This window comes from Patiria miniata, unplaced genomic scaffold (genome assembly GCF_015706575.1).
Source record: "Patiria miniata isolate m_02_andy unplaced genomic scaffold, ASM1570657v1 HiC_scaffold_12, whole genome shotgun sequence".
In the NCBI taxonomy this organism is placed as follows: domain Eukaryota; kingdom Metazoa; phylum Echinodermata; class Asteroidea; order Valvatida; family Asterinidae; genus Patiria; species Patiria miniata.
Genome location: NW_024037050.1, coordinates 6919948 through 7064126, shown reverse-complemented (window position 1 = coordinate 7064126; position 144179 = coordinate 6919948). Strand labels below are relative to the sequence as shown.

Genomic DNA, 144179 nt, shown 5'->3' with positions numbered 1-144179 from the left:
CCTTTGAATTGGCAATCAACTTCAGCAAGTAATCTTTGCCTTTGAATTGGCAATCAACTTCAGCAAGTAATCTTTGTCTTTGAATTGGCAATCAACTTCAGCAAGTAATCTTTGTCTTTGAATTCGCAATCAACTTCAGCAAGTAATCTTTGCCTTTGATCTGGCAATCAACTTCAGCAAGTAATCTTTGCCTTAGAATTGGCAATCAACTTCAGCATGTCATCTTTGCCTTTGAATTGGCAATCAACTTCAGCTTTGTAACTTTAGAACAAAATAGCTTTAACACAGAACACGTTTAGCTCACAAAAAACAACTTCAGCTCCCATATAACAACTTCAGCTCACATATAACAACTTCAGCTCACATGTAACAACTTTTATTCATATGATATTTAGGAGATGAAATGTTGGAGTGGATGTGGAATGAACTAAACACACTAAGGAATGAAATGAGAGGACAGGGCAGGGTTAATGGGACAGACACACTGGACGAGCTGCACACAAACAGACCAGAAGGAACTTGATGTCTTGGATGGTGTCACGACACTCTTCATTTCTGAAAACAAAATAAGAAGAAAAAATACATTTGTAAATGAAGTAGGCATACAGTTAGGGTAACAACTAGTGTGTAACAACCGCAATACAATTCTTCACAAAATTGCCTTTTGTCTTGCGCAACATGCAGATGTAGCTTAGTACATGGGAAATAAATTGTCGAAACTCTATTTTTGAACTCGCTCCAGTCCTTTTTATTTGTCTGCACTTGTGTACACTTTACTTGATCCTTCATTCACTGGCTATAATTGCTTAACTGATGTGCGCCGCGATCTGAGTGGATATGGCCTGGCAGTAAACGGTTCACTGCAATAAATGACAAAACTCTAACGAATAACTAGCCAAAACGAAGGGATTTACCTGACCCTTGAACAATACACATAACAATGCAGTGATTTCACGTACAAGTTCTTCCCAAATTATGACCCAAATATCCCACAGATTTAAACGATTAAACACTTCAAAATGCCCCCCAAATTAACCCAAATATCTTCTTCAAAGTTTACAGTTAACGATTAATAACAATTGAAACAGAAATCATACCGATTGTGTAGAGTCCGGGGAAACCTAAGCCTTAATTTCTGGAATTACGTTCACAACGAATCAGTACATGTCGCGCTTGACCCTTGACCTACGCGCAAGCCTGCACATGTAAACAAAGGGCGCCCCCAATACAAATCATGAATGAAATTTGATGTAACTGGTAAGACAACGTTACATTTCCAGCCCCAAATGAACTATCTTACTAGATTTTCATTTTCCCCAAACTTTAATTAACGTCCCCTTAAAGTCTGAATAACAATAACAACTTTGTTCTCGGCACTCTCCACGAGACACAGCTTGGTGATTGGTCGTCTGAAGTAGCCGGTCCCGGTCTTGACCTCCACCTGTCGGACGTTGCCTTCATGGTCTGGGTAGGTTTGGCTGACTCTTCCCAAAGGCCAATGACCGCGAGACACCCTGTCATCCGCCACCAGGACCAGATCTCCAACTTGAAGATTCTGTACTCGCTGCGTCCACTTCTGTCGAAGTTGCAATACAGGTAAGTACTCTCGAAGCCAACGATTCCAAAATTGGTCGGCCAGAAACTGAGCTTGACGCCAACGTCGACGACTGTATACATCTTCCTTCTGAAACAGACCTGGGGGTAAGCTGGGATTAGCCCGCAACAGCAACAAATGATTCGGTGTCAGAGGCTCGTCGTCACCTGGATCAAAACTCAGTGGGGTCAATGGTCTGGCATTGAGAATTGCCTCGACCTCTGCCATCAAGGTAAGCAAAACTTCATCAGACACAACTTGCTCCTTCAACAAACACCTCAAGATCTTGCGCACAGACCGTATCATTCTCTCCCATACACCGCCCATATGGCTTGCTGTTGGAGGATTGAATTGCCACCTGATACCCTGCTGCAGCAGAAAGTCACCAACCCTCCGCTGATTCAGGTCATCAAGACTTTCCCGCAGCTCTCGCTCTCCCCCGACGAAATTTGTGCCGTTATCACTCATGATGATCTGTGGTTTGCCCCTTCTTGCGATAAATCGTCGAAGTGCGTTGATAAAAGCATTGGTATCCAAAGAGTGAGCAACTTCAAGGTGGACTGCCCGCATCGATAAACATGTGAAGATGCACCCATACCGATTGATGTGAATCCGGCCTTGCTTCACGTAGACGGGACCGAAGTAGTCAACACCGACCGATGTGAACGGAGGATTATCTGGCGTTACTCTAGCCGCCGGTAAGTCACCCATGAACTGTTGTCTCAATGGAGCATTCCTCTTCTTGCACTCAAAGCAGTTGCCAATGACACGTCTAACAGTTGCGCCACCTCTGACGACCCAGAACTTCTCCCTCAGCGACGACCATGTCATTCCAACCCCGGAGTGCCCTACTAGCAAGTGATGGTGAATGATAATGAGCTCTGTCACCTTATGGTTGCTGGGAAGAATAATCGGGTGTTTCATATCCTGATCAATTGGTGCGTTTCTAAGGCGACCGCCTACTCGCAAGATGCCATCCATCAAAACAGGATTCAGTTTGTGAAGAGAGAGTCGTTGCCCCCTGGACTTCTTTCCGCAGGTGGCCGTCTCCTGCTTCGTCGAGTGAAGTGCATCTATCTCTTTGGGAAATGCTTGACTCTGTATGTACCTTATTATGCCCCTTTCTGCACTCTGGCATTCTTCTACGGAAAGACCTCCTTGTTTAAGGCTTGAGTCATCTGCTATTCCCTTGCAGCGGATGTGAAGATACTGAACGAAACGCAAGAGCCAAGCAACGCCTCTCTTCAATCGGTTCCATGATGAGTACTTGGTCAGGAAGTCATCAACCTTCAGCTTCTCTTGCACTAAGGCTGTCTGCGTCACCACCCTCTTGAGTTCAGGATCCCTCTCAAGAGCATCATTGAGCGGCAATATGTCAGGGTTTGGTACAGTACCCTGCACGACAACTGGAGGTATTGGCCAATGATCCTCATTCATCATCAGGAACTGCGGCCCCTTTAACCAGCGGCCATCTTTGATCATCCTTTCAGCGCTCAGGCCCCTGGATCCTTCATCTGCTGGGTTGGATTCGGAGTTGACATATCGCCACTGTGACTCATCGGTGGCATCTTGGATCCTTGCAACCCGATTTGCGACAAAGGTGCGGAAGCGCCTACTCTCGTTTCTTATGTATTGCAGAACCGAAGTTGAATCGATCCAGAATACAATGTCGGTGATGGGCAATCTCAGCTCTTCCTGAACCATTTTGCTGAGCTGAACTGATAGGACAGCTGCCGTAAGCTCCAACCTCGGTATGGATATCGACCTCTTAGGACACAGCCTTGCCTTCCCAATGATGAAGGAACAGTCTATCCTTCCTGATCCATCCACTGTCCGTAGGTAAGCCACGGCCGCATATCCACGTTCAGAGGCGTCTGAAAAGAAGTGCAGCTGACTGATTGCAGTATCTTCTAGCTCCCTTGGCCTCAAACACCTGGGGATGGTGAGAGCCTCCAATCTTGGCAGGTCATCCAACCAGCGCTTCCATCTAAACAATTCTCGCTCCTCAACCTTTTCGTCCCAACCTAGCTTCTTGCTTCAGATATCCTGAAGCAAAATCTTGGCAGGTAGGATGAAAGGCGCTAGGAACCCCAGTGGGTCATATAGTGAGCTGACAATTGATAGGATGCCTCTCCGGGTGGTGGGCCTTTCCTTCAGAACCGTCTTGAAAGCAAAGGTGTCCGACTGTACGTTCCAATGTATACCAAGGGTACGCTCGATTGGTAAGTCTCCCAAATCCAGATCCAACACAGATGGGGCTCTCTCACTTGCTGGAATAGCAGACAGAACCTCCCGGTTATTGCTGATCCATTTCCTCAGTCTAAATCCACCTTTGCTGAGCAGATCAATGAGCTGTCTAGCCAGGTTGATACCCGCTTCTGCACAACTCACCGACACCAAAAGGTCATCGACGTAGAAATTGTCACGTACTGCTGAGGCAGCCTCCCCAAATTCAGCACCATAGTCATCTGCCGTTTTCCTCAGAGCGAATCCTGCACAACTGGGCGAGGATGTTGCCCCAAACAAATGAACCAGCATCTGGAAGTCAGTCGGATCCTTGGACAAGTCATGACTCTGCCACCACAGAAATCGTAGGGCATCGCAGTCTCTCTCGGGAACTCGTACCTGGTGGAACATAGCCTCCACGTCTGCTACTAATGCAACAGTCTCATGGCGGAAACGAGTCAGCACACCGACCAGGTTGTTTGTTAAGTCTGGGCCCTGTAGGAGATTATCATTGAGTGATGTACCTCGGAATCTTGCTGCGCAGTCAAATACCACTCTCATCTTTCCTGGCTTTTGGGGATGAAATACAGGATGATGTGGCAAATACCATTTCCTTCCCACCTCGACATTTGGTACTTCTTCCGGCACTGGTCTTGCATATCCCCTTTGGACATAACCATCAATGGTTTCCTTGTACTGCTGACGCAACTCATCATCTTTCTGCAGGCGTTTCTTAAGGGAACCCAGCCTCGTTTCAGCAAGTGCCCGGTTGTCTGGCAAGTCAGGATTTCGTCTTCGCCATGGTAGACCTATTTCGTAGTGCCCATCAATCAGCCTTGCAGACTCCTCCATGGTGGATCTCGCTCTCCGATCCTCCACAGAGTCACCACGCTTATTGTCCATGATAGATCCGCCAAAATCTACCTCCCAAAATCTCTGCACTTGCTGTTGCAGTTGGTCGTCTTGCAGCTTGGCATGGTTGATATTGAAACTTCCTGCTCCCTGCTTGAAGGAGGGTGATGTAGGACTAACGAGCGTCCATCCCAGGAGTGATCGCACCGCATAAGGTTCCTTGCGTCCAACCCGCCTCTCTTCCATCACCCAAAAGGCTTCAGGGACATCTCCGCCGATTAGGACTTGAACTGGCCTTCCGTCAGTTTGGGGGAACTCAATTCCATCCAGATGTCTCCATTTCTTCACATCCTTCTGATTTGGGAAGACGCTACTTGATATAGGCAAGGTTTGGACAGTCCTCACTCTCGGTAGGTCCAGCTCTTCATCATTTTGGATGGACTTCACTGTTAGGTTTATCTCCATGCCGTGATACTTGCTTGTTCCTCCAACTGTATTCAGGGAGAAGTTGAACCTTTCACCCCTGATCCCAAGCTGCTCAGCCAGCTCCTCGTCGCACAGCGAAACGTCACTGCCTTCATCCAGTAGAGCACAAGTCTCAAGCTCATGGCCGTTGTGTTTGACCCTTACTGGCAGCACTCGCAAGGCCACTTGCCTTGATGTCACAGCATGGCACTCTCCAGGCTGATCCTTTTCTCCTTCCATCACCCGTCTCCCAGCCCCAGTTGAGGTACATGTACCAGCAGGTTCAGGTTTAACACTTGCTGGATTTTCGCAGCCCTTCTGCTCCTCACGATTGGCAACAGGCGCACGGGATGGATGAAGGAGAGTATGATGCTTCCACGTGCATCCATCAATCCCACAACGACTGCTGAGTCTGCAACGTCTGGCTACATGCCATGGAATGAAGCAGTTGTCGCACAGTTTATTATCTCTCATAAACTGACGACGCTCGTCATATGACTTCTGTGTGAAGGTCTTGCATTCTGCCAATTTGTGTTGCTGGGAACAGCAGAGACATTTGACTTGCTTGTCCTTCTTTGCTTCATGAAGATAGTCACCACCCACACTAGTTGACAGCGCAGTCACCTTGGCCGGGTAAGCCTTCGGTTTGGTGCGTGAGGAATGACTTGCGCTGGTCGGACTGAAAGTCTTGGTGATATTCTGTCCGTACATATTGCTGGCAGTTTTCGCCTTCGTCTCAATAAACTCCGTCATCTGTGCGAAGCTTGGTTCTCGTTTGGACTCGATGGTCACCTGTGCCTTCTTGGCCCAGTCTGCTTGTAGATGAACGGGCAAGAGACGCTGAACCTTAAGTAGGTTCTCTGAGCTGTTCATGTCCGCATTGTATCCAAGCTGGGACAAGGTTATTTGGCACTTCTTCATGTCCCTCGCTAAATCCCAAAGGGCGTTGCCATCGTTCTGTCGTATCTGTCCTCGGTTGGTAACCTTGCGCAGCAGAGCATGCATTATTAAGTGTGGCTGTCCGAACTGCTCGCGCAAGATTTTAAGTGCTGTTTTGTAGCCTTCTGTGGGTTCCATCAGGATACAGTTTTCGATGCTTTCCTTTGCCTTTTTTTATACCTCGACAGAACTGCACCAGGTAAGTCAGCCTTGTTCGGGCATCAGTCACTTTGGAACCGATGTTTGTCTCGAAACTGGTCACGAATGCCCAATATTCCGCTGGGTCTCCGCTAAAGGACTTAATGTCAGGCTTCGGTATGTTCATGGTGAGTGTCAAGGCTTGGCACAATTGTGTAATGCTTACTTGATCTTTTGATGCTGGAGTGGACTGTGAGGCTACTTCAGGTGGTGTGACACTCTCCTCTGTTGTGTTTGAAGGAAATGTTATATTGCCACTTTCATCTATCATGTCGGCCTGTGCTCGAGCATGGTTGTTGACAACCAGAGTACTGATTGTGACTTCTACACTAGTGTCAATTGCTTGCGTAACATCTGGTCTGTCTTCTGTGGCATCTTCCTCGTGCATTTCCTCTCCCCAAATATGTGTTTCCAATTCTGCCTGCTCCTCTTCATCCTCCGCATTTTGAAGTTGTAATTTCATCTCCAACATCATTTTCTGTTGCTCCAGTTGCTGCTTTCGCTTGAGCTGCTCTTTCCTCAGCTTAGTAATCTCGAGCCTCTAATGTCATATATCTCATTTCTTGCAGGGTCTGTGGAGTGCAGTATGTAGGTGAGACTAAGAATACGCTCAAGAAGCGTTTCTATGCCCACCGGTCAACGGTCAACACCAAGAAACTAGACACCCCTGTTGGTCATCACTTCAACCTGCCTAACCACTCCATTTCTGATATGATTTTGCAGGGCATTGAATCTCTTGGCCATCGCAAGGACTCAGTTCGCCTCAGCAGAGAGAAAGTGTGGATGAATCGTCTTCGAACTATTCAATCACATGGTCTCAACATCCAACTTGGAAATGATTAATCCTTTTCTTCCTCCATTGTCTTCTGTTACAGATAATCCATCTGGTCTTCCTTGTTTGTGTTTACCCATCTTTCCCCATCTTTCATCCCTTTCCACCTCAATACTGTCCCCCCCCACATCATCCCTTCACTCTCACACTCTTTTGTCCGTTCCCACTCCCTGTGACCTTTGATCCTTCCCCTTTCTGGTCCCTCCCCTGTTTACACAAGACCCCTTGTGGTTTGCCATCTCCCTTTGTTTCTTTGTTCTCTCATCCACCCTCCCCTGCATCTTTCCACACCTTTCACACCTAATCCTCCTTTTGTGTTTCTTCTTTCAACCCTGCATGTTTGTGTGCACCCCCATGTTAATGTATGTACCTCTGTCATTTCTGTTTTAGCCTCTGAAGAAGAACTTGCTAAGTTCGCAACGTCAGGCTATATAAATCTTGAGTTTACCTTGAAAACATTAACCGACAAATAGCAAGTAATCTTTGCCTTAGAATTGGCAATCAACAATAGCAAGTAATCTTTGCCTTTGAATTGGCAATCAACTTCAGCAAGTTATCTTTGCCTTTGAATTGGCAATCAACTTCAGCAAGTAATCTTTGCCTTTGAATTGGCAATCAACTTCAGCAAGTAATCTTTGTCTTTGAATTGGCAATCAACTTTAGCAAGTAATCTTTGCCTTTGAATTCGCGATCAACTTCAGCAAGTAATCTTTGCCTTTGATCGGGCAATCAACTTCAGCAAGTAATCTTTGCCTTAGAATTGGCAATCAACTTCAGCATGTAATCTTTGCCTTTGAATTGGCAATCAACTTCAGCTTTGTAACTTTAGAACAAAATAGCTTTAACACAGAACACGTTTAGCTCACAAAAAAAACAACTTCAGCTCCCATATAACAACTTCAGCTCACATATAACAACTTCAGCTCACATGTAACAACTTTTATTCATATGATATTTAGGAGATGAAATGTTGGAGTGAATGTGGAATGAATTAAACACACTAAGGAATGAAATGAGAGGACAGGGCAGGGTTAATGGGACAGACACACTGGACGAGCTGCACACAAACAGACCAGAAGGAACTTGATGTCTTGGATGGTGTCACGACACTCCTCATTTCTGAAAACAAAATAAGAAGAAAAAATACATTTGTAAATGAAGTATGCATACAGTTAGGGTAACAACTAGTGTGTAACAACTGCAATACAATTCTTCACAAAATTGCCTTTTGTCTTGCACAAGATGCAGATGTAGCTTAGTACATGGGAAATAAATTGTCGAAACTCTATTTTTGAACTCGCTCCAGTCCTTTTTATTTGTCTCCACTTGTGTTAACATAGACTGCTTTAACAATACTGCCTACTTTGTAGTCACCTTATACTCTTTGGGGCATTTCAATACAGTTGTATGCCGCTGTAACCATATTGAGTCAACTGAAATGCCACAAAAGGCAAGGGCCTACCAAGTAACCACATTCCTCAAAGATAACACAATACGATCAAACCATCTGGAGAAAAGATGTTCAACAAAATCACTTCCATGAAATTTCAATTAATACATTTTCACTGACTACATCATCTAATTCAAAATAGATCATGTCAGTTCATAGCAAACATGCCTGCAACATGGAGGTAGGAAACATAGATCATTATGCAGGAAATGTAAGTCAGTCAGTTCATCCAAAAGATTGCACTAACAACAGCCATGACAGCCTCAGGTCATATACTCCGAACAATTTCACTTTTATAGCTCCATGCCTACACTAGTACTCCGATTTCTTTTCATTCACTATTTTTTGACCTACAAAACACCACTCTGTGAGTCTGTGAGTTTGTGTATATCTTCCAATAAAAAGATGTTAACACAAAGATCCCATCAATCATATTCATGTCGTCAACTATTCGTGAAACACATGCCCCAAATATCATCCCAGTATAGTTAACAACACGTAAAAAGTGGAGTATTTGAGCCACATTAATATGGGGTACACCCGTCCTGGGCCACGATACACCATGGATACACCTAGACCCGGCCGATACGTGGCTTGTCTACATATCCACGTGATACACCATGCAGCTCTGCATACATTATCCACGTGACCATGGTGACGTGACCATATCGTCATCAGTCGTCAAAAAATCACCAATTATACAATTAGGCCTAACACTTCATCTGAAACGTTTACATAACAGAACAGTATTCATTATCCAACAGACATTTACAAATACAAGCTAAACAAAACAATCTGCTAACATCACTAAATTTTCCGCTAACAAAACTGCTCGTATATCGCAGGTCGTACCTCGAAAGCTGATATATGGTTCTGGGTACTATACTTTATACAGTACATGCACTAGGTTTGTTCGTAGCAAAGATCATAGAGCGCGTTCGTAGACATGTTTAGTCCGTATGAAATTCTGAGGCACCATACTAACACAAATAAGTGGGCGCTCTACAAGTTGTCCTTAAAACCACTGTGAATTAATTACACCATGCCATAGACCCGTGAACGTGGCGGTATAACGTATACACCGCCACGCGTACATCCCTCATTGAACAGCTTTCGATCGGCCAGCATCGCCGGGAATAGAATTTTCGTTTGGTTCCCGAAATTTCTTTGGAATGACCGATCCTACACAGCTCAAAGTTTGCGGATAAGGTTTTGTGTAAGTTCTGGTCATAAATGTTCTCGTTAAATTGCGGGACTCAAACGGAAATTCTATTCCCGCCGATGTTTGCCGATCGAAAGCTGTTCAATGAGATGAACGCGTGGCGGTGTATACGCCACGTTCACGGGTCTATAACCATGTCATAGAGCAAGAGATGATCATACTCAGCATTAAGGAAAACAAAATTGTATTTGTATTCTCTTTCATTTGATTGAAAATATTCCCAAGAGTCAGAATATCAAGTAATATTTTATAAAAATGTTTCAGTTTAAAGGCAAATCACATATTTAAAGGTGCAGTTTTTCTGCAGTGGGATTTTTAGCCCATTGACTTTGTACACGTTTTCAAGCCACCATTTTTACAACTTGGCGATCTGGAATCGTCATCAAAGTTACAGCCAAGGAAGACCCTCATACAAAAATTATGCAAAGACTATGACGTCATTGACGGTCATGATGACGTCATCACCTAATTTTTTATTGATTTTTGAAAATTTACGTGCATATTTGGAAAACCTATATCTACAGAACTGTAACCCCGATTGGGTTGAAACTTGGTATGTGGCTAGACTGGGATGTGTTGTAGGTAAAAAAAATGAGGTGACGTTATGATGACATCATCCTGAGACTTTATATGAATATTTGAATTTTTTGACCTTTTAGCCATATCTCACGAACGCAACATGCAAATTTCAAAATTCTTTTTGTATTAGGTCTGTTAGGTAATAGGTATTAGTACAACATTTTGAAAAATGTGTAACGTCATCATGACGTCATCAAAATGCGATTTTTCAAAAAATATATAAGGAAAGGTTCGATTGTCATGAAACTTGGTGGTAGGTAGTTAATCGTACCAGTATGCAAAGTTGGAAGTGACGTCACAATGACGTCATCGTTTTTAAATTTTTTTTTTTAAATATTTATAATTTTATTCTGCTTCCAAAAATTGCACACTTTTTTCATCGGATTGACATTAAACTTGGTTCAAACCAAGACCACAATGACAAGACACGTGACCCTTGCTTCCGGTTGAAAAAGGCTAAAAACGGAAGTGGCTTATTATTTAAAAGTGGTAATAGATGTGAACTTGCTTTTAACGGTGTTAGTCTCTTGGCCGATAGTATTCTTCTGATCATCTACCGATGACGTCATGCAACCTTCGAGCGCCCTCTAGCAATAGGTTGAAAATTTTCAAAAATGTATTTTGAATAGATGTCTGTAGCGAAGTTTGTCGGAATCGCCTAAATATTGGTGTATATGATGACCTTGACCCACTCAAGACGTGTGCGAAGTTTTAGGCCTATGACGTCATCAGACCGGAAGTTATAATGAAAAGACCCTTTTTCCTTAGAAAATTCCTGAAAAATCAATCTGTACAGATATAATCTTGAATTGCCCAGTAAATGATAGCGTAACATTTGCCTCAACAGTGCCAAGTTCCCAGCTTGTCAAATTGTTCACACAGTTGACGCGACGTCGGCAAAAAATACTCTTGCTCAAGTTGCGGTAGAGAGCTTTAAAACATGCATAGGACTTCCACAATGTGTATAGCACGTACACGTGGCTTTGAAACATCGTTCAATGTACATTACGTCCCTTCATTCTCACCAAAAGAGGGCAGTACATAACTTTAACGGTTGTACGGGCGCGCAGGCTAGAGCTGTGCCACGCAGCGTAACGAGCGGCACAGAGCCTCATCTAATTAACACTTTTACGGGATCAACATAAGGACAGCTGCGCGTCACCAAAAAAATATAGCGGCACACCGTATAAAATGGAATGGCGCCCCCATTCGCCTATCAGTAGACTTGTATCAATTATTTTTGTTCTGCTTTAGGGGAAGTTGGACACTTATGCAATTTCAAATCTATATCACAGGTTTTTATTCTACGAGCCACTTTGGGAAATATTTTAAATCCGATCAACTTTAAACTCAGCATAGTCATTAACTATCATCTGAAGATGTATGCCGAAACTTTTCGTCATCGTGACGTCATCAGGGGGTCACGTGACATCTATTTATAGATTCAATTTTCACAGCCTTATAGCTAATAATAATAATAATAATAATAACAGTGGATATTTATAAAGCGCACGTATCCACCAGGACTGGTGCTCAAGGCGCTACATCATTATTACCCCTGCTCATTGGGCACATGAAACATTCCAAATACCATCTCAGCTCCCTGGGGAGTATACAGCTCGATGCAGCCTGTTAGGCGCAAGGAAGCTAATTCAATCACAATAACCATCTCTGCCCTCACAGGTACCCATTTACTCCTGGGTGGAGAGAAGCAATGAGTGACAAAGTGCCTTGCCCAAGGGCACACGCACCATGACCCCGCCAGGACTCGAACCCACAACCTGCAGCTTTACCCACAGACCAATAATCAGTGCCCTTAACCACGAGGCCACAGTACTCAACTGCTATAGAACTATTTGACCAATTGATCTCAAATTTGGTAGGTATACAGACAGGGAAGTGTTATAGATGAAAATTTATATGTCAAGGTCACGTGACCTTCACAGTGGTAATTTTGGATCCCTATATCATATCTCATGAATTATTAATCTGATTGAGTTGAAACTTCACATTGATACAAAGCTATATTGACAGATCATTATTTTGCATTATTATTTATACTTTGCACTTAATTATTGTCATGTTATGACGTCATGAATATTTAATGAGGCAATCTTTTCAGTCCTATTACTATAGAACCATTGGACCGATTGATCTCAAACCTGGCAGGTATACAGACTGGGAAGTGTTACAGATAAATATTGGTATGTCTAGGTCATGTGACTTCTACTTCCGGTTTTACCGGAAGGGTTAATTTAAGACCCTAATTATCATATCTAATGAATTAGAAATTTAATTGGGTTGACACCTTATATTAGTATTAAGCAACATTAAAGGATAAATATGTAGCATTATTATTAATGGGCAGTTAAATGTTTTCATGTTATGACGTCATGAATATTTAATGAGGCAATCTTTTCAGTCCTATTACTATAGAACCATTGGACCGATTGATCTCAAACCTGGCAGGTATACAGACTGGGAAGTGTTACAGATAAATATTGGTATGTCTGGGTCATGTGACTTCTACTTCCGGTGTTACCGGAACTGTTAATTTAAGACCCTAATTATCATATCTAATGAATTAGAAATTTAATTGGGTTGACACCTTATATTAGTATTAAGCAACATTAAAGGATAAATATGTAGCATTATTATTAATGGGCAGTTATGAATGTTTATTGAGGCAATCTTTATAGTCCTTTAACTTTAAAACTATTCGACCGATTGATCTCAAAATTGGTAAATATATAAACAGGGAAGTGTTATAAATGAAAATGTATATGTCAAGGTCTCGTGACCCTTACTTCCGGTTTTTACCGGAAGAGCGATTATGTAAGATAATAATTTCAATTTTAAAAGTTAGAGATTTTTGAAAAAATCATTACATTATTTTCTACTATCCAATAGACTATCAAAAACAGTTGGGAACAGCTCTGTGGTTGTTCAGTTACAACCACATCTAGTTTTTTGGCTTTTCCGCAAAGTTGCGGAAAAGCCTTTCTTTTTGTTCTGATTTTTCTTTCTTTAGCTGTTTCGGTGTACCATCGAAACAGCTCTTGTTTCTGTTATTTTTTAGCTGTTTCGGTGTGCACACCGAAACAGCTCTTGTTTTCGTTAAGATTTTTTTTCTTTTTCTTTTTTTCTTATTTTTCCACTTTTCTTCATAGGTTTTGTACACGTTTTTCTTCTACCAGTCCACCCGATCGACATGAGACTTGGTACATACTTAGACCACCACCCTCAGATGTGTCTAGAAGAAATTTGTGATCGTGACGTCATCAGGTGTCGGGTTACGTCACATTAAAGATGCATTTTTCCCCATATGTTTTGTACACGTTTTAAAACACTCCACTTTGGGCACTTTCGTAAATCTGATCAACTTCAGACTTGGTACATACTAAAATCACCGCCAACAGATGCTCCTAGAAGAAATTCGTGATCGTACAGTCATTAGGTGTCAAGTTACAACACTTTAAAGAAGCATTTTCCCCATTTGTTTTGGCACGTTTTAAAACCCTCCAGTTTGGCATATTCGTAAATCCGATCGACTTTAAACTTAATTCATACTTAGACCACCACCCACAGATGGTCCTAGAAGAAATTCGTGATCGTTACGTCATCAGGTGTCGGGTTACGTCACATTAAAGATGCATTTTTCCCCATATGTTTTGTACACGTTTTAAAACACTCCACTTTAGGCACCGTCATAAATCTGATGGTCTTCAGACTTAATTCATACTTAGACCACCACCCACAGATGGTTCTTAACGAAATTCATGATTGTGACGTCATCAGGTGTCAGGTTACGTCACATTAAAGATGCATTTTTCCCATTGGGTTTGTACACGTTTTAAAACGCTCCATTTCGGCACTTTCGTAAATCTGATCGACGGTACACTTGATACACACTTACACCACCACCCACAGATGGTCCTAGAAGAAATTCGTGGTCGTGACGTCGCCAGGTGTCACGTTACTTCACATTAAAGATGCACATTTTCCCCATATGTTTTGTACACGTTTTAAAACACTCCAGTTTGGCATCTTCGTAAATCTGATCGACTTTAAACTTAATTCATACTTAGACCACCACCCATAGATGGTCCTAGACGAAATTCGTGACCGTGACGTCAACAGATGTCAGATTACGTCACATTAAAGATACACTTTCCCCATAGGGTTAATGTACACATTTTAAAACGCTCCATTCCGGCACTTTCGTAGATCCGATCAACGTTACACTTAGTACACACTTAGACCATCTCCCACAGATGGTCCTAGAAGAAATTCATGATCGTGACGTCATCAGGTTTCACGCTACTTCACATTAAAGATGCACATTTTCCCCTCTGGTTTTGTACATGTTTTAAAACGCTCCACTTTGGCACTTTCGTAAATTCGATTGACCTTATACTTGGTACACACTTAGACCACTACTCATAGATGGTCATTGAAGAAAGTCGTCATCGTGACGTCATCAGTTTTCAGGTTACGTTACATAAAAGATTGTTTGGAAAAGGGATGGCACTATCCCATTCAGTGACACTTCTTCTCTGGTGATTTGTATGGCTTAGTATGGGTTGTAAGCATGACTGAGTCTTTGCCGGTTATGTCCGAGTGAAATGTAGAGTGGGCGGACATAAGAGATTAAGTGACTATGATAGGTTGGGTAATCAAATGTGATTAAGGGTGCGAGCAGAGGATTTTGTTCGCAAATCCTCTTGTTAGCAATAGCATGCTTTCGTGCCTTGCTGTTGGGCACTCTTCAGTTGCAAATGGGTGATTCAAAAAAGAATCGAGGCTGACTCGCGGAAAAGTTGTGATTGGTTATGTTCCAATCATGTATCGTAAGTTTGAAGTGTTGTGGTTACAACCATGTGACTTTAGTTGGTTTCAACTTGTTCCTCTAGTGAGGAGAGCAATTGGGTTTGGTTAGTTTTTGGGAGAGCCGGAGTAAGTCGGGAGTAGGTTTAACTCTTGATTTTGTTTAGGTAGTTACTTCTGGATATGATTTACGGCTTTTCTGAAAGCAACGAATTATGATTCGGGAAATGTTTCCGCATAGTAGTTTGTTGCCTTGGATTATGTTCCAGTGGTTGTTTATTGCTCGATTTAAGTGACGGTACGTTATGGTTGGGTTGTATGTCGTGGTGAAGACGGGTGGAGTTTGTTTTGATTTTTCTTCATCCTGAGATTGTATATGTTAAACCTGTGGGCAAGTTTAAAATTCGTGGCTTCCGGGTATTTTCTAGCGTTTCACTAGAATATGATTTCGGATGCCAATTGGTGGTTGAAAGGATGGTTTTTAGAGCGTATGTTACGCATTATTGATGTAAATTGTAGTCTTCACTCGAAATAATTATTGATGCTGCTTACGAATGATTGCGGTTTGGTTTAGCAGAAGTAGGTAAGATGTCGAGGCCTTGTCCAAAGAGCAAATATTTCGGTTTGCGATGGTTTTGCTTTGGATAGGTTGGTTATGAAGGATTGATATTTTGTTCTGCTAATGAGCGCAAAAGATTGGAGTTGGCTCGTTTGGTTTTCGATCGCATTTGTGAGAGAAATGGTTAGATTTCAGTTGATTTATTGGTCTCTTGGTTTCTTGGTTGAGTTTCCTTCTTGCCATGGTAGTTGAAGGGTTTGTGGTTGAATATAACGAATAAGGTAAGATGGGGTGGGTTATATTCCAGTTTATTTATTATAACAATAATAATAAAAGCAAGCTGATGGATATTTCTCTTTTGAGAGGTTGTGTTGGTCCTGAAAAGGACCGTTTGGTTTAGTAGTAGGAGACCGACTAATATTGTCGTTTTCTTTTGATGCCTTTTGATGGTTGATGGGGTCTTGTGAAGAAACTCAGTAACTGCTGAGCGGTGGTGTGATCTTGACCCTCGAAAGTAGCAAGCTGTTCTTGTGCAGAACGTCGGGCGTTGGTCAACTCGGCCTCAGTGTAGTGAAGTTGGTGTTGATACTCCTCCAATGTTATTCTTGTGAAAAGCAGCGATGTTCTTTTCTGGAGATTGCTCCAGCGGTCCTGGAATGCACCCTGAAACTTCAGAGATCTGTGAGGACGTGGTGGCCGTAGATTTACCTCGATGTAAGGTGGTGGTGTGCTAGTCTCAATAGCCCGGGAAAGGAGCCGTATTTGGCGGGTGATGTGACTCTTGGCAGATGTCAATTTGTTGACTTTTTCTGCTAAGAGTTTCACCTGTTTGAATCTTTCCTCGGGGAGTCTGTGTGAGACTGTAGTTGGTGTGAATTGTGATGTGGAGGGGCCGGAGTCTAACTCACAGGACAGGAGTAGTGAATCGTCGTCGCTTGGGATGCTAGTAGGGGACCGTTGTCCGCAGGGAATATTCGATGACATGGAGCTGGATGGCGATGGAGGCGGCTGGCTGGACTTGTTCTTCTTGCTGCTCTTAGATTTGCTGAGTTTTGACATTTTGCGAAGTGATGGTTCGTTGGTTTTCTCTCAGGGTTTATATGCACGGTTTGCGTGCGTGAGATGGCGCATTGAGCCGTGGCGGTAGTGAATGGTACCATATGTGTGTTGTGATTGGTCACTGTATTGTCCAATGAGCGTGCGGGTGCAGTGGCGCGGAAAACCTTGCGTGGGTTTTGGATTCGTAGTGGAATTTCTAGCCAGTAGTGTGTTTGTTTTTAGTTTTAAAAGCCGTATTTTGATTATTTTCTGTGTCAGAAAATAATTGAAACTTGTGTAGGCTTTTAGATATTGTTAATCTCTTTCAATTGGTAGTTGTTTGAGTAAGAAACTATCTTCCTACCGTGTGCGGTATCGGAAAAACACGTTGTGTTTCGTTGTTTTTTTCTTGATTTTGTTAATATGAATGCATATTTATGTGGAGATGGTACTTTTTCTTTCCCAAATGTGGGTTGTTTATTTTGTTTGTACCATTCAATGTTGAGATTGATTTACGATTTTTTGGGGAGGCCAGTACTGTTTTGAACCCTTTGTTTTGGGGTTAAATTTTGTGGGTTTTTGTCTTGTTTTGTGTTGTTTGGTGTAGAATGGGTATAGTTTATCCGACTGCGGATAATTTGTATGTCCATTTATCAAGTGCTTGTGCTTCTGCTAGCATAGCGTTTTTATGTTGTTATAGCAAATCAAGATGATGTTTTCCGTATGCGGAAATATGGTTGTTGGTTTTCCGAATTGAAGTGTACATGTGGTGGAACGTGAGATCTTTTGTCTCGTGTGTGGCAGACTGATTGTTACAAATCTGTGGGTGTACTTGAAGTACTGAGAAACAGAGATAGAAGCAACCTGAAGATACCTCGCTTGTTAATCAAGACGGTATTCTCGGGCAGTTTTTGATGGCCATCGACCCACAGTACCCCGGGGTGGGGCAAGGAGTATAACATAGAAGTTTGGAAAAGGGATGGCACTATCCCATTCAGTGACACTTCTTCTCTGGTGATTTGTATGGCTTAGTATGGGTTGTAAGCATGACTGAGTCTTTGCCGGTTATGTCCGAGTGAAATGTAGAGTGGGCGGACATAAGAGATTAAGTGACTATGATAGGTTGGGTAATCAAATGTGATTAAGGGTGCGAGCAGAGGATTTTGTTCGCAAATCCTCTTGTTAGCAATAGCATGCTTTCGTGCCTTGCTGTTGGGCACTCATCAGTTGCAAATGGGTGATTCAAAAAAGAATCGAGGCTGACTCGCGGAAAAGTTGTGATTGGTTATGTTCCAATCATGTATCGTAAGTTGTGATTGGTTATGTTCCAATCATGTATCGTTACATAAAAGATGCATTTTCCCCATAGGGTTTGTGCACGTTTTAAAACACTCTACTTTGGCACTTTCGTAAATGCGATCCATGTTAGACTTGGAACACACTTAGACTACCACCCACAGATGGTCTTAGAAGAAAGTTGTCATCATGGCGTCATGAGGTGTCAGGTTACATCACATTAAAGATGCATTGTTTCCTTATTGGTTTTGTACACATTTTTCTTCAAACTGATACACTTTTTCACTTCCATACATGTATGTCAGATTGACTTTACACTTGTCAGACACTAGTAAGACCAGCAGCCTAAGGTGGTCCCCAGTAAGTTCATAACGATGACGTCATCATGTGTCACGTGACCTGACATTAAATGAGCATTTCTTCAAATCGCTATAACTTCGAAAGTACAAGTCCAATTGGATTGAAACTTGGTATGCACATTCACAGGGATGGTTTATATATGAAAATTGAAGTGACGTCATCATCAAATGTCATATGACGTCCCTTAAAGGGGCATATTATTCTTTTATAGGTCTATATCTACAGAACTATAATGTTCGATTTGGTTCTATCTTGACATGTACATGTATGTATTATAAGGTGCTGTTATATAGATGACATTTACAGTGACATCACTGATTGTTCGTCATGTGCACAGAGTATTTCAAATATCCGAAACAGCTTGGGTTTGTCCACAAACACATTTCTAGTTTTTTTCTCTTTTGTTTTTCAGACTTTTTTCTCATAGGATAACACGTGTTTTCGTTCTACAAGTCACTTTTGGCTTTTTTTCAAATCCGATCGACTTTAAACCTGGCACACACTTAGACCACCATCTGAAGATGTGCACTGAAACTTTTCGTCATGCTGACGTCATCACGTGATTTATATAGAATTTTGAATATTTCATTTTTCCCATAGACTTTGTACACAGAAATTTAAAAAAAAATGTCAATTTTCAGAGGGCATTTTCGACACTTTGCCAGTAATTCATTTAAAACAATCTTTGTCCAAGCAATGACCCTTATTCAAACAACATTGTGTAATGATGACGTCATGATGACGTCATCCGATGTTTATATATAGGCAATTAAATTGTGACATTTTTAATATTTAAAAATGCATAAGAAATCAACCGTACGCGTCCGCAGCATTCTGTTGCCGGCAAGTGGTAAAGTAGGTTGAGGTCTTTATTTCATTCAGTGTGCGTAAAATCACGTGACCCTTGCTTCCGGTCGAAAAAGGCCCAAACCGGAAGTGGCTTATTATTTAAAAGTGGTAATAGATATGAACTTGCTTTTAACGGTGTTAGTCTCTTGGCTGATTCTTCAAGTCATCTACCGATGACGTCATGCAATCTTCGAGCGCCCTCTAGCGACAGGTTAAAAATTTTCAAAAATGTATTTTGAATAGATGTCTGTGGCGAAGTTTGTTGGAATTGCCTAAATAGTGGTGTATATGATGACCTTGACCCCTTAAGACGTGTGCGAAGTTTGAGGTGTATGACGTCATCAGACCGGAAGTTATAATGAAAAGACCCTTTTTCCTTAAAAAATTCCTGAAAAATCAACCATGGCAGTTTTTATATTAGTTTTTACTTTAATTGTCTATTTATGGGTAGGTCTAAAATATTTCAAAGCTTCGAGGCAATAAGCAAACTCGGACATGCCTTGCGCACGCTTAAAACTTCAGGTTGACAATAACTCAGCTTTAAAACATGCACAGTCCACAATGTACATGTACATTTACATGCACGTACGTTGTACATATCGTATGTCAGTCGGCCCGCGCGCAGCGCACGTGTTGCTGAGGTCAAATCCTGTCCACAGTGACCGTTTTAGCCGATTTCCGGCTAACTTTGACAGATTTTATGTTCATGCATAGTCAGGGACGTATTATTGATAAAAACAAATCATAATGCGGAAAAGCCCTATCTTCTGTTGCAAACAGAATTTTTGCAAAATTTCGTAAAATGTGTGACGTCATCATGACGTCATCAAAAACGTGATTTTTTTTAAATTTTCATATCAGGGTATGTCCGATCGTTATGAAAGTTGGTGGGTAGGTAGGTATAGATAAAAGCATTCAAAATCTGAAGTGACGTCATCATGACGTCATCATCTGATTTTTTATGAATTTTTCAAATTTTAATATTTTCTTCAAATTTTCGACCGATCGACCTCAGAGAACCTGATGTCCGATTGGGTTCAATGTCGGTATGCAGATATTCCAGGAAGTGTTATAGACAAAAATTGCAGTGACGTGACGATGACGTCATCATGTGTTTTATATGAATTATTCAATTGTTAGACCTTTTACTCATATCTCATCAATGGAACGAGGTTAATTCAAATTCTTTTTTGCGAAAGGTTTGTTAGGTCGTAGATAGATACAGAACATTTCAAAAAATGTGTGCCGTCATCATGACGTCATGAAAAAAATGGTTTGTTTTTTTACATAGCATAGACACTTTTTGTATAGAATACGCATGTACATGTTCATTCGTCCTGGATGAAACTCCTTTACGGCAGTCATTAATAAAACGGTCGAAACAGCTCAGTGTTTGTCCACAAACACATTTCTAGTCTTTGGCTTTTTCGCAATTCTTGCGAAAAAGCCTTTCTTTTTGTTCTGATTTTTAGCTGTTCCCAATTTCAATTGGGAACAGCTATTGTTTTCGTTAAAGTTTTTTTTTTTCCTTTTTAGCTGTTCCCAATTTCAATTGGGAACAGCTATTGTTTTCGTTAAAGTTTTTTAAGCTGTTCCCAATTTCAATTGGGAACAGCTATTGTTTTCGTTAAAGTTTTTTTTTTTCCTTTTTTTTTTAGCTGTTTCGGTGTACACACCGAAACAGCTCTTGTTTTTGTTATTTTTTATTTTCTCTTTTTTTTTTTTCTTCCACTTTTTTTCCCATAGGATAACACGTGTTTTCGTTCTACAACGCACTTTTGGACTTTTTTCAAATCCGATCGACTTCAAACCTGGCACACACTTAGACCACCATCTGAAGATGTGCGCCGAAACTTTTCGTCATGCTGACGTCATCACGTGATTTATTATAGATTTTTGAATATTTAATTTTTCCCATAGACTTTGTACACAGAAATTTAAAAAAAAATGTCAATTTTCAGAGGGCATTTTCGACACTTTGCCAGTAATTCATTTACACCAATCTTTGTGCAAGCAATGACCCTAATTCAAACAACATTGTGTAACGATGACGTCATGATGACGTCATCCGGTGTTTATTTATGGGCAATTTAATTGTGACACTTTTAATATTTAAAAATGCATAAGAAATCAACCGTACGCGTCCGCAGCATTCTGTTGCCGGCAAGTGGTAGAGTAGGTTAAGGTCTTTATTTCATTCAGTGTGCGTAAAATCACGTGACCCTTGCTTCCGGTCGAAAAAGGCCCAAACCGGAAGTGGCTTATTATTTAAAAGTGGTAATAGATATGATCTTGCTTTTAACGGTGTTAGTCTCTTGGCTGATAGTATTCTTCAAATCATTTACCGATGACGTCATGCAATCTTCGAGCGCCCTCTAGCGACAGGTTGAATATTTTCAAAAATGTATTTTGAATAGATGTCTGTGGCGAAGTTTGTCGGAATCGCCTAAATATTGGTGTATATAATGACCTTGACCCACTTAAGACGTGTGCAAAGTTTAAGGTGTATGACGTCATCAGACCGGAAGTTATAATGAAAAGACCCTTTTTCCTTAAAAAATTCCTGAAAAATCAACCATGGCAGTTTTTATATTAGTTTTTACTTTAATTGTCTATTTAAGGGTAGGTCTAAAATATTTCAAAGCTTCGAGGCAATAAGCAAACTCGGACATGCCATGCGCACGCTTAAAACTTCAGGTTGACAATAACTCTGCTTTAAAACATGCACAGTCCATAATGTACATGTACATGCACGTACGTTGTACATATCGTATGTCAGTCAGCCCGCGCGCAGCGCACGTGTTGCTGAGGTCAATCCTGTCCACAGTGACCGTTTTAGCCGATTTCCGGCTAACTTTGACAGATTTCATGTTCATGCATAGTCAGGGATGTAGGATAGACACTTTTTGTATAGAATACGCATGTACATGTTCATTCGACCTGGATGAAACTCCTTTACGGCAGTCATTAATAAAACGGTCGAAACAGCTCAGTGTTTGTCCACAAACACATTTCTAGTTTTTTTTTTTTTTTTTTCTTTTTCCACTTTTCCCCATAGGTTTTGTACACGTTTTATTCTACAAGCCACTTTGGCAATTATTTTCAATCCGATCAACTTTAAACTCAGCATAGTTATTAACCATCATCTGAGGATGTGTGCCGAAACTTTTCGTCATGCTGATGTCATCACGTGATTTATTATAGAATTTTGAATATTTAATTTTTCCCATAGACTTTGTACACAGAAATTTAAAAAAAAATGTCAATTTTCAGAGGGCATTTTCGACTCTTTGCCAGTAATTCATTTACACCAATCTTTGTCCAAGCAAAGACCCTAGTTCAAACAACATTGTGTAATGATGACGTCATGATGACGTCATCCGGTTTTTATTTATAGGCAATTTAATTGTGACACTTTTAATATTAAAAAATGCATAAGAAATCAACCGTACGCGTCCGCAGCATTCTGTTGCCGGCAAGTGGTAGAGTAGGTTGAGGTCTTTATTTCATTCAGTGTGCGTGAAATCACGTGACCCTTGCTTCCGGTCGAAAAAGGCCAAAACCGGAAGTGGCTTATTATTTGAAAGTGGTAATAGATATGAACTTGCTTTCAACGGTGTTAGTCTCTTGGTTGATAGTATTCTTCAAATCATCTACCGATGACGTCATGCAATCTTCGAGCGCCCTCTAGCGACAGGTTGAAAATTTTCAAAAATGTATTTTGAATAGATGTCTGTGGCGAAGTTTGTCGGAATCGCCTAAATATTGGTGTATATGATGACCTTGACCCACTTAAGACGTGTGCGAAGTTTAAGGTGTATGACGTCATCAGACCGGAAGTTATAATGAAAAGACCCTTTTTCCTTAGAAAATTCCTGAAAAATCAACCATGGCAGTTTTTATATTAGTTTTTACTTTAGTTGTCGATTGAAGGGTAGGTCTAAAACATTTGAAAGCTCTGAGGCAATAAGCAAACTCGGAAATGCCCTGCGCACGCTTAAAACTTCAGGTTGATAATACCTCTGCTTTGAAACATGCACAGGACGTCCACAATGTACAGTACATGTACATGTACATGCACGTACGTTGTACATATCGTATATCAGTCAGCCCGCGCACAGCGCACGTGTTGCTTAGGTCAAATCCTGTCCACAGTGACCGTTTTAGCCGATTTGCGGCTAACTTTGACAGATTTTATGTTCATGCATAGTCAGGGACGTATTATTGATAAAAACAAATCATAATTCAGAAAAGCCCTATCTTTTGTTGCAAACAGACATAGATCTCTACTTATATGTATATGGGTCCAACAGATAATCAATATTGGGAACAGCTCTGTGGTTGTTCACAACCACAATTTCTAGTTTTTTCCTTTTTTTTTTTAGCTGTTCCCAATTTCAATTGGGAACAGCTCTTGTTTTCGTTAAAGTTTTTTTTTTTCCTTTTTTTTTTTTTTTTTATTTTATTTTTTCTTTTTCCACTTTTCCCATAGGTTTTGTACACGTTTTTATTCTACAAGCCACTTTGGCAATTATTTTAAATCCGATCAACTTTAAACTCAGCATAGTTATTAACCATCATCTGAGGATGTATGCCGAAACTTTTCGTCATCGTGACGTCATCACGTGATTTGTTATAGAATTTTGAATATTTAATTTTTCCCATAGACTTTGTACACAGAAATTAAAAAAAAAATGCCAATTTTCAGAGGGCATTTTCGACTCTTTGCCAGTTATTCATTTACACCAATCTTTGTCCAAGCAAAGACCCTAATTCAAACAACATTGTGTAATGATGACGTCATGATGATGTCATCCGGTGTTTATTTATAGGCAATTAAATTGTGACAATTTTAATATTTAAAAATGCATAAGAAATCAACCGTACGCGTCCGCAGCATTCTGTTGCCAGCAAGTGGTAGAACAGGTTAAGGTCTTTATTTCATTCAGTGTGCGTGAAATCACGTGACCTTTGCTTCCGGTCGAAAAAGGCCAAAACCGGAAGTGGCTTATTATTTAAAAGTGGTAATAGATATGAACTTGCTTTTAACGGTGTTAGTCTCTTGGCTGATAGTATTCTTCAAATCATCTACCGATGACGTCATGCAATCTTCGAGCGCCCTCTAGCGACAGGTTGAAAATTTTCAAAAATGTATTTTGAATAGATGTCTGTGGCGAAGTTTGTTGGAATCGCCTAAATATTGGTGTATATGATGACCTTGACCCACTTAAGACGTGTGCAAAGTTTTAGGCGTATGACGTCATCAGACCGGAAGTTATAATGAAAAGACTCTTTTTCCTTAGAAAATTCCTGAAAAATCAATCCGTACAGATATAATCTTGAATCGCCCATTAAATGATAGCATCAACATTTGCCTCAACAGTGCCAAGTTCCCAGTTTGTCAAATTGTTCACACAGTTGACGCGACGTCGGCAAAAAATACCCTCGCCCAAGTTGCGGTAGAGAGCTTTAAAACATGCGCAGGACTTCCACAATGTGTATAGCACGTACACGTGGCTTTGAAACGTCGTTCAATGTACATTACGTCCCTTCATTCTCGCCAAAAGAGGGCAGCACATAACTTTTACGGTTGTACTTAAGGCACAGAGCTTAAGTTTCATGGGATCAAAATAAGGAAAGCTGCGCGTCACCAAAAAAATATAACGGCACACCGTATAAACTGAATGGCGCCCCCATTCGCCTATCAGTAGACTTGTCTCAGTGATTTTTTGTTCTGCTTTAGGGGAAGTTTGACACATGCATTTTCAAATATATATCACACGTTTTTATTCTACAAGCCACTTTGGGAACTATTTTAAATCTGATCAACTTTAAACTCAGCATAGTCATTAACCATCATCTGAAGATGTATGCCGAAACTTATCGTCATCGTGACGTCATCAGGGGCCACGTGACATCTATTTATAGATTCAATTTTTACAGCCTTATAACTATAGAACTATTTGACCAATTGATCTCAAATTTGGTAGGTATACAGACAGGGAAGTGTTATAAATGAGAATTCATATGTCAAGGTCACGTTACCTTCACTTCCGGTTTTACCGGAAGTGGTTATTTTAGACCCCTATATCATATCTCATGAATTATTAATCTGATTGGGTTGAAACTTCACATTGATACAAAGCTATATTGACAGATAATTATATTGCATTATTATTTATACTGTGCACATAATTATTGTCATGTTATGACGTCATGAATATTTAATGAGGCAATCTTTACAGTCCTATAACTATAGAACCATTCGACCGATTGATCTCAAACCTGGCAGGTATACAGACTGGGAAGTGTTACAGATAAATATTGGTATATCCGGGTCATGTGACCACTACTTCCGGTGTTACCGGGAGTGTTAATTTAAGACCCTAATTATCATATCTAATGAATTAGAAATTTAATTGGGTTGACACCTTATACATGTATTAGTATTAAAGCAACATTAAAGGATAAATATGTAGCATTATTATTAATGGGCAGTTTAATGTTTTCATGTTATGACGTCATGACTATTTAATGAGGCAATCTTTATAGTCCTTTAACTATAAAACTATTCGACCGATTGATCTCAAACTTGGTAAATATATAGACAGGGAAGGGTTATAAATGAAAATGTATATGTCAAGGTCTCGTGACCTTTACTTCCGGTTTTTACCGGAAGTGCAATTATGTAAGATAATAATTTCAATTTTAAAAGTTAGAGATTTTTGCAAAAATCATTACATTATTTTCTACTATCCAATAGACAATCAAAAACAAGTTGGGAACAGCTCTGTGGTTGTTCAGTTACAACCACATCTAGTTTTTTTTTTTTTTTTCTTTTTCCACTTTTCCCCATAGGTTTTGTACACGTTTTTATTCTACAAGCCACTTTGGCAATTATTTTAAATCCGATCAACTTTAAACTCAGCATAGTTATTAACCATCATCTGAGGATGTGTGCCGAAACTTTTCGTCATGCTGATGTCATCACGTGATTTATTATAGAATTTTGAATATTTAATTTTTCCCATAGACTTTGTACACAGAAATTTAAAAAAGAATGTCAATTTTCAGAGGGCATTTTCGACTCTTTGCCAGTAATTCATTTACACCAATCTTTGTCCAAGCAAAGACCCTAGTTCAAACAACATTGTGTAATGATGACGTCATGATGACGTCATCCGGTTTTTATTTATAGGCAATTTAATTGTGACACTTTTAATATTAAAAAATGCATAAGAAATCAACCGTACGCGTCCGCAGCATTCTGTTGCCGGCAAGTGGTAGAGTAGGTTGAGGTCTTTATTTCATTCAGTGTGCGTGAAATCACGTGACCCTTGCTTCCGGTCGAAAAAGGCAAAAACCGGAAGTGGCTTATTATTTGAAAGTGGTAATAGATATGAACTTGCTTTCAACGGTGTTAGTCTCTTGGTTGATAGTATTCTTCAAATCATCTACCGATGACGTCATGCAATCTTCGAGCGCCCTCTAGCGACAGGTTGAAAATTTTCAAAAATGTATTTTGAATAGATGTCTGTGGCGAAGTTTGTCGGAATCGCCTAAATATTGGTGTATATGATGACCTTGACCCACTTAAGACGTGTGCGAAGTTTAAGGTGTATGACGTCATCAGACCGGAAGTTATAATGAAAATGCCCTTTTTCCTTAGAAAATTCCTGAAAAATCAATCCGTACAGATATAATCTTGAATCGCCCATTAAATGAAAGCATAAACATTTGCCTCAACAGTGCCAGGTTTCCAGCTTGTCAAATTGTTCACACAGTTGACGCGACGTCGGCAAAAAATTCCCTTGCCCAAGTTGCGGTAGAGAGCTTTAAAACGTGCGCAGGACTTCCACAATGTGTATAGCACGTACACGTGGCTTTGAAACGTCGTTCAATGTACATTACGACCCTTCATTCTCGCCAAAAGAGGGCAGTACATAACTTTAATGGTTGTACTTAAGGCACAGAGCCTTAAGTTTTATGGGATCAAAATAAGGACAGCTGCGCGTCACCAAAAAAATATAACGGCACACCGTAAAAAGTGAATGGCGCCCCCATTCGCCTATCAGTAGACTTGTCTCAGTCATTTTTGATCTGCTTTAGGGGGAGTTGGACACATGCATTTTCAAATATATATCACACGTTTTTATTCTACAAGCCACTTTGGGAACTTTTTTAAAGATGTATGCCGAAACTTTTCGTCATCGTGATGTCATCAGGGGTCACGTGACATCTATTTATAGATTCAATTTTTACAGCCTTATAACTATAGAACTATTTGACCAATTGATCTCAAATTTGGTAGGTATACAGACAGCGAAGTGTTATAAATGAAAATTGATATGTCAAGGTCACATGACCTTCACTTCCGGTTTTACCGGAAGTGGTTAATTTAGACCCCTATATCATATCTCATGAATTATTAATCTGATTAGGTTGAAACTTCACATTGATACGAAGCTATATTGACAGATAATTATATTGCATTATTTTTTATACTGTGCACTTCATTATTGTTATGTTATGACGTCATGAATATTTAATGAGGCAATCTGTACAGTCCTATAACTATACAACCATTTGACCGATTGATCTCAAACCTGGCAGGTATACAGACTGGGAAGTGTTACACATGAATATTGGTATATCCGGGTCATGTGACCTCTACTTCCGGTGTTACCGGAAGTGTTAATTTAAGACCCTAATTATCATATCTAATGAATTAGAAATTTAATTGGGTTGACACCTTATATTAGTATTAAGCAACATCAAAGGATAAATATGTAGCATTATTATTAATGGGCAGTTCAATGTTTTCATGTTATGACGTCATGAATATTTAATGAGGCAATCTTTATAGTCCTTTAACTATAAAACTATTCGACCAATTGATCTCAAACTTGGTAAATATATAGACCGGGAAGGGTTATAAATGAAAATGTATATGTCAAGGTCTCGTGACCTTTACTTCCGGTTTTTACCGGAAGTGCAATTATGTAAGATAATAATTTCAATTTTAAAAGTTAGAGATTTTTACAAAAATCATTACATTATTTTCTACTATCCAATAGACAATCAAAAACAAGTTGGGAACAGCTCTGTGGTTGTTCAGTTACAACCACATGTAGTTGGCTTTTCCGCAAAAATGCGGAAAAGCCTTTCTTTTTGTTCTGATTTTTTTTCTTTCTTCTTCTTCTTCTTCTTCTGGTGGGTGGGTAGATAATAACACTAGTACACAAAATCTTGAATGACGTCACGATGACGTCATCGGTCGATTTTTAAAGATTTTTTTAATATTGCCAATTTTATTCTGCTTACAAAATTCAACACTTTTATTAATCTGATTTTTTCCAAACTTGGTACAGACTAAAACCACAATAAAATAATGAGCACTGCCAAGTATTGTTACGATGACGTCATCATTAGACACGTGACGTCATTGTTAACTTGTATATTTTAAGCCCCTATATCTCATGAACAGTACATCCGATTGGGTTGAAACTTGGTATGCGGGTAGGCCGGGATGTGTTACAAATAAATATTGAGGTGACGTCATCATGACGTCATCGTGTGATTTTATATAGATTTCTGAAGTTTTGAACCTTTAAGCCATATATCACGAACCCAATATGTTACATTTAAAATTCTTTTTGTATTAGGTTTGTTAGGCAATAGGTATATGTGCAAAATTTTGAAAAATGTGTGACGTCATGATGACGTCATCAAACATGCGCTTTTTTGAAACACATATAAGATAATGTCCGATCGTCACGAAACTTGGTGGGTGGGTAGATAATAACACTAGTAGATAATAACACTAGTACACAAAATTTTGAATGACGTCACGATGACGTCATCGGTCGATTTTTACAGATTTTTTTAATATTGCCAATTTTATTCTGCTTACAAAATTCAACACTTTTATTAATCTGATTTTTTCCAAACTTGGTACAGACTAAAACCACAATAAAATAATGAGCACTGCCAAGTATTGTTACGATGACGTCATCATTAGACATGTGACGTCATTGTTAACTTGTATATTTTAAGCCCCTATATCTCATGAACAGTACATCCGATTGGGTTGAAACTTGGTATGGGGGTAGGCCGGGATGTGTTACAAATAAATATTGAGGTGACGTCATCATGACGTCATGCCGTGATTTTATATAGATTTTTGAAGTTTTGAACCTTTAAGCCATATATCACGAACCCAATATGTTACATTTAAAATTCTTTTTGTATTAGGTTTGTTAGGCAATAGGTATATGTGCAAAATTTTGAAAAATGTGTGACGTCATGATGACGTCATCAAACATGCGCTTTTTTGAAACACATATAAGATAATGTCCGATCGTCACGAAACTTGGTGGGTGGGTAGATAATAACACTAGTAGATAATAACACTAGTACACAAAATTTTGAATGACGTCACGATGACGTCATCGGTCGATTTTTACAGATTTTTTTAATATTGCCAATTTTATTCTGCTTACAAAATTCAACACTTTTATTAATCTGATTTTTTCCAAACTTGGTACAGACTAAAACCACAATAAAATAATGAGCACTGCCAAGTATTGTTACGATGACGTCATCATTAGACATGTGACGTCATTGTTAACTTGTATATTTTAAGCCCCTATATCTCATGAACAGTACATCCGATTGGGTTGAAACTTGGTATGGGGGTAGGCCGGGATGTGTTACAAATAAATATTGAGGTGACGTCATCATGACGTCATGCCGTGATTTTATATAGATTTTTGAAGTTTTGAACCTTTAAGCCATATATCACGAACCCAATATGTTACATTTAAAATTCTTTTTGTATTAGGTTTGTTAGGCAATAGGTATATGTGCAAAATTTTGAAAAATGTGTGACGTCATGATGACGTCATCAAACATGCGCTTTTTTGAAACACATATAAGATAATGTCCGATCGTCACGAAACTTGGTGGGTGGGTAGATAATAACACTAGTACACAATATCTTAAATGACGTCAAGATGACGTCATCAGTAGATTTGTTTACGATTTTTTAATATTGCCAATTTATTCTGCTTACAAAATTTAACACTTCATTAATCCGATTGTTTTCAAACTTTGTACAGACTAAAACCGCAATAAAATAATGAGCACTGCCGAATATTGTTACAATGACGTATTCATTAGACATGTGACGTCATCGTTTGTATATTTTAAGCCCCTATATCTCATCAACAGTGATTTAGATTGGGTTGAAACTTGGTATGGGGGCAGGCCGGGATGTGTTACAAATAAATATTGAGCTGATGTCATAATGACGTCATCTTGTGATTATATATATATTTTATATATGACAAATGCAATATGCCCAAATCAAATTTCCATTTGAATGAGGTTTGTTAGACAAAACGTAAATGCACACAGTTTTGCACAAAACAGAAAAAACATGACCTCAAAAAAAAACGTAATGCGGAAAAGCCCTATGTTCTGTTGCAAACAGACATAGACCTCTAGTTTTTTTTTTTTTCTTTTTCAGCTTTACAATTAAATTGTGACAATTTTAATATTTAAAAATGTATAAGAAATCAACCGTAAGCGTCCGCAGCATTCTGTTGCCGGCAAGTGGTAGAGTAGGTTGAGGTCTTTATTTCATTCAGTGTGCGTGAAATCACGTGACCCTTGCTTCCGGTCGAAAAAGGCCAAAACCGGAAGTGGCTTATTATTTGAAAGTGGTAATAGATATGAACTTGCTTTTAACGGTGTTAGTCTCTTGGCCGATAGTATTCTTCAAATCATCTACCGATGACGTCATGCAATCTTCGAGCGCCCTCTAGCGACAGGTTGAACATTTTCAAAAATGTATTTTGAATAGATGTCTGTGGCGAAGTTTGTTGGAATCGCCTAAATATCGGTGTATATGATGACCATGACCCACTTAAGACGTGTGCAAGGTTTAAGGTGTATGACGTCATCAGACCGGAAGTTATAATGAAAAGACCCTTTTTCCTTAGAAAATTCCTGAAAAATATGCCATGGCAGTTTTTATATTAGTTTTAATTTAATTGTCTATTTAAGGGTAGGTCTTAATCATTTCAAAGCTTCGAGGCAATAAGCAAACTCGGACATGCCCTGCGCACGCTTCAAACTTCAGGTTGACAATACCTCTGCTTTAAAACATGCACAGGACGTCCACAATGTACCTGTACATGTACATGCACGTACGTTGTACATATCGTATGTCAGTCAGCCCGCGCACAGCGCACGTGTTGCTGAGGTCAAATCCTGTTCACAGTGACCGTTTTAGCCGATTTCCAGCTAACTTTGACAGATTTTATGTTCATGCATAGTCAGGGACGTATTATTGATAAAAACAAATCATAATGCGGAAAAGCCCTTTGTTCTGTTGCAAACAGACATAGATCTCTACTTATATGTCTATATCTCGTACAAACAGACCTGTTCCCAAAAATATATTTTCAATTTTATGTTTTAAGAACCCAACCAGCTTCTCTTCGGAAAATGTGTCCCGAACAAAACCATCACCGATTCATATTATAATTTCAATTTAATAGTAAAATTTGTTTAGAACAAATCATTGAATCATTTTGTACTGTGCAATAGACAATCAAAAACATGTTGGGAACAGCTCTGTGGTTGTTCACTCACAACCACATAGTTCTAGTTAGCTGTTTCGGTGTACACACCGAAACAGCTCTTGTTTTCGTTAAGATTTTTTTTTTCTTTTTTTTTTTCTCCTTTTTCAGACTTTTTCTCCATAGGTTTAACACACGTTTCTTCTACCAATCCACTTTACCACTTTTTAAAATCCGATTGATTTCAGACTTGGTACATACTTAGACCACCACCCACAGATGGCCCTAGAAGAAATTTGTGATCGTGACGTCATCAGGTGTTGGGTTACGTTACATTAAAGATGCATTTTTCCCCATATGTTTTGTACACGTTTTAAAACACTCCAGTTTGGCATCTTCGTAAATCCGATCGACTTTAAACTTAATTCATACTTGGACCACCACCCACAGATGGTCCTAGACGAAATTCGTGATCGTGACGTCATCAAGTGTCAGGTTACGTCACATTAAAGATGTATTTTTCCCCATAGGGTTTGTACACGTTTTAAAACGCTCCATTTCGGCACTTTCGTGAATCCGATCGACGTTACACTTGGTACACACCTATACCATCACCCACAGATGGTCGTTAAAGAAATTCGTGATCGTGACGTCATCAGGTGTCACGTTACTTCACATTAAAGATGCACATTTTCCCCATAGGTTTTGTACACGTGTTAAAACGCTCCACTTTGACACTTTCGTAAATTTGATCGACTATAAGACCACCATCCACACATGGTCCTAGAAGAAATTCGCCATCATGACGTCATCAAGTGTCAGGTTACGTAACATTAAAGGTGCATTTTTACTCCATAGGTTTTGTACACGTTTTCCTTCAATTAGTACATTTTGGCACTTTCATAGATCTGATTGACTTCAGACTTGGCAGACACGCATATCACCAACCGCAGATGGTCCTATAAGGTTTTCGTCATGTTGACGTCATCAGGTGTCATGTGAGGGCGCCCTAACTTTGCATTTGTTGCAGCCCTGTAACTTTGCAAGTATGGGTTTGATTGCGTTGAAACTTTGCATGCCCTCACATTGGGGTGTGTTTCGTGTGGCAATATAGGTGACGTCATCGCAACGTCATTAGCTGTCATGTGAGGGCGCCCTAACTTTGCATAATTTCTATATCCCCACGAGTATGCATCCGATTTGGTTGAAGCTTTGCATTCACACAAACTTGAATCCGTTATACACCAGAATATAGGTTAAGTCAAGGTGACGTCATCGGTCGTCATGTGAGGGCGCCCTAACATAGCATCATTTGCAGCCCTATATCTTGTAAGCATGGGTCCCATTGCGTTGAAACTTTGAATGCCCTCATATTGGGAAGTGTTAATGTGAAAATATCGGTGGCGACAGTATCACTTCTGTGGTCGTCATGTGAGGGCGCCCTAACCTTGCATCTTTTAAAGCCCTTTATCTCCGCAACTATTCGTCCGATTCGGTTGAAACTTTGCATGCACTAATAGTCATAATCTCATGTCCTTGTCAAATAATGTAACAGTCGAAACAGCTTGTGTTTGTCCACAAACACATCTCTAGTTTTTCTTTCTTCCTCTTCCTCTTCTTCTTCCACTTCTTGTTTGCACAAAATCCCATAGACTTTGTACACGTTTTTTCTACACGCCACTTTTGGCCTTAAAACAATTCCGATTTCCTTCAAACCTGGCACATACTTAGAACATCACCTGCAGATGTGTGCCGAATCATTACGTCATGCTGAAGTCATCACGCGATTTATTATAGAATTTTGAATATTTAATTTTTCCCATAGACTTTGTACACAGAAATTTAAAAAAAAATGTCGATTTTCAAAGGGCATTTTCGACTCTTTACCAGTAACTCATTTACACCGCTCTTTGTCCAAGCAAAGACCCTAATTCAAACAACATTGTGTAATGATGACGTCATGATGACGTCATCCGGTGTTTATTTATAGGCAACTAAATTTTGACACTTTTAATATTTAAAAATGCATAAGAAACCAACCGTACGCGTCCGCAGCATTCTGTTGCCGGCAAGTGATAGAGTAGGTTGAGGTCTTTATTTCATTCAGTGTGCGTGCAATCACGTGACCCTTGCTTCCGGTCGAAAAAGGCCCAAACCGGAAGTGGCTTATTATTTTAAAGTGTTAATAGATATGAACTTGCTTTCAAATGTGTTAGTCTCTTGGCTGAGAGTATTCTTCAAATCATTTACCGATGACGTCATGCACTCTTCGAGCGCCCTCTAGCGACAGGTTGAAAATTTTCAAAAATGTATTTCGAATAGATGTCTGAGGCGAAGTCTGTCGGAATCGCCCAAATATTAGTGTGCATGATGACCTTGACCCACTTAAGACGTGTGCGAAGTTTTAGGCGTATGACGTCATCAGACCGGAAGTTACGTTAAAAAGACCTTTCCTTTTTCAAAAATTGCTAACAAATCAATCCGTACAGATATAATCTTGAATTGCCCATTAAATGATAGCTTAAACATTTGCCTCAACAGTGCCAAGTTCCCAGCTTGTCAAATTGTTCACACAGTTGACGCGGCGTCGGCAAAAAATACCCTTGCGCAAGTTGCGTCAGAGAGAGTAAAAAAATGCCGAGTCGACTCCTCCAAGCATAAACCGCAAGTGTGTGCGTGTATACATACATGGACCAGATTCGGCATCGCCTGCTTCCCATACACCACACACGCACGTGGTCGTGAGGGCGCGGACAGTCCAAGCGCCACTCTAGCGAAGTTTACGGCAATCACTTCAAAATTGTGCGGCGAAGAAATTCTCCTACATAAAAGAAAGCGAAAAAGCCCTGTGTTCTGTTTCGACAGACATACAAATCTAGTTTTCTTCTTCTTCTTCTTTTTTTTCCCTGGCAAATCCCATAGACTTTGTACACGTTTTTTTCTCAACGCCACTTTCGGCATTAATCTTTGTCGTATATCATTTAAAGTCAGCATAGGCATAGCCCCTATAGCAAAGTTGTGTCCCGAAGACTGACGTCATGGTGACGTCATCGACTAATTTATTATAGATTTTTGAATATGTAATTTTTCCCATAGACTTTGTACACAGAAATTTTAAAAAAATGTCGATTTTCAGAGGGCAATTGCAACTCTTTGCCAGTAATTCATTTACACCAATCTTTGTCCAAGGAAAGACCCTAGTTTAAACAACATTGTGTAATGATGACGTCATGATGACGTCATCCGGTGTTTATTTAATATTTATAGGCAATTAAATTGTGACACTTTTAATATTCGAAAATGCATAAGAAATCAACCGTAAGCGTCCGCAGCATTCTGTTGCCGGCAAGTGGTAGAATAGGTTGAGGTCTTTATTTCATTCAGTGTGCGTGAAATCACGTGACCCTTGCTTCCGGTCGAAAAAGGCCCAAACCGGAAGTGGCTTATCATTTGAAAGTGGTAATAGATATGAACTTGCTTTTAACGGTGTTAGTCTCTTGGCTGATAGTATTCTTCAAATCATATACCGATGACGTCATGCAATCTTCGAGCGCCCTCTAGCGACAGGTTGAAAATATTCAAAAATGTGTTTTGAATAGATGTCTGTGGCGAAGTTTGTCGGAATCGCCTAAATATTGGTGTATATGATGACCTTGACCCCCTTAAGACGTGTGAAAGAGTTTTGGCGTATGACGTCTACAGACCGGAAGTTATAATGAAAAGACCCTTTTTCCTTTGAAAATTCCTGAAAAATCAAGCATGGCAGTTCTTATATTTGTTTTTACTTTAATTGTCGATTGAGGGGTAGGTCTAAAAAATTTGAAAGCTTCGAGGCAATAACTCGAACATGGCCTGCGCACGCTTAAAACTTCAGGTTGACAATCACATGACGTCCACAATGTACATGTACATGCACGTACGTTGTACATACGCACATACATCGTATGTCAGTCAGCCGGCAGAGCTAGTGCACGTGTTGCTGAGGTCAAATCCTGACCACAGTGACCGTTTTAGCCGATTTTCGGCTAACTTTGACAAAACATGCACAGGACGTCCACAATGTACATGTACATGCACGTACGTTGTACATACGCACATACATCGTATGGGCCCTGTCACACTTCTGCGTATCCTAATTCCTTATGAGTTGCGCATTGACTTTTTTTTCATACGCAGTCGTACGCACAATACGCACCTCATATGCATCTCTATCGTTTTATGTAAGTTTTATGTACGCAGGCATACGAATGGTATGGCCCAGTACGCTGGATAGTTTTGGGCATGCAGGTCATAAGTTATAAATACGCAGCGCATCGGTCCCGCATCGGTCGAGCGCGGTACGAGTACGCTATGTGTTCGTGAGGGATAAGCCGTTCATACGCGGCAATACGCTGACCTCCTATATTGGACGTATACATAGCGACGTATTGCACGAATTAGTACCGCTCGTCCTGCGAGTGGGCAGCGCATTGTACTTATTCGTAACTTATGAGAAACGCACAGATGGCGAACTTGCGCACTGCATACGCAACTCATACGCATCTCATACGCAGTGGATGCGCTGAATTCGTTACTTGTTCGCTAAATGTGCGTCGCACATATGTCAAAGTAATCAAAAAATTTCGACGTTTTTGATCGTACGGCTGCGTATTGAAAATTGTTGATAAGGAACTCATAAGGATTTGGGATACGCAAAAGTGTGACAGGGGCTTATGTCAGTAAGCCCGCAGGGCACGTGTTGCTGAGGTCAAATCCTGACCACAGTGACCGTTTTAGCCGATTTTCGGCTAACTTTGACATACTTTATGTTCATGCATAGTCAGAGACGTATTATTGATTAAAAAAAATCATAATGCGGAAAAGCCCTATGTTCTGTTGCAAACAGACATAGATCTCTATTTGGCTTTTCCGCAAAAAGCGGAAAAACCTTTCTTTTTGTTCTCATTTTTGGCTTTTCCGCAAAAAAGCGGAAAAGCCTTTCCTTTTGTTCTCATTTTTGGCTTTTCCGCAAAAAAGCGGAAAAGCCTTTCTTTTTGTTCTCATTTTTTTTCTTTCTTCTTCTTCTTCTTCTTTTTGTCGCCTAAATCCCATAGACTTTGTACACGTTTTTTCTCAGTGCCACTTTTGACATTTATCTTTGTCATACGTCATTCAAAGTTAGCATAGTCATAGTCCATATAGCAGAGATGTGCCCCGAAGAGTGACGTCATGGTGACGTCATCGACTAATTTATTATGGATTTTTGAATATTTAATTTTTCCCATAGACTTTGTACACAGAAATTTTAAAAAAAATTGTCGCTTTTCAAAGGGCATTTTCGACTCTTTGCCAGTTATTCATTTACACCACTCTTTGTCCAAGCAAAGACCCTAATTCAAACAACATTGTGTAATGATGACGTCATGATGACGTCATCCTGTGTTTATTTATAGGCAATTAAATTGTGACACTTTTAATATTTAAAAATGCATAAGAAATCAACCGTACGCGTCCGCAGCATTCTGTTGCCGGCAAGTGGTAGAGTAGGTTGAGGTCTTCATTTCATTCAGTGTGCGTGAAATCACGTGACCCTTGCTTCCGGTCGAAAAAGGCCCAAACCGGAAGTGGCTTATTATTTAAAAGTGGTAATAGATATGAACTTGCTTTTAACAGTGTTAGTCTCTTGGCTGATAGTATTCCTTAAATCATCTACCGATGACGTCATGCAATCTTCGAGCGCCCTCTAGCGACAGGTTGAAAATTTACAAAAATGTATTTTGCATAGATGTTTGTAGTGAAGTTTGTCGGAATCGCCTAAATATTGGTGTATATGATGATCTTGACCCACTTAAGACGTGTGCGAAGTTTTAGGCGTATGACGTCATCAGACCGGAAGTTCCGTTGAAATGACCTTTTCTTTTTCAAAAATTGCTAACAAATCAATCCGTACAGATATAATCTTGAATTGCCAGTAAATGATAGCGTAAACATTTGCCTCAACAGTGCCAAGTTCCCAGCTTGTCAAATTGTTCACACAGTTGACGCGACGTCGGCAAAAAATACCCTTACGCAAGTTGCGGTAGAGAGCTGTAAAACATGCACCGACTTCCACAATGTGTATAGCACATGCACGTACGTACATACATCGTATGTCAGTCAGCCCGCAGCGCACATGTTGCTGAGGTCAAATCCTGTCCACAGTGACCGTTTTAGCCGATTTTCGGCTAACTTTAACAGATTTTATGTTCATGCATAGTCAGGGACGTATTATTGATAAAAAAAAACATAATGCGGAAAAGCCCTATGTTCTGTTGCAAACAGACATAGATCTCTAGTTTTTCTTTCTTCTTCTTCTTCTTTTTGTCGCCTAAATCCCATAGACTTTGTACACGTTTTTTCTCAGTGCCACTTTTGACATTTATCTTTGTCATACGTCATTCAAAGTTAGCATAGTCATAGTCCTTATAGCAGAGTTGTGCCCCGAAGAGTGACGTCATGGTGACGTCATCGACTAATTTATTACGGATTTTTGAATATTTAATTTTTCCCATTGACTTTGTACACAGAAATTAAAAAAAAATTGTCGCTTTTCAAAGGGCATTTTCGACTCTTTGCCAGTTATTCATTTACACCACTCTTTGTCCAAGCAAAGACCCTAATTCAAACAACATTGTGGAATGATGACGTCATGATGACGTCATCCTGTGTTTATTTATAGGCAATTAAATTGTGACACTTTTAATATTTAAAAATGCATAAGAAATCAACCATACGCGTCCGCAGCATTCTGTTGCCGGCAAATGGTAGAGTAGGTTGAGGTCTTCATTTCATTCAGTGTGCGTGCAATCACGTGACCCTTGCTTCCGGTCGAAAAAGGCCCAAACCGGAAGTGGCTTATTATTTGAAAGTGGTAATAGAAATGAACTTGCTTTTAACGGTGTTAGTCTCTTGGCCGATAGTATTCTTCAAATCATCTACCGATGTCGTCATGCAATCTTCGAGCGCCCTCTAGCGACAGGTTGAAAATTAGCAAAAATGTATTTTGAATAGATGTCTGTAACGAAGTTTGTCGGAATCGCCTAAATATTGGTGTATATGATGACCTTGACCCACTTAAGACGTGTGCGAAGTTTTAGGCGAATGACGTCATCAGACCGGAAGTTATAATAAAAAGACCCTTTTTCATTTGAAAATTCCTGAAAACTCAACCATGGCAGTTTTTATATTTGTTTTTACTTTAATTGTCGATTGAAGGGTAGGTCTAAAACATTTCAAAGTTTCAAGGCGACAAGCGAACTCGAACATACCCTGCGCACGCTTAAAACTTCACGTCGACAATACCTCTGCTTCAAAACATGCACAGGTCAGGACGTCCACAATGTACATGTACATGCACGTACGTTGTACATAGGCACATACATCGTATGTCAGTCAGCCTGCAGCGCAGGTGTTGCTGAGGTCAAATCCTGTCCACAGTGACCGTTTTAGCCGATTTTCGGCTAACTTTGACAGATTTTATGTTCATGCATGCGCAAAGACAGGGACGTATTATAGCACTTTTGGCATTAATCTTTGTCAGATATCATTGAAAGTTGGCATAAGCATAGTCCCTATAGCCAAGATGTGTGCCGAAGAGTGACGTCATGGTGACGTCATCAAGTGATTTATTATGGATTTATGAATAATTAATTTTTCTCATAGACTTTGTACACAGCTTTCTCCACAAGTCTTTCCCTATACAACACTGATATATCTTACTGAGTAGTTCTGAACTTCGGCTGAGAATTACTATGAGAAGAAAAAAGAAATCGTATTTTTTTTACGCCTGTCATTTGATTGAAAATATTCCCAAGAGTAAGAATAGCAAGTAATATTTTATAAAAATGTTCCAGTTTAAAGGAAAATCACGCATTTAAAGGTGCAGTTTTTCTGCTGTGGGATTTTTAACCTATTGACTTTGTACACGTTTTCAAGCCACCATTTTCATAACTTGGCGATCTGGAATCGTCATCAAAGTTACAGCCAAGGAAGACCCTCATACAAAAATTATGCCATAACTATGACATCATGATGACGTCATCATCAAGTGATTTATTATGGAATCATGAATAATTAATTTTTCTCATAGACTTTGTACACAACTTTCTCCACAAGTCTTTCCCTATACAACACTGATATATCTTACTGAGTAGTTCTGAACTTCGGCTGAGAATTACTATGAGAAGGAAAAAGAAATCGTATTTTTTTACGCCTGTCATTTGATTGAAAATATTCCCAAGAGTAAGAACAGCAAGTAATATTTTATAAAAATGTTCCAGTTTAAAGGAAAATCACGCATTTAAAGGTGCAGTTTTTCTGCTGTGGGATTTTTAACCCATTGACTTTGTACACGTTTTCAAGCCACCATTTTTATAACTTGGCGATCTGGAATCGTCATCAAAGTTACAGCCAAGGAAGACCCTGATACAAAAATTATGCCAAGACTATGACGTCACGATGACGTCATCACCTAATTTTTTTTATTGATTTTTGAAAATGTACGTACATATTGTGAAATCTTATATCTACAGAAATGTAAGTCTGATTGGGTTGAAACTTGGTATGTGGCTATACCAGGATGTGTTATAGATTAAAAATGAGGTGACGTCATGATGACGTCATCCTGAGATTTTATATGAATATTACTTTTTTGGACCTTTTAGCCATATCTCCCGAACGCAACATGCAAAATGCAAAATTCTTTTTTGCATTTGGTCTGTTATGTAATAGCTATTCGCACAAAACTTGAAAAATGTGTGACGTCATCATGACGTCATCAAAATGCGATTTTTCAAAACTCATATAAGGAAAGGTCCAATTGTCATGAAACTTGGTGGGTAGGAAGTTAATCATACTAGTATGCAAAGTTCGAAGTGACGTCACGATGACGTCATAAACAAATTTAAAAATATTTGTCGATTTTCAAAGTGCGTTTTCGACTCTTTGCCAGTAATTTATTTAGATCACTCTTTGTCCAAGCAAAGACCTTGTACACACGCACATACATCGTATTGCCGAGGTCAAATCCTGTCCACAGTGACCGTTTTAGCCAATTTTCGGCTTACTTTGACAGATTTTATGTTCATGCATATTCAGGGCATATTATTGATTAAAAAAAAAATCATAATGCGGAAAAGCCCTATGTTCTGTTGCAAACAGACATAGACCTCTAGTTTTTCTTTCTTCTTCTTCTTCTTCTTTTTGTCGCCAAAATCCCATAGACTTTGTACACGTTTTTTCTCAGTGCCACTTTTGGCATTAATCTTTGTCATACATCATTCAAAGTTAGCATAGTCATAGTCCTTATAGCAGAGATGTGCCCCGAAGAGTGACGTCATGATGACGTCATCGACTTATTTATTATAGATTTTTGAATATTTAATTTTTCCCATAGACTTTGTACACAAAATTAAAAAAAAAATGTCGGTTTTCAAAGGACATTTTTGACTCTTTGCCAGTAATTCATTTACACCAAACTTTGTTAAAGCAAAGTCCCTAATTCAAACAACATTGTGTAATGATGACGTCATGATGACGTCATCAGGTGTTTATTTATAGGCAATTAAATTGTGACACTTTTAATATTTAAAAATGCATAAGAAATCAACAGTACGCGTCCGCAGCATTCTGTTGCCGGCAAGTGGTAGAGTAGGTCAAGGTCTTTATTTCATTCAGTGTGCGTGAAATCACGTGACCCTTGCTTCCGGTCGAAAAAGGCCAAAACCGGAAGTGTCTTATTATTTAAAAATGGTAATAGATATGAACTTGCTTTAAACGGTGTTAGTCTCTTGGCCAATAGTATTTTTCAAATCATCTACCAATGACGTCATGCAATCTTCGAGCGCCCTCTAGCGACAGGTTGAAAATTAGCAAAAATGTATTTTGAATAGATGTCTGTGGCGAAGTTTGTCGGAATCGCCTAAATATTGGTGTATATAATAACCTTGACCACCTTAAGACGTGTGCGAAGTTTTAGGCGAATGACGTCATCAGACCGGAAGTTATAATGAATAGACCGTTTTTCATTTGAAAATCCCTGAAAAATCAATCATGGCAGTTTTTATATTTGTTTTTACTTTAATTGTTGATTGAAGGGTAGGTCTAAAACATTTCAAAGTTTCGAGGCGATAAGCGAACTCGAACATACCCTGCACACGCTTAAAACTTCACGTTGACAATACCTCTGCTTCAAAACATGCACAGGACAGGACGTCCACAATGTACATGTACATGTACATGCACGTACGTTGTACGTTGTACATAGGCACATACATCGTATGTCAGTCAGCCTGCAACGCACGTGTTGTTGAGGTCAAATCCTGTCCACAGTGACCGTTTTAGCCGATTTTCGGCTAACTTTGACAGATGTTATGTCCATGCATGCGCATAGACAGTGACGTATTATCTTTTTGCATTAATCTTTGTCAGATATCATTGAAAATTGGCATAAGCATAGTCCCTATAGCCAAGATGAGTCCCGAAGAGTGACGTCATGGTGACGTCATCAAGTGATTTATTATGGATTTATGAATAATACATTTTTCTCATAGACTTTGTACACAGTTTTCTCCACAAGTCTTTCCCTATATACAACTCTGATATATCTTACTGAGTAGTTCTGAACTTCGGGTGAGAATTAATATGAGAAGGAAAAAGAAATCGTATTTTTTTACGCCTGTCATTTGATTGAAAATATTCCCAAGAGTTAGAATAGCAAGTAATATTTTGTAAAAATGTTTCAGTTTAAAGGAAAATCACGCATTTAAAGGTACAGTTTTTCTGCTGTGGGATTTTTAACCTATTGACTTTTCCCCTTTTTTAAGCCACCATTTTCATAATTTGGCGATCTGGAATCGTCATCAAAGTTACAGCCAAGGAAGACCCTCATACAAAAATTATGCCAAGACTATGACGTCACGATGACGTCATCATCAAGTGATTTATTATTGGTTCATGAATAATTAATTTTTCTCATAGACTTTGTACACAGCTTTTTCCACAAGTCTTTCCCTATACAACACTGATATATCTTACTGAGTAGTTCTGAACTTCGGCCGAGAATTACTGTGAGAAGGAAAAAGAAATCGTATTTTTTACCTTTGCAATTTGATTGAAAATATTCCCAAGAGTCAGAATATCAAGTAATATTTTATAAAAATGTTTCAGTGTAAAGGCAAATCACGTATTAAAAGGTGCAGTTTTTCTGCTGTGGGATTTTTAACCCATTGACTTTGTACACGTTTTCAAGCCACCATTTTTATAACTTGGCGATCTGGAATCGTCATCAAAGTTACAGCCAAGGAAGACCCTCATACAAAAATTATGCGAAGACTATGACGTCACGATGACGTCATCACCTAATTTTTTTATTGATTTCTGAAAATTTACGTACATATTGTGAAGTCTTATATCTACAGAAATGTAAGTCTGATTGGGTTCAAACTTGGTATGTGGCTATACCAGGAAGTGTTATAGATTAAAAATGAGGTGACGTCATGATGACGTCATCCTGAGATTTTATATGAATATTTATTTTTTGGACCTGTTAGCCATATCTCCCGAATGCAACATGCAAAATTCTTTATTGCATTTGGTCTGTTATGTAATAGCTATTCGCACAAAACTTGAAAGATGTGTGACGTCATCATGACGTCATCAAAATGCGATTTTTCAAAACTCATATAGGGAAAGGTCCAATTGTCATGAAACTTGGTGGGTCGGTAGTTAATCATACTAGTATGCAAAGTTCGAAATGACGTCACAGTGACGTCATCAAAAATTTAAAAATAATTGTCGATTTTCAAAGTGCGTTTTCGACTCTTTGCCAGTAATTTATTTAGATCACTCTTTGTTCAAGCAAAGACCTTGTACACACGCACATACATCGTATTGCCGAGGTCAAATCCTGTCCACAGTGACCGTTTTAGCCAATTTTTTCGGCTAACTTTGACAGATTTTATGTTCATGCATATTCAGGGCATATTATTGATTAAAAAAAATCATAATGCGGAAAAGTCCTATGTTCTGTTGCAAACAGACGTAGACCTCTAGTTGTTTTTTCTTTTTCCACTTTTCCCCATAGTTTTTGTACACGTTTTTATTCTACAAGCCACTTTGGCAATTATTTTAAATCCGATCAACTTTAAACTCAGCATAGTTATTAACGATCATCTGAGGATGTATGCCGAAACTTTTCGTCATGCTGACGTCATCACGTGATTTATTATAGAATTTTGAATATTTCATTTTTCCCATAGACTTTGTATACAGAAATTTAAAAAAAATGTCGATTTTCAGAGGGCATTTGCAACTCTTTGCCAGTTATTCATTTACACCAATCTTTGTCCAAGCAAAGACTCTAATTCAAACAATATTGTGTAATGATGACGTCATGATGACGTCATCCAGTGTTTATTTATAGGCAATTAAGTTGTCACACTTTTAATATTTAAAAATGTACAAGAAATCAACCGTACGCGTCCGCAGCATTCTGTTGCCGGCAAGTGGTAGAGAAGGTTAAGGTCTTTATTTCATTCAGTGTGCGTGAAATTATGTGACCCTTGCTTCCGGTCGAAAAAGGCCCAAACCGGAAGTGGCTTATTATTTGAAAGTGGTAATAGATATGAACTTGCTTTTAACGGTGTTAGTCTCTTGGTTGATAGTATTCTTCAAATCATCTACCGTTGACGTCATGCAATCTTCGAGCGCCCTCTAGCGACAGGTTGAAAATTTTCAAAAATGTATTTTGAATAGATGTCTGTAGCGAAGTTTGTCGGAATCGCCTAAATATTGGGGTATATGATGACCTTGACCCACTTAAGACGTGTGCGAAGTTTAGGATGTATGACGTCATCAGACCGGAAGTTATAATGAAAAGACCCTTTTTCATTAGAAAATTCCTGAAAAATCAATCCGTACAGATATAATCTTGAATTGCCCATTAAATGATACTAAGCGTAAACATTTGCCCCAACAGTGCCAAGTTCCCAGCTTGTCAAATTGTTCACACAGTTGACGCGACGTCGGTAAAAAATACCCTTGGTAGAGAGCTTTAAACCATGCACAGGACTTCCACAATGTGTATAGCACGTACACTTGGCTTTGAAACGTCGTTCAATGTACATTACGTCCCTTCATTCTCACCAAAAGAGGGCAGTACATAACTTTAACGGTTGTACGGGCGCGCAGGCTAGAGCTGTGCCAGGCAGCGTAACGAGCGGCACAGAGCCTCATCTGATTAACACTTTTACGGGATCAAAAGGATAGTGCGTTACAAAAAAATATAACGATACACCGTATAAAGTAAATGCCCCCCCCCCCCATTCGCCAATTAGAAACTTTAACGGTTGTACGGTTGCACAGGCTAAGCTATGCAAGGCAACGTGACGAGCGGCACAGAGCCTGATCTGAACACTTTTACGGGATCAAAATAAGGACAGCTGCGCGTCACCAAAAAAATATAACGGCACACCGTATAAAGCGAATGGCGCCCCCATTTGCCAATCAGTAGACTTGTCTCAGTGATTTTTGTTCTGCTTTAGGGGAAGTTGGACACTTATGCAATTTCAATAAAAATATCACACGTTTTTATTCTACAAGCCACTTTGGGAACTATTTTAAATCCAATCAACTTTAAACTCAGCATAGTCATTAACCATCATCTGAAGATGTATGCCGAAACTTTTCGTCATCGTGACGTCATCAGGGGTCACGTGACATCTATTTATAGATTCAATTTTTACAGTCTTATAACTATCGAACTACTTGACCGATTGATCTCAAATTTAGTAGGTATACAGACAAGGATGTGTTATAGATGAAAATTGATTTGTCAAGGTCATGTGACCTTCACTTCCAGTTTTACCGGAAGTGGTAATTTTAGACCCTTATATCATATTTCATGAATTATTAATCTGATCAGGTTGAAACTTAATATTAATACAACATTAATACAAAGCTATATTGACAGATAATTATATTGAATCATTATTACTGTGCACATAATTATTGTTATGCTTTGACGTCATGAATATTTAAAAGGTTGTACCGGAAGTGCAATCTTTTAAAGTAATAATTTCAATTTATTAATTTCATTTTTTGTTAATCATTAAACCATTTTGTTTACGGTCCAATAGAGAATCAAAACTGGGAACAGCTCTGTGGTTGTTCATAACCACAACCTCTAGTCTCTTTTTTTTTCTTCCACTTTTTCCCCCATAGGATAACACGTGTTTTCGTTCTACAAGGCACTTTTGGACTTTTTTCAAATCCGATCGACTTCAAACCTGGCACACACTTAGACCACCATCTGAAGATGTATGCCGAATCATGAGGTCATCTTGACGTCATCAAGTGTCACGTGACGTCATCCTAAAAGAGCATACTTTAAGGCCCTATATCTACAGAACCGGAAGTCCGATTTGGTTCAAACTTGGTATGCAAGTATTCCGGGACGTGTTATAGACGAAAATTGCAGTGACTTCATGATGACGTCATCGTATGATTTTATATAAATTATTCATTTTTTGGACCTTTTACTCATATCTCATAAACGGAATGTCGGAAATTCCAAATTCTTTTTGTAACAGGTTTGTTAGGTCATAGATAGATGCACACAATTTCGTAAAATGTGTGACGTCATGATGACGTCATCAAAAACGTGATTTTTTGATTCACATATAAGGGTATGTCCGATCGTTATGAAACTTGGTGGGTAGGTAGGTATAGATAACAGCATCCAAAATATGAAGTGACGTCATCATGACGTCATCATCTGATTTTTTAATGAATTTTTCATTTTTTTTTATTTTCCTCAAATTTTTCAAAAATCATATAAAATACAGTCCGATAGACTTCAAACCTGGCCCACACTTATACAGCCATCTGAAGATGTATGCCGAATCATGACGTCATCATGACGTCATCATGTGTCACATGACAAAAAATGCAGTGACGTCACGATGAGGTCATCATGTAATTTTATATAAATTATGCAATTTTTGGACCTTTTACTCATATCTCATCAATGAAACATCGTAAATTCAAAATTCTTTTTGTAACAGGTTTGTTAGGTGAAAGATAGATGCACACAATTTCATAAAATTTGTGACTTCATCATAACGTCATCAAAAAAGTGATTTTGTGATTCACATATAAGGGTATGTCTGATCGTTATGAAACTTGGTGGGTAGGTAGGTATAGATAAGCATTCAAAATCTGAAGTGACGTCATCATGACATCATCGTCTGATTTTTTATGAATTTTTCAGATTTTAATATTTTCTTCAAATTTGGCAAACATTATATAAAATACGATCCAATCGACTTCAAACCTGTTACACACTTAGACCACCATCTGAAGATGGAGGTCGAATCATGACGTCATCATGACGTCATCACTTAACGTCATCCTAAAACTGCATACTTTAAGTCACTATATCATGAGAACCTGAGGTCCGATTGGGTTCAATCTCGGTATGCAGATATTCCAGGAAGTGTTATAGACAAAATTGCATTGACGTTACGATGACGTCATTATGTGATTTTATATGAATTATTCAATTTTTGGACCTTTTACTCATATCTCATCAATGGAACGTGGTTAATTCGACATTCTTTTTGCAAAAGGTTTGTTAGGTCGTAGATAGATACAGAAAATTTCAAAAAAATGTGTGCCGTCATCATGACGTCGTGAAATTTTTTTTTTTTTGGTACATAGGATGGACACTTTTTGTATAGAATATGCATGTACATGTTCATTCAACCTGGATGAAACTCCTTTACGGCAGTCATTAATAAAACGGTCGAAACAGCTCAGTGTTTGTCCACAAACACATTTCTAGTTTTTGTTTGTTTCTGTGTCTAAAAAAATTGTACTGTTGTAGTTTACTGTTGTAGCTTATTTTATGCTTTTTAGGCAATCCCTCAGGCTTGCATATGGTTCAATTTAATGTCGAATGTGCTTTAATGTGTTTGTTTGATAGTTTCGTGTATAGTAACCTTTTGTAGTCTGTCCTTTTGATATTCGTTGTCGTGTCTAGCAATTTCTTTGTAATTGAATTTTAAGATTGTCTTATGTTTTTATATTTCAATTGTCTCGTGCCTGAGAAGTTATGTAATAAATAAATAATAAATAAATAATTAATAAATTTACACGCGATTTGGGTTCCAATTCAAGAAATGGTATAGAAGCATTGTGTCTTGTATTGTTCAGAATAGACTGGTTGTTTTGTGTGAAAACAGGCACAATGCTTCCGTCATCACTGTAACTGGATACCGTCCACTGCCCTCCATATACAAATCTGGATAAACCATTTGCTGTTAGAAGTGAAGTGACTGTCCGCCATATTGCCAATCCCAGATTAATAGATTTCTTAAGAAAAATATCGAATTGGATTGATTTTTTGTAAAAAAAACAAAATTAAATGGCAACAAAATATATTTTATATAAATGTTCTCTTTAGACTCTTTTTTTTGTACACTTTTCGACGACTAAAATCGAGAGGGATCGGGAACCAGCGCGTAGCCTCACTTTTTTTGTACAGCTCAGAGTGGTCCACGAGCGGTGTTTTTATTTGCAGCACACATCGTCAGTGGTCTTTGGGATCATGATTATTCAGCTAAAGTTCGATGTTTATTCGTAAGAAAATTAGAATGACGTCACACCATTGCTATCACTCAGTCATGCATGTACACTAAAGCGTTTCAAAGAACAGCCTTCGTCGAGCTGCCACGTGGATAGTGGAATGAACTATGGATCGCAAGATCCGTGGTTCGAACCTGTCTCCATTTGCATTGAACCTTTTTGTTCGCTGAGATAAGTTTAATAAGCCTCTGTACTGATGACGTCACACTTTGTTCACATGTGCACTTTCCTATGGAGCCAGTGGGGGCCCCGCGGTCCACTGAGCACCATAGGAAAGCACACACGTAAACGAAGTTTGACGTCATCAGTACAGAGGCTTATTGAAGGGAAAACACTACGAGAAGCTAAGTGTCTTCCGTCCACTCAGCGTAAGTAAATATTCATGTTAGGGTGCGTGATGTGATTGGTTAAAAGTTTCTTCTGCAGTCTAGTAAAGTCATTAACGTGATGCTTGAAACATATCATGTGATTGAATAAAGATGTCATGGGATTTGAAATATCTTCATAAAGTTTAGATTTAGGGCTACACAATGAAAAGCGTGGCATCACTGTGGCCTGCTACGTTAGGTCGGGGTCCAAATACTGCAGGTTACGGGTTGGAGTGCCGCGAAGCTTTACATTTTAATTTGTTTCCCCAAAGCGAATTTTCTCTCTTAAATTGTGTTTAATCAATTCAGGCTACCAATCGACGAAATAAATTTCAATTTGTTTTCTTCTGATATTTATGGCCCTGGAGGATTTTAGGGAAGTTTAGTCCGAAAACCAGTCCGTTCCCACCTGATGCATGTGGATTATGGTAATTGACCATACTTGCTTGAAGAACAAAAAAAAACCTTGCCAGTAGTTCAGTTCGACTCGCCCAAAATTAAAGTTCAATTATTGATCAGTTATATGACCTTCGCTGAGTATGACAACGTGTAATCAAACGTTTGCATCGTTACAATGAATTAGTAATCGCCTACTTCAGGATGAACACGTTCGATGGATATATATGGAAACTATAAAATGAACGTTAAACTTCAACCCTTCCTTGTTATGTCAGTCAACAAATCGATGTACGGACCTTGAGAAATATAAAGCAATCATATAGCTCCATGAGGCAATGAAGACTTTTGAACTATGGGTTTGCTGCATTACTAGTCCAGTGTCCAGTATAATCCTCTCCATAATACATCGAGTCGCATGACAAGGAATGTAGTATAATGTCGCAAGACAAGGAATGTAGTATAATGTCTTTTTTCATAGTTATTTATGACACGTGAGATTGCATTATTCAAATGAATGTGGTTTTTTATGTTTATCTAAATTTTCAGGGACTAACAAAATATAGAAATCTAAAAAGAGAAATTGAGGAATAACACATAATGCCTATTTGACCGTACCAAACACACACTGGCAGAGGATGACTTAAAACAATTGCTTAAACCAATTGCTTAAAGTTGGTAGATACGTGGTTTTTTTCCCAAAATTTTAAATTTCTTTTTCGAATGAATTTGGAATGAATATAATGTCCTGTAACAAAAATATGTGCTTGTTTGCATTAATGCAGGCGTTTATATAGTTTTAAAAAGTGGTTTTACACAGCACTCCGGTTCAGAAAGTTTTGAGCGAAACGCTATAAATATACATATCTAGTGACGTATAGCCACGTATTCATGTATGTTAATTTTAAATCACGCATTTTGTATTAGCCAAGTGCCATGGACCGATCCGGTGACTTTCACGTCTTTTCCTCTCAGAGGATTGCAAAAAGCGTAGTTATTTTCAAGTGTAGATTTGCGTGGTCGCACTATAAAATTTAATGCCATTTAATGGCATAACGTGTACGTGGTTTTTGGGTGTGGCACCCAAAAATAGAATAGCAAATTGAATTGATAGTTTTCTAGTATTGCATTAGTGATGAGCTTTCCAATGAGATATCGCACGAAAAAAAATCGGCCGACAATAAGAAACCAATTAATAAATTTCGAATTATTCGAATTAGGGGCCAGCAGGACCTAATTACGCATGCGCCAGTACAGTTTATGAATAATAATAAACACCACACATTCCAAGTGTGTGTGATCTGCGTGCAGACGTTACTGTGCATAATGTGCACGTGTAAGCACGCACATACCAAACTAAAAACAAGCAAACCAAATCTGGATTGACATGAAAAATATAGGCCTAAACATATGAAAATAAACGGAAATATGACATGGTTTGTTATTCAAAATAATTGAAAAGAATTGACAAAGCTGAATATAAATAAGAAATAATCAAACACCATTATCAAAGGTTAGGAAAAACATTAAACTTTAATGAAAAGTAAAACTAAGTTGAAAAACAAAAAAACCTAAACAGAAGTTTAAGGTCGAATTAATGTTGACCGTAAAAGCTTTTAAATATTAACTACAAGCATCATAGCATACAGTCAGCTCGCAAGCTATTAAAACAAAATCGAAAGGGAACTGGGTTAACAAGATGGTATATGAAGAAAATTCAAAAAAAAGTGTCTAAAATATGACACTGACACAGATGATGAAGGAAAACTACATCGTAAAAAAGTCATGTACAGCAATTTATAAAATTGATTGCACCATAACGAATCATGCATTCGAAAGAATATATTGTTGATTAACAAAGGACTGGCTACTTGCTTTTCTCAATAGGATATCGAGTTGATGCGCATGTGAATATATTGCTTGGCCTTCATCAAGATCTTTATTGAGATGTATTACAACATGTAGAATGGAAAGACTACGATACGGGCCAATACGGCGAATTATGTATTTGACGGTTATGAAAGATTGAACGTAGTCTTATGATGCTTGTGATGTAGCGAATTAGGAATTTATAAGAACAGACATTGGACAACTCAAATCCAAACACAGGAAACTTAAACTCTGCTTCCAAATAATTTGATACGACTACAGAAAATGGTACAGAAAGTCATGACGGAGCCAACGCCCTGAAGCCAACTGCAACGAACAATGAATACGGGCGTGCTTATATAGCCACACAAGATTAGGAGGGTATTACAAGAATTTTGTATAAGAGCGCCACGTCTGGTATTACATAAGAGCGCCACGTCTGGTATTACATAAGAGCGCCACAACATACGCCACCCCTAACTGAATTGGCTCCCGACAATTTAATTACAAAATATAAACAAAATTCGAGCTATTCAAAATTACATTATTATTATTTTATTTTTTTAAGTTATAATATCAGCTAATTTATTCCATACTGGGTCGATCGTTGCGGGTCGTAAATGGTGTTCATAGTCGTCTCCATTAACCGCGTAGGACCTCCACACGTTCTCCCATCTCGTCATTCATCACATCACACACAGTCACTCATCAGGCTGATCAGGCCGCAGGTTCCTCACGTGGTCCGACATCCTCAACGATCCCATCCAGGGCGCCACTGGAAGCTGAATTATCACTTAAACATCGTAAACTAAATTAAATTCATAATTTATTTATTTCATAAAGCCGACTTTTATTTGCTACAGCTTTTACTCTTTTACACAACTTAACACTTCTTTTTGTTCAAGAGTAAAATACAATTATAGTGACATCAGCAGTAAGTTTCATAAATTAATTTGATTCTTCTAATAATCAAAATGGCATAAAAATGAGAAAGTCGATCACAAAATCAAGACAACAATATCAAGGCCACAACATATGCAATCAAAACAATTACAATGCTAATTGATTACACAATTATATATTTTAATCTCTCTTTCTTTTCTCTTTTTTCTCTTTTTTAATTTTTTTAATTTTTTTTTTTTTTTTTTTTACATTTTACCTGAAATCTTCACTGGATGTGTTTTAAGGAACTCTAATGCCGCAGCATTAAAATTTGTTTCGGGTTCCCAAGTATTTTTTGAGTGAGGAAAACCTTTCCACTTGATCAGGTACACAAGTCGCTTATTTTTATACCTGCCTCTGATTATGCGCTCAATTTCATATTCTTTGGGTTTCTCTGAAATCTGCGGTAATCCTGGAACAAAGGGAATTCCAGAAGATTCCGACTCACTGGATTGATGTACTGCCGTGAGAGGATGGAAAATGTTTTGTGGGCAGTCATCTTGTTGCAAATCTAGTATTGATGTATTCTGTTTTGGATCAAATGGAACAGAATCATTACTTGGGCGAACATATCTGTTATATGCAAATTTCAGTCGGTTCACGTGCACAGGGGAAGACAGTAATTTATTATTTTCAAGATTTCTAACTCGAAAATTAACTGGAGATGTCTGTTCTACTAAGAGATACGGTCCAGCCCAAAACTTCATAAGTTTACGGGATAGTCCTTTTTGGAATGCAGGAATATAAATCCAAACTGTGTCTCCAACTTGATATGGTACCTTTTGTGTTTTTTCATCAAAACGCTCTTTCATTTTGGCTTGATTGAGCTCTGCATGACACTTGGATACATGTCGAAAAACTTCAAGTTGGGAAACTAAGTGATGCATGTGCTCTCTAAGTGTTTTCTCTGGATAATTGGAATTTGTAAGGAGTGTCATATCTAAGGGTAACCTTGCTTCTCTACCATATAAAAGGAAGAAGGGGTGAATCCCACAGAATTTTCAGCAGGTGTAGTGCGATAAGCGAACTGTATGGAGGTTAAGTATTGATCCCAATCATTATGACATGTATTTACATAGTGAGAAATGGTATCAAGGATAACTGAGTTGAACCTTTCTTGAATAGCATTACATTGAGGATGATATGAACTGGTATTCAATTTGTGAGTTTGCATGATTCGACACACCTCTAATACCACCTTGCTAAGAAAGTTTGATCCTCTGTCACTTAGTAGAGTCTCTGGACACCCATGTTCACAAATAACATTGTCGTAGAGTGCTCTAGCTACTGTGGATGCATCTATGTTCTTCAATGGAACCAAAATAGGCCATCTCGTACAGTGATCTGTGAAACAGAGAACATAACGGTTAGCATTTGTTGTAACAGGTAATGGCCCAAGAATATCAACACTTACTCGTTCAAAAGGCCTAGGGACTTTCATTGTAATCAACGGTGCCAAAACCTTGTGTCTATGCGTTTTTCTCTGAGCACATGAAATACAACTACGCACCCAATTATCTACATCTTTGTACATTCCTTTCCAATAGTAGCGTTGACGGATTTTGCTATAAGTTCTATGAAATCCAAAATGAGCGGCAAGGACACTGTCATGACAATTATCAAGTACTGTGCCTACAAACAGTTGGGGTACATACAACTGATATATATTCCGTTCTGGCATGTGTCGATTTGACGGAGTATGCCAAATATGATATAATAAACCATCCTTGGCAAAATATTGATCGGCTTGTAGTATCAGATTTCTGGCCTTTTTGTCATCGTCTGGTAATTCGTTTCTTTCTAAAAACTTAAGCATCGTACCAGAAAAGTCATCTACTGCTAATGCTTGTTTGAAATTTTCAAGATTAATTCCAGTTGGAAATTGAGGAGCCTCTTTTTCAACACAGTCGTTACTCGGTATCCTCTTTCCATGCTGATATCTTAAATTCTTTACAACATTAACATTCGGACTGGATGACTTAACTTCATCAGCAGAGCAGAAAACATCATAATCAATATCATCAAAATCTGTTTCTACCCAACTGGTATCCATTGGTGTCGGAACAGTATTGTTAGAAACATGACACCGACTACATTCAGTACAGGATCTATCATAGTCAATTCTACTAAGTGTATCTACATGACAATTTCGGCCTTTGACGTGTACAACTTGAAAGTTATATGACTGTAATTTAAGTGCCCAACGTGCTAATCTACCAGTAGCATGTTTACTGTCAAATAACCACTTTAATGCGCAATGGTCAGTAACAACAGTAAATTTTACTCCCTGGAGATACTGTGCATATTTCTTTACACCTTCGACAACTGCAAGAGCCTCTAATTCAGTCGTAGTGTAGTTGCGTTCTGCATTATGTAATGCTCTACCACCATAGGCAATGACCCTTTCTTTATCGTCTTGGACTTGGGCTAGAATAAAGCCGAGTCCTTTTCCAGACGCATCTGTTTGAAGGTAAAATTCTGTACCGTCAAATCTGGGAAACGCTAAAATAGGTGGTTCAACCAGGTGTTGTTTGAGAGTCTCAAATGCAGTTTGGCAACTTTCACTCCAAATAAATGGCACATCTTTTCTAGTCAAGTTAGTGAGAGGTTCTGCAATCCTACAAAAGTCCTTGATAAATTTACGGTAATACCCTACAAATTCAAGGTATGATCTTACTTCTGAAACTTTCTTTGGTGTAGGATAATTTTTGACAACTTCTACCTTGTCAGGATCGGTTTCAATCCCTTCACTGCTCAGAACCATGCCCAAATATTTGATCTTTTGTTGGGCAAAAACACATTTTTTGGGCTGTAATTTACGACCAGAGTTACGAAAACGATCAAACACCTGCTTCAAATGATGTAAATGTTCTGCAAATGTATTTGAGATTATTACATCATCTAGATAACACAGCACAAATTTCCAATTTAGACCTCTCAACACTTCTTGCATAGCTCTTTGGAATGTGGCAGGGGCAGAGTGCAAACCAAATGGAAGTACCTGGAATTCATACAGAGAATCTTGCGTAATGAAGCAAGCCTTGGATTTGGATGATTCTTCAAGTTCTATTTGCCAATATCCAGCTGCTAGGTCTAGAGTTGAAAAATACTGTGGTTTCATGATGCCTAGGCTATCAAGTGCATCAGATATGTTCGGTAATGGAAAATTATCCATAATACTGATCTTATTTAGCTTACGAAAATCTACACAAAAACGATATGAACCCTGCTCTTTCTTTGGTACCATACATACTGGGAAACTCCATGGGCTAGTGGATTCTCTAATAATGCCTTCGTTCAACATACTCTTGACATGTTTTTGTATTTGCTGTTGGATGTGAGGTGGTTGTCTATAGGGCCGAGACTTAATCGAGGGGTGATCTTCTGTGTTAATAGTATGTTTAACTCCTGAATATCGGCCTCTAGGTCCTCCATCAACTTGGAAAATGTCAGAATAATCTGATATTAGCTGAGTTATTGCAGCTGTTTCTGAATTAGACATGTGATCTGTATTCAACATGACTTTGGAGAGAATTTCTTCTGTCTGTTTTCCAGAAATCACTGTTTTATCACAACCAGCTTCACTCAAACTTGGATTGTTACTGTCAGAAGAAGTTTTAACTTCTGCAACGTATGCCTCATGTTCCTTAAGATCTATCGTTGTTATTGGTACTAACTCACAGGGATCGATTAAATTGAACGTTCCCAGTTTGGTACGTGGATACAAAGTAATTGGATCTTCAGAAATATTCATGACCAATACATTTGCTTGACCCTTGACATTTGTAACCTGACTTGCGGTGCGTGCCACCATTACACCTAGTGACGTAATATGTCTACCTCCAAGGCATAAACCAACAGTGTTTACAGGAAGTTGATTTGAAACTTTTGCACAAACTACGGTTTGAGAGCGTGGTGGAATTGTTTGTTTCTTAAGAACACGCAACTGGTTTTTCTTAGCAAGTCGTAGTTTACGTGACCTATAATCTATGTTAGCACACTGTTCGCTTAGAAAATGTGAACCAAGAATCATATGTGAGGTAAGACTACACACAACATGGAATTCTATTTGAAAACAGGTGTCACACATAGCCACTGGTAAGGTAATAAACCCTGTAATGTCTAAGTCAGAATTATTAGCCGTTTTAGCACTCATCAAACGAGGTTTTTCGATTAAATGGTGCATGGCAGGCAGATGTTTTAAAAGCCAGTCATTATCGATAAGATTAATGGAAGCACCAGTATCAATAAGGGCTTCAACTTGTACATGATAAATCTTTACATCAATTGTACTTGAAGAACTCAAATTCATTTCAACACACTCAGAATTACTCTTTACTTGTGAATTCACAAGGCCTTCTTTTTGTTTGTCTGAGGCTTCCCCACCTGTCGGTGTTTGAACTTTTGAAGTTTTGACATAAACAGGTGGGCTCCTTAGTTTAAAGGATTACCTAGGACATCTTAAGTAGCTCGGAAATACCGCCATTTGTGACCTGTGCGACCACATCTGTGACAAGTGAATGGATAACGATTGGATTGCTGAGGATTAGCTCTACCAGGTGAAATTGGTTTCTTTGGACTTTGTTCCTTCTGTTGTTCCAACCTATCCAACCTATTCGCAATTGAATTCATGGTTACTGTAAGGGATTGCAGAGTGGAATGGATGGCATTTACGGAAACACTAGGATCAGTATCATTTGCTTTCAATCTATCCGGCTCATGAGCTGTTTGTTGCACAGAGATAGCCAGTCTAGCATAATCAAGAGCATCATGGAATGATTTCGGTTGTTTGGAAAATACAAATGCCCGAATGGATGGTAATAATCCACGTACAAATATGGAAAGACACTCTGCACTTGATTTCTTAACTTGTTGACACATGTTCATAATATTTGAATCATAATCATCCAATGTTTCGGAAGGTAGTTGTTTTCGTTCAAGCAATTTTGTTTCAACTTGCCACACCCAAGAGTCACCTTGAAAATGTTTCTTCAAAATCTTTTGGATACTCTCTACTGAATTTTTGTCTTCATTCGGCACACTTTCTAGACAAATTCGGGCGTGGCCAAATATTCGAGACTGTAAAGCCAAGACTTTTTTTGCATCTGCAAAATCTCTTAATGAGGCCAAAGTCCTAAATCTAGAAATATTTTAGTCCACTAGAGGCTAAATCATATTTGGTGCCCGACATTGTTGGTTTTTCTTCTAGATCGCTTTCCATAAACATTGAAGGATTGATACTTGAACACAGAAATCAAATGAAACTAATTTGGACAATCCGCCACTACTGAATAATTCTACAACTGTGTCCAGTATAATCTTTAATACTTTATTTACAAAAGAAAATGAAACCTACGAAACTGATGCCACTTTGAAATTAATAAAAACTAACCGTGTCCGGCAAGGGCAGCTGACCGGGGCGTTGGCCGTCAGAGTCCGGAATGAAGGACAGGGAAAGCTCGGTGTAGGAACACAGAGTTGGTGCGGATCTTCCACCATTTCTTATGATGCTTGTGATGTAGCGAATTAGGAATTTATAAGAACAGACATTGGACAACTCAAATCCAAACACAGGAAACTTAAACTCTGCTTCCAAATAATTTAATATGACTACAGAAAATGATACAGAAAGTCATGACGGAGCCAACGCCCTGAAGCCAACTGCAACGAACAATGAATACGGGCGTGCTTATATAGCCACACAAGATTAGGAGGGTATTACAAGAATTTGTATAAGAGCGCCACGTCTGGTATTACATAAGAGCGCCACAACAGTAGTGCAGTATTATTCCATCAACCATTTCCATAAAAATATGAATTGAAAACGTTTTTTTTATTCAGCCAAATAGCTATTGAACGATTGAAATTAACAGCACAGGGAAGAGTCGAACTTTTCCCTTATATCTGTGTCCACACAAATCTTTGGTGTTTTACAAAGTCGCCGACACGTGTTTTGCCGCTCATTATTGATATATTAAAGTTGATGTATGCGTGCTTTGTGTGTGTGGAACCTTGATGGATTTTTAAATTGAATTGATAAGTGTCTAGCATTACATTAGTTATGAGCTTTCGAATGAGAAATCGCACGAAAAAAATCGGCCCGTGACGGACAATCAATTAATTAATTTCAACCTTTGAATGAGCGGGACGCTCCTAATTCGTTTTGAATAGTGTGCGCAATTTCTGAACTGGAGAGCGCCATTTAAAACCAATTTTTAAAACTGTATAAAAGCCTGCAAAAACAAACACGCAACTTTATTTGTTGCAGAACATTTTTTTCCATTTTAATTTCGTTCTGGAAAGAAAATCATTTTTTTTTCTAAAAGCACGTATATAACAACTTTAAATGTTTCATGTTTGTTTGTTGTCGCGAAATCTTACTGATCTATTTGTTTTAATTTGCAAGTTCTTTACTGAGGGGTGGCATTTTCTGTGCATTTTAGTTGTATTCTTACTACAATCTGTGTCAGACTCTCAATTTACATGCAAGATCCTTGAAGAATGATCAAAAACAAACACAGGGACCTAATTCGACTTGGTACTTTGAAGTGTAATGGATAAGATAGTATGTTTATATTTTTGTCATGTTTTCATTCAGAGAACCGCTATTACAGTGGAACTCCCCACAACGACATTGGTGCCAACCACACTGGGTAAGTTTCATTGGTTTCGAGTGATCGGAGTCGCTTTGAAGAGATGTAAAGATTGCACTGTCTCATGTCCCCCGAAATATCTTGGACTTTAACATTCCCAGACACCCCTTTGGATAACCCTTGGGTATGGTGTTCCATATGTGCCAACGGCGTCGCATTTGTTGTTTTTTTGGCGTCGCCTTTTTTTTTTGGCGTCGCACCTTTTTTTTTTTGGCGTCGAATTTTAACCCCCCCCCAAAAAAAATCATAAAATTTCCTTTATAAAAAAAGGTATTATTCTTTTTTAAATGGCTCGTGTCTAGCCTGGTTTCCAATGTCTACAGTACTTTACTGTGTTCTCGTACCTCAACGGTTAGACTGGCCAAAAAGCTTTTTTTGCAAGCAAATCAGCTCTGCTATATTTTTCCGTCCAAATCACCTCTTTTGCAGAATTCTGCTAGATATCTGCTTTAAAAAAAATTCATTTGCTAGATTTTCTGTGAAACTTTTTTTCTTCAAAAACTGCAGTTTTCTCGTCAAAATCACCAATTTTGCAGAATTCTGCTAGAAATCTACTAGAATCAATTCAATCTGCTAGATTTTTTGTCAAACTTTTTCCCCCAAAAAAATCTGTCAAATTTAGCCGAAATTCGGCTAAAACGGTCACCCTATTGAAACGTTAAATATATATATTTGAGTTTCGTTCTATACATATTTGAGTTTCGTTCTATATATATTTGAGTTACGTTCTATATATATTGGAGTTACGTTCTATATATATTGGATTAACGTTCTATATATATTTGATTTTCGTTCTATATATGTTTGTTTCTCGTTCTATATATATTGCTTTCGTTCCATATATTTGTTTCTCGTTCTATATATATTGGTTTCGTTCCATAAATATTTGTTTCGTTCAATATATATTGGTTTCGTTCTATATATATTGGTTTCGTTCTATACATATTTGTTTCGTAATAAAGTCATAAAGGGCGCCTCATAGACGCCCCCCCCCCAAAAAAAATGCGCCGCCCCCCCCAAAAAAAAATTCGACGCCAAAACAAAAAATTCGACGCCAAAAAAGAAAATGCGACGCCAAAAAAAAAAATTCGACGCCAAAACAAAAAATGCGACGCCAAAAAATAAAAAAGGGACACCAAAAAAAAAAAAAGGCGACGCCAAAAAAAAAGGCGACGCCAAAAAAAAAGGCGACGCCAAAAAAAAAAGGCGACGCAAAAAAAAAAAAGGCGACCCCCCCCCAAAAAAAGGTTACGCCAAAAAAACAAACAAATGCGACGCCGTTGGCACATATGGAACACCATACTTGGGAGAAAACAAGCGATCGTTCCCGTTTTTGTGGAAGACAAGGATTTATCCAAAGGAACATTTTTTGTACTTACCCTGTATGCATACGTATTTCAAGCCGTGTGTATTCAATGTTATATACACGTTCTGTGTGTGACACATGCACATTGCACCAATACAAAAACTGTGCAGCAGGATTCAAATCTAGCACTCAACAGCTCGATTTTTGAGAGTCAAAATTTTGACTCCCGAATTCGTTCTCACATGCATGGTTTTCGCAAGAAAATGTTCTCACATGCATGGTATATCGCCTACTTGTAAATGCTCTTTCCAATTACATGTACGGAAAGTACATGTACCACCATTTCGTTTAAAATACGTTTTGTAGCCCAATTGGGCGCATTCCAGGCCTTACTGCCCTTTTCATTCATTAAGTCGTTATTTTACACACAAGGAACTTACTTTTTGGGACTTTGGTTACTTTCACTGAATGAAGAGTAACTTTGTTGGTCCCAGAGGGCAAGCGTAGTGTCCACTCACTCACTGACTTGTCAACTGACTGACCGTGCGTACAGTATGGGTAATTGGTGGTGGGTATATTCAAAATGCATTTGCCTAATGCCTATTGTTGACAAGCAGATATGAAAAGGTATAAATTAATAAATGGCAGACGTTTCAACAATCGAAGTTGTTTGGACAGATCTTTAATTCACCTTTAACAAATGCACTACAATATCCTCAATACACCTTAGACCTAATGACGTAATGTTGACATGTGCACTTTCCTATGGGAGCGAAGTCGGGACGCCAGACGAAGTAGGGACCGTCTGCCACATAGGAAGCGCACATGTAAACAAAGCGTGACGTCATTATGTCTCTGGCCTATACAATTAATGAAACGAGAAAAAAAGTCAGTGTTTGTTTCATTTGCTACTTGCAGTATCAATCCGTTTGGTGAATGGTGCGACGCCAAACGAGGGCAGGGTGGAGGTGTGGCATAATGGCGCCTGGGGCACCGTGTGTGATGACAATTGGGACATGAACGACGCCAATGTCGCCTGTCGTCAGTTGGGCTACCCGTATGCGACAAACGCCTACAGCTCAGCTACCCACGGTGCCGGATCCGGGCCGATCTACCTCGACGGTATAAGCTGCACTGGTACAGAAGCTAGCCTTGACAGTTGTCCACACAACGGATGGGGTGTAGAAGACTGCACCCATAGCGAAGATTCCAGCCTGAAGTGTTATCCAAGTACGTGGCTGTATTAATTAATGACAAGAAGGTGTGGGCTTCTTTAAAACATTTCATTAATAATCACAGTCCAAACGTAGTGCTTACAGATTTCCCCTTTCAGTTTCTAATAATTTGGCTTTCTCTTCCTTGGGGGAAAAATTAATGTGGCCTGACGTTGCGAACTTAGCAAGTTCTTCTTCAGAGGCTAAACCAGAAATGACAGAGGTACATACATTAACATGGGGGTGCACACAAACATGCAGGGCTGAAAGAAGAAACACAAAAGGAGGATTAGGTGGGAAAGGTGTGGAAAGATGCAGGGGAGGGTGGATGAGAGAACAAAGAAACAAAGGGAGATGGCAAACCACAAGGGGTCTGGTGTAAACAGGGGAGGGACCAGAAAGGGGAAGGATCAAAGGTCACAGGAAGTGGGAACGGACAAAAGAGTGTGAGAGTGAAGGGATGATGCGGGGGGGGGGGGGGAACAGTATTGAGGTGGAAAGGGATGAAAGATGGGGGAAGATGGGTAAACACAAACAAGGAAGACCAGATGGATTATCTGCAACAGAAGACAATGGAGGAAGAAAAGGATTAATCATTTCCAAGTTGGATGTTGAGACCATGTGGTTGAATAGTTCGAAGACGATTCATCCACACTTTCTCTCTGCTGAGGCGAACTGAGTCCTTGCGATGGCCAAGAGATTCAATGCCCTGCAAAATCATATCAGAAATGGAGTGGTTAGGCAGGTTGAAGTGATGACCAACAGGGGTGTCTAGTTTCTTGGTGTTGACCGTTGACCGGTGGGCATAGAAACGCTTCTTGAGCGTATTCTTAGTCTCACCTACATACTGCACTCCACAGACCTTGCAAGAAATGAGATATATGACATTAGAGGTGTTACAAGTGATGTTACCAATGGTTCTGTGGGTAGTGACAGAAGAGTGGCCAGAAAAGGAGTCGGACTCCTGGATATGAATCTGGCAGACAACACATCTGGAACTGCACTTGAAAGTACCATGCTGGGTGGGAGGGGATGCATCTAAGGATGGGACTTCAGCTCGAACAATCAAGTCCCGTAGATTTCGAGGACGCCTGTAAGCCAGTGTGGGGCCGTTGGGGATGGCGTTAAGTGTAAAGTTAATTATTGCTTGACTTATGTTAGGCAGGCGCGGTTCTACGGGGGGGGGGGGGTGGTCAAGGGGCTGTAGCCTCCCAATATTTTGTTTTGCCCCCCCCCCCAAACAAAACAATCCGCCCCCCCCCCAAAAAAAGGGAAGTAGCAGTAGCGAATTTTAGAAAGTGACGTCACCTTCGAGGGACGCAGTTCCGCGTGTTTCAAAACGCTCAAGACAAAGTAAACCGTGGATTACACAGGACATAAAACGCCTCATTAACAAAAAGCACCGTTTGTTCAGGCGGGCCAGCCACTCGACTCGGAACTGCATCTCACACTGGGCTGAGTACAAACGGGCCCGCAACACACTCAAGAAAGCAATTAATGACTCTTACTGGGACTATGTTAATAGTTTGTTTGGACTACCAGACAACAGAAAACGTTTTTTTGCGTACGTCCGTAGCCGTAAACGCAGCCTTGCTCCTCCCGTCCTCATCGATAATGACCGTATCATCAACAAACCATCAGACATTGCTCAGGAGTTTGCAACATATTTTCAGTCAGTTTTCACTCCGTCTGCCGAATTACCATTGGAGCCTGCTGAATGTGATCTTCCAATACCATCTCTCGGCACCATCGAAATACGCGAATGCGACGTCTATCGATTATTGTCCGACTTGAACGAGCAAAAGTCACCGGGGCCTGACGAGTTAACACCTACACTTCTGAGAAAGACGGCCAGTGTTATTTCCCCAGTTCTTCGGCGCATTTTTCAAACGTCTCTACATCAATGCAAACTACCCGACTCATGGAAATTTGGGAACATTTCACCTGTATTCAAGTCAGGTGATCGATCAACCACATCCAATTATCGCCCTGTGGCCTTGACATCGATAGCTAGTAAAGTGATGGAAAGGATCATAGCTGATGCGATCCGTTATCACCTCGACAATAACTGTCTTCTGTCGTCCGTGCAGCACGGATTTACAAAGGGTAAATCCTGTGTTACACAGCTCCTCAATATCACCGGTGAATGGCTTGGTATTTTGGATCAACGATCACCCCCCGTGATTGACGCAATTTTCCTTGACTTTTCAAAAGCGTTCGACATCATGCCCCATGGTGTCTTACTCTGCAAACTGTCATCTCTCTACAATGTCACTGAGGACGTGTGGTTCTGGATCCGGTCTTTCATTCGTGAACGCCAACAGCGGGTCGTGTACCGTGGACACTACTCAGTCTGGTCAACAGCATCGTCTGGAGTGCCACAAGGAAGTGTTCTCGGACCCCTACTGTTTAACATGTTCATCAATGACTTGCCGCCTTGCCTAAAATCATCGTGTGTACTGTTTGCCGATGACACTGTAATTTACCGGTCAATATTTGACACTTCTGATCAGGACCTTCTGCAAATGGACTTGGACATTATGTCTCAGTGGTGTGTAGAGAATAAGATGAGATTGAATCCAGTTAAGAGCAAAGTGGTTAGATTTACCGGTAAACGAAATCCCATTCAGCCAACATATAAATTGAATTCTGTATCTCTTGAAATTGTTAAAGAAGTCAAGTATCTTGGAGTTATGTTAAACAGCCAACTCACTTGGTCTAGTCATATCCGTTATATTACATCCCGTGCCAACAAGATGCTAGGCTTATTATCGAGTATGTCCAGGGGTATCTCTACGCGTGCTCTCCTTTGCTTGTACAAGTCGCTGGTTCTGCCACTTTTAGAGTACGGTCTGCCAGTGTGGAACCTTCACACTCAAAACCTAATTGACGACTTGGAGCGAGTTCAGAGAAGAGCATCGCGTATAATCCTGAAGCAGCAAAGGATGGAAATGTCGTATCAGGACAGGTTAACAAAACTTAACTGGCAAACACTGCAATCCCGCAGGAAGTATTTATTGATTTCGTTTATGGCAAAGTCCCTTTATAACCAGGTGATCAGTGAGGCAGTTTCTAGACACATTAAGGTTAACTGTAGACATACTGATGACGTCAGGTTTATACATCTCGTCTCTAGAACTCAACGTTCACACTGCTCTCCCATTCATGCATTTCCTAGACTCTGGGATGAATTGCCTAAACAGCTTCGTATTGATTTTGTGACAACTTCGCTGAATTCTTGGTTAAGAAGCCTGAAAGATTTTGTTTGCTCTTCTGAGTGAATTGTAGTCATCTTCCTCGCTCCAGTCTTTTTAATGTGTTTTTTTTTTATATAATATGCAGTTTTTTTAATATATAATTCCTATATTCTCTGAAATTTTTTTGTTTTTTGTGAGTTTTAATTCATTGGTTTTTTCCATCATAAGTCTTTATTTAAGCACTTTTCTCAACTCTAGCCGGGTTTTTTTTCTCTTTCGTAAAAGTTTTGGTTTTTACGTCTAAATTCAGTGTTGTTTTCTTTCATTCTGTCATTTGTTTTTCTGTCATCATCCTTCAGCATTCTTTTGATCATGGTAATTTTTGTCCGCGTAATCTTTCCCCGCTTAAGTCACCTAAGATATTTTTTTGTTTTAATTCATTCATTGTTTTGTATTTTTGCCTTTTAATCATCCGTCCCCGTTTTAGTCATATTTTGTGTTTTTTTATCTCGGTAATCTCCCTCAATTTTTGGGTTCATGTTTAAATTCATTGGGTTTTTTTTCTGTCAGTGTCTTTCTTATGGAACGTTTTAGTGCTTGTTTATATATGTATATATGATGTACTTGCTTTTATGTAATAATATGCTTTTTTAATGGTTTTTAATTTTTTTTAAATCTATTTTAGCTTGTTTTAACGGTGCAGCAGGTCCTCGGACCACAGTACTTGTACTTTTGCTGTTCCTTGCTGTTCTTTATAATATTGTGAGAATGGCTAAATAAATAATAATAATAATAATAATAACTAGATCTGGTTGTAACTGAACAACCACAGAGCTGTTCCCAACTTGTTTTTGATTGTCTGTTAGATAGTAGAAAATAATGTAAAGATTTTCTAAAATCTCTAACTTTCAAAATTAAAATTATTATCTTAAATAATTGCTCTTCCAGTAAAGACCGGAAGTAATGGTCACATGACCTTGACATATACATTTTCATTGATAACACTGCCCTGTGTATATATTTACCAAGTTTGAGATCAACCGGTCGAATAGTTTTAAAGTTAAAGGACTATAAAGATTGCCTCATTAAATATTCATGTCTTCATAACATGAAAACATTAAACTGTCCATTAATAATAATGCTACATATTTATCCTTTAATGTTGCTTAATACTAATATAAGGTGTCAACCCAATTAAATTTCTAATTCATTAGATATGATAATTAGGGTCTTAAATTAACAGTTCCGGTAACACCGGAAGTAGAAGTCACATGACCCAGACATACCAATATTTATCTGTAACACTTCCCAGTCTGTATACCTGCCAGGTTTGAGATCAATCGGTCCAATGGTTCTATAGTCATAGGACTGAAAAGATTGCCTCATTTAATATTCATGACGTCATAACATGAAAACATTTAACTGCCCATTAATAATAATGCTACATATTTATCCTTTAATGTTGCTTAATACTAATATAAGGTGGCAAGCCAATCAAATTTCTAATTCATTATATATGCTAATTTGGGTCTTACATTAACACTTCCGGTGACACCGGAAGTAGAGGTCACATGACCCGGACATACCAATTTTTATCTGTAACACTTCCCAGTCTGTATAACTGCCAGGTTTGAGATCAATCGGTCAAATGATTCTATAGTTATAGGACTGTAAGTATTGCCTCATTAATTATTCATGACGTCATAACATGACAATAATTAAGTGCGCAGTAATAATAATGCAATATGATTATCTGTCAATATAGCTTTGTATTAATGTGAAGTTTCAACCTAATCAGATAAATAGTTCATGAAATATGATATAGGGGGCTAAAATTACCACTTCCGGTAAAACCAGAAGTGAAGGTCACGTGACCTTGACATATCAATTTTCATCTATAACACTTGCCTTTATGTATACCTACCAAATTTGAGATCAATCGTTCAAATAGTTCAATAGTTATAAGGCTGTAAAAATTGAGTCTATCAATACACACATTTGCTATGTACTTGTGAAAATAACCATTTTTGATGATTCTGTCAGAAATCTGCCAAAAAAAATCCATTCTGTCAAATTTTCTGTCAAATTTGGTTTGTACGAAAAATTCTGCCAAATTTAGCCGAAATTCGGCTAAAACGGTCACCCTCTTGGTCGGTCCGCTCCCTCACGACCACGTGCGTGTGTGGTGTATGGGAAGCGGGCGATGCCGAATCTGGTCAATGTATACACGCACACACTTGCGGCTTGCATTGGTTGAGACGGCATTTTTTACTTTCTCTGCCGCAACTTGCGCAAGGGTATTTTTTTGCCGACGCCGCGTCAACTGTGTGAACAATTTGACAAGCTGAAAACTTGGCACTGTTGAGGCAAATGTTTACGCTATCATTTATTGGGCAATTCAATTATATCTGTACGAATTGATTTGTTAGCAATTTTTGAAAAAGGAAAGGTCCTTTTAACGGGTCTTCCGGTCTGATGACGTCATACACCTTAAACTTCGCACACGTCTTAAGTGGGTCAAGGTCATCATATACACCAATATTTAGGCGATTCCGACAAACTTCGCCACAGACATCTATTCAAAATACATTTTTGAAAATTTTCAACCTGTCGCTAGAGGGCGCTCGAAGATTGCATGACGTCATCGGTAGATGATTTAAAGAATACTCTCAGCCAAGAGACTAACACCGTTGAAAGCAAGTTCATATCTATTACCACTTTCAAATAATAAGCCACTTCCGGTTTTGGCCTTTTTCGACCGGAAGCAAGGGTCACGTGATTTCACGCACACTGAATGAAATAAAGACCTCAACCTACTCTACCACTTGCCGGCAACAGAATGCTGCGGACGCGTACGGTTGATTTCTTATACATTTTTAGATATAAAAAGTGTCACAATTTAATTGCCTATAAATAAACATCGGATGACGTCATCATGACGTCATCATTACACAATGTTGTTTGAATTAGGGTCTTTGCTTGGACAAAGATTGGTGTAAATGAATTACTGGCAAAGAGTTGAAAATGCCCTCTGAAAATTGACATTTTTTTTTAAATTTCTGTGTACAAAGTCTATGGGAAAAATTAAATATTCAAAATTCTATAATAGATCACGTGATAACGTCAGCATGACGAAAAGTTTCGGCATACATCCTCAGATGATGGTTAATAACTATACTGAGTTTAAAGTTGATCGGATTTAAAATAATTGCCAAAGTGGCTTGTAGAATTAAAACGTGTACAAAACCTATGGGGAAAAGTGGAAAAAAAAACAACTAGAAATTGTGGTTGTGAACAACCACAGAGCTGTTCCCAATATTGATTATCTGTTGGACCCATAGACATATAAGTAGAGATCTATGTCTGTTTGCAACAGAAGATAGGGCTTTTCCGCATTATGATTTGTTTTTATCAATAATACGTCCCTGACTATGCATGAACATAAAATCTGTCAAAGTTAGCCGGAAATCGGCTAAAACGGTCACTGTGGACAGGATATGACCTAAGCAACACGTGCGCTGTGCGCGGGCTGACTGACATACGATATGTACAACGTACGTGCATGTACATGGACGTCCTGTGCATGTTTCAAAGCAGAGGTTTTGTCAACCTGAAGTTTGAAGCGTGCACAGGGCATGTCCGAGTTTGCTTATTGCCTTATTTGCTTATTTGCTGTTTTAGACCTACCCTTAAATAGACAATTAAAGTAAAAACTAATATAAAAACTGCCATGGTTGAGATTTCAGGAATTTTCTAAGGAAAAAGGGTCTTTTCATTATAACTTCCGGTCTGATGACGTCATACACCTTAAACTTCGCACACGTCTTAAGTAGGTCAAGGTCATCATATACACCAATATTTAGGCGATTCCGACAAACTTCGCCACAGACATCTATTCAAAATACCTTTTTTGAAAATGTTCAACCTGTCGCTAGAGGGCGCTCGAAGATTGCATGACGTCATCGGTAGATGGTTTGAAGAATACTATCAGCCAAGAGACTAACACCGTTGAAAGCAAGTTCATATCTATTACCATTTATCTAAAAAGACTCTTTTTCATTTGAAAATTCCTGAAAAATCAACCATGGCAGTTTTTATATTTGTTTTTACTTTAATTGTCGATTGAAGGGTAGGTCTAAAACATTTCAAAGTTTCGAGGCGATAAGCGAACTCGAACATACCCGGCGCACGCTTAAAACTTCATGTTGACAATACCTCTGCTTCAAAACATGCACAGGACAGGACGTCCACAATGTACATGTACATGCACGTACGTTGTACATAGGCACATACATCGTATGTCAGTCAGCCTGCAGCGCACGTGTTGCTGAGGTCAAATCCTGTCCACAGTGACCGTTTTAGGCGATTTTCGGCTAACTTTGACAGATTTTATGCTCATGCATGCGCATAGAAAGGGACGTATTATAGCACTTTTGGCATTAATCTTTGTCAGATATCATTGAAAGTGCATAAGCATAGTCCCTATAGCCAAGATGTGTCCCGAAGAGTGACGTCATGGTGACGTCATCAAGTGATTTATTATGGATTTATGAATAATTAATTTTTCTCATAGACTTTGTACACAGCTTTCTCCACAAGTCTTTCCCTATACAACACTGATATATCTTACTGAGTAGTTCTGAACTTCGGCTGAGAATTACTATGAGAAGGAAAAAGAAATCGTATTTTTTTACGCCTGTCATTTGATTGAAAATATTCCCAAGAGTTAGAATAGCAAGTAATATTTTATAAAAATGTTTCAGTTTAAAGGCAAATCACGTATTTAAAGGTGCAGTTTTTCTGCTGTTGGGTTTTTAACCCATTGACTTTGTACACGTTTTCAAGCCACCATTTTTATAACTTGGCGATCTGGAATCGTCATCAAAGTTACAGCCAAGGAAGACCCTCATACAAAAACTATGCCAAGACTATGACGTCACGATGACGTCATCACCTAATTTTTTTTAAATGATTTTTGAAAATTTACGTTCATATTATGAAGTCTTATATCTACAGAAATGTAAATCCGATTGGGTTGAAACTTGGTATGTGGCTATACCAGGATGTGTTATAGATTAAAAATGAGGTGACGTCATGATGACGTAATCCTGAGATTTTATATGAATATTTATTTTTTTGGACCTTTTAGCCATATTTCCCGAACGCAACATGCAAAATGCAAAATTCTTTTTTGCATTTGGTCTGTTATGTAATAGCTATTCGCACAAAACTTGAAAAATGTGTGACGTCATCATGACGTCATCAAAATGCGATTTTTCAAAACTCATATAAGGAAAGGTCCAATTGTCATGAAACTTGGTGGGTAGGTAGTTAATCATACTAGTATGCAAAGTTCGAAGTGACGTCACGATGACGTCATCAAAAAATTTAAAAATATTTGTCGATTTTCAAAGTGCCTTTCGACTCTTTGCCAGTAATTTATTTAGATCACTCTTTGTCCAAGCAAAGACCTTGTACACACGCACATACATCGTATTGCCGAGGTCAAATCCTGTCCACAGTGACCGTTTTAGCCGATTTTCGGCTAACTTTGACAGATGTTATGTTCATGCATATTCAGGGCATATTATTGATTAAAAAAATCATAATGCGGAAAAGCCCTATGTTTTGTTGCAAACAGACATAGATCTCTAGTTAGCTGTTCCAAATTTCAATTGGGAACAGCTCTTGTTTTCGTTTAAAAAAATTGTTTTCCTTTTTTTTTAGCTGTTTCGGTGTACACACCGAAACAGCTCTTGTTTCTGTTATTTTTTTTTTCTCTTTTGTTTTTCAGACTTTTTTCTCATAGGATAACACGTGTTTTCGTTCTACAAGTCACTTTTGGCTTTTTTCAAATCCGATCGACTTCAAACCTGGCACACACTTAGACCACCATCTGAAGATGTGCGCTGAAACTTTTCGTCATGCTGACGTCATCATGTGATTTATTATAGAATTTTGAATATTTAATTTTTCCCATAGACTTTGTACACAGAAATTTAAAAAAAAATGTCAATTTTCAGAGGGCAACTTCGCCACAGACATCTATTCAAAATACATTTTTGCTAATTTTCAACCTGTCGCTAGAGGGCGCTCGAAGATTGCATGACGTCATTGGTAGATGATTTAAAGAAAACTTTTAGCCAAAAGACTAACACCTTTAAAAGCAAATTCATATCTATTACCATTTTTAAATAATAAGCCACTTCCGGTTTTGGCCTTTTTCGACCGGAAGCAAGGGTCACGTGATTTCACGCACAATAAATGAAATAAAGACCTCAACCTATTCTACCACTTGCCGGCAACAGAATGCTGCGGACGCGTACGGTTGATTTCTTATGCATTTTTTAATATTAAAAGTGTCACAATTTAATTGCCTATAAATAAACACCGGATGACGTCATCATGACGTCATCATTACACAATGTTGTTTAAATTAGGGTCTTTGCTTGGACAAAGATTGGTGTAAATGAATTCCTGGCAAAGAGTCAAAAATGCCCTTTGAAAATCGACAATGTTTTTTTAATTTCTGTGTACAAAGTCTATGGGAAAAATTAAATATTCAAAAGTCTATAATAAATTAGTCGATGACGTCACCATGAAGTCAAGCTTCTGGACACATCTTTGCTATAGGGACTATGCTTATGCTAACTTTGAATGATGTATGATAAAGATTAATGCCAAAAGTGGGGGCCAGAAAAGACGTGCACAAAGTCAATGGCATTTTAAGTGGAATAAAATGAAGAAGAAGAAGAAGAAACTAGAAATGTGTTTGTGGACAAACCCAAGCTGTTTCGGATATTTGAAATACTCTGTGCACATGACGAACAATCAGTGACGTCACTGTAAATGTCATCTATATAACAGCACATTATAATACATACATGTACATGTCAAGTTAGAACCAAATCGAACATTATAGTTCTGTAGATATAGACCTATAAAAGAATAATATGCCCCTTTAAGGGACGTCATATGACATTTGATGATGACGTCACTTCAATTTTCATATATAAACCATCCCTGTGAATGTGCATACCAAGTTTTAATCCAATTGGACTTGTACTTTCGAAGTTATAGCGATTTGAAGAAATGCTCATTTAATGTCACGTCACGTGACACATGATGACGTCATCGTTATGAACTCACTGGGGACCACCTTAGGCTGCTGGTCTTACCAGTGTCTGACAAGTGTAAAGTCAATCTGACAAACATGTATGGAAGTGAAAAAGTGTATCAGTTCGAAGAAAAATGTGTACAAAACCAATAAGGAAACAATGCATCTTTAATGTGATGTAACCTGACACCTCATGATGCCACGATGACGACTTTCTTCTAAGACCATCTGTGGGTGGTAGTCTACATGTAAGTGTGTTCCAAGTCTAACATGGATCGCATTTACGAAAGTGCCAAAGTAGAGTGTTTTAAAACGTGTACAAACCCTATGGGGAAAATGCATCTTTAATGTAACGTAACCTGAAACCTGATGACGTCACGATGACGACTTTCTTCTATGACCATCTATGAGTAGTGGTCTAAGTGTGGACCAAGTATAAGATCGATCGAGTTTACGGAAGTGCCAAAGTGGAGCGTTTTAAAACATGTACAAAACCAGAGGGGCAAATGTGCATCTTTAATGTAAAGTAACGTGACACCTGATTACGTCACGATCATGAATTTCTTCTAGGACCATCTGTGGGTGATGGTCTAAGTGTGTACTAAGTGTAACGTTGATCGGATGTACGAAAGTGCCGAAATGGAGCGTTTTAAAATGTGTACATTAACACTATGGGGAAAATGTATCTTTAATGTGACGTAATCTGACATCTGATGAAGTCACGGTCACGAATTTCGTCTAGGACCATCTATGGGTGGTGGTCTAAGTATGAATTAAGTTTAAAGTCGATCAGATTTACGAAGATGCCAAACTGGAGTGTTTTAAAACGTGTACAAAACCTAGGGGAAAATGTGCATCTTTAATGTGAAGTAACGTGACACCTGATGACGTCCCGATCACGAATTTCTTCAAGAACCATCTGTGGGTGGTGGTGTAAGTGTGTATCAAGTGTAACGTCGATCAGATTTACGAAAGTGCCGAAATGGAGATTTTTAAAACGTGTACAAACCCAATGGGGAAAAATGTATCTTTAATGTGACGTAACCTGACACCTGATGACGTCACAATCATGAATTTCGTTTAGGACCATCTGTGGGTGGTGGTCTAAGTATGAATTAAGTCTGAAGACCATCAGATTTACGACAGTGCCCAAAGTGGAGTGTTTTAAAACGTGTACAAAACAAATGGGGAAAAATGCATCTTTAATGTGACGTAACCCGACACCTGATGACGTCACGATCACAAATTTCTTCTAGACACATCTGAGGGTGGTGGTCTAAGTATGTACCAAGTCTCATGTCGATCGGGTTTACGAAAGTGCCAAAGTGGACTGGCAGAAGAAAAACGTGTACAAAACCTATGGAGAAAAGTGGAAAAATAAGAAAGAAAAAAAAAAAAAAAAAAAAAAAATTCTTAACGAAAACAAGAGCTGTTTCGGTGTGTACACCGAAACAGCTAAGAAAAACTAGAAATGTGTTTGTGGACAAACACAAGCTGTTTCGGATATTTGAAATACTCTAAGCATGGGATGAACAATCAGTGACGTCACTATAATTGTCATCTATAAGAGAATATTATAATAAGTACATGTCAAGTTACAACCAAATCGAACATTTTAGTTCTGTAGATATAGACTTATAAAAGAATAAAATGCCCCTTAAAGGAACTTCACATGACATTTGATGATGATGTCACTTCAATTTATTTCCATCTATAACACATCCATGTGAATATGCATACCAAGTTTTAACCCAATCAGACTTGTACTTCCGAAGTTCAGTTTGCAAATGGTTTGAAGAAAAACGTGTACAAACCAATAGGTAAACAATGCATCTTTAATGTGATGTAACCTGACACCTCATGACGCCACGATGACAAATTTCTTCTAGGACCATCTATGTGTGTACCAAGTATATAGTCGATCAAATTTACAAAAGTGCCAAAGTGGAGCGTTTTAAAACGTGTACAAAACCAATGGGGAAAATGTGCATCTTTAATGTAAAGTAACGTGACACCTGATGACGTCACGATCACGAATTTCTTCAAGGGCCATCTGTGGGTGATGGTCGAAGTGTGTACCAAGTGTAACGTCGATCGGATTTACGAAAGTGCCGAAATGGAGCGTTTTAAAACATGTACAAACCCTATGGGGAAAAATACATATTTAATGTGACGTAACCTGACACTTGATGACGTCACGAAGACAAATTTCGTCTAGGACCATCTGTGGGTGGTGGTCCAAGTATGAATTAAGTTTAAAGTCGATGGGATTTACAAAGATGCCAAACTGGAGTGTTTTAAAACGTGTACAAAACATATGGGGAAAAATGCATCTTTAATGTAACGTAACCTAACACCTGATGACGTCACGATCACGGATTTCTTCAAGGACCATCTGCGGGTAATGGTCTAAGTGTGTACCAAGTGTAACGTTGATCGGATTTACGAAAGTGCCGAAATGGAGCGTTTTAATACATGTACAAACCCTATGGGGAAAAATGCATCTTTAATGTGACGTAACCTGACACTTGATGACGTCACGATCACGAATTTCGTCTAGAACCATCTGTTGGTGGTGGTCTAAGTATGAATTAAGTTTTAAGTCGATCGGATTTACGAAGATGCCAAACTGGAGTGTTTTAAAACGTGTACAAAACATATGGGGAAAAATGCATCTTTAATGTGACGTAACCCGACACCTGATGACGTCACGGTCACGAATTTCTTCTAGGACCATCTGTGGATGGTGGTCTAAGTATGTACCAAGTCTGAAATCGATCGGATTTCAAAAAGTGGCAAAGTGGACTGTCAAAAGAAACGTGTGTTAAACCTATGGAGAAAAAGTCTGAAAAAGGAGAAGAAAAAAAAGAAAAAACTAGAAATGTGTTTGTGGACAAACACAAGCTGTTTCGGATATTTGAAATACTCTGAGCACGGGATGAACAATCAGTGACGTCACTATAAATGTCATATATAACAGCACATTATAATATGTACATGTCAAGTTACAACCAAATCGAACATTTTAGTTCTGTAGATATAGACCTATAAAAGAATAAAATGCCCCTTTAAGGGACTTCACATGACATTTGATGATGATGTCACTTCAACTTCCATCTATAACACATCCATGTGAATATGCATACCACGTTTTAACCCAATCAGACTTGTACTTCCGAAGTTCAGTTTGAAGAAAAACGTGTACAAAACCAATAGGGAAACAATGCATCTTTAATGTGATGTAACCTGACACCTCATGACGCCACGATGACGAATTTCTTCTAGGACCATCTATGGGTAGTGGTCTAAGTGTGTACTAAGTATAAAGTCGATCAAATTTACGAAAGTGCCAAAGTGGAGCGTTTTAAATCGTGTACAAAACGTATGGGGAAAATGTGCATCTTTAATGTGAAGTAACGTGACACCTGATGACGTCACGATCACGAATTTCTTCAAGGACCATCTGTGGGTGGTGGTCTTAGTATGAATTAAGTTTAAAGTCGATCGGATTTACGAAGATGCTAAACTGGAGTGTTTTAAAACGTGTAAAAAACATATGGGGAAAAATGCATCTTTAATGTGACGTAACCTGACACCCGATGACGTCACGATCACAAAATTTCTTCTAGGACCATCTGTGGGTGGTGGTCTAAGTATGTACCAAGTCTGAAATCAATCGGATTTATAAAAGTGGCAAAGTGGACTGCCAGAAGAAACGTGTGTTAAACCTATGGAGAAAAAGTCTGAAAAAGGAGAAAAAAAAAAAAAAAAAAAAAAAACAAGAAAAAAACTAGAAATGTGTTTGTGGACAAACACAAGCTGTTTCGGATATTTGAAATACTCTGAGCACGGGATGAACAATCAGGGACGTCACTATAAATGTCATCTATAACAGCACATTATAATATGTACATGTCAAGTTACAACCAAATCGAACATTTTAGTTCTGTAGATATAGACCTATAAAAGAATAAAATGCCCCTTTAAGGGACTTCACATGACATTTAATGATGATGCCACTTCAATTTCTATCTATAACACATCCAGGTGAATATGCATACCACGTTTTAACGCAATCATACTTGTACTTCCAATGTTCAGTTTGAAGAAAAACGTGTACAAAACCAATAGGGAAACAATGCATCTGTAATGTGATGTAACCTGACACCTCATGACGCCACGATGACGAATTTCTTCTAGGTTCATCTATGGGTAGTGGTCTAGGTGTGTACCAAGTATATAGTCGATCAAATTTACGAAAGTGCCCAAAGTGGAGTGTTTTTAAACGTGTACAAAACCTATGAAGAAAAATGCATTTTTAATGTAACGTAACCAGACACCTGATGACGTCACGATCACGAATTTCTTACGGGACCATCAGTGGGTGGTAGTCAAAATATGTACCACGTCTGAAGTTGATCAAATTTACGAAAGTGCCAAAGTGGAGTGTTTTTAAACGTGTACAAACCCTATGGGGAAAAATGCATCTTTAATGTGACGTAACCTGACACCTGATGACGTCACGATCACAAATTTCTTCAAGGATCATCTGTGGGTGGTGGTCTAAGTGTGTACCAAGTCTAACGTCGATCAGATTTACGAAAGTGCCAAAGTAGAGTGTATTTTAAAACGTGTACAAACCCTATGGGGAAAAATGCATCTTTAATGTGACGTTACCTGACAACTAATAACGTTACGATCACAAATTTCATCCAGGACCTACTGTGGGTGGTGGTTTAAGTATGTATCAAGTCTCAAGTCGATCGGATTTACGAAGGTGCCAAACTGGAGTGTTTTAAAACGTGTACAAAACATATAGGGAAAAATGCATCTTTAATGTGACGTAACCCGACACTTGATGACGTCACGATCACGAATTTCTTCTAGGACCATTTGTGGGTGGTGGTCTTAGTATGTACCAAGTCTAAAATCAATCGGATTTAAAAAAGTGCTAAAGTGGATTGGTAGAAGAAACGTGTGCTAAACCTATGGAGAAAAAGTCTGAAAAAGGAGAAAAAAAATAAGAACAAAGAAAAACTAGAAATGTGTTTGTGGACAAACACAAGCTGTTTCGACTGTTACATTATTTGACAAGGACATGAGATTATGACGACTATTAGTGCATGCACAGTTTAAACCGATTCGGACGAATAGTTGCGGAGATAAAGGGCTTTAAAAGATGCAAGGTTAGGGCGCCCTCACATGACGACCACAGAAGTGATACTGTCGCCACCGATATTTTCACATTAACACTTCCCAATATGAGGGCATTCAAAGTTTCAACGCAATGGGACCCATGCTTACAAAGATATAGGGCTGCAAATGATGCTATGTGAGGGCGCCCTCACATGACGACCGATGACGTCACCTTGACTTAACCTATATTCTGGTGTATAACGGATTCAAGTTTGTGTGAATGCAAAGCTTCAACCAAATCGGATGCATACTCGTGGGGATATGGAAATTATGCAAAGTTAGGGCGCCCTCACATGACAGCTAATGACGTCGTGATGACGTCACCTATATTGCCACACGAAACACACCCCAATGTGAGGGCATGCAAAGTTTCAACGCAATCGGACCCATACTTAAGTATAGTTACAGGGCTGCAACAAATGCAAAGTTAGGGCGCCCTCACATGACACCTGATGACGTCAACATTACGAAAACCTTATAGGACCATCTGCGGTTGGTGATATGCGTGTCTGCCAAGTCTGAAGTCAATCAGATCTATGAAAGTGCCAAAATGTACTGATTGAAGGAAAATGTGTACAAAACCTATGGAGTAAAAATGCACCTTTTATGTTACGTAACCTGACACTTGATGACGTCATGATGGCGAATTTCTTCTAGGACCATCTGTGGGTGATGGTCTAAGTGTGTACCAAGTGTAACGTCGATCTGATTTACCAAAGTGCCAAAGTGGACTGGTAGAAGGAAAATGTGTACAAAACATATGGGGGAATGACTGAAAGAGGAGAAAAAAAAAACTAGACGGACGTTGTGTTTGTAGGTAAACAAACACCGAGCTGTTTCGGTGTTTTTTTCTGTCTTTGAATGAAAAAGATTGACGTGGCCATCGGCAGCTATCGAACCCAGAACCTTTGTGTTGGGATTCTAAGTTTTTGCCGTGTGTGCCAAGTGTGTGAAGTCGATTTATGTCAGACGTCCTAAATCCACGTGGTTCAATGTGTGCACAGTCCTCTTCTCTTTGCGTTTGGGAACGGGTGCGCGTTCAAAGCGTAGGTGGGTGATTCCATAAATTTAGGGTCCAATTTTGGTGTCCGGGTTACATCTGACTTGTGTAAGATTTTGTAATTCAGGACACATGTCTCTGATTCTAAGAGTGATTATGTAAAGCAAACTACCTGGTAAACAAATGAAAAATAGTGTGAAGTCATTTCTATTGACACTTGAATGGCAAACAAGGATGATTTTTTTCTCACATGGTAGGCAATGGGCATGGTTGTGCAATGGGGGGGGGGTGCTTCTATGTGAATATTGTATTCTTTATATACATGTAGTTTACTAAGCACCTCTGATTTTTTTGAAAACGTTATCAGCCTACATGTATATGACTGCCCAAATCATCACTTGGTATCCAGTTTTGCCCTTCTCTGATGATATCCTTTTATCCCCGCCCCCTGCATTCGTCACATGACTGTCTCCTTTTAACTGCACACATTGATTCCTCAGATTATATGTAATTTTGCCCCCCGAAATATAATCCTGACAATCTCGAACGTTTCATTATAGGTAGATCATTTAAAACACTACAGGGCAGCAAACAACTTTAACAGTGCCACAGTTGTGTGCGAGGTCTGACAAGAATATAACCAACTAAAAAATCAAAGCGAAAAAAGCGAAAAGAAGATGGGAGCCATGGGAATGGAAACGATGCAAAGTCAGGGTGCCCTCACTTGACAGCAAATAAAGTCACTATGATTTCACCTATATTATCAAATATAACAGATCCCAATATCAACCCTATGGAGAAGAGAACGTGTACAAACCCTATGGAGAAAAGAACGTGTACAAACCCTATGGAGAAAAGAACGTGTACAAACCCTATGGAGAAAAGAACGTGTACAAACCCTATGGAGAAAAGAACGTGTACAAACCCTATGGAGAAAAGAACGTGTACAAACCCTATGGAGAAAAGAACGTGTACAAACCCTATGGACAAAAAATGCACCTTTAATGTTACGTAACTTGACACTTGATGACGTCATGATTACGAATTTCTTCGAGGACCATCTGTGGATGGTGGTCTAAGTGTGTGTCAAGTCTGAGGTTTATGCAATTTAAGAAAGTGCCAAAGTGCCCTTGCAGAAGAAAAAACGTGTACAAACCCTATGGAGAAGAGTCTGAAAGAGAAAAAAAAAAAAAAAAAAAAAAAAAGAAAAAAAAAAACTTTAACGAAAACAAGAGCTGTTTCGGTTGTAACCGAAACAGCTAAAAAGGAAAAAAAATCTTAACGAAAACAAGAGCTGTTTCGGTGTGTCACCGAAACAGCTAAAAAAATCTTAACGAAAACAAGAGCTGTTTCGGTGTGTACACCGAAACAGCTAAAAAAATCTTAACGAAAACAAGAGCTGTTTCGGTGGGTCACCGAAACAGCTAACAAAAAAAAGAAAAAAAAAAAAGAAAAAAAAAAATCTTAACGAAAACAAGAGCTGTTTCGGTGTGTAACCGAAACAGCTAAAAACTAGAGATCTATGTCTGTTTGCAACAGAACATAGGGCTTTTCCGCATTATGATTTTTTTTATCAATAATACGCCCTGACTATACATGAACATAAAATCTGTCAAAGTTAGCCGAAAATCGGCTAAAACGGTCACTGTGGACAGGATTTGACCTCAGCAATACGTGCGCCGCGGGCGGACTGACATACGCGATGTACAACGTACGCGCATGTACATGTACATTGTGGACGTCCAATGCATGTTTTAAAGCAGAGGTATTGTCAACCTGAGTTTTAAGCGTGCGCAGGGCATGTCCGAGTTCGCTTATCGCCTCGAAACTTTGAAATGTTTTAGACCTACCCTTAAATCGACAAATAAAGTAAAAACTAATATAAAAACTGCCATGGTTGATTTTTCGGGAATGTTCGAATGAAAAAGAGTCTTTTTATTATAACTTCCGGTCTGATGACGTCATTCGCCTTAAACTTCGCACACGTCTTAAGTGGGTCAAGGTCATTATATACACTAATATTTAGGCGATTCCAACAACCTTCGCCACAGACATCTATTCAAAATACATTTTTAAAAAAATTCAACCTGTCGCTAGAGGGCGCTCGAAGATTGCATGACGTCATCGATAGATGATTTGAAGAATACTATCAGCCAAGTGACTAACACCGTTAAAAGCAAGTTCATATCTATTACCGCTTTTAAAAAATAAGCCACTTCCGGTTTTGGCCTTTTTCGACCGGAAGCAAGGGTCACGTGATTTCACTCACACTCAATGAAATAAAGATCTGAACATACTCTACCACTTGCTGGCAACAGAATGCTGCAGACGCGTACGGTTGATTTCTTATGCATTTTTAAATATTAAAAGTGTCACAACTGAATTGCCTATAAATAAACACCGGATGACGTCATCATGACGTCATCATTACACAATGTTGTTTGAATTAGGGTCTTTGCTTGGACAAAGAGTGATCTAAATGAATTACTCGCAAACAGTCGAAAATGCCCTTTGAAAATCGACAATTGTTTCTTAATTTTTGTGTACAAAGTCTATGGGAAAAATTAAATATTCAAAAATCTATTATAAATTAGTCGATGACGTCACCATAACGTCACTCTTCGGGGCACATCTCTGCTATAAGGAGTATGACTATGCTTAATTTGAATGATGTATGACAAAGATTAATACCAAAAGTGGCACTGAGAAAAAACGTGTACAAAGTCTATGGGATTTAGGCGACAAAAAGAAGAAGAAGAAGAAGAAGAAAGAAAAACTAGAGGTCTATGTCTGTTTGCAACAGAACATAGGGCTTTTCCGCATTATGTTTTTTTTTCAAATTGAGGTCATGTTTTTTTTATTTTGTGCAAAACTGTGCGCATTTACGTTTTGTCTAACAAACCTCATTCAAATGGAAATTTGATTTTGGCATATTGCATTTGTCATATATAAAATATATATATATAATCACAAGATGACGTCATTATGACGTCAGCTCAATATTTATTTGTAACACATCCCGGCCTGCCCCCATACCAAGTTTCAACCCAATCTAAATCACTGTTGATGAGATATAGGGGCTTAAAATATACAAACGATGACGTCACATGTCTAATGAATACGTCATTGTAACAATATTCGGCAGTGCTCATTATTTTATTACGGTTTTAGTCTGTACAAAGTTTGAAAACAATCGGATTAATGAAAGTGTTAAATTTTGTAAGCAGATATTGTGTACTAGTGTTATTATCTACCCACCCACCAAGTTTCATGACGATTGGAAATTATCTTATATGTGTTTCAAAAAAGCGCATGTTTGATGACGTCATCATGACGTCAAACATTTTTCAAAATTGTGTACATATACCTATTGCCTAACAAACATAATACAAAAAGAATTTTAAATGTAACATATTGGGTTCGTGATATATGGCTTAAAGGTCCAAAACTTCAGAAATCTATATAAAATCACACGATGACGTCATGATGACGTCACCTCAATATTTATTTGTAACACATCCCGGCCTACCCCCATACCAAGTTTCAACCCAATCGGATGTACTGTTCATGAGCTATAGGGGCTTAAAATATACAAGTTAACAATGACGTCACGTGTCTAATGATGACGTCATCGTAACAATACTTGGCAGTGCTCATTATTTTTTTGTGGTTTTAGTCTGTACCAAGTTTGAAAACAATCGGATTAATGAAAGTGTTAAACTTTGTAAGAAGAATAAAATTGGCAATATTGAAAGAAATCGTAAAAAAATCTACCGATGACGTCATCGTGACGTCATTTAAGCTGTTATGTACTAGTGTTATTATCTACCCACCCACCAAGTTTCATGACGATCGGACATTATCTTATATGTGTTTCAAAAATGCGCAAGTTTGATGAAGTCATCATGACGTCACACATTTTTCAAAATTTTGTACATATACCTATTGCCTAACAAACCTAATACAAAAAGAATTTTAAATTTAGCATATTGGGTTCGTGATATATGGCTTAAAGGTCAAAAACTTCAGAAATCTATATAAAATCACACGATGACGTCATGATGACGTCACCTCAATATTTATTTGTAACACATCCCGGCTTACCCCCATACCAAGTTTCAACCCAATCTGACGTACTGTTCATGAGATATAGGGGCTTAAAATATACAATTTAACAATGACGTCACATGTCAAATGATGACGTCATCGTAACAATACTTGGCAGTGCTCATTATTTTATAGTGGTTCTAGTCTGTACCAAGTTTGAAAAAAATCGGATTAATAAAAGTATTAAATTTTGTAAGCAGAATAAAATTGGCAATATTAAAAAAATCTTTAAAAATCGACCGATGACGTCATCGTGACGTCATTCAAGATTGTGTGTACTAGTGTTATTATCTACCCACCCACCAAGTTTCAAGACGATCGGACATTCCCTTATATGTGTTTCAAAAAATCGCACTTTTGCTGACGTCATTATGACGTCACACATTTTTCCAAAATTTGTGCATATATCTATTGCCCAGCGAACCTAATACAAAAAGAATTTTGAATTTATCATATTGTGTTAGTGAGATATGGCTTAAAGGTCCAAAACTTCAGAAATCTATATAAAATTACACGATGACGTCATGATGACGTCACCTCAATTTTCGTCTATAACACATCCCGGTCTGCCTACATACCGAATTTCAACCCAATCGGACTGACAGTTCTATAGATGTAGGACTTTGTAATATGCACATGCATGATGACGTCATGTGACCCAGGATGACGTCATCATGACGTCGCTCGTCCGCACACATCTATGCTGTATGGACTATGTCTATGCAAACTTTGAACGATATGCAACAAAGTTTAAGGGCAAAAGTGGCGTGTAGAATAAACGTGTACAAAGTCTATGGGGTTTTGGGGAAAAAAGAAGAAGAGGAAGAAGAAGAAGAAGAAGAAGAAGAAGAAAGAAAAAAAATCAGAACAAAAAGAAAGGCTTTTCCGCAACAATGCGGAAAAGCCAAAAAATCAGAACAAAAAGAAAGGCTTTTCCGCAACAATGCGGAAAAGCCAAAAATGAGAACAAAAAAAAAACGGCTTTTCCGCTTTTTTGCGGAAAAGCCACAAAAAAAAAAAAAAAAAGGCTTTTTTCGCAAAAAAAAGGAAAAAAAAAACTTTAATGAAAACGAGAGCTGTTCCCAATTGAAATTGGGAACAGCTAATAATAATAATGGGAGCGAAGTCGGGACGCCAGACGAAGTAGGGACCGTCTGCCACATAGGAAGCGCACATGTAAACAAAGCGTGACGTCATTAGGTCTCTTGCCTATACAATTAATGAAACGAGAAAAAAAAGTCAGTGTTCGTTTTATTTGCTACTTGCAGTGATCCGTTTGGTGAATGGTGCGACGCCAAACGAGGGCAGGGTGGAGGTGTGGCATAATGGCGCCTGGGGCACCGTGTGTGATGAAAATTGGGACATGAACGACGCCAATGTCGCCTGTCGTCAGTTGGGCTACCCGTATGCGACAAACTTCTACGGCTCAGCTACCCACGGTGCCGGATCCGGGCCGACCCACATCGACGGTATAAACTGCGCTGGTACAGAAGCTAGCCTTGACAGTTGTCCACACAACGGATGGGGTGTAGAAGACTGCACCCATAGCGAAGATTCCAGCCTGAAGTGTTATCAAAGTACGTGGCTGTATTAATTAATGTGTGGGCTTCTTTAAAACATCTCATTAATAATCACAGTCCAAACGTAGTGCTAACAGATTTCCCCTTTCAGTTTCTAATAATTTGGCTTTCTCTTCCTTGGGGGGGGGGGGGGGGGGAAGCCCCCAGGAGTGTATTTCAGCAGTGTTTAGTCCACTCCTTCACTTGACAGTATCAAATTAATTCACAAGCTATTCAACTGAACTGTGACAAAATTATTTGTTTGTCATTGTTCGTCAAAGTTAATTATTTTGCGTGACTTATGTTAGGCAGGCGCGGTTCTACGGGAGGGGGGGGGGGGTGGTCAAGGGGCTGTAGCCTCCTAATATTTTGTTTTGCCCCCCCCCAACAAAAAAAATCCGCCCCCCCCAAAAAAAAGGGAAGTAGCAGTAGCGAATTTTAGAAAGTGACGTCACCGGCAAAAGGTCTCCGCCCCCCCCCCCCCCTCATAAAATATTCGCCACAGCCGTCCAGGCACGGATCTAGAGGGGGGTTGGTTTTGTGTCGGACCCTCCCCCGGCCCCCTGTTGAAAACTGTTGAAAATTGTATTGATAAGAATAACGTAAATGTTCGCCACAGGCGTAGCCATTCGTGAGGAGGGGGAATTTGTACAGAGGTAATGATTATAGTGTGCATGATTGTGGGATTTGATCAGCGCTCCCCATTCAAAGTTTGGTAAGAACCGCGCCTGAGGTTAGGACTTGGGATTCTCATTTGACCAGACTTGTGATGGGCTTGACCACACCATTTTTAGGCTGACTATTTGTCAGATGGTGTATAAGCAACCCCGCTCTGGGGAAAAACATTAAATTTTACGTTTTATGACGATCATAAAGTATAATTTAAATCCTGACAGGTAGTAGCATTCGTCTGGCGAACGGTCCACTGCCCAACGAGGGCCGTGTGGAGGTCTACTACAACGGTGCCTGGGGAACGGTCTGCGATGACAATTGGGATATCGACGACGGTCACGTAGCCTGCCGTGAACTTGGCTACCCGTCTGCTGCCCAGGTCTGGTCCTCTGCCTTCTATGGACAGGGCACGGGGGCTATACACTTGGATGAAATGGCGTGTAGTGGCAGCGAGGCTAGCCTAGGAGCTTGCGGCCACAATGGATGGGGTTCTCATAACTGCGGACACTATGAAGATTCGAGTGTCAAGTGCAACCTGACCTAAGAACTACAGTTCGAAAGTACGATCTTTCAAGAGTGAAAGGAAAAGTATTGGGCAAAGAAAGGGGATCCGCATCTACATTAAAGGGAATGTACAACATTTGCTTTTGCTGCAATTTTCAGAAATAAATGGATTTTGGAGGATTAAAATGTTATAGAAAAAATTGTTAAACAGACTTGTTTCACGTTTAGGGCTTGTAGATCAAGAAAAAATCAAGAAAACCTTGTTCTTGTAGTTTGGCTCCCTGACACCACTTTAGATGAAACGGAGCAATTTGTATAGGCTTTTGGGAATTGTAAGGTCAGAGAATCAGTCTGGCAGGCTTGTAGCTCTTCACAGGTGTGTAATCAATTGCAGAGAAAATGCGGAATAACTAAATATGAAAAATTAGGAGCAGTTTTTGAAAATCAGCTAGTTTTCTCCAACGCTGGTCGGCCGACAAGCGTTGGACAAATAAAATTTTTCTTGAAAATGTCAGCTGGCACACCATCAGGAGCGCCGATTTCACAGGATGCTTTAGACTATTATTCCCTAACAATCCAGTAAGGTAGTTCGTGATAATTTGATCATTTCGTTTTTTGATGTTTGGAAATGTTGTATCTTCGCTTTAATATTTTTTTTTATTATATACATTGTGCCCACTTGTATACAGTCGACTCTCGTTAGTACAAACTCTGTTAATACAAAATTCTGGTTATAACAAACATAAAGCCTTGGTCCTGACTGTGCATTTATCTGCACAATGAATGGGACTGATGTTCCTCTTAATACAAAATTCTGATATAACAAACAATTTGGCTAGGTCCGAGCGAGTTTTTTTATAACGAGACTCGACTGTACAGCGTTTCCATTTTGAAGTTGTCATGGTGTTGTAATTAACAAAAGGCCTTAGGCATAGCAGTTATCTCACAGGGCGTCTTTTCTTATTTTAATTCAGTAACAATAAATGCACAGCAGCTTCACTCATGCACATCCCAGCAAGACAAAGGCATTGCTCTTTGACATGACTGCTACACCCAAGGTCAATATTTTAATGAGAAATACGAAGTCACGATTCCGTTTCATTGCATCAAATCAGCGAATAGGATTTGGCGTATGCTGCGCGATGTTATGTGAAACATTGGGATGATGTTCATGTCCGCAATCTTGCACGTCCCGGTTTTCTAGCTTTAAGTAGAAACATTTATTTCAATGTTGCCATCACATAGTTCCACACAATAAAATGTTACTTTTTTTTGTGTGTCGTGTAAACTCATTATACAGAGCAAAATGCAATGAATTATGTAAAGGTGTATAATAATGTACATGGATCAATACTAAATCTAACTAACGACAACATTTAGGTATAAGGTGAATCGTCACTCTTTTGTACCCTAACCTATCGACAGACAATTGTGCATGACCGAGAAACAAACAGAGACAGCGACAAAGGACAAAATGGACAACAATCAGACACACAAAGACACAACCTAAAAAAAACAGAAACTGGTATGAGACGAGAGCATACATTAAGATTCATAAATTATAATTCGAATAAGAATTGAGTAGATGTGAAATAAGGTTTTTAACAAAGACAGAGAAGGAAGGTAATGATTTTAAGAAGTTATCTAGACTATTCCAATATGATGTACCACGTTGAATAACACTATTTTCAGATTATGTTGTTCTGTTAAATTGGACAATAAATTTCTTCTTCTAGTGCTTCGGGTATTATAAAAATTAATATCAGATGTGAACATAAAGAAGGGGTTAAAACAAGTAGCTCGATGTCGATTTGCATTATGGTGGAATTGTAGCAAAACCCTCATACAGTTGTATGTTTGAATAGTATAACTCTATGAGGAAAACACACATCAGTTACTTTTACTCCCAGAATATGGCTTCGCTGTAGCGCCCTCATTTACAAAAAAAACACCCATGACCTTTGTGTATACATCGGTGCGTTCGAGTAGCTGACCCGGATCGATTCAGATAAAGGCACTGAGGCAGACGGGTTAGCCACGACATCCTCTGAATGACGTCAGAGCTAGTCGAGCGACACGGGACGATCTGGGTGAGCTACTCCAATGCACCCATATTTGATGGAAGTAAAGCCTTGAGATTAACTTTGTCAATCAGGCGATATCTCAAGAAGAAATGTATCCATGTATCCATATGTATCTGCGTTGCAGTTTGGGGCTTAACGACTCTCGATCGCAGCTGCATCTCTTACCTCAAAAATATCGTCCACGGGTAATTTTTGTACGTTTGTAACGCAAGTTAACGTCTCGTTAATAGTTTCATCAGTGATTTGAGTTGGTGACAGTGAAACTAGCACATGGTAGCGCTGTAAGTGATTTTCACTATGCAAAAGGCTTCTTCGACTTGATGATGGGAATTAGAGTCCTTATCAAGCAAAGAGAGATAAAATCTTGTTCAACTTGTTTTGTTACTCTTTTGAGTTTGATGTGCAAAATATTTTTCAGAATTTATTGAAGATAGCCTAAAACAGGTTCATTTTTTTTTAAAAACACTTCTCTCTGTAGAACTACGACGACACTTTGTATGCTTGTACATGTAAACTTATAGGTTGTTTTTATGTAAAGTTGTTAAATGTAAATTTGGTGTTTATATGTTTTAGCGCCTTGAATTGAATTCGTTTCTGCGATTGTCTGCGTTTTATAAATTTCTCTTTCATTACTATTATAACGATGACGTCATAATGTGATTTTTAAATAATGAGATTTTTAACCTTTACTTTAATGTCAAGGTTAAAAAAATCATTATATAACCTAAATGTGCTCAATTCTAAATTCTTTTTGTTAATAGCTTAGGTGGTTAATAAAGATGTGCAAAGAATGGTGAGAAATATCTGACATCGTGTTCTCATCAATGTGCCGTGTGCTATTTTAAAGACAAGACTTGATTTGTCATGAAACTTGGTGGTCGCGTAGGATATGTTGCAGATATACGTATTACAAAGTGTCCTAATGATGACGCCATACATTGACTGTTTTAAATACTCTTTGAATGTTTTCCCCTTTTCCACTCTCAACTTGACATGATCGGAACTTGTGACAAGATGGACGTGCTACTTTTCACGTAAGGGAATAAAAACAAACATGCACCTAGTATTGGCATCATCATGATGTCATCACCAAATGTTTTGGTGATTTTAAAAATATGCTACCGAAAGTTTCATAAAGTTTGTACATGTTTTTTGCGACTGCATTTCTGTCATTTTTGTGTTTTTGTATGTGTACAGGTCAATTAGATGCAAAATTGCACTGACATAACTTCTCATAAGCTTCAGTTTACCTGCATGGGTTGGACATAGGCTGTACATTGATTGACCGCTCGAGACCAGAAAATGACCCCCCCCCCAAAAAAAAAGGTGAATATTACGCCATTGCTTTCGTGTGGAGAGTGTTCCATCGTCCCGTTATTTTGACATTTTGATTTTACATTTCACCACAAGAGGGCGCTACTTCACTCACAAAAGATGCAAGAGGGCGCCGTGTCGCTCTCTATGAGCAAGCACGGGCAAGGACTACTAGTCGACTAGTGGTTGTTTATGTGACGTAACTTACGCCCGCGCAAATGGTCTAAACCTGGTTCTGGTCCCAAATGGTCAACTAGAGTAGTCCAACCATCCTTCCTTCGAGGGAAGTTAGTCAAAGATATACCTTTATCATGCTGCCACCATTTCAATCATGTTCCCAATATCCAATAACAGTACTGAATGATAATGGGTTTTTTGTAAAAAAAAAAAAAAAAAAAAAGGAACCAGACTATTTTTCCTTCTATCCTCGCTTAGGTTACGTTGATTTTAATGGGAAAAATCAAGATGGCCGCAACATGAAAATGGTCTATATATTTCGCGCCTGAGCTCGCTCCATTGGTGGACCCAACCACTTGCAGTAGATATGCTTCCACGCGTGACACGTACACAGTAATAAAACAGCCACTGGGATCACTCACGGCTCATTGTGTGAACAACACGGTACTCACCTCAGCCTGGAGTGTTAAACTGATTGTGAAATGTAGTTTCATCCAGAATTGTTTTCTGCGGTACCTTATACGCGGATATTTTTCCCGTGTTATCAGCTTAAAAAAATACAAAGGGGTCCTCAAGAGATGGCCATAAATCGATACTTTGATTAAGGGACTCTGGGATTTCAGTTCTTATCTTTAATTGAAGGACGATCAGTTGGAGAGGAAACCATGGCCTCAAATGCGGCCACTCTTCCTTACGCAGCAGCAGCAGCATGCATCGTCATCGCAGTACTACCGTGGATCCACGGCATAGAATCGTACTGGGGTCACCGCAGTTTTAAGGTCCATTGTGAGAAGGGGATCCGTCTTGGTGGCGGGGACGCCGGCTTGGGAGTCTCCCGTAAGACGTCATCCAAAGCCCAGTGTCTGCGGAGCTGCTTTGCTCGCGCCGAGTGCAAGTCTATCAGCTACTCGCCAAAGACGGGCCAATGCTACATGAGCGACTCCACCAAGGGTGTAGCTGGGACATCTCAGGATGAGGGATACGTCTACTGCGGACCTGACCAGGATGAAGTGTGGGAGGTATTTTCTTTTCCTTTCCGTCCCCCTTTTCTATTTTTAAACAGATGCATGAACAAAATCTTGTGACATTCGTTGATATAAACGACCGAAACAATAAGTTACACGCGCTTACGATAGCTAGTAAGCCAAAACACGGCATGTGAAAAAAATATCTGCGGCGATTTTAACTAATTCACTTTGTTGTGGCGTTACTACGCTGTTACCACTCCTAGTTACATTTGGCTAGAAAAACATTCACATTTGCACCCGGCTGGCTACAGCTAGGGTCAGATTGGTTTGGTGTGCAAGATGGACTATATTCTAGTTAATTCAAACCAGAGTATTTTTGGAGTGTTTAGGGAATGGGACAAGCTCCCTCGAGGCCCCGCCTCTCATTGCGTCCTCTAAACGAGCATAAAACACTGGAACTTATTAACCCTCCAGAAAATGAAACCTCTAACCTAAAAACTATACAGCGTGTCCCAATAAACATTGTGCATGAAGGCGTCGCTAATTTGCTGAAAAGGTGGTCTAGCTAATCAATTTTTATAATATTTTAAAGCCCATGGAATTGTTTATAATTGGTAAAAATATCAGGAAATTTCATCAATGCAACCAGAGATATTGTTGATATTGTAAGGCCATTTTTTTCCTCCTGCACAATTAGAATCCTGTAGTTATGCTTAGGCCGATACATTTAAGCTGTCAAAGGAGATTGCATGTTCATTGTCCTTTCAAAATCTTTGTCAAAGACTAAACACCTAGCATTTTGCTTTCCCAGTTGTATAAGATTTAATTATACAATGACATGTACCTAAATGTTATCTGTGAACACCCTTATCCAAATGCAACATGAAGGCGACGCAATATTTCACTGCGTAACAGTCATGTGCTTGCGAAGGTTACGTAACAATTCATTTTGAAAGAAACTACGTGTAAACACATGTTCACGTTGGCGAGCGAAATCTTTGAAAATTAATTTCTCCCGTTTGGAAGACCATATCTTCATGCAACTTTCAGGGTTTACTTCCCTCATAATGACCCAAGTATGTGCTAAAAATTGTTGCGATGTGTTCATTTCTTTTCGTTGAAATTGGAAAAATAGGCCGGGGTGCGTATTTTTTTATTCCTAGGAGGGTTAGGGGCAATGTCATGAATAATTCATGTTGATCCATGAGAACGGACAATGACATCAACAGCATTGTTGTTAGTTACTCAACTAGTTACAATACTTAAAGCATTTTAAAGAACGGTTGTCGTCGAGCTACCACACAGTAGCCTAGTGGATAGCGAGATGAGCTATGGATACAAAGATCCCTGGTTCGAATCCACGTCGTCGCTGCTCATTTTCATCAGCTATTTTTCTTCTCCAAATTTATCACGGAGATAATTTTAAATTAAGGGGAAAATAGAACGAAAACCTAAGTCTTGCAATGATTCAAAGGAAGAACTGAATTATTCATGACATTGCCCCTAACCCTCCTAGGAAAAAAAAATTACGCGGCCTGGCTGCGTGCACTTTTGAAAGTTGGAACACTTGCGTTTGCAATATCTGTCAATCTTTTCAAGACTCACAAATATTATTAAGGTTCCTATTCATTATGGTATGCAGTATAAATTTGGAGAAAAGCCGCCTTAACGAGTTGTTAATTGATAAATATCACCCTTTTGCCGGCTTCCATTGGTCGATACCGAGACCCACGCCACAACACGCCGAGTGACGCCGATGAATATGCTAATCTACCATACTCGGTCAACCGTAGCGCCTATGGAGTTGGTTCTAGTTGGTACACTAGCGTTTGCAACAACAGATTAAGCTGAAATTCGGAATATTCTTAGATGATATAAGTGTTGAACAAATCGTGAAATAACAACTTGGAGAGATTCCTAGAAATTGAGGTTAATACATGCATTTGGGGAAGTTTTTCAACGATTTCTTCCAGACTTGAAGGTCAGCTTTACCAGTAACCAGTTTTGACGTTTCGGCATCGATGACCGAGATTTTTTTCACTGACATTAAGTTTAGAGTATAGTCTTCCGTTATAATTTAACATTTCAATCATACTGAGCATATTTTCTGACAAACACAACGTTCAAAGTTTTTGGGGATGCATGGATTTCACTGCTCTATTAAAGCGTCTAAAAGTACGTAATCGGATTAGCTTTGCCTAACAACACCAGATGCTTTGCCTTAGCAACCACATGACTGGTAACACATACCAATAACCCAATAATATACAAGCAAATACTAGTGTGGAAATTACATTGTGCAGGTCGAAAAATACATTACCAAATCAAAAATATCTCCAGTTTGCATCGTTGGATTTTCTGGATTTTTTCTCACCAATTACAAACAAGACCATAGGTTTGAAAATGCTATACAGTTTGCTTAGCTAGTCTGACCAACTTTGAGAAAATCATCGACGTTTATTGGGACACGCTGTATATTCAATTGCTGTATGTCCATCGACTTTATGCATAGCAGCCATCGTAGAGAGTGCAATATTTTCACACACATGCATGATTATACCTATTTCTTTAATAAAATTACGGTGTCAAAAGAACATAATTTCCTCATATATTTCGCTCAAAACTATCTCCGTAATGGTTCCTTAATAGCTACTAGTGATAATACAGACTGCTAGCTACGCTTAATTGACCGTAAGCTTTGTAATGGTTCCATTCATTGTCAGGCGTTGTCGTGCGGTAACTTACCGTACAATTCACGACTAATAGGTACCATCAATTCACCATTGTCGTAACGTTTATCTGGGTTTTTTTTTGGGGGGGGGGTTACAGTGCATGCTTTTCTTATTAATTATACTGTACGTCAAAGCACAGTTTTCAAAACAATCTCATAGCGGCTACCTATATATTGCTGATATCAACAAAGACAAAAATGTCTGCTTTGACTACTGCCAAAAGCATTTTCCATGAACGGACAAGCATCAGATGCGTTGATGTAACTATGGCAACAACGTGTGCCAAAATAAAGCTAGTCTATAAATAATAAAAGTGGGGCCTGAAATAAATTCACTATGAACAATGCATTTTTTATTTGCTCATCGGACCAATTCAAGAAATGGTATAGAAGCATTGTGCCATGTATTGTTCAGAATGGACTGGTTGTTTTCTGTGAAAACAGGCACAATGCTTCCGTCATCACTGTAACTGGAGACCGTCCACTGCCCGCCATATACAAATCTGCATAACCCATTGGCTGTTAGAAGTGAAGTGACTTTTCGCCATATTGCCAGTCCCAGATTAATAGATTTATAAAGACAAATATCAAATTGGATTGATTTTTTGTAAAAAAACAAAATCAATTGGCAACAAAATATATTTTATTTAAATGTTCTCGTTTGACTTTTTTCTGTACACTTTTAGACGACTAAAATCGAGAGGGATCGGGAACCAGCGCGTAGCTTCACTTTTTTTGTACAGCTCAGAATGGTCCACGAGCGGTGTTTTTATTTGCAGCACACATCGTCAATGATCTTTGGATCATGATTATTCAGCTATAGTTCGATATTTATTCATAAGAAAATTAGAATGACGTTACACCATTGCGTTCACTCAGTCATGCATGTACACTAAAACGTTTCAAAGAACGGCCTTCGTCGAGCTGCCACGTGGATAGTGGAATGAGCTATGGATCGCAAGATCTTTGGTTCGAACCTATGTTCAATTTTCATTGATTCTTTTTGTTCGTTGAGATAAGTTTAATAAGCCTCTGTACTGATGACGTCACACTTTGTTCACATGTGCACTTTCCTATGGAGCCAGTGGGGGCCCGCGGTCCACTGAGCGCCATAGGAAAGCACACACGTAAACAAAGTTTGACGTCATTAGTACAGAGGCTTATTGAAGGGAGAACACACAGTCGTTTTTTGCTATGCTTCCGAGGATTGGCTTTGTGTTTTCCTTTGTCCCTGTAATATAACACTCTCCCATAGACTAAGCACACAAACCTGCGTTCGAGGACAATAGGCACCTTCCTTCGAGGATCAATGGCCCCTTTGTGCTCCTTTTGTTGTCTGTCCTCAGGCGTAATGCAATGCAGGAACACTACAAGAAGCTAAGTGTCTTCCATCCACGCAGCGTAATAAATATTCACGTTAGGGTGCGTGATGTGATTGGTTAAAAGACGACGTATGCTGCAAAAAAAGGTGCGGCCTACGTGCTATCCAGATTTGTTTATATGGAGATTAGTGGGACCGTCATTATGCATGGTGTACAGAAACATCGCTCCTATTAGCTGCTCTTGCCCTGGCATGGTACTTGATCATTTTCACCTCCAAAAATCTTGAACAATACAATTAGAAGTAGCGGATCTAGGGGGGGGGGTGTTGGAGGTTGCAACCCCCACCCCCCCCCCCCCCCCCACACACACCCCCGTTCAGCTGCTGACTAATGTTATGACACAAGTAAAATGGGGCCAAAAATAATAAGCGGAATGCTAAAGTTCCTAAATGTATTCTTGAATTGCCTTAGAATGCAGGAGAAAGCATCGTAGCCTTCAACATTTTCCGGGGCATACCCTTGGACCCCCCTAGCAGGACGCGTTTTAGACCCCCTCCCGTTTTTAGATCCTTGCTATGGTACACTATTGAGACCGAAGTTCATAAAGCAGATCCCAAACACGCGTTTAATTCGCGCTCGCGCCAATTTCGGAAATTTTTCTTCTGCAGTCTAGTAAAGTCATTTACGTGATGCTTGAAACATATCACGTGGTTGAATAAAGATGTCATGGGATTTGAAATATCTTCATAAAGTTTAGATTTAGGGCCTACACAATGAAAAGCGTGGCATCACTGTGGCCTGCTACGTTAGGTCAGGGTCCAAGTGCTGCAGGTTACGATTTGGAGTGCCCCGAAGTTTTACATTTTATTATGTTTCCCCAAAGCGAATTTTCTCTCTTAAATTGTGTTTAATCAATTCCTACCAATCGGCGAAATAAACTTCAATTTGTTTTCCTCTGATTTATGGCCCTGGAGGATTTTAGGGGAGTTAAGTCCGAGAACCAGTCCGTTCCAACCTGATGCATGTGGATTATGGTATTTGACCATAATTGCTTGTAGAAAAAAATAACCCTTGCCAGTAGTTCAGTTCGACTCGCCCAAAAGTTCAATTATTGATCAGTTATATGACCTTCGCTGAGTATGACAACGTGTAATCAAATGTGTGCATCGTTACAATGAATTAGTAAACGCCTACTTCAGGATGAACACGTTCGATGGATATATATATGGAAACTATAAAATGAACGTGAAAGTTCAACCCTTCCTTGTTATGTCAGTCGACAAATCGATGTACGGACCTTGAGAAATATAAAGTAATCATATAGCTCCATGAAGAAATGAAGACTTTTGAACTATGGGTTTGCTGCATTACTAGTCCAGTGTCCAGTATAATCCTCTCCATAATAAATCGAGTCGCATGACAAGGAATGTAGTGTAATGTCTTTTTTTCATAGTTATTTATGACACGTGAGATTGCATTATTCAAATGAATGTGGTTTTTTTTATGTTTATCTAATTTTTCAGGGACTAACAAAATATAGAAATCTAAAAAGAGAAATTGCCTATTTGAGAAAATGCCTATTTGACCGTACCAAACACACACTGACAGAGGATGACTTAAAACAATTGCTTAAAACAATTGCTTAAAGTTGGTTGATACGTGTTTTTTTTCTTCAAAATTTCAAATTTCTTTTCCGAACGAATTTGGAATGAATATAATATGAGTATAATGTGCTTGTTTGCATTAATTCATGCGTTTATATAGTTTTAAAAAGTGGTTTTACACAGCACTCCGGTTCAGAAAGTTTTGAGCGAAACGCTATAAATATACATATCTAGTGACGTATAGCCACGTATTCATGTATGTTAATTTTAAATCACGCATTTTGTATTAGCCTAGTACCATGGACCGATCTGGCGACTTTCGCGTCTTTTCCTCTCAGAGGATTGCAAAAAGCGTAGTTATTTTCAAGTGTAGATTTGAGTGGTAGCACTAATGGCATATCGTGTACGTGCCTTTTGGGTGTGGCACCCGAAAATAGATTTTCAAATTGAATTGATAATTGTCTAGCATTACATTAGTTATGAGCTTTCCAATGAGATATCGCACGAAAAAAAAAAAGGCAGAAAAAAGTAACCAATTAATACATTTCGACTTATTCGAATCAGGGGCCAGCAGGACCTAATTACGCATGCGCCAGTACAGTTTATGAATAATAATAAACACCACACATTCCAAGTGTGTGTGATCTGTGTGGAGACGTTACTGTGCATAATGTGCACGTGTAAGCACGTATATACCAACCTAAAAACAAGCAAACCAAATCTGGATTGACATGAAAAATATAGGAAAATATATATATAAACAAATGAAAATGAACGGAAATATGACATGTTTTGTTATTCAAAATAATTGAAAAGAATTGACAAGGCTGAATATGAATAAAAAATAATCAAACACCATTATTAAAAGTAAGAAAAAACATTAAACTTTAATGAAAAGTAAAACCTAGTTGAAAAAAATACCTAGACAGAAGTTAAAGGTCGAAGTTAATGTTGACCGTAAAAGCTTTTAAATATAGTTTTCCCGGCGAATTTCCGAAGTTTTCTAATCAGTTTCATTATCAGCCATTCAATTTCGCGTGAGTGTTGCACATGTGGTCAAATTGGGGTTTCTTTTTCGTTTTGGGTTCTTTTTTTAGGCAGCCAAGATTTTGCGCCGAATATTCGTTTTCATTTTTGGGCATCCTATTTCGTTTTGGTGCATAGCAGTCTTAAATTAAGTCTTTGCAACCTTTTGACGGTTGACGCATTCAAATTAGCGAAAGTCTGTGCGCTTGTAACATATAACCACGCTTTTCGTTTCTTATTCGTTTATGGGCAATCGCTTTCATCGTTTGGTCATTTAAATTAGTAAAAAAAATAATCGATACATTTTCCTATTTTTCTCCTAGGTTCATTTCCTCCCAAAACTTGATGACTGTAAAATTTACAATGTTACAAATTAACTGATAGGCCATATGAGGGAAACAAGATGTAACTACGAATTAATTAATTGAAGGGACTAAGATAATTTATTTTTCACTGTGTATCTTTTCTACTTGTTTAAACGTTTGAAGAAGGGTCATCTTTACGTTGACGATTTCTTGACGTGCAAGACATCGGAACACCTATGTTTGGCAATGGTTGCACCATACCATCTGGAACATTTCTCTTGAGTTATTTCTTAAATGTTTTCTTGCGCATGTCTGACGGAACACTTACCGTATTCACAGGGTCCATGCAAAGTAAGTCTGCAATGCAAACCTTGAAAATACAACTTTGTGTCACATTTAACCTTATTTGCAAGTTTCATTTTCCATTTTGAGGTGGGTTTTTGGAGCCTTCTCCGTTTTATGCTAATGCAAAGTTTCATATTCATTAGATAACCTGTGATGGCATTCCGGGCATGATTAATGTTACACAACTATTTCAGCAAACAAAGTTGCTAGAATTTTGAATGTTTGGCTGTCATAAATTTCTTTTATTTAGTGATTATATGATGTGTCAGTATGGCAGTAAGCCAACGACCAACAACGCGATACTTTTAAAATGAATGCATCTTTGATACGGACGAGTGAAGCTAAAAGGCGATAGAATGCTTGGATAGTGAAATTGAATGATTCTTTTTGATTGTCGAATGTCGATCTGCGTGATCTTTCAATTTCAATTTAAATCGAACGAGCCAGGCGTTAAATTGAATGAAAGCTTGGTGAAATTGGCCGGGAAAACCTATATAAATTACAAGCATCATAGCATACAGTCAGCTCGCAAGCAATTAAAACGAAATCGATAGGAAACTGGGGTAACAAGATGGTATATGAAGAAAATTTTAAAAAAAAGTGTCTAAAATATGACACGGACACAGATGATGAAGGAAAACTACATCGTAAAAAAAAGTCATGTACAGCAATTTATGAAATTGAATGCACCATAACGAATCATGCATTCGAACGAACATATTGTTGATTAACAAAGGATATTGAGTTTATGCGCATGTGAATGTATTGCTTGGCCTACATCAAGATCTTCATTGAGATGTATTACACAATGTACAAAGGAAAGACTACGAGCCGAGGAAAGACTACGATACGAGCCAATACGGCGAATTATGTATTTGACTGTTATGAAAGATTGAACGTAGTGCAGTATTATTCCGTCAACCATTTCCATAAAAATATGAATTGAAAACATTTTTTTTATTCAACCAAATAGCTATTGAAAGATTGAAATTAACAACACAGGGAAGAGTCGAACTTTTCCCTTATATCTGTGTCCACACAAATCTTTGGTGTTTTACAAAGTCGCCGACACGTGTTTTGCCGTTCATTATTGATATATTGAAGTTGGTGTATGCGTGCTTTGTGTGTGTGGAAACTTGATAAATGGATTTTTAAATTGAATTGATAATTTTCTAGCATTCCATTGGTTATGAGCTTTCGAATGAGAAATAGCACGAAAAAAATTGGCCCATGACGGGCAATCAATTATTAATTTCAACTTTGAATGAGCGGGACGCTCCTAATTCGTTCTGAATAGTGTGCGCAATTTCTGAACTGGAGCGCGCCATTTAAAACCAATTTTTAAAACTATATAAAAGCCTGCAAAAACAAACAAGCAAATTTATTCGTTACAGGACATATATTCCATTACATTTCGTTCTGAAACGAAAATCGCATTTTTTTAAAAGCGCGTATATAACAACTTTAAATGTTTCATGTTTGTTTGTTGTCGCAAAATCTCACTGATCTGTTTGTTTTAATTTGCAAGTTCTTTGCTGAGGGGTGGCATTTTCTGTGCATTTTAGTTGTACTCTTACAACAATCTGTGTCAGACTCTCAATTTATATGCAAGATCCTTAAAGAATGATCAAAAACAAACACAGGGACCTAATTCGACTTGGTACTTTGAAGTGTAAAGGATAAGATAGTATGTTTATATTTTTGTCATGTTTTCATTCAGAGAACCGCTATTACAGTGGAACTCCCCACAACGACATTGATGCCAACCACACTGGGTAAGTTTAATTGGTTTCGAGTGATCGGAGTCGCTTTGAAGAGAATGGAATCCGATGTGATAAACTGCATTTGGAAAAAAATAAGTGGTACAATTTTCTACATGAACTCAGCATATATGAAGCTCAGTAAGACGTGTATTGTTTTTTGTTTTCATTTCCGAACGTCTACAATGGTACTGAGTGTAAAACTTTGTGAAATACGCACATGATGAGAACAGTTTTGAGCTTTGATTTGTGCAACAAAAGTTAATCAAATGACGGCTGAACTAAAAATCACCAGAAATTACAGAGGCTCGCTAATGAAACAACAAAGTCTCAATCTGAACCACTAGTAAAAACGTGTGTCAACTATTTCTTCGGCGGGACAAATAATCATTTCTGGACCAATATTACATTTGGTGTTATTTTTTGTCTGACTTTATAGCTGCCTGAACGGAAGTAAAGACGGAAAGAAGAATCCAAATAAAAAAAAGAAAGAAAACAAACTCTAGGTTTTCATATCATGGAATTGAGTTCAGACCGATTCCTGCAGCAGATTAATCGGAATGGAATTCACTTGGTATCTCGTACCAAACCATGACCCTCCCAGTTCGTTTCGCGAGTTTTCAATAACCGTGATCTTCTCGCGATTTCACGCTCTGTCTATTCAGTGTTGTCTATCACAAGTTCTCACAACTCCATCACAAGTCCGTCACAAACACCCAAGTCTCTAATTATGTCAAAAGCTATGTACGTGAACTGTGAAAAAGGGATTCCTTTGTCGTTCATCTCTTGTTACTTGTGACGGGGTCTACCTGATGTTCATCAATACCTATGTTCACCAATACCTATGTTCCCCAAAATCCTTACAGGGTTAGGGTTGTAGGGTTAGATGGTTAGGGTTATAGGGTTAGGGAACATAGGTATTGGGGAACATATAGGTATTGGGGAACATAGCTATGCACCCCTTGTGACCGGACTTGTGATAGACTATCCAATCGCCTATAACATTGCTCACGTTGACAGAACCCAACGAGTGTGACAGTGACCCTTGCCAGAACGGAGCCGCTTGTAACGACGGCCCGGACATGTTCACTTGTGACTGCGCCCCTGGGTACGAGGGAACCACATGCAACACAAGTGAGTAGGATACTTTTCGTTACCGTGACGTGAGTCTGAAGAATATCACGACATCAATTACATCCAAACTAATTACATTATATTCGTGTATGAACTCATAACGTACACATTCAACAAATAGACAAATATTCTCTTTACATGATTCAATTTTTTGTTCAGATACTGACGAGTGTGGCAGTAACCCGTGTCAAAATGGCGCTAATTGTGTGGATGCCGTCAACGAGTATGCATGCACGTGTCTCGCAGGCTATGATGGCGTACACTGCGAAACAAGTGAGTTCACGATTTATACGAAATTTAGACTGTTTGCAGTGTCGCAGCCATCTTGGAGGTGTCTGCTTTTGCTCAGCAGGGATATCACTGATCTGCATTGTACTGACTGGATAGCGCTTTAGGCCGTGGGAGATGAAGTCACTGGACGCCATTTTGAAGCTCCCTTTGGCCAAGTAAAAGTATATGCAAAGTCATAAAATAAATTTAAATATTTGAAAAAATATTAAAATGAATAAATTAACTCTGTTGGCAAAATGAATAAATAAAAACGTGTTTGATGATCCACAATCGTTTCCCTAAATTATTGTAATCATGTGCTTTTTATATACGGATCCGTGCGTTGTGGAGCTTTTTAGGGAGCTTCAAAATGACCAGCGCCAGTGTGTGAGCGCGAGGGCGACACGGTCTTCTTGTGCACAAACATAGGTCGAAGCCAACCTCGCCCCCAGGGTGTCGAGCAGTACGCGCCCACCACTACCTGCTCTCTCACCCTGGTATTGGATCATTTGCATGTGCAAAATTTTTGCGCACGTATGCAAATGAGGAATAGTCTGGTGCCTGCCTGTACGTTACATTAGCGTTTGTTTTTGTATGCGATGTCTGGGGTAAAAACACTATCAATTCGTCGCGCCGTGAGTTACGAAAACACGATTGTTTTCGACTGAGTTAAAATGTTACAATCTTATCCCGAAAACACGTCATGCACGTTGGAAATAACACGATATAAATCCATTACTAAAGTAAGCACTGGGGACGAGGTTGAGGTCGAAGCACTATCTAGTTAATGAATAAGTGGGTTCGGTGTCTCTGTGAAGTAGTCCAGGTCAAAGGTTATTCGGGATAAAATCGCTGACGTAATGATGTGCGATGTTACGCAGGCACGAGCGCCGTGCGCCCGGCCGTCTACGCGCGCGTTCTATACGCCTTTGATTATCCCGAATGACCCGTGACCCATATCATTGTGCGCATGCGCAGTTGAAAAACCAAACTGGCCTGGTGACATAACAAAACACACCTCAAAGATGACTGCTGTATGCAATCGATCTATTGACAATAATAAATAAGTAATAAATACAAACAAATAACAAACTTGTATTCTTTGATGCATTTATGACAGACATCAACGAATGTGCTAGCAGCCCTTGTCAAAATGGCGTCTGCAATGATGGAGTCAATAGCTACACTTGCACCTGTTCTGCTGGATATGAAGGGACTTTATGTAACACGAGTAAGACCTAACATAAATCCGTACATTCTTGGACATCAAACAATATCTTGTTCTCCGTATAATCATTTAGCCATCCACAGCCATACTACATGTACAAAAGACAGTGATAAAGCTTGTGGTGTATGTCATTCAGGGTCCATGTTATTATAGGGGCAGGTGGTAAGAATAAAATGTATGGTTCTGAGTGTGCCCCTTTGAATAGGGCGCCCTCTTAAGGACAGGTCTTACGCCCTCTGTGATACCCCCAGATACAAAGGACTGCCATTGTCATTTGATTTTTTAATTTAAAAAAAATCATTGACGATGAACTGTGCAAAACATCTACACATTAAAAGCAATGAGATTTAAGGAACTTTCCAATTGTAATAAATCTGCGAATGAAAAAGATATGTAAATTGATTTTGTTATGAGCATACTGCATCCTATCAACTTAAGACAGATTTATTCCACTCACTGTTTTAGAATGGTTGTCAACACAAACTGAACACAGGAAGCAGTATCAATCAAGAAAAGTATTATGTTTAAACCAAACAAAGAGAATTAGTATTGTGGAATAATTGTTTGCTGTAATGTTCGTCTTTATGGCAGACACCAATGAATGTGCGAGCAGCCCTTGTCAAAATGGCGTCTGCAACGATGCAGTCAACAGCTACACTTGCACGTGCACTTCTGGATACGGAGGCACCTTGTGTGATACAAGTAAGACCCAATTGAACTTCCATATTTTTGTTTACAGCAAATCGAAATGTTGCACTCTCTAAACTAACCGTATTAATCCTAAGTGTGCCAGTAGTGTAATCCATTGAGTGGACTACTCTGTACAGTAGTGAGTTGTGGAGTGAAAGATACGTGTAACATTAATTAGAATCAGACAATCAGGAGGTTGGTATGGATGGCTAACATCCCCTCCATCACCACCACAAGTACCACCGCCAAAACAAACTTCCTTTACAAATTGGACCAAATCCAAAGTTCTCTGAATAACGTCATCGCTCACATTGTGCACATTGATTCATTGCTCCAAGTTTTTGGTGCTATATATAAAGACTGCATTGTCTCTTTTACCCCCTCCTCGAAAAATCTTGGACTTGAACACCACCCCACACACCCCTTTGGGAATCAAGGGGGAGAAACAAGCGAAATTTGAAGAGTATTTTAAAACGCGTTGGTTTACTCGGTGTATTCTTCTCTGAATTTATGACAGACACCAATGAATGTGCTAGCAGCCCTTGTCAACATGGCGTCTGCAATGATGCAGTCAACAGCTACACTTGCACCTGTTCTGCTGGATATGAAGGAACTTTATGTGACACAAGTAAGACCTAGCATTACTTCTCTACATTCTTGGACATCAAACAAAATCTTGTTCTCCATAATCATTTGACCATCCACAGCCATACTACATGTACAACAGACAGTAGTTTGTGGTGCGTGTCATTCAGGGTCCATGTCATTATAGGGTCGGGTGGTAAGAATGACATGAATGTTTGTACTCTGTGGTGAGTTGCAAGTGAAAGATCTGTGTAAAAATAATTGAATCAGACAATCAGGAGGTTGATCGGGATGGCCGAACATCCCCTCCACCACCACAAAAAAACGACCATTATTAATTATTTACATATTGGACCAAATTCCACGTTCCCTGAATAACGCCATCACTCAATATTATGCATTTTGATTAACTGCTTCAGGCTTTTTGTGTTTTATGTAAAGATTGCACTGTCTCATGTCCCCCGAAATATCTTGGACTCCAACACTCCCAGACACCCCTTTGGATAACCCTTGGAGAAAACAAGCGATCGTTCCCGTTTTGTGGGAGACAAGGATTTATCCAAAGGGACATTTTTTTACTCACCCTGTATGCATACGTATTTCAAGCTGTGTGTTATATACACGTTCTGTGTGTGACACATACACACAACACTAATACACAAATGCTGTTTATCACACGTCCGCAGAATGCCAGCGTTCCCCATTCCAAATTTGGTACGAACCGCGCCTGAGGTTAGGACTTGTGATTCTCATTTGACCGAACTTGTGATGGGCTTGACCACACCAATTTTAGGCTGACTATTTGTCAGATGGTGTTTAAGCAACCCCGCTCTGGGGAAAAACATTACATTTTACGTTTTATGATGATCATAAAGTATAATTTAAATCCTGACAGGTACTAGCATTCGTCTGGCGAACGGTCCACTGCCCAACGAGGGCCGTGTGGAGGTCTACTACAACGGTGCCTGGGGAACGGTCTGCGATGACGGTTGGGATATCAGCGACGGTCACGTAGCCTGCCATGAACTTGGCTACCCGTCTGCTGCCCAGGTCTGGTCCTCTGCCTTCTATGGACAGGGCACGGGGGCTATACACTTGGATGACATGGCGTGTAGTGGCAGCGAGGCTAGCCTAGGAGCTTGCGGCCACAGTGGATGGGGTTCTCATAACTGCGGACACCATGAAGATTCGAGTGTCAAGTGCAACCTGACCTAAGAACTACAGTTCGAAAGTACGACCTTTCAAGAGTGAAAGGAAAAATATTGGGCAAAGAAAAGGGATCCGCATCTACATTAAAGGGAATGTACAACATTTGCTTTTGCTGCAATTTTCAGAAATAAATGGATTTTGGAGGATTAAAATGTTATAGAAAAAATTGTTAAACAGACTTGTTTCACGTTTTGGGCTTGTAGATGTTGGAAAAACCAAGAAAACCTTGTTCTTGTAGTTTGGCTCCCTGACACCACTTTAGATGAAACGGAGCAATTTGTATAGGCTTTTGGGAATTGTAAGGTCAGAGAATCAGTCTGGCAGGCTTGTAGCTCTTCACAGGTGTGTAATCAATTGCAGAGAAAATGCGGAATAACTAAATATGAAAAATTAGGAGCAGTTTTTGAAAATCAGCTAGTTTTCTCCAACGCTGGTCGGCCGACAAGCGTTGGACAAATACAATTTTTCTTGAAAATGTCAGCTGGCACACCATCAGGAGGCCCGATTTTACATGTTGCTTTAGACTGTTATTCCCTAACAATCCAGTAAGGTAGTTCGTGATAATTTGATCATTTCGTTTTTTGATGTTTGGAAATGTTGTATCTTCGCTTTAATATTTTTTTTTATTATATACATTGTGCCCACTTGTATACAGTCGACTCTCGTTAGTAAAAACCCTGTTAATACAAAATTCTGGTTATAACAAACATAAAGCCTTGGTCCCGACTGTGCATTTATGTGCACAATGAATGGGACTGATGTTCCTCTTAATACAAAATTCTGATATAACAAACAATTTGGCTAGGTCCGAGCGAGTTTTTTTATAACGAGACTCAACTGTACAGCGTTTCCATTTTGAAGTTGTCATGGTGTTGTAATTAACAAAAGGCCTTAGGCATAGCAGTTATCTTACAGGGCGTCTTTTCTTATTTTAATTCAGTAACAATGAATGCACAGCAGCTTCACTCATGCATATCACAGCAAGACAAAGGCATTGCTCTTTGACATGACTGCTACACCCAAGGTCAATATTTTAATGAGAAATACGAAGTCACGATTCCGTTTAATTGCAACAAATCAGCGAATAGGATTTGGCATATGCTGCGCGATATTATGTGAAACATTGGGATGATGTTCATGTCCGCAATATTGCACGTCCGGGCTTTCTAGCTTTATGTAGAAACATTTATTTCAATGTTGCCATCACATAGTTCCACACAATAAAATGTTACTGTGTCGTGTAAACTCATTATACAGAGCAAAATGCAATGAATTATGTAAAGGTGTATAATAATGTACATGGATCAATACTAAATCTAACTAACGACAACATTTAGGTATAAGGTGAAGCGTCATGCTTTTGTACGCTAACCTATCGACAGACAATTGTGCATGACCGAGAAACAAACAGAGACAGCGACAAAGGACAAAATGGACAACAATCAGACACACAAAGACACAACCTAGAAAAAAACAGAAACTGGTATGAGACGAGAGCATACATTAAGATTCATAAATTATAACTAATTATTCGAATAAGAATTGAGTAGATGTGAAATAAGGTTTTTTAACAAAGACAGAGAAGGAAGGTAACGATTTTAAGAAGTTATCTAGGCTATTCCAATATGATGTACCACGTTGAATAACACTATTTTCAGATTATGTTGTTCTGTTAAATTGGACAATAAATTTCTTCTTTAGTGCTTCGGGTATTATAAAAATAAATATCAGATGTGAACATAAAGAAGGGGTTAAAACAAGTAGCGTGATGTCGATTTGCATTATGGTGGAATTGTAGCAAAAACCTCATACAGTTGTATGTTTGAATAGTATAACTCTATGAGGAAAACACACATCAGTTACTTTTACTCCCAGAATATGGCTTCGCTGTAGCGCCCTCATTTACAAAAAAAAAGACCTTTGTGTGTACATCGGTGCGTTCGAGTAGCTCACCCGGATCAATTCAGATAAAGGCACTGAGGCAGACGGGTTAGCCTGGTATCCTCTGAATGACGTCAGAGCTAGTCGAACGGCACGGGACGATCTGGATGAGCTACTTCAATGCACCCATATTTGATGGAAGTAAAGCCTTAAGATTAACTTTGTCAATCAGGCGGTATCTCAAGAAGAAATGTATCCATGTATCCATATGTATCTGCATGGAGCTGTGTTTTATAGCTCCATGGTATCTGCGTTGCAGTTTGGGGTTTAACGACTCCCGATCGCAGCTGCATCTCTTACCTCAAAATACCGTCCACAGGTCATTTGTGTACTTTGTAACGCAAGTTAACGTCTCGTTAATAGTTTCATCAGTAATTTGAGTTGGTGACAGTGAAACTAGCACATGGTAGCTCTGTGAGTGATTTTCACTATTCAAAAGGCTATGTCGGCTTAATGATGGGAATTAGAGTCCTTATCAAGCAAAAGAAGATTCAATCTTGTTTAACTTGTTTTGCTACTCTTCATGAGCTTTAGGTGAAAAATAGTTTTCGGAATCTATTGAAGGTAGCCTAAAGCAGGTAAATCTTTTAAAAGACTGCTCGCTATAGAACTACCGTGCGACGAATAATAATGCTTGTATATGTAAATTAATACATGTTATGTGTAAATGTGTTACACAGGGTGAGTAACAAAAAAAAACGAAACCCAAATGTGGGGACCATTGTTTTAGTAAAGTTCTGCATGTGTAGCACTTTCAACATCTATGATATGAAAGCTCAAATCATGAGCTTTCTTTTAGCTCAAAAATCATTGAAATCACCCATGTACTTTTCAAGTTACGGACTTTTAAACACAACCACCGTTTGAAAGTTCTGTCCACGGATCACAAAAAGATAAGTGTTCTTTCAGCAAAACGAAAACAAATCACATCGGGATGTGTGTGAATTGTTTTCGGGTTGCTGAAAGAACACACACCTTTTGTGTGATCCATGGAGAGAACTTTGAAACGGTGGTTGTGTTTGACATTCCGTAACTTGAAAAGTAGTAAGCAATTTGAATGATTCTTGTACTAAAAGAAAGCTTATGAATTGGGCTTTCATATCCTAGATTTTGAAAGTGCTACATGCAGAACTTCAATAAAAAAAAGTGGTCCTGACATTTGGGTTTCGTTTTTTTTTACTCGCCCAGTATGTAAATTTGGTTGTTACATGTTTTAGCGCCTTGAGTTGGATATGTATTTGCGATTGTCTGCACTTTATGAATTTCTCTTTTTAAAATTATTTTTACTCACGATGACGTCATCATGTAATTTTTAAATAATGAATTTTTGCACCTTTACGTTTAAATTTCTCTAACATTTAACTTTTATGGGAAAATCCAAAAATGAGCGAAAGTTGACTTTTTCTGGACATTAACAAATGTAAGGTGTTAGCTTTGCATTTTTATCCAAATTCGGCAAAATCTTGTCTTTTGGGGGAAAATCCAAAATGTAAGGGGTAAGCCTTGCATTTTTATCAAAATTGGGCAAAATGTGACTTTTTTGGGGAAAATTCAAAGTGTAAGGGGTTAGCCTTACATTTTAATCAAAATTGGGCAAAATTTGGCTTTTCCTGGACATTAACAAATGTAAGGGATTACCCTTGCATTTTTATCAAAAATGAGGAAAATTTGACTTTTTGGGGAAAATCCAAAATGTAAGGGGTTAGCCTTGCATTTTTCTGAAAATTGGGCAAAATTTCACTTTTTCTGGAAATTAGCAAATGTAAAGGGTAAGCCTTGCATTTTTATCAAAATTGGCAAAATCTTGTTTTTTTTCGAAAATCCAAAATGTAAGGGTTAAGTCTTGCATTTTTATCAAAATTTGGCAAAATGAGACTTTTTAGGGGAAAATCAAATATGTTAGGGTTAAGTCTTGCATTTTTATCAAAATTTGGCAAAATGTGACTTTTTTGGAAAAATCCAAAATGTAAGGGGTAAGCCTTGCAATTTTGCCAAAATTGGGCAAAATTTGACTTTTGGGGGAAAATGTAATATGTAATGTAGCTCTGTGAGTGATTTTCACTATTCAAAAGGCTATGTCGGCTTTATGATGGGAATTAGAGTCCTTATCAAAGCAAAAGAAGATTCAATCTTGTTTAACTTGTTTTGCTACACTTCATGAGCTTTAGGTGAAAAATAGTTTTCGGAATCTATTGAAGGTAGCCTAAAGCAGGTAAATCTTTTAAAAGACTGCTCGCTATAGAACTACCGTGCGACGAATAATAATGCTTGTATATGTAAATTTATACATGTTATGTGTAAATGTGTTACACAGGGTGAGTAACAAAAAAAACGAAACCCAAATGTGGGGACCATTGTTTTAGTAAAGTTCTGCATGTGTAGCACTTTCAACATCTATGATATGAAAGCTCAAATCATGAGCTTTCTTTTAGCCTAAAAATCATTGAAATCACCCATGTACTTTTCAAGTTACGGACTTTTAAACACAACCACCGTTTGAAAGTTCTGTCCACGGATCACAAAAAGGTAAGTGTTCTTTCAGCAAAACGAAAACAAATCACATCGGGATGTGTGTGAATTGTTTTCGGGTTGCTGAAAGAACACACACCTTTTGTGTGATCCATGGAGAGAACTTTGAAACGGTGGTTGTGTTTGACATTCCGTAACTTGAAAAGTAGTAAGCAATTTGAATGATTCTTGTACTAAAAGAAAGCTTATGAATTGGGCTTTCATATCCTAGATTTTGAAAGTGCTACATGCAGAACTTCAATAAAAAAAAGTGGTCCTGACATTTGGGTTTCGTTTTTTTTTACTCGCCCAGTATGTAAATTTGGTTGTTACATGTTTTAGCGCCTTGAGTTGGATATGTATTTGCGATTGTCTGCACTTTATGAATTTCTCTTTTTAAAATTATTTTTACTCACGATGACGTCATCATGTAATTTTTAAATAATGAATTTTTGCACCTTTACGTTAAAATTTCTCTAACATTTAACTTTTATGGGAAAATCCAAAAATGAGCGAAAGTTGACTTTTTCTGGACATTAACAAATGTAAGGTGTTAGCTTTGCATTTTTATCCAAATTCGGCAAAATCTTGTCTTTTGGGGGAAAATCCAAAATGTAAGGGGTAAGCCTTGCATTTTTATCAAAATTGGGCAAAATGTGACTTTTTTGGGGAAAATTCAAAGTGTAAGGGGTTAGCCTTACATTTTAATCAAAATTGGGCAAAATTTGGCTTTTCCTGGACATTAACAAATGTAAGGGATTACCCTTGCATTTTTATCAAAAATGAGGAAAATTTGACTTTTTGGGGAAAATCCAAAATGTAAGGGGTTAGCCTTGCATTTTTCTGAAAATTGGGCAAAATTTCACTTTTTCTGGAAATTAGCAAATGTAAAGGGTAAGCCTTGCATTTTTATCAAAATTGGCAAAATCTTGTTTTTTTTCGAAAATCCAAAATGTAAGGGTTAAGTCTTGCATTTTTATCAAAATTTGGCAAAATGAGACTTTTTAGGGGAAAATCAAATATGTTAGGGTTAAGTCTTGCATTTTTATCAAAATTTGGCAAAATGTGACTTTTTTGGAAAAATCCAAAATGTAAGGGGTAAGCCTTGCAATTTTGCCAAAATTGGGCAAAATTTGACTTTTGGGGGAAAATGTAATATGTAATGTAGCTCTGTGAGTGATTTTCACTATTCAAAAGGCTATGTCGGCTTTATGATGGGAATTAGAGTCCTTATCAAAGCAAAAGAAGATTCAATCTTGTTTAACTTGTTTTGCTACACTTCATGAGCTTTAGGTGAAAAATAGTTTTCGGAATCTATTGAAGGTAGCCTAAAGCAGGTAAATCTTTTAAAAGACTGCTCGCTATAGAACTACCGTGCGACGAATAATAATGCTTGTATATGTAAATTTATACATGTTATGTGTAAATGTGTTACACAGGGTGAGTAACAAAAAAAACGAAACCCAAATGTGGGGACCATTGTTTTAGTAAAGTTCTGCATGTGTAGCAATTTCAACATCTATGATATGAAAGCTCAAATCATGAGCTTTCTTTTAGCCCAAAAATCATTGAAATCACCCATGTACTTTTCAAGTTACGGACTTTTGAACACAACCACCGTTTGAAAGTTCTGTCCACGGATCACAAAAAGGTAAGTGTTCTTTCAGCAAAACGAAAACAAATCACATCGGGATGTGTGTGAATTGTTTTCGGGTTGCTGAAAGAACACACACCTTTTGTGTGATCCATGGACAGAACTTTGAAACGGTGGTTGTGTTTAAAATTCCGTAACTTGAAAAGTAGTATGCAATTTGAATGATTCTTGTACTAAAAGAAAGCTTATGAATTGGGCTTTCATATCCTAGATTTTGAAAGTGCTACATGCAGAACTTCAATAAAAAAAGTGGTCCTGACATTTGGGTTTCGTTTTTTTTTTACTCGCCCAGTATGTAAATTTGGTTGTTACATGTTTTAGCGCCTTGAGTTGGATATGTATTTGCGATTGTCTGCACTTTATGAATTTCTCTTTTTAAAATTATTTTTACTCACGATGACGTCATCATGTAATTTTTAAATAATGAATTTTTGCACCTTTACGTTAAAATTTCTCTAACATTTAACTTTTATGGGAAAATCCAAAAATGAGCGAAAGTTGACTTTTTCTGGACATTAACAAATGTAAGGTGTTAGCTTTGCATTTTTATCCAAATTCGGCAAAATCTTGTCTTTTGGGGGAAAATCCAAAATGTAAGGGGTAAGCCTTGCATTTTTATCAAAATTGGGCAAAATGTGACTTTTTTGGGGAAAATTCAAAGTGTAAGGGGTTAGCCTTACATTTTAATCAAAATTGGGCAAAATTTGGCTTTTCCTGGACATTAACAAATGTAAGGGATTACCCTTGCATTTTAATCAAAAGTGGGCAAAATGTGACTTCTTTGGAAAATCCAAAATGTAAGGGGTTAGCCTTGCATTTTTCTGAAAATTGGGCAAAATTTCACTTTTTCTGGAAATTAGCAAATGTAAGGGGTAAGCCTTGCATTTTTATCAAAATTTGGCAAAATGAGACTTTTTAGGGGAAAATCAAATATGTTAGGGTTAAGTCTTGCATTTTTATCAAAATTTGGCAAAATGTGACTTTTTTGGAAAAATCCAAAATGTAAGGGGTTAGCCTTGCAATTTTGTCAAAATTTGGCAAAATTTGACTTTTGGGGGGAAATGTAATATGTAAGGGGTGTACTTTGCACTTTTATCAAAAATGAAGAAAATTTGACTTTTGGGGGGAAATCCAAAATGTAAAGGGTTAGCTTTGTATTTTTATCCAAATTGGGCAAAATTTAACTTTTTCTGGACATTAACAAATGTAAGGGGTTTGTGGGCAAAATGTGACTTCTTGAAAAAATAAAAAATGTAGGGGGTAAGCCTTGCATTTTTACTAAAATTTGACAAAATTTGACTTTTTCAGGAAATTAGCAAATGTAAGGGGTAAGCCTTGCAGTTTTATCAAAATTGGGCAAAATCTTAATTTTTTTAGAAAATCCACAATGTAAGGGGTAAGCCTTGCATTTTTATCAAAAGTGGGCAAAAGGTAACTTTTTGGGGGAAAATCCAAAATGTAAGGGGTAAGCCTTGCATTTTATCAAAAATGACGAAAATTTGACTTTTTTGGGAAAATCCAAAATGTTAGGGGTAAGCTTGGCATTTTTATCAAAATTGAGCAAAATCTTGATTTCTGGAAAAATCCAAAATGTAAGCGGTAAGCCTTGCATTTTTATCAAAATTGGGCAAAATCTTGATTTTTTTGGAAAATCCACAAGGTAAGGTGCAAGCCTTCCATTTTTATCAAAATTGGGAAAAATTTGACTTTTGGGGGAAAATCCAAAATGTAAGGGGTTAGCCTTGCATTTTTATCAAAAATGAGAAAAATTTGACTTTTTGGGGAAAATCCAAAATGTTAGGGGTAAGCTTGGCATTTTTATCAAAATTGGGCAAATCTTGATTTTTTTGGAAACATCCAAAATGTTAGGGGTAAGCCTTGTAGTTTAATCACAATTGGGCAAAATGTGATTTTTTTTTTGGAATATCCAAAATGTAAAAGGTTAGCCATACTTTTTTGTCAAAATCGAGAAAAATTAGACTTTTTCTAGAAATTAGCAAATGTAAGGTGTTAGGGGAACATCTAATATGTAAAGGTTTGGCCTTGCATTCTAATAAAAATTTGGCAATATTTGCCTTTTTCTGGAAATTAAAAATGTAAGGTGTTAGGGGAAAATCCAAAATGCAAGGGTTAAGCCTGGCAGTTTTATCAAAATTGGACGAAATGTGACTATTTGGGGTAAATCCAAAATGTAAGGGATAAGCCTTGCATTTTTTTCAGAATGGGGCAAAATTTGCCTTTTTTGGGAAAATCCAAAAAGTAAGGGGTAAGCCTTGCATTCTTTCAAAATTGGGCAAAATTTTGGGAAAATCCGACGGAATTTGGGGAAAATGACATATGTAAGTGGTTAGCCTTGCAATTTTATCAGAAGAGGGCAAAATTTGACTTTTTTGGGGAAGTCAAATATATACGGGGTTAGCCTTGCATTTTTATCGAAATTGGGCAAAATTTGACTTTTTCTGAACATTAACATATGTAAGGAGTTAGCCTTGCATTTTAATCAAAAGTGGGCAAAATGTGACTTTTTGGGGAAAATCCAAAGTGTAAGGGGTAAACCTTGCATTTTTATCAAGATTGGGCAAAATGTGACTTTTTGGGAAAAATCCAAAATGTTAGGGGTTAGCCTTGCATTTTTATCAAAATTGGGCAAAAGTTGAATTTTTGGGGAAAATCCGAAATGTAAGGGTTAAACCTTGTATTTTTATCAAAATTGGGCAACATTTGACTTTTTCTGGACATTTACAAATGTAAGAGGTTAACCTTGCTCTTGGCAATTTTTTTTTCTAGAATTAACAAGTGGGCAAAATTTAAGGGGTTAACTTTGCATTTTTATTAAAAATGTACTAAATCGTGTGACATCGCGTTCTCCTTAATGTGCTGTGTGCTATACAAGACAAGACTTGGTCTATAATGAAACTCGTTGGTTGCGCAGGCTGTGTTGCAGATATGCATATTTCCTAATATAGACGTCATCCATCGATTTACATTGTTTGAATACTCTTTGAATGTTTCCTTTTTTTCTACTCTCAACTTGACATGATTAAAACTTTGCATATTAGTGAATAAAAACAAACGTGAATCTAATAGTGGCATCATCATGACGTCAGTACGAAGTGTTTCGGTGATTTCAAAAATATGTTTCCAGGAGCGGATTCAGAAATTTTTGTCGGGTTCGGGGGTCTTCACCAGCCAAAAAATAGAAAATGTAGAAAGGTTTTTTCCTCCGAACACTTTGTCTCGGGGGGGGGGGGGGCGCTCGTACCTTACTTTCAAACCCGACAATAATTAACACTATAACCAAGCTGGCTCTGTGCTTATTTTGTGCACGGGCGGACATTATGACTAGTATAATGCGGGGGGGGGGGGGTTCGCATTATTTTTAAGGAATTACCATCACAACAAAAACAGAGCTGGTGGGGGGGGGGGGTTGACCCCCCAAAATCCCACCCCACCCCCGGATCCGCGCCTGGTTTCCAAACGTTTCATAAAGTTTGTACATGTTTTTATCAGTTGCATTTCTGTCATTTTGGTGGTTTTTGTGTTTTTTACACCCAAAGTACGCGTCAATAAGATGCAACATTGCACTGCCACCGTTTCATAAACTTTGTACAATTTTTCTCCAACTGCATTTCCTTAAGGTTGTGTTCATGACAACACAACGCATGATGATCTGAAAAAACGTCCAAAACGCGGAGGAGCCCTAATGATCTCCATCAACAGAGATACACTTCTCTCTTTCTTTTACTTTCTTGAATGATCATCACAAAGTTTGTTCTCACTTTTAAGGAAACAGTCTTCTCGAAGCAACGGTGTTATGTTCGAAGAAAGAGGGTCGTCGCGAATTCCTCTTAGTGATAGTTGTATTTATTTATGAATGTGTATACAAAAAATTAAAAAATGAATGTTGTTTGCGTGTAATTTGGCAAAAAAATATTAAATATATAGTATCGCACTGCTTTTAATTTCGTTTATAGCGTAACATGGAGGGGGGCATCCCCCTCCCTGCTGGGCCTTTTCCAAACTGATTGAATATCCCTCTAGAAAATGAGGCCCCATCCCTTCAAAGTACGCCCCTCTTTTCCCTGAAAATTACGCCACTGCTTTTGAATGGAGAGGGTTCATCATCATGTTGTTTTGATTCAGCATTTCAACCCAACCGAGAGGGCGCTACTTGATTCTCAAAACGAAGAAAGAGGGCGCCGTGTCGCTCTCTACGGCATAAAGACCCAACCACTTTCAGTGAAATTCCTGCGTGCCGTGCGTTGCACGTCGACATAAATACCTAGACATCATCAATCACTGAACAGCTCTTTATTTTTGCTGCACGCCCTCCGTTTTCTGAGCATATACTTAAACGATTGATTTCTCCTGTCAGATCGTGCTGGCTGCGAGATGTGAGCTTTGGCTGCGTTCCACTTTCCCGCTATAGTATTACGAAATTTTTCCTGATCGTTTTTTCACCCACAGTGTTCCTGATAATTCTACTGTATGTAACTGATCGCCTATCGTCACAACAGGCAACTTGATTGAGTAAAATGGAGACGAATAGAAGTCCATTCGGCAATGAGTAAAACGAATTCCAGTTAAAAATTAATCGACAATTGAGAAAAACAGAGTTGCTTATTAGACCTGATGATCAATCAAATAGCGGTCAAAATAATTGCAAGTAACCTACCCGGTTCCGTGACTGTTTGCTTCGCGTGCACCGGAAGTCATTTAATATTTTACTGCCGAAAGACCTGCCGTTTCAAGTTGTTTACAAACATTGAGTACCATTTTGTGTGGCTGCCATTCTAGTTCAACGGCGGTTGGTGACAGGTTCTTCCCGCAACTATTAAAGGGGGATATCCTGCACAGCTTTGTTAAAAGTTGCGTATTATTTTTTTAAACCCTAGGGATTATTCTATATTTTTGCTGGTTGACAAAATTAGTGATGAAATAAAGGGAAATTCTAAGTTGAATTCTCCTTAAAGGAAGATGTTACTGTTTTGCGCCAGAAGCGCACTCTATTGACAGCAATCGCAAAATGACAGGCAAAATTACGTGTTCCGTGTATTGATGTCCATTGCTGATCCTTGTTGACTTTCTAATCCAATTATGGTTTGATATTAGCACGTTTTGAAACGATAACTGAAAAGAAACCTTCAATCCAGTACCTAAATATAAAATGGTGCTTGAAATTTGTGTCAGCATACCTATATAAATTTATCAAAATAATGTACAAAAACCCAGTTTCCTGCCGCGGTTCATAGTCTAGTCATATACAAACATTATAGTGATAGTATTAAAGATCCAAGCAATGTTTACAAGAAGGCAGAGGAAACCAAGAGAGAGTTTGATCGTCATAGAAGAGTTCAAGTTGAAGACAAACAAGGGAAAGCGAAAGCCCCGTGGCGCTAGTTTAGATTCCCGCGTTGTGTGAAGGCTTCAAGAGATCTGTCTCTGTGGGAAACTAACAACAGTGACATGTCATTGACCTTTCTCGCTTCGGCCATGGTAACACATCGACAACCGTTGATATCTACTCGTCAGTCAGTCCGTTATCCCATAGAGCTCTAGGACCCAACGGGACTAGGACTGGACAGTGTAAACAACCACTGAATCACCCCCAAAAGGCGCCATGTTCAGCCAAAGACTCATCATGGCTCAATGCAGTGGTTATTAGACAGACACTGCATGTCAACCTGTTCGAGATTTGTCAACAGCACGCGTACGACGCAATGATGAGGCATTGGATGTGCGGGTTTTGAACTCTGTGGTTTTACTAGAAGCTGCGTTCCGCTACCGAGTGCGTGCGGCCGTTCTGTGAATTCACTTTCTGACGTCAGATATGTCCGTTAATATTAACAGGGAAGTTATTTTTAATTTGCTCCGTGACAATAGCGGCGGATTCCAATCAAACCTATTAGCAAGTTGAGGAAGTGATGTGTTCTGTGTGGCGTTGTCCAAATACATGTAGCTTAATTCGAGTCTCGGGGTTTTTAAAGCCACATGGAACGTAAGGAGATCATTGAAAGGTGTGCTTTCTTCTCATCGGGACGATAGAGGATGGCGGAAGGAATGGATGTTCAAACCACGATGGCAAGTGGCATGACCACAGGGACTCCGTATACTCTCACCGTAGTCTCGGTCGTCAAGGCCTGCCTCTTAGCCGTGACGACCACCCTTATTCTCCTCGGCAACTCTCTGTGCTTGATCGTTCTACGCTACACACACGATGGAGTCAGCCCCGTCACCAAACTGTTTCTGATCTCGCTGACCATCAGTGATCTGTTGGTTGGTGTGCTCGTCGGTGTGCCTGTGGTGGGTTCCACGGCCCTGCAGGGTTGGCCGTACGGGGACGCCTACTGCACGGTGGTCGCCATGTGCCACGCCTTGTACTTCAACGCTGGCATGTCCGTGTTGGCCATCAACATCGAACGATACATCGCGGTGATTTGGCCATTGAGATACCCATCCATAGTTACCATGACAAGGGCGGTCATTGCGGAGGTCTGCATCATCTGTATACTGGTAGTGTGGACCTTACTGTACGTACTTATTCCTAACCGGTCAGCTTTCTACTATAGTAACTTCAACTTGTGTTTCATCGACTCTGATGAGGGGAATGATGTGATGGGCCAACTCGGCATGACTCTCTTCATAGCTCTACCGATGCTGATAACGGTCATGCTTCATATCAGGTTGTTCTTCCTGGCCACTCGCCACGCCTCCAAAGTCGGTAACATAACTTTAGGAGATATAAACTCGACATCGGGGGCAAGTCAGAACTCGGAGAGCGATGTGGGGCAGCGAGCTCAGTCATCCCCACCGACGCAACGACGCGAAGGGCGCCAGCGGGTCAACTCAGACCGTCCCAGCCCCGAGACCAAAGCAGCTCGGACTTTTTTCATCATGGCCCTCGTCGCAGCTATCTCTTGGACGCCTTACTACACCACCATTTCGTGGGAAAACTTTCGCGAAGAAGAAGTTCCTGAGGCCTTGGCCTTCGTGGCCCAGATTCTTCTACTCCTCAACAGTCTGTGGAATGTCGTCATATATTATGCAAGGAACGACGCCTTCAGGAAGACGGCTAACAGACTGCTGGGCTGCTGTTTTCGAGTTCACTCTACGAATGGAGAAGTGCTCATACCTTGAAGCTTAGAGAGTGGATGCATTGACCGTGATAAAGAGGTACGGGTAACTCGTGAAAGTAAAACACTCAGGCTGATCTCGTTTCGCCTGACTCAACTTCGAGTTTCATAAATGTCAAGGAGGAGAGTCGATGCAATTTGAATGGAGTCGATTCTTGAGGCTTGTTTATGCTGTGTGATATCGAGTCGTGATGAGATCTGCTTGACTCAGCAAGGTTTAGAGGTTCGATCGATGTCGAGACCAGTCTGGGCGATTCTGAATGACTTAACTCGAATCGAAACATGATATGTGTTCATTTTGTGTTTTCTACAGTGGAGTTGAGGTACACCCGGGTCAAATTAATTCAGGTCAAGTCAGTCAGGAGATTAACTGGAGTCAGTTGAGAGGTCTGCTAAAGTTAATTAGAGTCAAGTTTTGAGGTATGCTCGAGTCCTCTTATAGTTACGATGTCTATCCGACCTTTAATTGAGAATGCAAGTTGACCTCAAAATACTGCAGATTGATGACAGAAATAAAAGTCTTCAATTTTAATACCTCAATTCTGATCAATCGATCGTGCATATTACAATTGGATTAAGAGACTGGTCAGTGTTTTGTAATAATGTCTACGTAATAATTGTACATAACAAATGAACGTGGATTTGTAATCTCTGTTCATGAAGTCTGACCCAGATGTTTGCATCGTTAGGTCTTATCAACTCGAGCTACGTCATGGGGTGTCGCGTCGTGTTGAGCAAAGATTATTAAAGGGTTCATGACATGGCGTTTACATTGGAACATATTTTGTGCAAATGTCGGTATCTCTAAAAAGTATTAGACACCACCTTTTGCTTAGCATTTTGCAGAGTGCACTTTTGTTATGGTAAATCATTAATGTTCCTTGCTTTTCCTCACAACAGAGGGCGCTAACACTGTGATTTAACTTGAGTAACACACTCTTAAGTCAGAGGTTTCTGTTCCAAAAGGGAACCCGAAACTTTGATCATGTGTGAAGTTCGCTCATTGAGTTACTATTCTGTTGTGAAACAACAATGAATCATCAAAGGCAGAAAATCAGGCTAAGTCTTTCAAAAATTGAAAACAAATATGGCAGCCTTTGATGCTGAAGAAGCTGCAACACTGAAGTTCCTGTCTTGAATGACGTTACATAAAAACCATGAAAGCAGCAAAACACCCTTTAAAATTTCAATAAAAATGTGGAAAATAAAGTTAAATGGGACACAAAGGTGCATTCCGAAGACTCCCTTTAAAAATTAGTACACGGCCTTTTATATGCTCCAGCGAAGTAGCTGATTATGCTTTACTCTTAAGATTAGTTTTGTTGAAGATTCCTCTTTCTTCACGTTGAACAAATGATTTTATTGTCCATTTTAGTCTTTACAAAATGTGGGAGTTACGCAGTGATGTATTTTTCACCAAAAATTGAATGTGTAAATTTGTGATGTAAATCTAGCGAAATTATTGTGCTCTTGTATTACATACATACCGAGGACAGACATATAGAGAGAGAACAACAGATTCTTTGTTGTCCCCGAGAGTATATATTTTGGTAGCATACAAATCGGTTATTGTCAAACGGTGCACAGAAGGGAAATTCTATAGAGAAGGGATACAGGGAGAACAATGCAAGCAACCCCATTAACCTCATATGTACGACTGTATGTATTTCACTCATTTTACATCGTGGATCTTGTAGCATATAACTGTTAGTTGATGGAACTGCACAAAATGTAATAGTTTTGCACTTCTTCGTGTTAAATGGGACAATTTGATAGCACTGAGGATCAAAACGATATGGGAAAGACACTGTTTATGAATTGAAAGGAATTAAGAAATAATGCCTGCTGTTAATCCTTAAGGGTTTAACACTATAACTATAATTTATGAAAGACAGATGCAGATTGCATAATATTTGGTTTGTGTTTTATTCTCATTTCTAGATCATTGTATACGACGTTTCGCAACCTCCCATGCCATGCCAAAGTATGTTTCCATTAAGTTGAAACAGCGGCGGCGGAACGCTTTTCAAACGGGGGGGGGGGGGGGGGGTCACCAAAAAGGGGCACTTGCTCACAAAAAAGGCACCTTTCGTCGGTGCGAAAGAGGAGAAAATTGTGAACCTATTTTTGTTCACATTGCAAACAACATTAGTATACCCTTTTAAAGCTGTTTGCGTAAAAAAAATATGAGAAATATTTATTCCCTTACTCAAAAAAAATTACAGTGTCGTCCTATTCCTAAAATTGTCCCAATGTAGCCGTATTATTCTCAAATAAGGTTAAAGAGCCCTTCGGCCTCCAGCACACCGCCGGCAGTAACCTCTCTGGGTCCGCCCTTGAATTTGCCGGACTTGTTGGGCCTATGCAAAGGGACCATATTTTTATCGTGAGAGGGGCACTGTTGTTTTTGATGGCCAGTTCAGTGACCATTTTACTCGCGTGAGGAGTACTATTATTTATTTTACAGGCCAGTTTTCCATCTTGAGAGGGGCACAGATTTAATGTTGCGAGCGGGGCACTAGTTGTGCTTTCGAGGGGCAGTTTTACATCTCGAGAAGTCGCGAGAGGAGCACTATTGTTTTTTGATGGCCAATTCCCCATTTCGAGAGGGGAGCAATTTTATTATTGCAAGAGCGGTGTTTGTGTTTTCGAGGGATAGTTTTCCATCTCGAGAAGGTTCACAATCTTGTTAATGCTCGAGGGGTATTTGTGGGTTTTTTTTGAGGGGGCACTTTTGCATTTACAAGAGAGGAGACAATTTTTCAGCGCGATCATTATGTGTGCGTTTGATATTGAGGGGCAGTTTTGTTTTCATCTCGAGGGGGCACATTATTTTATGACCGCGAGAGGGGCACCTTTGTTGGCCTGGGAAAATGGGGGGAGCAAGTGCCCCCTGTCCCCCCCCCCCCCCCCCCGGTTTCACCGCCCCTGGTTGAAAAAGAACCGTCTTCGATATTTTTGGGAATTGGCGTGGTCTAAATAAGTATCTGGGAACATAGGTATGCATTCGGGATGAAGTGGCCGGCCCAAGGACACAACATAGTGGCCATCAACTGGATTCGAACCCGTGACCCTCTGATCATGAGTCACTATTAACCCTATGCCACTGTAGCCCACACTAACTCCCACAAGGGTCCACACACAGCCCAAAAATAGGGTCGGTTGGAAATTACAACCAAAGAATTAAAAAGGAACGTCCTAGAGCTGGGACAAGGCAGCACGTCTGCATGGGCTCAGATCGGATGGACTCGGATTAAGGAGAAAATATACCTTAAACACAATTATCAGCTCATGGGGAGTATAATATGTCAATTTATGTGGGAGAATTCAAGGCATACTTCACATATATCAATGTAAGGTAGTGCTCTGGGTGACCTTGACATATGCTGCTGAATAAATCTTCAACCCATATATCTGAACAGGATAAAAATATAAGGGAGCTTTCTTGAATCGAGGCTTATGTCTATTTGTGTCACTCTGTCTGAAGGCGAGTATCTGCCTTGAGATTGGTGAAACTATAGGCCCTATATTTAAATAGCTTTTAAAAATGGACAGTAAAGAGTAAGGTAATAAGTGGCCGAATGAATGAATAAATGAAAATCAAATCGATATGTAAAAGTTATCTCCTATATGTTATAAAAGATGTTAATTTGAACTGTCCAATAGTTAGCAAATAGATCACATTCCAAGCCGTTACCTTCTATACATGAAAGTCACTTAATAACTTAAGTCACTTTAGTCACTTACTGTCTGGAATAATACCGGATCTTGGTCCTTGCAAAGGAATACACAATTCGAACAGAGTCTCTTGAATAACTTCCTATCTGTGAATGACAACCGGTTCATTGCCATGTTGTACTTCCGATCTGAGGTGTTGTTTCCACCTCACTTGTTTGACCGCTATGCAGGAACCCTGCACAAAATATGCGTGTTCTCTGCATTCTTGCGCTATGCGAGCAGGCAGCGGTGGTTGAAGTTTTCCTCCTGTATTACTCATCGGATTTGTTTAAGGAAGTCATCTCTATTTTGGTTTCAATCACCGGACCGCTTGTTAATTTTGTCAGGCAAACTGGAAAGTGATAACCATATCATGGTCAATACTCGTGCAAACAAAGGTGTCAACAAAATGCGTTTTTATTGAACAGTTTCATGACCAACGCTTAAAAATGTGAATGCAGATGGTTCAATGTAAACCTGTTTAAGTTTCTGATACAGTGAAACCCATACCTTTCAAAAATAGTGACAAACCCATGCATCATTATCTTGTTTTAGGTAATGAAACAGGCTCAATGATAGGTACAAGCCTCTGTCCATTGGTAAACTAGTCTGGTTCCCAGACCACAAGATTCTGACTTTTTTTTTCTGACAAATCTTAGGTCAAACAACTGCCACAGCTAAAAAAATTAATAAAACATGATGCCCCTTTCTCAAAGCTCGGTTTTGTTTTAGCTTCGGCTTTATAATTAAAAGCTTTTAGTGTTCCTAACTTCCGACCAAATAAAAAAATATATATATTAACATGTTTCAATCATAGTTCATATATCATATACAGTTTGATATTTTTGTAAGAACACACTGACTAATACTGAGCTGAAATCTTCAAAGTCGGACCAAAATAGCAGGCGGAGCCGAAATGGAGACGACGCCGAGTTTTGGAATAAGTTGAATAAAACCTATTTTATCCCCGGAAATACCCAGGCACTGTCCGCGTTTGTCGACGAAATTTCACTCCGTAAACTTCGGACATTTTTGGAAACGGAGGCATTCAGGCTAAATTTGCGTTGAACCTGGACTGTTTTTTTTTCTGGCGAAATCAAAATGTCAAGATGGAATGAGCTACGTCATTTTATCCCATCTCTTTAAAAAAATTAACAAGGCATTTTTTGTATGTCAGACGAAACATTCAGGTACTGTTTTGTTTGCATACAACTCCAATGTGTACTGCGAGTAAACCCATTCCTATTAATGTGTTGAATACGAACCTAGATGAAAATAATCCTATTGATCGTAATACTGTTACCGTGTGGTTGTCAGGCAACGTATTGTTTGCCAGAGACGATTGCACGTGTACTTGAGATCATTTATCATGCAAATTTTCTTGACATGTGCTTAGTGAGGAGAAACAATGACTGTTGCAGTAATGAAAGATATTTATGCTACTGAATATTTGAAGATATTTTGACAAGTATCATTTTTTTTACCTAAAAATCATGTCATTGTTAGTGTCATTTATCTTTTCCCATTGTTTTTTCTTCACACAACGGATCTACGATATCAAATAAGCTCTTAATAAGGCAACATTCACTATGGTGAACAAAACCAAAATATGGCCAAATGTATCGATATTATATTAAATATGCATGTAAGAGGCAAATTGATATGCTGGCAGGTGTCCCAAATGACCAACATAGGACTCCGTTGAGCATGCTGAAATTAACACATTTTAATCTGCATTTGTTGAATTTTTTTTTTTTTTTGTGGTCAGTGATTAATGGTTCTGCTATGAGGCCTGTTGTGAATCCGAGGGATCGGAGTACATGTATAGTCACTTCCTGTTCAACACGTTGCCTTCCCACAGCCACCCACCCCACCCCAACCCCACCCACACCCACTCGACCCCAACCAATTTCCTCCGACCCCATCCCACCACATCACATCCCATCCCACCCCCAACACCACCCACCCAAAAGAAGAGCTGCAAATTTTCTGCAAATTGAGCCAACTTCTATGAGAGATACCGACTTTTCCCGTTATTGAACTACCCACAATATCAACACAGAATGCTTTCAAGCAATTAAACCTCTGGCAATTAACACAAATCCTCCTTTCGTTTCAGTGGGTTCCCTGTCGTATCAGAGTGGTACTGTATTATGTAACCATGGATCGAGTATTGTAGAACACCTGATTATGATAAAGAGATAGAACATCATAAATCAGTTTGCATTTTATTGAATTACCTAACCGCTTAAACACAGAAACAGAAATTGAAACTTTTGCCATGCTTATATTTTTGTATTAGCATATATTATAATACTTGATCAGTTTCGGGGTTTATTGAAAAGCAATACTTGGCTGCAATACACTTAATCAACACAGTGTACATTATCTTGGCACAGTTGACATTATATTTACATAGTCTACACTATCTTTGCTATCTATAACACGAATGACGCTTATCATTTTCCTGAAATGTCATCATTTTCTGACATGTATTTTGTGTCTCACGTTTGTGATAAAGTGCACCTGCTCGTTTTGAATACAAATTAAAGGGTGATAATATCCCATGATATCCCAGTTTTGTCGAAAGCAGTTTTAGTTTTAGCAAAAGATCACCATTTTAAACATCATTTTGGAGTTTGGAGTCAGTGAATCAGCTATTCTTAGCCAAAGTATAACAAGTAGGCTACAGTTTTACTTCAAAATACTCGGGGGGGGGGCCGACATGTGCCCCGTCCCCAACCGATCGACGCCTATACTATACACGTTAATTTCATACGTTGGACATATACAAGTCATGTATGCCTACATGCTGTACAGCGTCAGCGTCAATGATAGAGACCCTAACATATTTTATTATACACCTTCTCTGTTTTCCCTGCGTGTGGGATGAGGAAGAGGAACAAAAGAAAACCTAGAGTTGCACCATAAACAAAGTCGTGTGTGGGTGTCTGGGTGTTTTATGGCACACTGAACAAAGAGATGTCTCCACATGGATACAAATTCCAGTACGGTATTTTCGTAGGCCCCGAATTTTGTGTAGGCCCCGATTTTCTTCGCAGGCCCTAGGCACAGTGCCTCGTGTTCCTGTTGGATAATCCGGGCCTGGACACTGGAAAAGTATTTTAGACCAGCCAGCCGGTCTTTATCAACCGTTTAACCGTAAAAGGGCCGGGTTATTTTAACCATCTCTCAGCCGAGGGGGGGGGGGGCGGATTCCGCCCCCTTAAGATCTCGACCATCGAGTGACAAAAATGTTTGAAACTTGGTACATGCATAGAACAACTTGAACATACCCAAGAAATTTCATGACTATAGGTCAAAGGATTTTGGAATAATGACTAATTGCTTATTCATATGCACGAATAGTTATTCTGCTCTGTGTACACTACGTATGGGGAAATTCAGGCACGGCGCATAGCGCCGGAATTTTTTTGTCCGATTTTTATGTTTTTTGGTATAAAAAAGATGCGCAAGGCTCTGACTAAAAAGTCAGAACAAAAAGTTGCGAAAAAAGTTTTTTCAAGGCTATCGCGAAAAAAAAATGAGGGGGGGGGCCGCCCCCGGCCCCTTTAGGGTTAAAGGGAAGATAACAACATTTGTAAACATCAAAAAAAAAAGAAATGACCGAATTATGACCAAATACCTATTGTTTTTTTAGGGAATGATAGTCTAACGCATTCTGTGAAATCGTGGCTCCTGGTTTGCTGACATTTCCAAGAAAACTTGTACATGTTGTATTTTTCCAACGCTGGTCGGCCGACCAGCATTGGAGAAAACTAGCTTTTTCAAAAACTGCTTCTAAATTTTCATATTAAGTTATTTCGCATTTTCTTTGCATTATTGATTACACACCTGTGAAGCAGTTCAAGCCTGTTAGACTGATTCTCTGACCTTACAATATCCCAAAGTTTAAAATTGTTCCCTTTTTCATCTTAAGTGGGAACCAGACTACAAGAACATGATTGGTTTTCTTTTTTTCAGCATGTACAAGCCCAAAACGTGACACAAGTCAGTTTTACAATATTTTCTATAACATACTAATCCTTCAAATCCATTTATGTCGGAAAATTGCAGCAAAAACTAATGTTGTACATTCCCTTTAAAACCGGCCACGTGACGGGCTCTCAACCAGTAGGAATAGATTAACTGTTTTAAGTATTTATGAATGGGAAAAAATAACGTTTTCCACGCTCTGAAAATACGATTTTATCTTGGTTTGCTTTTGAGTTATTGTCTGCCTGCATAACATTTAAAATGTGTAAAGAAAATTCTCGGAAGTAAACACTGGCGGTACGGTTCGATGTGAATAGCTTGTGTTTAAAAAAAAATACCGAAATTACTCAATGACAGCAACTTCAAAATGTCCTATTGAAGTCGGATGCTCGTGTACATCGCACCTTTTTTTGCCAAACACACGTTCATTTACAAAGAAAGGCTTTTTCTTAAAATTACTGGTCAGACAAGCAAGTGATCGAGGTCCATGCAGCCACTGACAAAAAAAAGTAAAACGTCTAGGTACGTGAAAAAGCCGTGGTCTGATAATATAGGTTTTCCCGGCCAATTTCACCAAGTTTTCATTCAATTTACCGCCTGGATCATTCGATTTAGATTAAAATTGAAAGGATCACGAAGATCGGAGCACTCTATTGCCTGTTATCTTCACTCGTCCCTATCAAAGATGCATTCATATTAAAAGTATCGCGTTGTTCATTCAATTTCGTCTTAAGGAGTAAGGGTTGATTGGGCATTGTGGTTGATTGTGTTCATTAATGGGCAAACATATTTCGCATTTTTTCAAACATCCTTTTAGACTTCATGCGTGTCCGTATTCCTTAGCGTAAATCATATTTGATGTCCGTAGATGTCTTCTACGTCTGCAATATGTCTTCAATCTTCAATCTTTGTCTTCAATCCGTTGATGCCTTTTTTTCTTAATTAAAGGGTATGTGCAATGTATTGTTCTCAGTTATTCTTTTTGTGCAACTCTTATGTAAAAAAACAACAACTACACATTTGACAACATTTTTGGTCAATCTTATTGCAAAAGTGCACTTCTTTAAACATTTAAAAGTGTCCATGCTTTTTCGGACTACCTATGAGCGCGCTGTCACTGTGATGTCATTTCAGGAAGACACTGTTCAGTTTAGGGATTTTTCTTTCACATATTCATCCAAAACTTGCTAATTGAAAACATTTGTGTGAAAGGGTTGCCCACTGGCTTACTGCCATGTACTGACACACAGAGTTGTAATGACTCGAGTCAATGACTCGACTCGAGTCCGACTCGAGTCACATTTTTTGGTGACTCGACTCGACTTGAGTCCCGACGGGTAAATGACTCGACTCGACTCGAGTCACTGCGAGCAAATGACTCGACTCGACTCGAGTCCCTCATCAGAATGACTCGACTCGACTCGAGGAAGGCTAATAAGACTCGAGTCCCAAAAATAAAAGTAAAACTTACTTGCAAAAAATATTTGCAATGACTTACGCCGCGCCGTTTGCGTTGCCAGTTTTTGTTCACGTCACGTTGTTCGCGAATAATGTACGTTCATATACAGCGGCCGTCTGTTTTCCTTCCTCCATAATAATACAACAAACATACACCGTGTCGCGGACTCCCACCTTGTGGTTCTATAGCATTTAATGCTAAACCCGGAACCAGACTTAAAACGCATTTCTCAATCCGTGGTTTCATCATTGGTTTCGGGCGATTTCTTATAAAGCTCTTGGTGGAACGTTGGCTAAATTTATGTCCCGATTTCACACAGAAAAATGGATACGGACGGGACCACCTTTAAATAATCAGAAACAGTTTTGTATAATGTAATTAGGTTTTGACGTTGTCAGCGATCAGCGAACAACAAAATCTAGACCCGAAGCCAAACCAGTTATAAGACCGAAGTTTCACATCTTCTTATCTGTGACGTGAGCTAGCAATGGAAACTGTTGGTTGGGTACCATAACAGCATACTTTATGTCTAATTTGGATTTTTGTAATAGACTGGTGCCTTGTATTCTTTCTCTCTTTGTGTTTGTTGCTTTTTATTGTAATTTATTATTTGGTGTTCAAATATTTGTGACTCGAATTGACTCGAGCTAAATACTTGACTCGACTCGACTCGACTCGACCACACACTGTGACTCGACTCGACTCGACTCAACCTTGTTGACCTAATGACTCGACTCGACTCGAGTCACTTCTTTAAAATGACTCGACTCGACTCGAGTCACAAAAAACAGTGACTCGTTACAACTCTGCTTAGTGACACAACAAAGAATCACCAAATAAAAGAAATTTACGGTGACAGCAAAATATCCAAAATTCTAGCAATGTTTGGTGCTGATAAAGCCATGTAACCTTACTCATGCCCGGAATGCCATCACAGGTTTTCTAATCATGCATTAGCATAAAAACGGAGAGGGCACAAAAAAACAGCCTTCAAAATGAAAAATAAAACTTGTGATTAAGGTTAAATGTTACACAAAGATGTATATTCAAGGTTTGCGTTGAAAACTTACTTTTGCATGGGCCCTTTGAATACGGTAAGTGTTCGGTCAGACATACGCAAGAAAACATTTAAGAAATAACCATTGCCAAACATACGTGTCCCGATGTCTTGCACGTCAAAAAATCGTCAACGTAAAGATACCCCTTGATCAAACGTTTAAACAAGATCAACAGTGAAAAATAAATTATCTCAGTCACTTTCAATTAATTATTTCGTTACATCTTGTTTCCCTCATATGTTATTTTGTAACATTGCAAAACTCGCGCGAAATTGAATGGCTGATAATGAAACTGATAAGAAAAATTCGGAAATTCGCCGGAAAAACCTATATTACTGATGAAATATTAATCACGAGAGGGCGCAATTATATTACACTGTGATGTGGATTGCGGTCAGTCGATTGATTGAGAAAACTATAAAGATGCAAGTCCCTTGCATCATCAATGTTGCTGATTTTAATATTTATAATGAGACATATTTTTCAGGCTCATAACTGGTCAGGATTAGTTTCAAATAGAAGTCGTCAACAATAAGAATCAAGTCGTAGTTTATAATGGAGTTCGCTTGCACCTGAAAAAAGGGCCGATCTTCCATAAATCAAGTGTGCGAAGGAAAAGCAAAGCAGTGTAAGTCACTTCCGTGAGAAACGTAGTCTGTAAAATATCCCCTTGCAAGTAGGTTGGGAGGTTAATTAATTATGCAAATCAAGACTGCGTCTTGACCTCTTACCATTCAGCGGGCGCCTTCTTATCGGGTCTCCTGTAACCCGTTGTTGTATTACAAAAACATGGCAGCTAAGTATTGACCAATCACCAGCTTACTCCTCATTTCTGATCAAAATGACGTCACAATTTCTAAACGGTCGACTCCGATTGATTTGCGCGCGGGATCCCATAAAATTTGCATTGCTCACATTCTCGGACAATGGTTTCGGAGAGGGCTCCGTTGGACAACGGATGATACTCAGACTATGATAAAACGCACGTATTTTATACACGCCTAGTCTTTCGCCAAGACAGTCTGGTTGTATGTTAGTTATACGATTACCTGCCACAAGAGGGCGTAATCACGACGATTCACTGTCTCCCATGCACCGCTACCACAACAACATCTTGGGAATCTTATATGTAGCGGTTGTGTCACGCGCGTGCGACTATTTTGCCGAATTTGTGCAACGCGCATTCCACACCTTACCTTATTAGCTCCGTAGCAAACACGATGCTGCCAGACCTTTATGGAACATAATGACAGCTCTTGAGTCGTATGTAGTACACGTGCGACCGAAAATGGACCGTATCTGCCGCGCCTGCAGAAGTAGCGCAATGCTTACTAATTTCCCTTGTTTTTCAGGGAGAGATTTTAGAAGATGCCCTACGTTGTTGTGATAGTGATTCGTGGTATTGCGTTTCGGCGGATGCTCGACCATCGAGTATGCAGCAACAACCTCTTGATCCTAGACTAGAATATACCGTGCGTGCGTGTCCCCAGTGCACACGTACGTGGAACAAGTGTTGACCCGGGCTCATAAGTTCAACCATGGTTTTCAACCCAATCATTTCAATTACAGCTAAAACAAATACAAGCCGTCACCAGAGCACTTGGTATGGCTTGGTAAGTATAAACGAGCAAGACGTCGAAGCAGGTGCATAGTACTGTAGGGTCTACGTGCCCACGACTGCCAATAGGCAATTTGTTCGATTGGAAAGATTCTGCCCTTAACGCAATCTGAGGTTTAACATTCAAAGCTTACCCACAATACACCAGATGGGTATCTGAGTCTACAAGCACTACAGGGAACAAGTTGCCAAAGTTAGGATTTTAATTCGCCTCTGTGAATTTACGCAAGGCATTTTGCGGTAATGATTAAATAGTCGTGAGAAGGGGGCGGGGGGGGGGGTCATCGGCAAATCTGAAATGTAGGCAGGTTTTTTTTCTTGGGACACTTGGCCCCCGAAAATCAATAGGTGTGTGTGGGTCGGGGTGGGGAGGGGCTCGTACCATACTTTCAATGGGGGCGCTATTCAAATCAAACGATTATTAACGCCATATCACAGAATAGTATTAAGAGCGAATTGGTACAATGGTGTACTACAATGGTGTAGAACAATGGGCTCTTACAGTATTGGGCACTGTGTGCAAACCCGCTCTCTCCGCGTACCGTACAGAGTTAACGTCCGTGTGAAATTCATTCTTCACTGCCGGAGACAGGCAGTTTGTCACGTACGCCACAGGAGGGTATCCGCTCCGTTCACAAGTACCCCCTCACCGGCAAAGGAAGTACAGTTGGGGGTGCACGGCCACTGCGTATACATAGAACAAATCCCCTGGTGTACGCGCGTCACACACAAGGAACGGTGTGCGTCAACCAGCGAAATGTACCGCCCATGGGACGTCGTTGCTAGGTAAAAGGGCGTCCTCTTTTGGTAGCGCACGGAGCTCATAGCTTGCGTAAGCTTACAGGACTGGGCCTACGTTTGGTATAATTCAACAGTCTACAATGCTTATATTAATATGAGTTATTATGCATAGCAACTAAGATTATGATTAACTACCCGAGTGTTCTTAATAATTCAAATGAATGAAATTGAGTACATCTCGGAACTATGTTAAGTGAGTATGAACACTACCAGTTTCAAAACCAAGGTTAGACTTGTCTGAAAGCGGATCACCAATCAATCTTGGCATTATAACGATACACATCCTACGTAACTTTAGTTTATTTAAAATTATGTACGTGGAAAATTCATTGTCACGACTTTTTAGCTTTCGAAAAGGCGCTCAGTTTCTTATTTTCGAAGCAATCTTTCGTCTTTTCTTCTTCTTCAAATAAACCACATGTTATTTTGCCCGTTTTTTCTTCGACACGGGCTGAAACTGTACAGGTACCCCCATGACAAAATTGTCACATAGACATGTAAATGTGAAACATCTGGTTACACTAGTTCTATTGACACATTTTTTCCCCGTTCAGTGCTTCATGCATAAAAATGGCAGCATACTATTGTTATTCGACACTAGACGAAGCAATGAACAGTCGTTCGAGCTAACATCGGACGTATTTGTGCCACTTCCCATATTGATACAAATTGTATACTCTACACCCGTTATTAAATTTGAATGGATGCGGTTTCAAATAATCTAGAATCGTGTTGGCCCAAAAAAAAAACGGCTCACGACAATAAGGGATACATATGAATAAGAATTTACATTTAAGATATTTAAGTAGACCTTGAATTTGCACAGCCACGATTTCCACAGCCTGAGGGTTGCAGACCAGTAAATAAACTTCCATAGACCCCAAAAGTAAATGCTCCCACTTCAGAAATTCGAGAAAAATACTCACAACTCTCCAAGATGTTCGAGACACACATCAAATTAAAGCCTAGGCCTATTTCATCATCTTTAATTTTCTTATCAATATTGTGGAGGTTAACTGATGATTTTTAGGAGAACTTTCAATCCGAAGATGATCACCCCTGAAAATAATCATGAAGCCCATCGCCATTTTGAAAAAAAAAATGCCTATACTCCATTGCAAAATAGAGCGCTTTTAGGGCCCCAATTTCATCCAAATTGAACGGAACTACAAGATCACAGTCCTGTGAGCGGCTTTCCACCCATATTTTTTACAAACCCCCTAGTTCATGGCCCACAGCATGCTCAAATACTGAAGATTCAGTTGAGGGCATGCAAATCGTGATTTGGCCGGCGTAGGCAATTTCGGACCAATTTACTGGTCTGCATCCTGAGGTACCTTGAAGACAAAATTCGTTGGTCATTCGAATTTCATTTCATGTGATTTTGTTCTGCTGCAAACCTCTGAATAATGGGGAAACTTTTGAAACATTTGAGGCCGAAATATACGGGCCATTTATTTCTTGGCACACGAGCGGCGCTGTTGATGGGATTTATATAAGCTCGTACAATTTAGTCATGTAGGCTAGGCCTACGGTGTCAGTAATGATGTACCGAAAACTGTTAATTATTGTGCACATTTTCTCGTGAAGTGACAGCTAAGATACACATTATAAATAGAATAACTATTCCTTATCAAAGCACTTTATCACAGCACAGCCTTATCAAAGGCAAATACTTGGGAAAACAACGTTAACATTATGACAATTTCACCTGCCTGAAAATGATAATTTCGCAAGCTTCGAAATGCACATCACTGAAAGGTCACTGTTGATAGATACAATTATTGAACAGCACACGGAGGCGCACCTCGGCTGTTATTTATGGTCAGTGGGCCTAGTCCTTTTTTTCATATCCGTTCTTCCTTTTAACAATAAACTATAAATATTACTACGCATCTAGAAGCCGATGTTAGCCACGGAAATAACCAAGCTGACACTGACGTGTGTCGACAACGCTAGGAAGCTGTTTGTTTTCATAACCACTGATCCAATACATATAACACAAGTGAATAGACCACGGTTAATCAAGTAAAAAGAAATGATGGATTATAGACCTTTTATATGCGTTGAGGCGGAGTTAGAGGGCAGTGGTTTGGTATTGCTGGGATGGGCATGGATAAACCATAGAGCAAGGAACAGGTCTTTGCTTAAACCTTTTTGTGAATGTCTGGTTAGTGCATTAAAATCCCCCAAAAAACAGCCTCTCAGATAAACATTCTTGATGATTATCTGCCATGCCACCCTCAAAATCGATTTTGACTGAGTGGCCCATTCAGCAGTGCTGTAGTACTCGTACTCGGTACTCGTACTTGAGTATTAATCGAGTACTTAAAAGTACTCGTACTCGTACTCGTACTAGAATGTCAAAGTACTCGTACTCGAAATGACGGAACTTGTACTCGGGCAGCAAAGTACTCATACTCGACATGTCGAAATTATACTCTATCTCCAAAGAAATCGTACTCGAATAGCGGTACTCGAAAAAAAAATGGTGTACTGCTTGAAATGGTTGATTGGCTTGCAGAGAAATCAAGGTTTCCTGATTTTTCTCTGTGCCCGTCCGTACAAACACATTTAACAGCTAGCCATGAGTGGGTCTGTATATATCGGTCTGACTGGTCTGACCGATTACGCATAATAAACCATTTGGGAGACATTTCAATGTCTCCCAAATTCCATATCCCCCATTTTAGAGGCAACATTTTATCGTTGCAAATAGGCTAGATCGATTGCTCGTACGTGGTCGAATAAGTAAACAAATACCGAAATTCGTGGGAGTAGGATAAGGTGAAATTGGGGTTAGGGGTCATTAAAGTTGGAAACAAATGTGTGCACAAGTCTAGGAGAATGTCTCCCTCGTACCCATATTATCGGTATTTATAATTATTATTTTATTATTATTATTTTTTTATGTTATAAAATATATAAATATAGTTCTATGGTGTCACGAATGGCCGGAGATACGGCTTGAATCAAGTTTACACGGTATAGCTGCCTTCTCGTGAATTCAAAGTGTAATGTTAAAAGCCCGTGAAAGTAAACATCATCATGTCCATGTGTATGCGGACTCGATTCGACCTCATTCCACGAATCCATTTTCCCCACGAATTCTCTGGTCGAGTGCCGGGCCTTTTATTTGCCTAGGACGTGGGTTTAACCTACTAAATTCATAACACAGTGAATGTGTTACATTGTTCGAGTTTTTTAACCGTCCCTCGGAATCAAATTAATTTATCGGCAGTTGCCCAATAATGGGAAAGTCGTTCGTAGTAATTGAATGAGGTTCGAGAGGAAAACGAATTGAGATTTGTGCGCAGCAATTTGTTGGTTAATATTCAACTAGAATTGGGGAAAATGCTTTCGAAGTTAAATTCAGTAATGAATAGAGAGGGGAAATAATTGCAGGTCGAGGGTGGGAAGAAAAATGAGTTGTCGAAGCAATCGAGCCCGTTGTGCCCTTCCCGTTTGCCGGGAATTGATTCAATAGATATTTAATTAATTTCAACTCTGGAAATCGTGTGGGTCCGGACAGGCCAAAAAATGAACGCAAAAATATTTGCATGTAATCATTCATGGAACAATACGGGAATCAGTAAGACGTCGAGACTTTCATAACGGTTTAAAGGGCCGATGCAATGTATTTTTTTTTGAAGCCATCCTTTAAAATACACCTTTGTGTCCCATAAAATGTTAACCTTATTTTCAATTCTCGTTTTGCCTCTTTCAAGGGTAGTTTGGTGTCATTTTGGTTTTTAAGCCAATGCGAATTTCAAACATTTATGAGCAAAAGTGTGATGTCATTTCAGGCAGAAACCTCAATGTTACAGCTGTTTCAGTACCAGAAGTTGCCAGAATGTTGGACATTTTGCTGTTTCAAATTTTCTTTTCTTTGATGATTTGTTGTTGTGTCAGTACATGTCCGTATAAAGCCATTGAGCAAACTTTTCTCACAAATGTTTTCAATGAACACATTTTTGGTTTCACAATTTGAACAGAAAACCAATAAAATGAACAGTGTCTTTATCAAATGACATCACAGCAATAGCGCTCTCAGTTGTCCGGAAAAGCATGGACAATGTTTGAATGTTTAAAGAAGTGCACTTTTTCACTGAAATTAACAAAAAATGGAATGCCAAACAGTTTTCATACATTTAAGAGTAAAAAGTGCACAAATTGGGTTTCTAAGAATATTACATCTCATGGACCCCTCAACAACAAAAAATAACAAAATCTCAGAATACGGATTTGAAAAGCGCCTAAAATGAGAACTGATTGCATCCTTGGCAATTTAAAAAGCAAAAAGCGGTAAGAAAAGGGTTTAAATAAAATAAAGTTTCGTGTTAACTGTCAAATTTAAAAGGAGGGAAACTAAGGACCCGGCGGTTTAGAGAGAAAATCACTCTAATCAATCAGATTGAAGTACTTTAGAAAAACAATATCACGAGCCCTATGCTTTTCCACTGCGCCATTGGATGTTGCTTGGTGAATTTGTGTACTATAGAGAGTATACGTATACAGAGGGTATATATAGTACATGTACGTGAGTAAAAGGGTCGAAATTGAACTTGAAGTCGCCTAAACATTGATTACCCAGACTGTTGTGTTAGAAAATAAACATAAGCTGTGGCCGTCTCGCTGGCATGAAAGTCTTGCGTGAAATGATTGCGTACGTACAAGCCCGGGCCATGGCCGTCCCACGCGAAAATCACGCTCCGAAAATTGACCAAAAGAAGCCCCCTAAGTTTATATCGCGCTATATACCACATGACTATAACATTACTGCATACCACGTGACTATAATATCACTGCACACCTCGTGACTATAACATTACTGCACATATCCTGCCTCCATTACAAAATTTTCATAAACCACTTGTCGAATTGTTACACACAATTTTTGTTAAGTATGTAATTTATTTCGTTCTTTTTTTTTTGAAATTTAAAATTTGGTAGTTATATTTTATGGAAAACTTAGAGGGCTCGTTTTTGGTAATTTTTTTGGGAACAGACAGACAGACAGACAGCCCGACAGACAGACAGACATCATGACAGACAGACAGACCACCAAGTGACATGTAGAAGCTCCTGCCAGAGCTTAAAAATATGCAGTGATTATGTCGAGACCAATGTTCCTAATGAGAAAACCCAATCCGTAAATTATTTTGGTGATTAAGAAGATATTTAGTTGAGACCATTGAGATTTGTATAAGTAGCTGGCCTACGTGTTATATAATTATGTTGGTGTACAAAAAACACGTGAACAACGGTGATTTCGGTGACTTGTATTCAAATTAGCATAATAACACTATTCTTGCGATTTTTTCGAAGATTGTTTCACCATGTATGTTTGAATAGCTATACTTCACTACATTATTAAAAGTAGTTCAAATTAGTTAAGTAAGTAGGTTAAACTTCCTGTCAAAAGTGGGTTTCCTTCTTTTTGCACCACCTGCTGGATTTTCAATGTCTATACGGTATGGTTGTTGGCAATACTGACATTAAGGTTATTTCCTTTTCCTGGAATCTCCCGAATTATGCTGTAAATTCAGTATAAACATTTAATTTATGTTCGAATGACACTTATACATACTTGTCGATTAAAATGAAGGGCAATTATAATAACTGTATACCAAAACATTCATTGTGAGGCCTTGGACCGTATAAAAATAATGAGACACTTGGGTTTTTTTCTTGTTTTCAAAACAGCATTTTATCACTATTATAACGATGTAGGCCTACATGTTACTTTCTGATACCCGAAGGGAACCCTTCAGTGCACTGTTGCATACCACACTCGCTCCCTATATTAACAGTTCAGTGAATTTCATTACAAATTATGTATCTAATTTTGGTTATTGAAAATGTTGTGCATATACAGTATGATGTCTTTACTGACGACTGTCATGTAGTGAATCAACAACGAGACACACAAGAACACTGACTCGGACTTTTAGAATTTACAACACTGTAGCATTGAACCTTAATAGTGTGTTATCCCCCACCCTAGTCATTCTAGGGTCTCCATTCTTCCATAACCCATGGCAACCTCCTCCTTCGCTTCCTTCCTACATACTGGCACGCCTCGTTAATTATCAAGCATCCCTGCCCATGCTGTTGCATCATTCAGGCGCTCCACTGCTTCCAGTCAGTCTTCATCACAACCCTCCAGCGTTGCCCCTCAGTCTCCTGATGACGGGCAGAGCATACTGTCCGAAACGTTGAGTTTCCTCGGTTCTTGTCAGAACCTCAAAGATTCACAAGAGAGATTTGTCACTTGGTGCTACCGTTAAGACGACATTCAGTGTTTTGCTGATGAATGAAGAAATTCGCATCGGTTTAGCCTAAATATGAACAAAAGGCCATGCAACACCCGTAGAAATGAGAAGGAAATAAATCAATGTAGACACACAAGTTCATTTGACGAATCCTATTGAAATGATATGTCTACTGCACCCGGATCAATATGCAGTCATAATACACAGTCTTATATCAGGAATCAGGTTTGAAAATTACTCAAGCAAAATGTGACTTCAAAACAATCAAACGTGTAGCCAGCTGACTAAAGCAGTAATAACCTGGGTGAAAGCTTTTTCTTTAAATACCATTTTGTAATTGTATCGATTCATTTAGGGACCACATTCGATTTAAGATTGAAGTTCATTTCCAAGTTGGTTCATTACTTGTTGGCCTGACACGGTAACAGAGTATTATAGGTTTCACACCCAAACTCGCAAATTTCCGGCATTCGAAGTCGATTTTGTGTGTTCGTATTCAAGAGATTTACCCAGTCCAGTTGCTCCAGAGGTTTGTATTCAGATTTAGGCACTTAGGTCTCTTTGTTTTGTTTTCTCCAGGAACACAAATGTTGGTAGCAACAAACTCAATTTGTCTCATTTATTTCAGAAACACATTTAGATCCGCCACCCAATTTACCCGGATACGCCAGAGTGCCTGGAATGGCGATTCACGCTCGAGATTTACTGATTCTGTTTACGGGGCGATGAATTTCGTACGATGGGAATTCAAAACGTTAAGCAGAGATGCATAAAAAGCATACATTAAAACATGGGCGTCAATCGGTGGGGGGGGGGGGGGACAAGTCCCCCTACACACTTTTCAAAGTGGTGGGGGGGGGAGATATTATATCGTTTGTCCCCCCCCCCACTTTTTTCGTCCCTGAATAAAAAATGTAGCCTACTATAATGACTCTATAGCTCAGAATAGCTGATTCAATGACTCCGAACTCGAAAATGATGTTTAAAAGATGATCTTTTGCTCAAAAAATTGGTTTTAGTGGTCAGAAATTGCCTCAGATCGCAGCACAGAGCGTCTATCCAAAAATTGTCGGGGCCCTTAAGCGAGCCCCGAACCCCACGCCGTTAGGGCTTCGCGCTCGCATTAGTGCTCATCAAGGTATGTCCCACCCCCACCCCCACTTTTGAGAAGCGATTGACGCCCTCGCATCCAAAGCTTGCATACTGCACACTGATAAGTATTTTACTCCTCAAATATTCTGGTTATTGTTAATCTGATTTCCTTCTACTTCTTCTGCTTCTTTCCCACTGTAAAACATGTTGGGTAAAACATTGTTGGGCAATGTAATTTTACCCAACATTGGTTTACAATTACCTCATTGTGGGTTGATTTGGGCAAAACTTTTGCTCAAGAGTTTAACCTGTGGATATGTTGACCAACACTGGTCTACATATCAACCCGTTTTGCCCAACGTTTTTACAAGACTTGCAATTCCAGTGCCTTTTCACGCCTTTGTATTTGTCGGTTTTCGCCCCCGCTTTTGCCTTATTTCTCATGTGACTGGTAATCATGTTGTCATAATATTTCCTTTTTGTTTGCACCATTTTAATAATTCTGGCTTCGTTTGAGCTACTTTATAGATTTCCCGGTTACTTTAACTCTTATATCATTCAAATTCCACGGAGAGATACCGTACGGTAATGAATAAAAGAAAAACGAGGGTACTTTTTCAGTTCCACGGCAATTCCACATGAGACGAATTTCCCTAAACTTGGACGAATCAGAATGCTACACATTCGCCGCGACTTACATTGGATCTACCAAATGGGTCTGCATTCGAAATCGGAACGATGGAGCCCAACGGCGTTTTTGAACGAAATTACAGTATCTTTCCATGGAACTTGAATGATACAAGTGTTAAAGTAACCGAGGAAACTTATACTTCAATTTGCTGTATGGTACCAAAATGGGTACTTTTCTCCCTTAAAACTCACATATGGAACGGGAATTTAAAATAAATGTTAAGTGCATGGACAAAGCTTGCTCTTATTCTTAAACGAATGCACAGAGACCATTCCCAAAGGCCTGAAGATGACCCGTGAAATGTACCTAATTTTACACTTAATCTGTCTATAGCCGCATAAGAAGTTATCAATAACAAAGTGGTAAACTGCACACCGTGAGCACTTTCGAGCTTTCAAGTAATCAGTTCTTGGTCATTCCAGGAATGAACTCGGAAACAGCAGCCTAACAGTTTATTGGCCGTTTTCCGGAAAGCGTCATTTCGTGTATAGTAGATGATGACATTCCAGATACTGTTCAAGAGGAGGAGGAGCTGTGACGTGAAGGCAAGGGCCTCGGGTACCGGGTCCGAGCGAAGGTTCTCCCAGGTGATGGTGGCGTAGTACGGCGTCCAGGAGATGGTGAGCACCATGGCCATGATGAAGAATGTCCGAGCTGCTTTGGCTTCGGGGCTCCGGCGGTTGCGTGGACGCGCAGCCGGGGGTTGAGCGTTTTGGTCCGGATGAGGTTGATCGGACTGCCCCGCTGAGGACTCAGAGTCCTTCAACTTGATACTTCCCAAGGTTATGTTACCGACTTTGGAGGCGTGGTGAGTAGCCAGTACGAATAACCTGACGTGCAGGACGATCGTAATCAAAAGAGGTAGCGCGATGAAGAGAGTCATCGCAATGTGACCCAGGTAATCGGTTCCATTCAGGGAGTCGATGAAACACTGGCTGAAATTGTTGTAGTAGAATGACATGCGGTCGGGCATAAGTACGTAGAGAAGTAACCACAAGAGCAAGATGAAGATGATGAAGACCTCCACAATGGCTGCCCTTGCCATGGTAACAATCAATGGGTATTTCAAAGGCCAAATCACCGCGATGTATCGCTCGATGTTGATGGCCAACACGGACATGCCAGCGTTGAAGTACAAGACGTGGCACATGGCCATAACGGTACAGTAGGCGTCCCCGTACGGCCAACTCTGCAGGGCCGTGGAACCCACCACAGGCACACCGACGAGCACACCAACCAACAGATCACTGATGGTCAGCGAGATCAGAAACAGTTTGGTGACGGGGCTGACTCCGTCGCGTGTGTAGCGTAGAACGATCAAGCACAGAGAGTTGCCGAGGAGAATAAGGGTGGTCGTCACGGCTAAGAGGCAGGCCTTGACGACCGAGACTACGGTGACATTGTGTGGACTCATGGTGGTCATTCCACCGTCTGTAGTTGTCTGGAAAGCCATCCCTTTATCTTTAGTCTGCAGACCCGACGAAAAAAAACGATTACCAATGGCGTTTAAATTCTTGAAAGAATAACATTAGTGTCTCCCTTTCCTTCTATTGAGAGAGGGGGAAAAGGGTCTTGAACAGCAGCACTCCCTGAATTTCCGCCATACCGGCAATGTACTTCAGGCAGTCGACTCGCGGTTGAAACAATCATCGCTTCAAAATCGATGCCAGAACAGATGTCACCCACTGTCTTCGACAAATGAAAATGAATTCTAGCTATCGAGCAGTTGTTTGTCTCCCGCTCAAGACCTGGCACTCCGGTGTTCCATGTACGCAATCTCGAATGCATGTAATTTCAAATTCACCTGTTCCCATGGCACTGATGTAATGAAATGGAACGTTTCGCTCTTTTGGACTAGAAAACTTCAATATATTGAACCTGGGGAAGACAGGAATGCAGTATGTATGACGACACGCTCTGTTCAGTTCAGTTGCTCCATCCATCCATGTGAGAAATGTTCCTGGCTCTCGATCCATAGACCCGCACTTAGGGTTTTTTCCCCGCAAAGTGACGCATGGCACAGTCATTGACAGTCGCCCGACACGCTTACACACTGAGCCTCGGCAACTAATGAACAAAAACATCGCTCAGGAAACACGTTTCACACTACACACGAACTAGCCAATAAGTCAAGGCAAATATTTAAACGAGAGTTCCTTCCACAATCTCAATACGAGAAAACGCGTCCTTGGTTACAAATCAGTGTGTTTTGATTCGTATCACGCAGCTCACACTATTCTTGTTGTCATCAAGGATGTTGGTTTTGACGAAATGAATGTCCTGGAGGAAATGAAGCAATCGAATTAAAGGGCTAATAAAGTCAGCGAGTGACTTTCAGCACGCATTGCCATGTTGTCATGTCGGAGTGCTTAAATCATAACAACGTTGAGAGATTTAAACCCCATGAGGGCGGTCTAACCGCGGCCTAAAGGGTGCAGGCAGTAATAGGCCCGAAATCGCCTACGCCGGCCAAACCACTATTTGCATGGCCGCGATTTGTTTTCAATTAGAGCATTTTGTGGGCCATGAACTTGAGGGTTTGTAATAAACAAAATTAGGTCTATAGCAGTTTAGTTGGTTTGCAATCTATAATTACAAAACAGTAGTGGACATACTTCATGTTGTGACAGTGGGGGCGCTCTTTTTCATAATTACATGCTCTTCTCTGGCGAGGGGCATTTTTTTCGGGGGGAGGGGCATCTGGGAGCGCTGGGATTTTTTTTTTGGGGGGGGGGGAATAGCCCCCACGCAACTGCCAAGAAACGTGCTTCATAATAATTGTGAATTTTTGACGGCAATTTCACTGCGGGAAAGCGCGTTATTTATACACTGTCTGACAATGTATGCATGCTGCTGAAAATGTTCAGCCCTGTTACTGACCTAAGATTGTTTTTCTCAATATTTAGACGTAACATGATTAATGGAACCTCTCTCTTGCCTAAAAAGTGGTCTTAGTGAAATAGCAAAATTTCGGGTATAATAAAGGGTGCAGGACAGTAAATAGGCCTGAAATTGCATAAGCTGGCCAAATCACGATTTGCATGTCCTGAATGTTTTGTTATTAGAGCATTTTGTGGGCCATGAACTTGAGGGTTTGAAAAAAAGGAAGGGTGCAAGTCGTGAACATGACCGCGAACTCGTATTTCTGTGAAATTCAAATGAAATTGGGCCCTAAAATTTTGCAATGGAGCGCAGGCATCATTTTTATAAATGGCGATGGGCTTCAGGACTACTTTGAGGGGTGAACGTCTTCAGATGACATTTTCTCCTAAAAGTCGTCGGTTGAACCCCCCCCCCCCCAAAAAAAAATGAACAGAAAATTAAAGATGACGAAATAAGCTTGAATGAAAGGGTCCGGGCGAAAAGTAGCACATTTTGTGCAACTTTCTACTCCTCTTAAATTCCCCATGCTTTTCCGAACAACTGAGGGCGCTGCTGCTGTGTTGTCATTTCAGGAACACTGAGTTTAGGGGTTTTCTGTTCAAACTGTGAACTCAAAATTGCTCATTAGAAAAGATTTGTGAGAAAGGGTTGCTCATTGGCTTATGACATGTACTTTCAAAACAACGAATCATCAAAGAATACAAAATTATTTTATGACAGCGAAATATCCAAATTCTGCCAACTTTTTCTGCTTAATGTAACATTAACATTTCTGCCCGGATTGACATCACATTTTTGCTCATGAATATGGAAATTTGCATTGTCATAAAAACCTAACATGCTCCGAAATACCCATATAAATGCCAAAACGAAAATTTAACATAACGTTACATAGAACGAAAAGGTACATTTTCAAGGACAGCATCAAACAAATTACATTGTATGGGCCCTTTAATTTGATGTGTGTCTCAAACACTTTAGATAGTTGTGAGTATGTTTTCTGCATTTCGGAGGTGGGCGTATTTACCACCGGGTATATGGCAGTGTATTTACTTGTCTGCAACCCTATCTTTTATCTTGCATTTCACTCCTGGATATTTGAAGTGCGCCCTCTGTTGGTGTTGATGTCCTCAGTAGCGGAGCAGTTCACGTTATTTCGTATTAACGTTCTCACCTCATTGATGGGGTCAACAACTTTTTCTCAGTTAAAAAATATCTTGTGGAGATGATGGTTTCTGGAAAACATTTAATATGCTATTCGATAAACTTGCAAACTTCCGGATACATACAACGGTGGCAAAATACACTGGTCAATGAACTAGTGTACACAACATTCTAATGAGACATTTTTAGCGTATGAAGAATGCTACAAAAAATACGATTGTATACTCGATTGATTTCATGCTAGTCTTCAGCCTCACTATTCCGGTGCAATTTATAATTGACACGTTAAGGTTAACCAGGCATCCAGGATCGAAGTTAGAGCCATTAAAGCAATTGGGTCCTCGGATAGCGGTGAACGGCAGTTTGGAGAATGAGCATCAACCCCCCTCTAACTGGTCGTGACACGGTGAAAAATCGGTCGCTGATTAGAAGCGGAAGTTCGTGTACTCTTGGCCCCGCCCCCAACTCCCCTGCCCATCAGTAGCACTCAATGATTATCAATTGAACACGGGAGATCCGGAGGGGATCAAAGTTGTTCCCCTCCCCGTACCCTTGTCCCCTTATCTCAATAGCACTCTGTGTGTGTGCTTCTGCTATTAAAGCCCATTTGACTACTCATTATTATTTTTTTGTGAAGGCCTAAGTTGCATCTTTTTATTTCTATTCGTCTGAATGTTTTCAACAAGACACTTTTTGCTATAAAAACTAAGGGTTTAAGCTACAGGTTTTTCGGTTACGGTGTAAAGAGCCTTATGTGGGAGAGAGAAGACACTGAAGAAAATTTCATTTTTTTAGAGGTCCGGGTAGAAAACCGCGCGGAATGACATTTCGGTGAAAACCCACAGAGGGGACTGAAAACCCAATCCACCCGGATGGATTGGACCCGGATCTTAAGGAAAGTACCGCTGTTCTAAACTGATTAATTTCAAACTGATCCGTTTTTATCCCTGAGCCTATCCGCGATCTGGTGCCTCTTGTACCTTGCAAGCCGATACGTCTTTTCGGGGACACCGTAGTGAAGCACGCCTGCACATCGTCAGCTATCAGCTCTGAAATTAATTTTGCCGCGCTAGGGGGATTGCAATGTAATGAGAAATGACAGCCCTAGAAACCCGATACTTCCCCTTGTGTGACCAAACCTTCCGTTGGGGGTCCCTGTCCCCCACGCGCCCCTCGTGGGCACCTCAAAGAGGCACCTTCCGAAAGGCAACGCAAGGGAAGGACTTATCCGCCCGAAGTCCCCAATCAGTTTACATCAGACGGCTGTTTCATATCTTAATCATAAGCAAGTGGGCGGTTTTTTTTGTTTAGCTGCGCGTGTCGACTATGATTGCCAGCTCATGCACGTCAATGTTATCTAAAAGAGAGGACAAATTGAATAGTTATGGTTTCAAGTACCTTTGGGGGGGGGAGGGGGGTTCCAGCAAATTAATACTGGGTTCTTTACTTTTCGGTACAATAAGTTTGTTTTTTTGGCCAGGTTTCTGATGGTAATCAGGAAAATCAGTAACGAGCGTGCTACTTTGTCTTCGCTAGACCATCTTGGTCCAAAGTACTCACTTTGGCGCGCTGCGATTTCGATTTCTATTGCAGTAACGCTATTGCCTGGCGCGCAAAAAAGACTATTTTGGGTTTATCAGTAATTAGTATGCATTGATACCAGGCGCCAGCCTAGTCGTGACTGTGCAATGTTATTAGTTATGACGTGAATTTGGTCTTCACCATGGTTTCGTTAGTTTCATTACGAGAGAGAATTGGCATTTATTAAATGTGGCAGGACATGCATCTTTACCCCGATACATAGGTATGGCTACCGTGTGTATACAATGTCTATTTACACGCTCATATCGCGATATCAGGTATACGCTATCCGTTACGGAAATACCATTACAAGTGTCATCAGTAATACTGTGATAAAAATTACACGTTGGTGATCTAGACCTTTTCCTGAGTGTGAAAACGTGATTCCATCGACACTTCGGGGAATTATACAGTGATAACCAGGCACTATTGTGAAGTCTATTACAACTAGGAACTGATGTCTAGTCTATCTTCTGAAAAGAAGTGACGTTCTTCAAACAAACATACAGTGGTAAAAAAAATATTCAAGTTGGAGTCGAACTGGCACATATCTCAGTCGCAACAGAAAACCAACGCATTCTCATTGACCATACATTTTACCAGCTTATAAAATAAACTTATTTTGACTAATTTACTATAAACTCCAGCTTGCCCTAAAGTAGGCCTGACTTTTACTTTTATTTTACCGAGTCAATCTTAGCGCAAACATAAGTTGATAAGATGGTCGTCGGGGCGGCAGAGCTCTCTATAAAGGTAGCCTACTCAATTTTAGTCGAGGTCAAGATTTTTATCTGCGCGCGCCCACTCGACGGTGATTTACGCGGAAAATGTGGAACCCTTTAGCCGCTCAGAGGTCATGTCCACTGGGGACACCGAAGCGGTGGAAATTGGCTCGGACTTGCCCGAAGCAAAACACCGAAAAGTGTAGCAAAATGTCGAGAAGTGTTACAAATTGTAAAGGGGAGGGTGGGTACGGGAAAAATCAGGCCAGACCTTCAGAAAGTGGTGTCCTCCCCAGATATATTGTGTAGCGTGCTGGATCTGATTTTAGATGACTCACAACGAAATAATACTGTGTTCCAAATAACAGAGCAACGCGGAGGTAATTCAACGAGGAGGAAGAAGAACGAACTAGGTCAACTCGTCTGAAGAAAAACAAACCTCGCAAAAAAATTCCATAAGACCCATTAGGTTCAAAAATGAAATACATGTACATATAAA

The 144179-nt window shown here is 39.2% G+C and overlaps 6 protein-coding genes across 6 annotated transcripts; 3 read left to right on the top strand and 3 right to left on the bottom strand.

Moving 5' to 3' along the window:
- Positions 1 to 1327: 1327 nt before the first annotated feature.
- On the bottom strand, positions 1328 to 3298 carry LOC119744087. The gene has a single exon (XM_038220078.1). It carries the CDS (start codon positions 3296 to 3298, stop codon positions 1328 to 1330), a length of 1971 nt encoding a protein of 656 aa, XP_038076006.1.
- A 333-nt stretch (positions 3299 to 3631) lies between these two features.
- On the bottom strand, positions 3632 to 6142 carry LOC119744071. The gene has a single exon (XM_038220077.1). The coding sequence runs from the start codon at positions 6140 to 6142 to the stop codon at positions 3632 to 3634; it is 2511 nt and encodes an 836-aa protein (XP_038076005.1).
- Positions 6143 to 60623: 54481 nt separating this feature from the next.
- Positions 60624 to 84675, top strand: LOC119744054 (neurotrypsin-like). Its single transcript, XM_038220076.1, has 4 exons — positions 60624 to 60627; positions 60988 to 61299; positions 83169 to 83477; positions 84356 to 84675. Exons 1-4 carry the CDS (start codon positions 60624 to 60626, stop codon positions 84673 to 84675), a joined length of 945 nt encoding a protein of 314 aa, XP_038076004.1.
- Positions 84676 to 88850: 4175 nt separating this feature from the next.
- On the top strand, positions 88851 to 103410 carry LOC119744038 (fibropellin-1-like). Its single transcript, XM_038220074.1, has 8 exons — positions 88851 to 89229; positions 98232 to 98286; positions 99292 to 99405; positions 99565 to 99678; positions 100796 to 100906; positions 101495 to 101605; positions 102111 to 102221; positions 103074 to 103410. Exons 1-8 carry the CDS (start codon positions 88876 to 88878, stop codon positions 103391 to 103393), a joined length of 1290 nt encoding a protein of 429 aa, XP_038076002.1. The 5' UTR covers positions 88851 to 88875; the 3' UTR covers positions 103394 to 103410.
- A 12128-nt stretch (positions 103411 to 115538) lies between these two features.
- On the top strand, positions 115539 to 116627 carry LOC119744022 (beta-4C adrenergic receptor-like). Its single transcript, XM_038220073.1, has one exon. It carries the CDS (start codon positions 115539 to 115541, stop codon positions 116625 to 116627), a length of 1089 nt encoding a protein of 362 aa, XP_038076001.1.
- A 21097-nt stretch (positions 116628 to 137724) lies between these two features.
- LOC119744006 (beta-3 adrenergic receptor-like) lies at positions 137725 to 138783 on the bottom strand. Its single transcript, XM_038220072.1, has one exon. The coding sequence runs from the start codon at positions 138781 to 138783 to the stop codon at positions 137725 to 137727; it is 1059 nt and encodes a 352-aa protein (XP_038076000.1).
- Positions 138784 to 144179: the final 5396 nt, after the last annotated feature.

What these genes read in the sequence shown, in the direction of transcription:
- LOC119744071 (XM_038220077.1), bottom strand. Translation starts at nt 6,142, where the DNA reads ATGCATGCTCTGCTGCGCAAGGTTACCAACCGAGGACAGATACGACAG.
- LOC119744006 (XM_038220072.1), bottom strand. Translation starts at nt 138,783, where the DNA reads ATGGCTTTCCAGACAACTACAGACGGTGGAATGACCACCATGAGTCCA.
- LOC119744038 (XM_038220074.1), top strand. Translation starts at nt 88,876, where the DNA reads ATGGCCTCAAATGCGGCCACTCTTCCTTACGCAGCAGCAGCAGCATGC. An exon ending in ACCAGGATGAAGTGTGGGAG is followed by an intron (nt 89,230 to 98,231) that starts GTATTTTCTTTT and finishes GTTTTCATTCAG; the next exon opens with AGAACCGCTATTACAGTGGA. An exon ending in AGGAACTTTATGTGACACAA is followed by an intron (nt 102,222 to 103,073) that starts GTAAGACCTAGC and finishes AAATCCTGACAG; the next exon opens with GTACTAGCATTCGTCTGGCG.
- LOC119744022 (XM_038220073.1), top strand. Translation starts at nt 115,539, where the DNA reads ATGGCGGAAGGAATGGATGTTCAAACCACGATGGCAAGTGGCATGACC.
- LOC119744054 (XM_038220076.1), top strand. An exon ending in CAGCCTGAAGTGTTATCCAA is followed by an intron (nt 61,300 to 83,168) that starts GTACGTGGCTGT and finishes TGCTACTTGCAG; the next exon opens with TGATCCGTTTGGTGAATGGT. An exon ending in CAGCCTGAAGTGTTATCAAA is followed by an intron (nt 83,478 to 84,355) that starts GTACGTGGCTGT and finishes AAATCCTGACAG; the next exon opens with GTAGTAGCATTCGTCTGGCG.
- LOC119744087 (XM_038220078.1), bottom strand. Translation starts at nt 3,298, where the DNA reads ATGGTTCAGGAAGAGCTGAGATTGCCCATCACCGACATTGTATTCTGG.